Source organism: Bufo bufo, chromosome 1 (assembly GCF_905171765.1).
Source record: "Bufo bufo chromosome 1, aBufBuf1.1, whole genome shotgun sequence".
Lineage (NCBI taxonomy): Eukaryota > Metazoa > Chordata > Amphibia > Anura > Bufonidae > Bufo > Bufo bufo.
In genome coordinates, this window is record NC_053389.1 from 107,221,187 (window position 1) to 107,346,809 (window position 125,623).

At 45.1% G+C, this 125,623-nt stretch overlaps 1 protein-coding gene across 7 annotated transcripts; it reads left to right on the forward strand.

Moving 5' to 3' along the window:
• The first annotated feature begins 22,007 nt into the window (after positions 1-22,007).
• NADK (NAD kinase) lies at positions 22,008-112,778 on the forward strand. Of its 7 annotated transcripts, none has more exons than XM_040427633.1 (12): positions 22,008-22,196; positions 53,514-53,733; positions 72,934-73,017; positions 98,763-98,892; positions 99,735-99,840; positions 102,431-102,516; positions 105,373-105,475; positions 106,101-106,249; positions 106,685-106,784; positions 108,076-108,233; positions 109,367-109,449; positions 111,449-112,778. In XM_040427633.1, exons 2-12 carry the CDS (start codon positions 53,555-53,557, stop codon positions 111,597-111,599), a joined length of 1,329 nt encoding a protein of 442 aa, XP_040283567.1. In that variant the 5' UTR covers positions 22,008-22,196; positions 53,514-53,554; the 3' UTR covers positions 111,600-112,778. The 7 variants fall into 7 exon arrangements, with proteins under 7 accessions (XP_040283567.1, XP_040283530.1, XP_040283550.1 ...); XM_040427596.1 differs by having other exon boundaries at positions 22,009-22,196; positions 99,732-99,840; XM_040427616.1 differs by lacking the exon at positions 22,008-22,196 and adding an exon at positions 30,777-30,850 and having other exon boundaries at positions 99,732-99,840.
• Positions 112,779-125,623: the final 12,845 nt, after the last annotated feature.

Genomic DNA, 125,623 nt, shown 5'->3' on the forward strand with positions numbered 1-125,623 from the left:
CCAGACGTACAACAAGAGATAAGTGAAAATAAGAAGGCTTTATTGAAAATAAAGCTGTAAAGCAAAAGTCCAAGCGGATGGCGAAACCGAAGCAGAGTCTTTGCGAAGCCAGAGGTCAGGAACCAGAAGGGTAGTCAGACGAGGCCAGGATCAGGAACCAGCAGGGTAGTCAGACGAAGCCAGGATCAGGAACCAGCAGGGTAGTCGGACGAAACCAGGATCAGGAACCAGCAGGGTAGTCGGACGAAACCAGGATCAGGAACCAGAAGCAGCAGCAGTCTAGAAGCATGTGAACACAGGAGGACCAAGCAAGGAACTGAAGCCACAGACCTCCTAATATATGAGCTAGGCATCCAGCTCCTCCCAGTGGGAAGGAGAAGCCGCAGGGTGGGAGGCTACAAGAAACCCAGAAACCAAGATGGCCGCCAGCACATGTCAAACGAAGGAGAACAGCAAGAAGGTAAGACCATGACATAACCTTTGCTTTGTTAGCGGGAAAAAAATGATTAAAATGGAAAATCTGCCAAAAAAAGTGACATTCTGAAATTTCATCTCCATTTTCCATTAATTCTTGTAGAACACCTGAAGGGTTAATGTTTGTAAAATCAGTTTTAAATACCTTGAGGGGTGTAGTTTCTAAAATGGGGTCATTTTTTGGTGGTTTCTATTATGTAAGCCTCACAAAACGACTTCAGACCTGAACTGGTCCTTAAAAAGTGGGTTTTGGAAATTTTCTGAAAAATTTCAAGTTTTGCTTCTAAACTTCTAAGCCTTCTAACGTCCCCAAAAAATAAAATGGCATTCACAAAATGATCCAAACATGAAGAAGACATATGGGGAATGTAAAATAATAGCTATTTTAGGAGGTATAACTATATGTTTTAAAAGCAGAGAAATAGAAATTTGGAAAGTTGCGAATTTTTCAAAATTTTTGGTAAATTTGGTATTTTTTTATAAATAAAAATGAAATATTTTGATTCAAATTTACTACTCTAATGAAGTACAATATGTGACGAGAAAATCTCAGAATGGCTTGGATAAGTAAAAGCGTTTTAAAGTTATCACCACATAAAGTGACACATGTCAGATTTGCAAAAATGAGTCCGGTCCTTAAGGGGTCAAACACAGACAGCACGCAAAACAAAAATACAGTCCTGTGAATTAGGGTTGTCACTATACCAAAGTTTGGACTTCGATACCAAGTGCAGTATCTCGATTATCAACACCACAAAGATACTTTGCCAAGATATGAATGAGATATGTTCCTCAAGGCTTTCTAATGGATTGTACATCTCCGGCTGCTTGATTTTCCTGGAAAACTTCTATTTCACCCGTAAACCGGAAGCCCATTATAAAAGAACAGTTTAATTTTCCGTTCTTCTGATCCGTCACACGGGTGGAAAAAAATAACGGATCCTGAGCATCCGTTATACACATTTTGCATCCATTTTAGCCATTTCCATCTGAGATCCGATTTTTTAGATGGAAAAAAGTCCTGCATGCAAAATGTGCATAATGGACACCCAGGGTCCAAGGCCTGGCAGCCTCATTAGTATTCACATTAGTGCACTGAATACTAATGAAGCTACGTTGGATGTGATTTGGGGGAGGGGTCCTCTTTCATCACATAGACTTTTACTAAAGAAATGATAAAAAAAAAATTCTAAAGAAATTATTTAAGAGGTATTCTTCCGGATTAGAACACCAGACCTTCTGTAATGAAGAGTTACCATTACACTACAGACCTACCCTATAGAAAGGGCTGCACACTGTGCTTACAGAGAACCTGTCATGTGGATAGGTAATTATTATCTAACTAATTATATACAATCATTAACTACTAAAAAGTAGTTAAGATGTATTGACTTACTGGTTTGACAGATGGTTACTTCATAATATATATATACAAACTTGCCGTATGCTAATGATGAAACCGCCCTAAATTTGGGCATTTAAGATACACTCTGGTGTTCCTAATCAATGTACCCTCAGGGGGTTAATATCCACGCGTGGTTGAGAGACTGGACACTGACACAGAAGTTGGTCAAAGCAATCTCTAACTTTTATTACATGGGGTAAGCCGTATTATACATCTTCAGAAGAGGGCAGTCCTCTCTGAGGCTTAAACATTGTTTCATTGGTCAAAAAGGAAAAAGTGATAACAGAAACAGAGATAACACTTCAACATCTGCGCAGTGAGTACCACTTTGGAATGTGAACTAATGTAAACATCTAGGTGTTCGCCATTTTGTAATAGCGGACAATCTAACAATAATACTGCATACGTCATATGTGACACTTCAAAGAGGTGCTTCTCTATAGGCAGTGTATAATATATATATCATCAAGCCATATGATTGGCTTATGCATCTCCACCACACTCTATGGGACACCTGTATAAAGATGAGAAATCAGACACTGCCCACAGCACAGCACTTTGCCCCCCTCTCTCTCCTCTCCAGCCTTGAAACAAAGAGAGGGGTGGGGGGGAGGCACTTGGAGAAGAAAAAGTTAACTCATTACAGTCCTAGTTATACAAAAAATATTGAATAAAATTCACATCTTTAACACTAATGAGTTAATTGGAGTCCAGCGTGACGGCATTGAGTGCAGCGTTTATTTAATTCAGAGCTATAGACACTCCCCTGCCCACCTGCTGCTGATTCATATGGAAAATAACTGTCAATCAGCAGCAGGTAGGTGGGGAGAGTCAGGAGCTCATGAATATTCAGGACTCATCATTATCAGCTGGAGCTTTTCAATACAAGATGTCGGCAGATTGACTAGGTCAATTAAAGAAAGTGACCCAGCATTTTGCTAAGAGAATCAGTCACTTATTTATGTTGCCCTTAGTTAGGTGACAGGATCCCTTTAAGTTCACTATATTATACAGCTTATTATGAGTACAGGGATACCAAATACTGTTTTGTAATATTTCATACTAAGTACGTTACAAAAACTTCAATGGTTTTTGCTTTATTATTTTTTCAGTAACAATAACTTTACAAAAAATTTTAACTTTTACCATAGAAGAAAAAAGCTGGAAAAATTCTATTTTTCTGCCATGACTTTTACTGCAAAGATCATTTTACAGAAAGTTGAACCTTAGACCTTCTGTACAGAACTGTTATTTTTTTTAATTAAAGGGAGTCTGTCAGCACATTTACCCCTTTTTAACAGTTCCCATAGTGCCGTAGCCGCAACACAGATGATTAAAACAGTACCTTTATATGCTTTTGTGGACATGTAAAACTACTAAAAACAAACTTTGATCTATAGGTAAATGAGGGCTCGCAAGTGCCCAGGGGGCGACGTCCACCGCGTTGGTGCCCAGGCAGCTCTGCCTCTTCGGCTCTTATCCCCGCCCAGCCTCTTCAACTGCCCGCCCATCTGTTTTCTCTCCCCCTCAGCGAAATCCCGCACCTGCACGCTGACTTCCTTGGCCGGGGCATGCGCACTGCGATGCCCATTACTGGCATGGCATCGCAGTAGCTTATGCGCCGGCTAACGGATAAATTTACCTCTCTTGGCTCTCTGTGTCGGCAGTGACAGCTGCTCGCTTGGCTTTCCTCCTCTTCTCCTGCACTGATGGACCACCTCCTTTCTGCAGTTTTTGCGCCGTTAACCGGCGCATGCGCATAAGCTACTGTGATGCCGTGCCAGCAATGGGCATCGCAGTGCGCATGCCCCGGCCAAGGAAGTCAGCGCGCAGGCGTGGGATCTCGCTGAGGGGGGAGAGAAAACAGATGGGCGGGCAGAGGAAGAGGCTGGGCGGGGATAAGAGCCGAAGAGGCAGAGCTGCCTGGGCACCAACGCGGTGGACGTCGCCCCCAGGGCACTTGCGAGCCCTCATTACATATGCATCAAGTTTTACAAGTCCACAAAAGCATATAAAGGTACCATTTTAATCATCTGTGTTCAGGCTACAGCGCTATGGGAACTGTTAAAAAGGGGTAAATGTGCTGACAGACTCCCTTTAAATATCACAAAGCAGTATTGGTATCCCTGTAATCATAATAACTCATACAATATAGTGAACATATTATTCATGGTGACTGGTAAACAGTATGAATAAAAATGAGGGGGGGCACATGGTTTGCCTGTATGGAGCAATGAAATTCCTGATGGCAGCCCGGGATCCAAGCCTGCTTGAAGCCCCGATGGGAAAACCCTGCCTTAACACATCATTGCCGACATCACGTCTACAGGGCCGGGTCCAGGAGAATGAGAAGACCGCCGCCCTCAGAGGCAAGGTCCTTGATGTGCCTACAGGGCGAGCCTTACCACACCTCAGATGTGGACATGATGTCATTGGGATAGGGAAACAACACAGGTCAAAAATGTCACGTGACCAGGATGGAGTGCAGGAAAATGGGGCTTAAAGGGAACCTGTCATGTGGATATTGGATTATAATCTAACTAATTATATACAATCATTAACTACTAAAAAGTACCTCAGATGTATTCACTTACTGGTGTGACAGATGATTACCTCATAATATACACACAAAGATGCCACATGCTAATGAGCTGATTTGAGTCCAGCGTGATGTCAGTGAGTCCAGCGTTTTTTGAAATTCAGAGCTATAGCCACTCCCCTGCCCACCTGCTGCTGATTCATACGGAAAATAACTATCAATCAGCAGCAGGTAGGCGGGTAGAGTCAGGAGCTCATGAATATTCAGGACTCATCATTATCAGCTGGAGCTTTTCAATACAAGATGTTGGCAGATTGACTGGGTCAATTAAAGAAAGTGAACCAGCATTTTGCTAAGAGAATCAGTCACTTATTTATGTTGCCCTTAGGACACCATAAAACTGGTGACAGTTTCCCTTTAAGGCTAGGTCTACACGACGACATTTGTCGCGCAGCAATTTTTATAATGGTAGTCTATGGTGTCGCACTGCGACATGCTGCGAATGTGACACGACAGTAACAAAAAACCCATTCAAGATGGATTTTTCGGCGACTGTCGTGTCGCAGTGCGACACCATAGACTACCATTATAAAAAAATTCGCATGACACATGTTGCAGTGTAGTTGTGCCCTATGTGTCGCGCGACTTATTGTCACGCGATTCATGTAGACCTAGCCTTACAGCTAAACAATCACTATTAATAAGTGATAATGTGTGTCTTTCCTGCCAATTCATGCTGAAAACTGCAAAACCGAAATACTTCTTTAACAGTACAGCATTCGGCTATCTCCAACGCTCCCATAGAAATTAATGAAGTGGCAGCGTGCTTTTGCGAACAGCTGCTCCGTCCATTTCAGGAAGGGGGTTCCAGGGCCCCATTTCTCGTGATTGGTGGGGTTCTCAGCGGTAGGACCCCCACTGATCGGATAGTTATCTTGTCTTTGTCAGCAGGCAAAGCCTTGATGTGTGAACTTAGCCTTAAAGGGGTATTCCCATCTTGCTACTTCATCCTTACCTGCAGCAAGCTATGCTGTTCACTTCCTGGTTTCCTGCTTCTAAGGCTGGGGGGGTGTAGGCAGTTTGAGTGAAGGCCGGCCACGCCTCCTTATTACATCACACTGAGAACTCAGTCCTTGCGTGCTAGTTCATGTGAAGAGTATGAGTCATCAGTCTGGCAGCCCCTGCAGTGTCTGTGAGGCCCCTCCTCCTGCTGGGGAATCATCACTAAGAGCCATGGGAAGTGAGGGAAGACAGTAACATGTGGCTGTCCTGCATTCTAATACAGTTTTACACACAAAACCCATTCTGAGCAGCAAAACAATAATTCACTCCTATACATCAGCCCAAAAGCATGTTAGCTAGTAGCCAAATAATCTGTGCTTTTGCCTCCCCTAAAATATTACCATCCCCCACCGACCAGCACTGATGCAGATTTGTTTCCATTAGGCCTCTTTCACACGGGCGTCATGTTTTTGGCCCGGATAAGATGCGGGTGTGTCGCGGGAAAATGAGCGATTTTTCCGCGCAAGTGCAAAACATTGTAATGCGTTTTGCACGGGCGTGAGAAAAATCGGCATGTTTTGTACCCAAACCCGGGTTTGGGTTAGGTGTTGTGTAGATTGTATTATTTTCCCTTATAACATGGTTATAAGGGAAAATAATAGCATTCTTATTACAGAATGCATAGTACAATAGGGCTGGAGGGTTTAAAAAAATAAAAAATAATTTAATTCACCTTAATCCACTTGTTCGCGCAGCCCGGCTTCTCTTCTGTCTTCTTCTTTGAGGAATAGGCCCTTTGATGATGTCACTGCGTTCATACATGATCTTTTAACATGGTGATGGATCATGTGATGAGCGGAGTGACGTCACCACGCAGCCCCATTCACTTCTATGGGGCGTGCGTTGCGTGGAAAACGCACAAAGAGGAGCATGCTGCGATTTTCACGCAACGCACAAGTGATGCGTGAAAATCACCGCTCATGTGCACAGCCCCATAGAAATTAATAGGTCCGGATTCAGTGCGGGTGCAATGCGTTCACCTCACGCATCGGACCCGCGCGGAAATCTTGCCCGTCTGAAAGAGGCCTTACAGCTCTACTACAGTTGTGTATACACCTAAGGGTACTTTCACACTAGAGTTTTTCTTTTCCGGCATAGAGTTCCGTCATAGGGGCTCAATACCGGAAAAGAACTGATCAGTTTTATCCCAATGCATTCTGAATGGAGAGCAATCCTTTCAGGATGTCTTCAGTTCAGTCTTTTTTACTGATCAGGATGGAGATAATACCGCAGCATGCTGCAGTTTTATCTCCGGCCAAAAATCCAGAACACTTGCCTGAATGCTGGATCCGGCATTTTTCCCCATAGGAATGTATTAGGGCCGGATACGGCATTCAAAATACCAGAATGCCGGATCCGTCCTTCCGATCTGCACAAGCACAGACTGAAAAAAATAAATGCCAGATCCGTTTTGCCGAATGAAACCGGAAAGACGGATCCGGCATTTCAATGCATTTTTCTGACTGATCAGTCTTACAAATGCCGTCAGTTGGCATTCCTGCGACAGAACTGCTTGCCGGATCACTCTGCCGCAAGTGTGAAAGTAGCCTTAGACCATGTATCTGTATAGATGCATATACAGCTCAGCTGCATCTATTTTCACCATTACCCTCTAGCACTGTTGCAGAACAGCTTCAGATACAGCTCTGCTACATCTGTCTTCCCCTCCCCCACTAGCACTCTGGCAGAACAGCTTCAGATACAGCTCTGCTATATACACTGCTCAAAAAAATAAAGGGAACACTTAAACAACACAATGTAACTCCAAGTCAATCACACTTCTGTGAAATCAAACTGTCCACGTAGGAAGCAACACTGAGTGACAATCAATTTCACATGCTGTTGTGCAAATGGGATAGACAACAGGTGGAAATTATAGGCAATTAGCAAGACACCCCCAATAAAGGAGTGGTTCTGCAGGTGGTGATCACAGACCACTTCTGAGTTCCTATGCTTCCTGGCTGATGTTTTGGTCACTTTTGAATGCTGGCGGTGCTTTCACTCTAGTGGTAGCATGAGACGGAGTCTACAACCCACACAAGTGGCTCAGAGTAGTGCAGCTTATCCAGGATGGCACATCAATGCGAGCTGTGGCAAGAAGGTTTGCTGTGTCTGTCAGCGTAGTGTCTAGAGCATGGAGGCGCTACCAGGAGACAGGCCAGTACATCAGGAGACGTGGAGGAGGCCGTAGGAGGGCAACAACCCAGCAGCAGGACCGCTACCTCCGCCTTTGTGCAAGGAGGAACAGGAGGAGCACTGCCAGAGCCCTGCAAAATGACCTCCAGCAGGCCACAAATGTGCATGTGTCTGCTCAAACGGTCAGAAACAGACTCCATGAGGTTGATATGAGGGCCCGACGTCCACAGGTGGGGGTTGTGCTTACAGCCCAACACCGTGCAGGACGTTTGGCATTTGCCAGAGAACACCAAGATTGGCAAATTCGCCACTGGCTCCCTGTGCTCTTCACAGATGAAAGCAGGTTCACACTGAGCACATGTGACAGACGTGACAGAGTCTGGAGACGCCGTGGAGAACGTTCTGCTGCTTGCAACATCCTCCAGCATGACTGGTTTGGCATTGGGTCAGTAATGGTGTGGGGTGGCATTTCTTTGGAGGGCCGCACAGCCCTCCATGTGCTCGCCAGAGGTAGCCTGACTGCCATTAGGTACCGAGATGAGATCCTCAGACCCCTTGTGAGACCATATGCTGGTGCTGTTGGCCCTGGGTTCCTCCTAATGCAAGACAATGCTAGACCTCATGTGGCTGGAGTGTGTCAGCAGTTCCTGCAAGACGAAGGCACTGATGCTATGGACTGGCCCGCCCGTTCCCCAGACCTGAATCCAATTGAGCACATCTGGGACATCATGTCTCGCTCTATCCACCAACGTCACGTTGCACCACAGACTGTCCAGGAGTTGGCAGATGCTTTAGTCCAGGTCTGGGAGGAGATCCCTCAGGAGACTGTCCGCCACCTCATCAGGAGCATGCACAGGCGTTGTAGGGAGGTCATACAGGCACGTGGATGCCACACACACTACTGAGCCTCATTTTGACTTGTTTTAAGGACATTACATCAAAGTTGGATCAGCCTATAGTGTGTTTTTCCACTTTAATTTTGAGGGTGACTCCAAATCCAGACCTCCACGGGTTGAAAAATTTGATTTCCATTTTTTTATTTTTGTGTGATTTTGTTGTCAGCACATTCAACTATGTAAAGAACAAAGTATTTCAGAAGAATATTTAATTAATTCAGATCTAGGATGTGTTATTTTTGTGTTCCCTTTATTTTTTTGAGCAGTGTATATACTCACCTATTTCTCATTAATGCAATTATCTAGTCAACCAATCACATGGCATTTGCTTCAATGCATTTAGGGGGGTGGTCCTGGTCAAGACAATCTCCTGAACTCCAAACTGAATGTCAGAATGGGAAAGAAAGGTGATTTAAGCAATTTTGAGCGTGGCATGGTTGTTGGTGCCAGACGGGCCGGTCTGAGTATTTCACAATCTGCTCAGTTACTGGGATTTTCATGCACAACCATTTCTAGGGTTTACAAAGAATGGTGTGAAAAGGGAAAAACATCCAGTATGCGGCAGTCCTGTGGGTGAAAATGCCTTGTGGATGCTAGAAGTCAGAGGAGAATGGGACGACTGATTCAAGCTGATAGAAGAGCAACGTTGACTGAAATAACCACTCGTTACAACCGAGGTATGCAGCAAAGCATTTGTGAAGCCACAACATGCACAACCTCCACTACAAATAGGAAAAAGAGGCTACAATTTGCACAAGCTAACCAAAATTGGACTGTTTAAGACTGGAAAAATGTTGCCTGGTCTGATAAGTCTAGATTTCTGTTGGGACATTCAAATGGTAGAGTCCAAATTTGGCGTAAACAGAATGAGAACATGTATCCATCATGACTTTTTACCACTGTGCAGGCTGGTGGTGGTGGTGTAATGGTGTGGGGGATGTTTTCTGGGCACACTTTAGGCCCCTTAGTGCCAATTGGGCATCGTTTAAATGCCACGGGCTACCTGAGCATTGTTTCTGACCATGTCCATCCCTTCATGACCACCATGTACCCATCCTCTGATGGCTACTTCCAGCAGGATAATGCACCATGTCACAAAGCTCGAATCATTTCAAATTGGTTTCTTGAACATAAAAATGAGTTCACTGTACTAAAATGGCCCCACAGTCACCAGATCTCAACCCAATAGAGCATCTTTGGGATGTGGTGAAACGGGAGCTTTGTGCCCTGGATGTGCATCCCTCAAATCTCCATCAACTACAAGATGCTATCCTATCAATATGGGCCAACATTTCTAAAGAATGCTATCAGCACCTTGTGGAATCAATGCCACGTAGAATTAAGGCAGTTCTGAAGGCAAAAGGGGGTCCAACACCATATTAGTATGGTGTTCCTAATAATTCTTTAGGTGAGTGTATATACAGTTGCAAGAAAAAGTATGTGAACCCTTTGGAATTATATGGATTTCTGCACAAATTGGTCATAAAATGTGATCTGATCTTCATCTAAGTCACAACAATAGACAATCACAGTCTGCTTAAACTAATAACACACAAAGAATTAAATGTTACCATGTTTTTATTGAACACACCATGTAAACATTCACAGTGCAGGTGGAAAAAGTATGTGAACCCCTAGACTAATGACATCTCCAAGAGCTAATTGGAGTGAGGTGTCAGCCAACTGGAGTCCAATCAATTAGATGAGATTGGAGGTGTTGGTTACAGCTGCCCTGCCCTATAAAAGACACACACCAGTTCTGGGTTTGCTTTGCACAAGAAGCATTGCCTGATGTGAATGATGCCTCGCACAAAAGAGCTCTCAGAAGACCTACGATTAAGAATTGTTGACTTGCATAAAGCTGGAAAGGGTTATAAAAGTATCTCCAAAAGCCTTGCTGTTCATCAGTCCACGGTAAGACAAATTGTCTATAAATGGAGAAAGTTCAGCACTGCTGCTACTCTCCCTAGGAGTGGCCGTCCTGTAAAGATGACTGCAAGAGCACAGCGCAGACTGCTCAATGAGGTGAAGAAGAATCCTAGAGTGTCAGCTAAAGACTTACAAAAGTCTCTGGCATATGCTAACATCCCTGTTAGCGAATCTACGAAACGTAAAACACTAAACAAGAATGGATTTCATGGGAGGATACCACAGAGGAAGCCACTGCTGTCCAAAAAAACATTGCTGCACGTTTACAGTTTGCACAAGAGCACCTGGATGTTCCCCAGCAGTACTGGCAAAATATTCTGTGGACAGATGAAACCAAAGTTGAGTTGTTTGGAAGAAACACACAACACTATGTGTGGAGAAAAAGAGGCACAGCACACCAACATCAAAACCTCATCCCAACTGTGAAGTACGGTGGTGGGGGCATCATGGTTTGGGGCTGCTTTGCTGCGTCAGGGCCTGGACGGATTGCTATCATCGAAGGAAAAATGAATTCCCAAGTTTATCAAGACATTTTGCAGGAGAACTTAAGGCCATCTGTCCACCAGCTGAAGCTCAACAGAAGATGGGTGTTGCAACAGGACAACGACCCAAAAGCATAGAAGTAAATCAACAACAGAATGGCTTAAACAGAAGAAAATACGCCTTCTGGAGAGGCCCAGTCAGAGTCCTGACCTCAACTCGATTGAGATGCTGTGGCATGACCTCAAGAAAACGATTCACACCAGACATCCCAAGAATATTGCTGAATTGAAACAGTTCTGTAAAGAGGAATGGTCAAGAATTACTCCTGACCGTTGTGCACGTCTGATCTGCAACTACAGGAAACGTTTGGTTGAAGTTATTGCTGCCAAAGGAGGTTCAACCAGTTATTAAATCCAAGGGTTCACATACTTTTTCCACCTGCACTGTGAATGTTTACATGGTGTGTTCAATAAAAACATGGCAACATTTAATTCTTTGTGTTATTAGTTTAAGCAGACTGTGATTGTCTATTGTTGTGACTTAGATGAAGATCAGATCACATTTTATGACCAATTTGTGCAGAAATCCATATAATTCCAAAGGGTTCACATACTTTTTCTTGCAACTGTAGTTCCATATACGGGCAGAAAAAAAAAATATGTGAAACGGACAAAAAATACTTTCTTGTGCATGAGCCCTAAGGGTAGGTTCACACTGAGGTTTTTTGAAGCAGGTTTTGAGGCAGATTTCCCTTCAGATTTTTCAGTCAACGCCAGCAGTGAATTCAGAAGGAAGGCGAAGTTGAGTCCTTCTTTTACATTTCTGATTCCGTTCGAACCCACTTCTGGTTTTCAATGAAAAACCTGCAGAAAATTTGCCTCAAAACCTCCTCCAAAAATCTCTGTGTTAACCTACCCTTATTCATGTCCATTTACGCAAATAACTGAAAAATAACGGGGCATATCTGTCAATTTTCTGGAGAAAATACTGTATTTATGAAGCGCTGCTCTGTACCAGCACTAGTTTTATGAACCTGCATTCACACTGCAGTTAGTGGATGCAGTTGGCGTATGTAGCTATAGGCCTGTATTCACCTGATGGAGGCCAAAAAAGCTTCCTCTTGGCTCCTATGGCAATTTATTACCTCATAAAAGAGTGCGTCGGGCTGCCTATTTCTATACAGCAGGTCATAGCTTTTTTTTAGTATTATTTAGTAGCCATAGCTTTTTTATTTTTTAACCGATTGTAGGGGCTCATTTTTTGCGGGATGAGATGATGGTTTGATTGGTACTATTTTAGGAGGCATACGCCCTTTTGATCGATTGGTGTTGCACTTTTTGTCATAAGAGGTGACAAAAAATAGCTTTTTTTTTTTTTTTTTTACGGTGTTCATCTGAGGGGTTAGGTCATGTGACATTTCTATAGAGCCAGTCGTTACGGATGCGGCGATACCTAATATGTATACTTTTTCTAATTTATTTAAGTTTTACACAATAATAGCATTTTCGAAACAATAAAAATAATGTTTTAGTGTCTCCATAGTCTGAGAGCCATAGCTTTTTTATTTTTTGGCCGATTGTCTTAGGTAGGGACTCATATTTTGCAGGATGAGGTGACGGTTTAATTGGTACTATTTTAGGAGGCATACACCCTTTTGATCGCTTGGTGTTGCACTTTTTGTGATAGTAGGTGACCAAAAAATTTATTTTTTGGCACATTTATATATTTTTTTTTATGGTGTTCACCTGAGAGGTTAGGTCATGTAATATTTTTATAGAGCTGGTCGTTACGGACGTGGCGATTCCAAACATGTTTAGGGTATTTTATTTTCTTAATTTTTACTGAATTATAAAAGTGCGTATATGGGAAAATGTTAGATTTTTTTTTACACTTTTTTGACTCAGACCCACTTGGTTTTTGAAGATCCTTTGGGTCTGATGCCTCTATAATACACTGCAGTACCCTGTATAGTGTACTGCAGTGTATTTTCTATTACACTTAGCCTGGTCAGGCTTAGATATACCATGGCAAGCCGGATGCCTGTGAAGGCGTCCGGTTGCCATGGTAACCATCGGTGCTGACACAGCAGCGCAGTGCCTGATGGGGGAGGGAGCTCCCCCTTCCATACAGCGGTCCCTACGGACCACGGGATGGAAGGGGTTACCGGCCGACATCAGTGCAGGCATGGGGTTCCGCTCGGCCATCCTGAAAACAGTTATACACAGCAGTGCAGCCCCGATCTCCTCACCATTCACTGAGGAGATCCGGGCTGCGCTGCTGAACGCTGAAAGCCCGGACAGCTCCCCTCCTCCTCTGCTAATAGGACACAGTTCCCCCCCCCCTGCGGCCTTCTACGAACTGTTCGGGCAGCCGCGCATGCGCTGATCTATATTCTTTTGTGCTGCGTTTACTATGTGCGGCTCTATTTTAGACGCGACTCAAAGGAATATAGAATCTGCGCATGCCCGGCGACGTGCGCGTTCACATTTTCCATGAGAGGCCGGCCACTGGATTGCCAGAGCTCCTCTGCGCAAGCGCGTCCCATGGATGCGGCAGGCGAGAGGTGGCCGTATCTATGGGAAACGCGCATAAACAATGAAATAGGAAACATCAATTTTTAAGAAGAACGATAGGAATTTTTAAATAAAAACTATTGGGCAAAAAATTATTGAATAAAAGATGATCAATAAGATGGGAAAGCCCCATACAGACGAGCGTGTGTCACCTAGGTAAATTTCTGCACAGAAAAAAAAACACAAAGTGTACATGAGATTAGTGTAATCCCATACACTTTGCTGGTACTGTAATAAGCTGTGGTTTTTCCGCACGGTTCCGCAACGTGCAGGTGGTCGTATGGCAAGATGGCAATCCTAGCTGCCTGCTGTTATTTACATGTGAGCTCATTATCTTCATAGATATTCATCTCCTTACATAACAGGATGATCCTACTGAGTCTGACCCTACACAAGTGATTCGTCTGTGCAGGAACGTCATGGGTTACAACGCGGACATCAATGTGTGCACAGTGATTTTATTAAAGGTTTGATATAAACAGGTAAAATACTAAAACAGGCCAACAAAATGAACAGAAGATACAAAGGAAGTGCCGACTGGTGATCCCTCATCCGGAGGGGCAGATACAAACACCTAAATAACAAGTGTTACATCCTAGGACTGTTTTATTATTTAGGACAAAAGCAGGTTTTAAAAGGGTTGTCCAAAAGTTTTATGCCGATGGCCTATCCTCATCCTGATTGTGGGGGTTCGACTCTCGTGACCCCCTCAGATCAGTTGTTTGAAGAGGCTGCAACGCTCTGGTATCTTCCTAGGCCAGTGACATCACATACATCGGTCACATGGCCCAGCTCAGTCCCATTCATGTGAATGGGCCTAGGCTGCAATACCAAGCACAGCCACTATACAATGGGCGGCGCTGTGCTTGGTAAGCTGCGTGGAGATCGAGGCATTCGCCAAAGCGATGCAGCCTCTTTAAACAGCTGATCAGCGGAGATCCCAGGAGCCAGACACTGATGATCTAAAGTGGATTTCTGATAGGTCATCAGTATAGACCAATCAGAAAACCCCTTGAAATATCTATCCCCCGATATATATATATATATATATATATGCAATCCATTCAGAAAGTCTTCAGACCCTTTCACTTTTTATGTTGCAGCTATAATTTTTTTAAAAATCTAGTGTTCCTCCATCAATCTGACCTCAATGCCCCATAATGGTAACGTAAAAACAGAATTTTAGAAATTTAGCAAATTTATTAAAAAGGAAAAATCTAAAATTTGACCTAGACATAGTATTCAGACCCTTTCTTATAACACTTGACATATAGCTCTGGGCCTCCCATTTCTCTTGATCATCTCTGAGATGTTTTCTCCACCTTGACTGGAGTGTAGATGTGGGACCTGCACCTACCCGAGCAGTATACCATCAATGTCCCAGATGGGAATACCTCTACAGCAGGGGTCAGCAGCCTTCGGCTGTTGTGAAACTACACTTCCCAGCATGCTCCATTCATTTCTATGGGAGTTCCAAGACCGGAGCAAGTATGCTTGCTGGGAGTTGTAGTTTCCCAACAGCTGGAGGTCGCCTACCCCTGCTCTACAGGCTACCTACACACGGTGTGGATTACGGGTGGTTTTTCTGTGTGGATTCTCATGCGGAAAAAACAGTGTTGTACAGAACCAGCAAAGTGTATGAGATTAGACAAGTCTCGTGGACACTCGGCTTTTTCGTTCCGTGCAGAAACTATGAAATCGGCAGCATGTCAATTCTTTGTGCCGTTCTTTTGTGTGGATTTCACCCCTTACCATGGTGCGGAAACGTACACAGAAATCTGGATGGAACTTTGTGCAAAACAGCCCGCACCAGTGTGGAGGTAGCCTTACCTGAAATGGCTTATATACTTTTGTCATTTCATGTAATTGAAAATTTAGTATAACCACAGAGTAATTTAATAATATGTATCTTTATAGCGCCACCTGCTGTTTGTTCTTTTCCTTAATTTTTTTTGTCCTTCTCACTGAGCTAGTCGGTTTAAATCTTCAACTGCCACCAGAAGCTGTGACAGTTACAGGGAGAGAGCTGCAGCACAAAGGACACCCCCCCCCCTCCCAGTAAGGACACACCCCTGAGCTGCCAGGCTGAAGATAATCTAGAAGAGAAATTGGAGCAGTGAATGTGGAGATCTCTGGACCCATGTGAGGTACAGGGTCGGTTCTAGCTTTGTAAGGGTCCATTCACACGTCCGTAAGTGTTTTGCGGATCCGCAAAACACGGACACCTGCAATGTGCGATCTGCACAGACACTATAATAGAAAATGCCTTTTCTGGTCCGCAATTGCGGACAAGAATAGGACATGTTCTATTTTTTTTCAGGAACGGAATTGCGGATCCGAAAAAACGGATGCGGATTTGAAAGTGAATGGGTCCGAAAATTGCGGAACAAATGCGGACCCAAATTACAGACGTGAGAATAGACCCTTAGAAAGAGGTTGTCATGTACTATACGATGTATGGTTTTGACTTGTTACACAATCGTGGCCTAACACCTTTAGGCCTCCTGCACACAACTGTATGGCTTTTTCAGTGTTTTGCGGTCTGTTTTTCACGGATCCGTTGATCCGTTTTTTGTTTCCGTTTGGCATATACAGTAATTACATATATAAAATTGGGCTGGGCATAACATTTTCAATAGATGGTTTCGCAAAAAACGGAACGGAAAACATACGGATGCATTTCTGTATGTGTTCTGTCTTTTTGCGGACCCATTGACTTGAATGGAGCCACGGAACATGATTTGCGGGCAATAATAGGACATGTTCTATCTTTAAACGGAACGGAATGCATACGGAGTACATTCCGTTGTTTTTGCGGAACCATTGAAATGAATGGTTCCGTATACGGACCGCAAAAAACGGTTGTGTGCAGGAGGCCTTAAAGGGTTTCTGTCATGAGAAATAACGTTATGTAGTTGACTGACGTTAGCGATGTGTATTACTGTATGAGTGTTACTTTACTGAGAGAGTAGAGGATGCATGGAATAGCCTTCCTGCAGAAGTGGTAGCTACAAATACAGTGAAGGGGTTTAAGCATGCATGGGATAGGCATAAGGCCATCCTTCATATAAGATAGGGCCGGGGGCTATTCATAGTATTCAGTATATTGGGCAGACTGGATGGGCCAAATGGTTCTTATCTGCCGACACATGCTAGGTTTCTATGTGCTAATGTCAGCAGTACATAACAGTATGACTTATAACTCCCTGCCTGCTGCCGTTCTCTTAAAATAAAGACTTAAAATATGCAAATGAGCCTCTAGGTGCTATTAGGGCGTTGCTTTGGCACGCCCAGGTCCAGTTGATTGAGGAGAACTCGAAAGTCAATCAACTGGACATGGGCGTGCCAAAGGGTGAGTAGACGGAGCCTCTAGGTGCTGCAGCAACGCCCTCGTAGCCCCTAGAGGGTCATTGGCATATTATAAAAGTCTTTATTTTAAGAGAACGGCGGCAGGGAGTTATAAAACACAGTTATGTACTGCTGACATCAGCCCATCGCTAATGTCAGTCAGCTACATAACATTATTTCTCATGACAGAAACCCTTTAACCCCTTAATGCAAAACGCTGTCCATGTCCCCAGAATGCATTCCGCCGTACATGCACGGTGGGCTGATCGGGCGGGTGCAGGAGCTGCGCCCGCCCGATCATTGCATGGGTCCAGCAGTCCCTGGTAGCCGGGCCCTTGCTGCATCTGCCGACATCGCTGTTTACAGCGGCCGGCGGATTAACCCTTTCTATGCCGCGGTCAGCGACATAGAAGTGGTTTGTGGCGGGTGAAGTCTGACTTGTAGTGTGGGTCGGTGGGGACGGATCCGTTTGACGTTGACACAATATGGTGCGATTGCGGGCGGATCCGTCCCCTGTTGACTTTCAGTGTGGGGTCAGGACGGATCCGTCTGACTAATAATTGGACTTAGACTTTTTTACATAGAACGCGGACGGATCCGTTCTGAACGGATGCCATAGTTTGCATTTATAGGTGTGGATCCGTCTTTGCGGATGGCAGACGGATCCGCACCTAACGCAGGTGTGAAAGTGGCCTAAGATATGTTCATTATGTGTATGTATGCATCACCTGTGATGCTGGATCTCCTCCCCTGGACCGCTGAATGGTTCCCATTCCAGGCTCCAGGTGCGGACACTTTGCTGATTAGAGGGGGTTGGACATTGTGCTACATAAAAAGGAATGGTTTTAATATGTGTGTTATGTCTTGATGAAGGGCTGGATTCAGTACCCCGAAACATGTTACTGTACACCTTTTTCCTGTGATTTTGGTGGATTTTATACGATGAGCCAATAAAGAACTATTTTCTATTGGATTACAGTACAGATGTATTGTAATGCATTGCAGAGGGGATCAGACCCCCAAAAGTTGAAGTCCCAGAGTAGGACAGAAATAAAGTTTAAAAGAAAAAAGTAAAAAAAAGTGTTTTTCAATAAAAAAATTTAGTTTCAAGTTAAAAAAAGAAAACCCCCCTTTCCCCTGATTTTATAATAAAAAATAAATAAAAGAAAAACACACATGTTCGGTATCGCTGCGTCCGTAACAACCGGCTGTATAAATATATCACATGATCCACCCCGTCCGATAGACACCATAAATAATAAAAATAAAAACGGTGTAAAAAAACAAACATTTTTGTCACCTTACATCACTAAAAGTGCGACACCAAGCGATCAAAAAGGTGTATGCCCCAAAAATAGTACCAATCTAACAGTCACTTCATCCTGCAAAAAAATGAGCCCCTACATAGGACAATCGCCCCAAAAATAAAAAAAACTATGGCTCTCAATCTATGGAGACACTAAAACATGATTTTTTTTTTGTTTCAAAAATGCTTTCATTGTGTTAAATGTAAAAAAAACAAAAAGTATACATATTAGGGTACTTTCACACTAGCGTTCGGAGCGGATCCGTCTGATGTTTCATCAGACGGATCCGCTCCGATAATGCAGACGTTCGCATCCGTTCAGAACGGATGCGTCTGCATTAAAACTTAGAAAATTTTCTAAGTGTGAAAGTTGTCTGAGCGGATCCGTTCAGACTTTACATTGAAAGTCAATGGGGAATGGATCCGCTTGAAGATTGAGCCATATTGTGTCATCTTCAAGCGGATCCGTCCCCATTGACTTACATTGTAAGTCTGGACGGATCCGCTCGCCTCCGCACGGCCAGGCGGACACCCGAACGCTGCAAGCAGCGTTCAGGTGTCCGCTCACTGAGCGGAGCGGAGGCTGAGCGCTGCCAGGCGGATGCATTCTCAGTGGATCCGCCTCCACTGAGAATGCATTGGGGCCAGACGGATGCGTTCGGGGCCGCTCGTGAGCCCCTTCAAACGGTGCGCACGAGCGGACACCCGAACGCTAGTGTGAAAGTAGCCTTAGGTATTGCCATGTCCGTAACGACCTGCTCTATAAAAATATATCACATGACCTAACCCCTCAGATTAACAGCGTAAAAAAATAAAACGGTCTCAAAAATGCTTTATGTAAAACAGAAACAAAACACCAAAAGAAGTAGTCATATTTGGTATTGTTTCGTCCATAACAATCTGCTCTATAAAAATAGCTCATGATCTAACCTGTCAGATGAACTTTGTAAATAACAAAAAATAAAAACAGTGCCAAAACAGCTATTTCTTGTTACCTTGCCTCACAAAAAGTGTAATATAGAGCAAAAAAAAAAGATCACGTGCCCTAAAATAGTATCAACAAAAATGCCACCTTATCCCATAGTTTCCAAAATGGGGTCACTTTTTTTGAATTTCTACTCTAGGGGTGCATCAGGGGGTCTTCAAATGTGACATGTCAGTTCAAAATTATCCCAGTGAAATCTGCCTTCCAAAAACCATATGGCGTTCCTTTCCTTCTGCGCCCTGCCATGTGCCCGTAAAGCAGTTTACGACCACATATGGGGTGTTTCTGTAAACTACAGAATAAGGCCTCTTTCACACTGGCGTGTGCACAGTCTGTGCGGCCGTTCCGCAAAAAGATAGAACATGTTCTATCTTTTTGCGGAATGGAAGTACGGGACGAAACCCCACGGAAGCACTCCGTAGTACTTCCGTAGGGTTCCGTTCCGCATCTCCAGATTTGCGAACCCATTCAAGTGAATGGGTCCGCATCCGTGATGCGGAATGCCCACGGAACACCACTCGTGTATTGCGGATCCGCAAATGGGGTCCGCAATACGGCAACGGGGCGCACACGTCAGTGTGAAAGATGCCTCAGGGCAATAAATATTGAGTTTAAACGGAAAATGCAAATGTGATCGCACACTACATCCAGCACTCTGCCCTCCATGCTGGATGAGACATTGGTTTATATTTTGGCCAAAGCATAGTAAGCCACTCACCGCGTCAAGGTTGTCTCATGAGTGGTCCCTAACTCTTGTTCCTACCTGTTCATGGGCCATGACAGCCACATAAAATCCAGGGAATGCAGGTCAGCATGCAAGCCAAGTACACTTTGCTTGTAACCCCATCCGGTGCCATTACAGCTTTCATCGGATCCAGGGATGCAAGTACCAACATGCATGCTGAACCCACCATATACTTCTCCTGGAGCCAGATGGCTAATGGTAGGTTCTATACAAGCAGACTCAGTTTTATACCGACTTTAAAACCAGCCTCAAGGACAGATTAACTGGTCAGGTGTGCAATGACTCCAAGGAGATCGCCACGCCTCCAATATATACTACAAAGAAAAAAATATCCAAATATTGAGTTTAGTTTAGCTGTTAAAGGGGTTGTCCGGGTTCAGAGCTGAACCCGGACATCCCTCCATTTTCACCCAGGCAGCCCCCCTGACTTGAGCATCGGAGCAGTTCATGCTCCGATGCTCTCCTTTGCCCTGCACTAAATCGCGCAGGGCAAAGGCATTTTTTGGAGATCTGGTGACGTACCGGGGCTTTCCATGGGGCTGTCAGGAAGCCAGGTGACGTCACCAGCACTGATTGGCGGGATTTAGCGCTGCCCTAGCCAATAAAACGACTAGGGCATCGCTAAAGCCCGCCCATCAGAGCCAGTGACATCACCGAACACACTGCCGGGCGGAAGTTTCCGCCCGGCAGTGTGTTATTGAAAACAAAAGAGACCTCGCCCTGCGCGGTTTAGCACAGGGCAAGGGAGCGCATCGGAGCATGAGATGCCCTGATGCTAACATCAGGGGGGCTGCCTGGGTGAAAATAAGGGTATGTCCGGGTTCAGCTCTGAACCCGGACACCCCCTTTAATCCTGGCTTTGTTAGCGGGGAAAAAAAAAAAGATTAAAATGGAAAATCTGCCAAAAAAAAGTGAAATTCAGAAATTTCATATCCATTTTCAATTAATTCTTGTGAAACACCTAAAGGGTTAACAAAGTTTGTAAAATCAGTTTTGAATACCTTGAGGGGTGTAGTTTTTACTGCACGATCCCATGCCCTGCCTGCTGCCCCTTTGGCTTCAAGCTGACATGCAAATTAGTGCGGACGGAGGATAAAAGATCGTTTTCTGACCTTATGCAGCATCGGACTGCAGGATGAAAAGTATGATTAGTATCACAGTGTGGGCTACCCCGAGGTACTGCTGGCGGGTTTACATGCATTTAGGAGGTGACAGGTTCCCTTTAAAGGGGTTTTCCTGGACTTTTATATTGTTGGCCTATCCTTAGGATCAGATCAGTGGGGGTCTGACACCCAGCACCCTGCTGACCAGCTGTGCCCCAGTAGCTCCAGCTCCGTCCATCAGCTGTAGTGCCAGCACCTACCACAAGGGAAAAGCGGATCAGCTGGAGTCAGTTGTGTGACACACCTTACTGACAATCATGCACACTGGGGTCTTTTATTTTTTTACATAGTTTTTTTTTTTTTTTTTAAGTAAAATTTGTTTCCAAGTAAAAATCAGTGTCTGATATAAAAGATCAAAAACACCAAGGCTATCCGCTATCATCAAAACTAATAGTACAAGCATCAGTGCAGTGGGATAGTGAGCAGAACAACGCTACATATCATCCTCCCCAGCGCAGACCATCACTTCCCCATCATCCTCCCCAGGGCAGACCATCACTCCCCCATCATCCTCCCCAGCGCAGACCATCACTCCCCCATCATCCTCCCCAGCGCAGACCATCACTCCCCCATCATCCTCCCCAGCGCAGACCATCACTCCCCCATCATCCTCCCCAGTGCAGACCATCACTCTCCCATCATCCTCCCCAGTGCAGACCATCACTCCCCCATCATCCTCCCCAGTGCAGACCATCACTCCCCCATCATCCTCCCCAGTGCAGACCATCACTCTCCCATCATCCTCCCCAGTGCAGACCATCACTCCCCCATCATCCTCCCCAGTGCAGACCATCACCCTCCCCAGTGCAGACCATCACTCCCCATCATCCTCCCCAGTGCAGACTATCACCCCCCTCATACAGGGCACCAGCACACAGGTCTCTTCTCTTCCCGCCTCCTCTTCTCCTGGTTTTCCTCCCATTGAGGACCATTGACAATACGCCCCGCCCCTTCCTGTCAGATCACGTGCCCTCGTTTAACCCTCTCCTGACCTACGTTCACTCAAGGCCCATTCTGGAGAAGAGGGAGGGGGGTTCGGGCTCCAGGGAAGCCGCCATGGGAGCGACGTAGACCGCAGATCTGGGAGGACTGCATCCGAGGAACAGGAGGCCATGATGTAGAAGAGACGGCGCCCACCCGCCAGCTGGCACTGTAAGTCACATGTGCACACACGGCGGCTGCTGGCCGGCCCTGACTGCCCCTGGCACACTGGTAGCGGCCCGGGAGGCTCTTTGCCCAGGTGACAGCCTGTTACTCCCGTGGTCTGCATGTACCGGGCGACACATATGTGCCACAACAGGTGACGTCACCGGGCTGCACACAGGTCTCCGCCGGTAGTCACGTGACAGACGGGCACCTGTAGACATTGCGACCCCAGCCCTGCTCCACCACTGCCAGGAATGGAATGGTACCTCCAGGGGCCTGTGTGGCATTTCTGGGGCCCCAGTGGGACATGTGAGCTCCTCACCAGAGCACTGCAAAGCTCTGCCCTGTCACAGCGCCAATATGCTGACCCCTGATGTTCCCATCCATGATGGCATTGTATATGTAACCCCCAAACCCACATGGGAATATGTACTCGTGGTCAAGGCTTACGTGTGGCGAACGCATTGCACCCGCACTAAAGCCGGACCCATTCATTTCTATGGGGCTGTGCAGATGAGCGCTGATTTTCACGCATCACTTGTGCGTTGCGTGAAAATCGCAGCATGTTCTATATTCTGCGTTTTTCACGCAACGCAGGCCCCATAGAAATGAATGGGAATACATGAAAATCGCAAGCAAGTGCTAATGCAATGTGATTTCCACGGATGGTTGCTAAGGAGATGTTAGTAAATTGATAAAAGTCAATTTACTGTATATTTTCCCCTTATGGTTATAAAGGAAAATAATAGCCTTCTTAATACAGAATGCTTAGTAAAATGTGGCTTGAGGGGTTAAAAAAATAAATAAAATTAACTCTCCTCACCCGCTTGTTCGCGGAGCTGGGATCGTTTTCTTTCTTCTTCTTTTCAGGACCTGCAAAAGGACCTTTGATGACGTAATCCTTCTATCTTCATTCAGCAGGACCTGCGCTGACATCACTGCGCTCACCACGTGGTGAGAGCGATTACGTCACCAAAGGTCCTTTTGCAGGTTCTGAAAAGAAGAAAGAAAGAAGACGATGCCGGCTGCGCGAACAAGCGGATGAGGCGAGTTAATATATATTTTTTTTTAACCCCTCAAGCCACATTTTAGTAACCGTGTTATAAGGGAAAATAATAAAATGAATAGAACACCTAACCCAAACCCAAGTCCGGGTTCGGGTCTGGGTACCACATTCAGTTTTTTCTCACGCGCGTGCAAAATGCATTGCACTCGCGTGGAAAAAACGGAACATCGGAACGCAATCGCAGTCAAAACTGACTGCAATTGCATGCCTACTCGCACGGTTTTCTCGAAATTCACGCACGACTCATCCGGAGCAAATCTGGGATGCCCGCGTGAAAGAGGCCTTAACATTGCCAAGACGGATCCGTCTTGAACACCATTGAAAGTCAATGGGGGACGGATCTGTTTTCTATTGTGTCAGAGTTAAACGGATCCGTCCCCATTGACTTACATTGTACCGTATTTATCGGCGTATAACACGCACTGGCGTATAACACGCACCTTTCATTTTAAGGGAAATTTCAGGAAAAAAAATTAAATTTCAAATTGTACTGCTATGGGGTGGGGGATCTGTGGATGGAACTGTTATGGGGGGGATCTGTGGATGACACTGCTATATGTCATCCACAGATCCCCCTCATAACAGTGTCCCCCAATACACCGGGCCTCTGCTCACCGAAGTACCGTATTTATAAACGTGAATCCTTATCCTGTTATTAAGCTGCCCTCTCCCATGTTCCCATGTCCCCCCTGTATCCCCATAGCACTTACTTAAGCTTCAATAGCAGGCAGAGCGGACGGCACCAGTAACGTCACTCACTGACGTCGCGCGTCTGCTCCGCCTGCTTCATTCATAAAGGGGGCGGAGCAGGCGCTCTACGTCAGTGAGTGACGTTACTGCTGCAGTCCGCTCTGCCTGCTATTGAAGCTTAAGTAAGTGCTATGGGGATACAGGGGGGACATGGGAACATGGGAGAGGGCAGCTTAATAACAGGATAAGGATTCACGTTTATAAATACTTTGGTGAGCGGCGGGGCCCGGTGTAAGAGTACAGTGACTGCACCGGGCCCCGCCCCTAGTTACGGACTCCAGCCCCTCCTCTCTCCCGGCTCATACAGCGCAATGAATATCGGCGTATAACACGCATACATGATTTGCCCCCTATTTTCAGGGGGAAAAAGTGCGTGTTATACGCCGATAAATACGGTAAGTCAGGATGGAATTGTTTACCTCCGCTTCATTAGACGGACACCAAAGCGGTGCAGGCAGCGTTTTGGTGTCCTCCTCCAGAGCAGAATGGAGACAGAACGGAGGCGAACTGATGCATTCTGAGCGGATCCTTTTCCATTCAGAATGCATTGGGGCAAAACTGATCCGTTTTGCACCGCTTGTGAGAGCCCTGAACGGATCTCAGAAACGGAAAGCCAAAAACGCCAGTGAGAAAGTAGACCTAGCCCACATTCCGGTTAACTGTTACTCGATAAAAAATAAATGTACTGATATAGAACTGTGTTAACTGCCTGAAAGGTACGTAAAAAGCATCTTTATGGATTCAATTATAAAAAATCGGTTCTCCACCAATTCTGGTACTCAGGCTGGTGGTGTGAACAGGAGCGTAGGGTATATATATATAAATATATATATTACCTCCTGTATTCACACCACCAAAAATAGTGTTTCCCTATTAGATTGTGGGAGCTGTGGAGCCGATAGGATTAGTGAGGTAGCAAAGTCCTTGTTTTGAGTGGACCACCCCTCACATCATATGGCGGCTCTACATATATCATAAGTCATTTAACACTGAACATGTGCAGGTGCACTGTATTTGCTCGACGCGTTTCCCTGCCGATATCTGTCGGTGTTTCTTCAGGAGCAAAACCTACTGACGGTCTAGTTCAGATATTGCGCTACAACACTCTGGTGGTGAGTGTGTAGCAATAGCGCCAGCCTATCTATACTGTGCATAGAGCTGCCTAATATATATCGCTACTACCCCCTAACAATGAGTGTGCAGCCCATCTGTACAGTTTGTAAGAACGCTGACTCAGTTGTATCACGCTGCACGCCTCTGATGGCGCTATGAGGGCGTTTCACTGCTGCACACTCATTGTAGGGCCTCATGCACACAACCGCGGTGTGTTTTGCGGTCGTGTGCATGAGGCATAGAGTGAACATAGCCCACATTCCCACCACGAATGTTGCCAGCCTCGCCAGTGGCTCCCTGCTTCCCCACTGTAGTCGGCTGTATCTGTGCCACCGCCCAATGTTCCTGTCATTATGGGGATCCCAGAGGTCAGACTTGCCATTGGCACATTGGTGGCACATTCACTGGTTATATAGGACAGACCATCTATCAGTGCAGGATGGAAAGTTTTATGCCATTTACTAATATAATTCCTCATCTTCAAGATCTTTGCTTACTGTCATAGAATGGAAACATTAGTTGTGTACATCCAGCATTCTGAGCCTGTCCAGCATGGATGTTTATAAAGAATCTTTCCTTTCAATGACAGAAAGCAGAGGTCTTAATATTTTAGAAAGTTGCTGACATTTTCCGTTTCTTATGACTAATGTTTATCTGAATTTAAAAATAAATAAATAAATGGTTTGGGAAATTTTGTTGAAAATGTGAAAAAAATTGCTTGTAAAATTCTTCCAACTTCCTAAAAAAACAAATGACATTTGCAAATTGATGCAAACTAGACATCTGGTGAATGTCATCCATTATCCTCTAGAGCACAGGTTGTACTTGCCTTGCTCCCCGGCGTCACTCCTGATCCCGCACTATGTTATGTAAAGAACCCCCCTTGACTCGGGGTTACTACGAACATGAAGTACGACGTGTCACGAGAAAACAGTCTCAGAATTGGTCGGATACGTGAAAGCATTCCAAAGTTATTACCACATAAAGTGACGTGAAGATTTGCAAAAATTGGCTGCGTCTGGAAGGTGAAAAATGACAGGAAGGGGTTAATACTGGTCTGAACGTTATTATTTTCAGGGCCTTTTTCGGCAGTCCCTTTGTTCTCTTCACATGTTGGACATCAAACATTTCCATTTGTCGGTGCGCCCTGTGACAGCTGTCTTTGAATGAAATCAGAAGAATATGTTATCTGTCCGCTGCCTGCAATAACTCCATCTCCAACTCTTTACTGTACCTCTCATCTGAGAATCGGTGGTGGCCCCCATTCAGGGTTCTCTTCCATCATGTGCCTATTACCTTAAAGGGGTTTTCAGAAATTATTATTTTTTCTTACTGATGACCTGTCCTGAGGTTAGGTCATCAATATCTTATCCGTGGGGGTCCAACACCCGGGACCACCGCTGATCAGCTGTTTGAGAAGGCATCGGCGCTGCTGCCTTCTCTTTGCTCACCAAGAACAGCGCCGTACATTGTAAAGTATCGCAGCTCAGTCCCATTCACTGCGCTTAGGCCACATGACCGATGAACGTGACTTGGCCTAGGGAAAGCAGAGAGAAGGCCGTGGTCGTCTCAAACGGCTGATCGACGAAGTCCCAGGTGTCGGACCCCCACCGATCAGGTACCAGAGGATAGGTCATCAGTATCAAAATCTTGGAAAGCCCCTTTAAGTGCTCATACGTACAATCTTGGATGTTTTGCAGTCCGCAAAATTGCGGATCTGCAAAAAACGGATACCGACCGCGTGCATGCCACATTTTGCGGAACGGAATTGCCGGTTCCTAATAGAACAGTCCTATCCTTGTCCTTAATGCAGACAATAATAGGACATGTTTTATTTTTTTGTGGAATGGACATATGGATACGGAACGTACTTTGAGTCATTTCCAGTTTTTGTGGCCCCGTTGAAGTGAATGGTTCCACATATGGGCCACAAAAAATGGAACAGAAATCGAAAAAAAAATCAGTTTGTGTACATGAGCCCTACTTAAACCTGCACTTATATATTAGGGAGTTCTACAGCTGGACAGTCTGAGGGATCAGCCATTGTGCTGGTGTCCAACAGGCCTTCTTCTATAATGTATCTACCCCTGGGGAACAGTATCCAAGAGTAGATACTATGATAGACAACTAGGGGGCATGTCCGATACATCCCAGTTTGTTATAAGGAGTTATGCTGTCTGATAATGTTATAGCACATCTCTGGGATATTGAATATAATTCGGAGGTGTCCAACGTCAGGGCCCCACAGTGCTCTCCGCCACTTGCTCTACAGGGAATATCAGCACCGCGCCATTCACATGAATGGGATGGTTGCAGTCCCCTGTATATTGAGTGCCCCGGAGCATCACTGTGCAGGGAATCACTTTCCAATGTGTTTCTATGCTTAAATAGTGCTTTGACCCCTTCTAAAGATTGTGAGGGTCCTGGTGGCTAAACCCTCATCAATCATTAAGCGATGGCATATGGCAGGGAAACGGGGTCCGTGCTCCGCATTTGAATGTAGCAGCAGACACGTGTCCTCTGCTGCCTTCAGCTCTGGGGGGTGCAAGCACAGTGCTGTCTCCAGCAGCCCCATAGAGAGGCACTGCAACTCTAGGGTGAGCCGAGCCCCGATCTCCTTCCTGAACTGCATAGCGGTGCCCACTTCCAGCCCTGAGCCCAGAGCACTGATCCTGAGCCGCTGGAGTCTTCAGAGCTGTATTTACAGTAATTTTTTTTGTGTGTGTTGTGGTGGAGGGCGTGAATGTGGGATGGCGGGATCCAGGGGGCCCCAAGTAAATTCTTGCCCAGGGTCCAATCAATATTAAAGACAGCCTTGGCTCCTGGACATTCTGTGGTGCTAGTTGGTGCCATCGGAAGCACAGATTGAGAATGTCCCAGAGGCTCTCAAGTGGATTCAGGTCTGGGAATCATGAGGGTCAATCAATGGCATCAATGCCTTCCTCATCCAGGAACTGGGTATAGACTCTGGCCACTTGAGGTGGGCATTATCCTGCAGGAGGAATCCCGGGACTACTGCGACAGTGGCAAACAGCAGTCATGGTACCATTGACTATCATGTGAAGGTTTGTACGGCTGGCAAGGGATATACCACTCCAGACCATCACTGACCCACTGCAAACCTGCCAATTAGGGTTTTCTCTGGTGAATGCCAACCAAGCTGCACAGTGCTGAGCTTTGAGTACAGGTCACATCAGGCCCTCATGGAGTCATGCAGAGACATGCAGACCATACTGGAGAACTTTTTGTAAGGCTCTGGCAGTAGGGCTGCAGCTATTGATTATTTTAGTAATCAAGTATTCTATCGATTAATCCAATGATTAATCGAGTACTCTAATAAGAAAAAAAAAACGAATTAAAATAACATTTCCCATTTCCCTTTATAAAAACTCATCAGCAGCCCCCATGCCATCAGTCCTCAGCGCCATCAGCTCCCCTTCATGCCATCAGCTTCCCCCAGTGCCATCAGTCCTCTGTGCCATCAGCCCCTCCATGCCATCATGTCCCCCAGTGCCATCAGCCCCTCCATGCCATCATGTCCCCCAGTGCCATCATGTCCCCCAGTGCCATCATGTCCCCCAGTGCCATCATGTCCCCCAGTGCCATTACCCCCTCCATGCCATGTCCCCCAGTGCCATCAGCCACTGCATGTCATCATGGCCCCCACTCTTCTAGTGCCATCAGCCCCTCCACGCCTTAATGTCCCCCAGTGCCATCAGCCCCTCCACGCCTTAATGTCCCCCAGTGCCATCAGCCCCTCCACGCCTTAATGTCCCCCAGTGCCATCAGCCCTCCACGCCTTAATGTCCCCCAGTGCCATCAGCCCCTCCACGCCTTAATGTCCCCCAGTGCCATCAGCCCCTCTACGCCTTAATGTCCCCCAGTGCCATCAGCCCCTCCACGCCTTAATGTCCCCCAGTGCCATCAGCCCCTCCACGCCTTAATGTCCCCCAGTGCCATCAGCCCCTCCACGCCTTAATGTCCCCCAGTGCCATCAGCCCCTCCACGCCTTAATGTCCCCCAGTGCCATCAGCCCCTCCACGCCTTAATGTCCCCCAGTGCCATCAGCCCCTCCACGCCTTAATGTCCCCCAGTGCCATCAGCCCCACAACGCCTTAATGTCCCCCAGTGCCATCAGCCCCTCCACGCCTTAATGTCCCCCAGTGCCATCAGCCCCTCCACGCCTTAATGTCCCCCAGTGCCATCAGCCCCTCCACGCCTTAATGTCCCCCAGTGCCATCAGCCCCTCCACGCCTTAATGTCCCCCAGTGCCATCAGCCCCTCCACGCCTTAATGTCCCCCAGTGCCATCAGCCCCTCCACGCCTTAATGTCCCCCAGTGCCATCAGCCCCTCCACGCCTTAATGTCCCCCAGTGCCATTTTTTTTGTCAATTGCATCAAGTAATTGTTGCAACTCTATCTGGCAGATATCAGTCCTGGGTTGGTGCCCTTCTAAAGCCCTGTCCAGCTCTCTTCGTGTAGTATGGTCCCCATGCTCTTGAGACTCTGCTGGTGGACACAACAATAGATGTGTAGCCTGGAGGAGCAAGACGACCCATGGAACCTGACTGGGCTGCAAATCCCGTCTCGTGCTACCAGTAGCGATAAGGACACTAGCAAGTGGCAAAACTAGAGCTATTGTCTGCGGTCTTCACCTGTGAAGCCATTCCCTTTTGGGGGATTGTCTTGCTGTAGCCTCTCTATTGTACCTGTTGTCACTTTATTTGCACCAAAGCAGGTAACATTGAGTCCCAGTCACTTATAGGGAGTCTGTCATCAGCATTTCACATTTGTAACCCTTCCCATAGCTTTCAAGCATGTTAATAAAAACGTTACCTTTAGCATCAATCCTGGACTTATAAAACTGTCCAAAAACATCTTTGTAGCATATGCAAATGAGGGCTCGCATGTGCCCAGCGGTGGCGTTACGCTCGTAGGTGCCCTGCTAGCTCAGCCTTTTCTTTGCTTCCCCCCGCCCGCCCATCCTTTCCCTCTGACCGCCTATCTACTAACTTGTTGTTTCGCCGAGATCCCGCGACTGCGCAGTCAGTCTGTCGGCCGGCGCATGCGCACTGCGATGACCATTCTTTGTACGGCATCACAGTAACTATTGCGCATGCGCCGGCTAACGGCGCGAAGCCGGCGCATGCGCATTAATTACTGTGATGCCGTACAAGGAATGGTCATCGCAGTGCGCATGTGCCGGCTGACGGACTGACTGTGCAGGCGAAACAACAAGTTAGTAGATAGGCGGTCAGAGGGAAAGGATGGGCGGGCGGGGGGAAGCGAAGAAAAGGCTGAGTTAGCAGGGCACCTACGAGCGTAACGCCGCCCCTGGGCACATGCGAGCCCTCATTTGCATATGCTACAAAGATGTTTTTGGACGGTTTTTATAAGTCCAGGATTGATGCTAAAGGTAACGTTTTTTTTAACTGTAAGCATGCTTGAAAGCTATGGGAAGGGTTACAAATGTGAAATGCTGATGACAGACTCCCTTTAAGCTTCCTAGGGGTGCTGCCACAGGTTTAACAGTCAGCTGGGATCTGCAGCATGCAAATCCATCCCTGAGCAACCAATTTATTGGATGGTATTCCAAGCTGGGAGAACCGGCCGGTCGGCTCTCCCTGTAGCTGTGGAGCCTATGGCAGGGCGGAACAAGGAAGTGTCAGGCATCACAATAGACGGAGAGGACTGCTGGCAAGTGTTCGGGGATCCTGCTACTAGATGCACGGTGTGTTAATGACTTTTCTGTAGTGTTGAGCGAACTTGTGTTTTAAGTTCGGGTTATCGAAGAATTGCGTTATGGATTCTAAATTCCGTTATGGTCCGTGGTAGCGGAATCCATAACGCGATTCTTTGATAACCCGAACTTTAGACGCCGAACTTAATGGGAACCTGTCACCGGGATTTTATGTATAGAGCTGAGGACATGGGTTGCTAGATGGCCGCTAGCACATCTGCAATACCCAGTCCCCATAGCTCTGTGTGCTTTTATTGTGTCAAAAAAATGATTTGATACATATACAAATGAACCTGAGATGAGTCAGAGATTGACAATATGACTCTTCTGGTCACACAAGTAAGATATGACTCTTATGTTAATTTGTATATGTATCAAATCGTTTTAGTTTTTTTTTTACACAATAAAAGCACACAGAGCTATGGGGACTGGGCATTGCGGATGTGCAAGCGGCCATCTAGCAGCCCATGGGCCAGATTTATCATTCCTCTGACTGCTCACTCCACTTTAACATATGGCTAAAGTCAGTTTTAGCCAAGTCAGATTTATGATCGGCCCTTTAAGACTATAATAAATGTGGTTTGACGGTAGCAGTTTATCCGTCAGTAAGCAGCTTTACAAAAGTCGCACATCTTGATGGAAAAGTCGCACGTTTTTATGAAAAAGTCGCATGTTCTATTAAAACGTCTCATAAGATAAGCATGGTCCTCGCTGGAGTGAAATTGGGACTTTTTTTGCGACTTTTTTGCGACTTTTTTAAAAAGTCGCAATAGTAAATTTGTCTTGCCAATCATTTGCATAAGGCAAAACGCCCATTTTCACAAAACTGGAGTGCTTAGCGCTTGCCTTCAAAAAGTCGCAAAAAAGTCGCAAAATTGTGATTTGCGCATTTTTTTGCGACTTTTTGACTCCACAAAAGTGACTTAGCCTAATGATATATCTGGCCCCATGTCCTCAGCTCTATACACAAAATCCTGGTGACAGGTTCCCTTTAAAACACAAGTTTGCTCAACACTACTTTTCTGCTTTCCTTGTTCTTGTATGTGGTGCATTGTCTGTATGTTCCACAGATCCAGGTGTGAATATTACCTGTAGTATAAACCTCTGTAACTAGTGACCCTGGGGAGCAGTGCGGGAGATATGAGGGACACCCTGGAGAGCAGTATGTGGGGGGCATTGTGGAGAGCAATACTATTGGTTCCAGGAGAACCATTGTAAGTTGAGTAATTAATTCCAAAGCCCCAAAATGTCATCCAAGATAAGAGAAAATGAGGATTTAAGAAAAATAAGCAGATAACTAAGACAGATGACACCAGTCCTTACCTATACCAGTCAGGAACAGCTGATTACCAGCAACTAATCCAGCTGCTTTACCAGAGAAGTGGCCTTGATTGGTTGGATCCGAGTCTGAGACATTGTATGTGGAGTTTAGTTTCAACTTACGATGGGTCAGAAAAGACCATTTATATGTTGAAAATATTGTATCCTGAGGCCATTGTATCTTCAGGGGCCACTGTATAAGAAAGGGGGGGATCACCGGGGGGAGCAGTATGTGAGAAAGGGGGAGATACTGTGTACAGCAATATATATAACAAAATGGGGGGTCACCATGGAGAGCAGTGTGATCAGAACCTATAATCTTATTTCCCTATGACACCAGCAGTTTTATAAAGTGCGGTTACTTGTTAAAAGGGGTTATCTCAGGACAGACACCGATGCGGAAGCTGCCGGCAATGAGATGCTGGTGTTTTTGGCATGCGTCAGAAGGTGTGTGTCAGTGATTTCATGTATTTCACTTGTTTTGAAAAGCTTGGGGTCCTTTCACACCAGCGTTTTTCTTTTCCGGCATAGGCTACTTTCACACTTGCAGCAGAGTAATCCGGATCCGGCAAAACGTATGCAACTGATTGCATTTGAAGACTGATCAGGATCCTGATCCGTCTTACAAATGCATTGCAAGAACGGATCCGTCTGTCCGTTTGTCATACGGACAAACGGATCAGTTTTGATTTTTTTTTTTTTCACATTTTTACCGGTCTGCGCATGCCAGATCCGGCATTCAGGTAAGTCTTCCGTTTTTTTGGGGCCGAAGATAAAACCGTAGCATGCTGCGGTTTTATCTTGTGCCTGATCAGTCAAAAAGACTGAACTGAAGACATCCTGATGCATCCTGAACGGATTACTCTCCATTCAGAATGCATGGGGATAAAACGGATCAGTTCTTTTCCGGTATTGAGCCCCTAGGACAGAACTCTAGTGTGAAAGTGCCCAGGGGCTCTATACCGGAAAAGAACTGATCAGATTTACCCCCATGCATTCTGAATGTAGAGTAATCCGATCAGGATGTCTTCAGTTCAGTCTTTTTGACTGATCAGGATGGAGATAATACCGCAGCATGCTGCAGTTTTATCTCCGGCCCAAAAAACGGAACAGAAGGGGTCAGAAGTCTCAGGACACACTTTTATTTCAGAAACTAAAGTGAAAATGAAGTATCTGAATACCACAGCGAGTAATGGGTGAGAGGCCTATCTTTTAGGCTCTCTGGAACTTGGCCACCATCTTCAAAGCCGCCATATTGGATCCAGGACACATTTTACAATTGAGAAAAATATCAGAGACCAAAAATATCAATACCACAATTTTGTCAAAATTTGATTGCTGCACTCAAATTTGCAATATTTCTTGTGGTTCAAAAGTTATCACCACAGAAAGTTGCAACAACAGCCGGGAACGTTCCCTGTGATGCACAGCTCTTTAACGTGTTCAGTGTGTTGTCCCTGGTACTGAACACGGGACTTTCTATCTATGCCAAAAACACCAACAGTAACTGATTCAAAAAGCGGGATTGTCTCTTGTAGAATTAGAAATCGCAGAGAGAGGTTATTCCCATGTCCCATCACTAGGATGCCACCGCTTTAATCAGTCTGACCACTGGGACCCCCACTCATGCTGACCACTGGGACCCCCACTCATGCTGACCACTGGGACCCCCACTCATGCTGACCACTGGGACCCCCACTCATGCTGACCACTGGGACCCCCACTAGTGTAACATTACCTTCCTTTCTAACTTCCCCCTGCACAATGGCAGCTTGACATCCCCACTGATATGATACTTCATCAGTTTACGACCTGTGAATATCCCCTTTAAGTCCTATCAGGTCTGGTTAACCTTTAACAGCCTGCAGGACTGTGACCAGAGTGTCACCTCACACTGCGCCTGGAAAGTTCTGTTCCCTGGAGTGAGACCGACGTTACAGACTCATGGCATGGATTCCCTTAATATGGACTGCAAATCTTTCAAAGGGGAGGTAATAATATATAATATTGATGAAAATATTATGAATTGCTATCAATAATCTGCATGAAGAACAGGATCGCTCCAAGGGTCCGGTCAGAATTATTAGGGTAGGGCGGCTGATTGATTCTTGCCTGAACCCTGCTCTTTATCTAGAACCACAGGTTGCCAGCTGGCCATGTCAGCGCTGCTACAATGTGACCTTTCTCCCCCACATTTTGTTGCAGGGAAGTTGCAACAAAGTATATCTTGTGGTTGCATATGTTGAAGCAATTCAGTACTTCCCCCATCAAGGGCCTTGGTCTCCTCGACTGGCGTGTTTCTGCCACGATTGTTGCCCACCTTTGCCTTAATCTAAGGCTACTTTCACACTAGCGTTCAGAACGGATCCGTCTGCATTATAGCTTAGAAAAAAATTCTAAGTGTGAAAGTAGCTTCAGACGGATCCGTCCAGACTTTACATTGAAAGTCAATGGGGACGGATCCGTTTGAAAATTGAGCCATATTGTGTCATCTTCAAACGGATCCGTCCCCATTGACTTATATTGTAAGTCTGGACCGATCCGTTTGCCTCCGCACGGCCAGGCGGACACCCGAACGCTGCAAGCAGCGTTCGGGTGTCCGCTTGCTGAGCGGAGGCTGAACGCTGCCAGACTGATGCATTCTGAGCGGATCCGCGTCCACTCAGAATGCATTTGGGCAGTACGGATGCGTTCGGGGCAGCTTGTGAGACCCTTCAAACGGAACTCACAAGCGGAGCCCCGAACGCTAGTGTGAAAGTAGCCTAAGAAGTTTTATGGTTGTAGATCCTAAAGTGGGGGTTCACATTAAGGGTACATGCACAGGAGAATTTCCCGCTGCAATTTGGTTGCAGATTTTGCCATGGATTTCACCAATTGCGCAGTATAAATGGATATGCTGTGGATTTCAAATCTGCACTGCCGCTTAATTTACGCAAGCATGTGAAAAAAATGTATGGTAATGTAAAATGCTGCAGATTTGCCACGCGAAAATCTGCAGCATATCCTATTCCCATTTAAAGGGGTTGTCCAGCTTTAAATATCCCGAGGATAGGCCATGAATACCTGGTCAGCGGGGGTTTAACACCTCGTACCCTCGCTCAGGGGCGGACTGGCCATATATCCTACAGGGAAATTTCCCGGTGGGCCGATGTCCAGGGGGCCACCCAAGCCCTTCTCACGGCCGCTGGCCAGGTACATAATAATCTGACGCGCTCAGCATTAATTAATGCTAGGAGCATCAGATACTTGTGCACCTAACCAGCAGCCGCATCTGCCTTTCTGAATCCTATTGTATCTCCATCCTTTGTATGGTGATAGGGCAGTATTTTGTGCTGCACTGTGGTATTTGGTTTTGCCGGGGCGGTATTTTGTCCTGCTCTACGGTATTGCTGGCCCCGCTTACTTCTGTTGCATCGGTCTACTAGTGTAATTTGTCTTGGCCATGTGTAGTTTTGTTGCCCCACCTTCTGTCAATTTGGACTTGTCAAAAACTTGGGGCCACTTTTAGGTTCTTTTCCAGGGCCATTTAAAGTTCCCAATCCGCCCCTGGCCTCGCTGATCAGCCGTTCTGGTATCGCAGGAACAGAGTAGTGGACAGAGCTTCATCGCTGCAGCACTGTTCCAATTGACTTTGGCGGTAGCAGCGCTGTAGTGACCAGCTCGCTCCACTAGAAGGTTGATGGCGCTGTGTGGTTCCGTTGCCAACTTCCAACAATGGAGCTACCCCCGATCAGCTGATCAGCGGGACTTTGGTATGCTGGGCACCCATCCACCAGCAGGTGGTGGCATCATCTAATAAAAACTCGACAACTCCTTTAAAGGGATATTCCAATTTTCAGCATCAATTGTCAGGAAACAACACATGTTGTCAATTAATAATAGTGATTGTTTATCTGTAATACCCCGTTTTCCTGCACTCCTGTGGTCACATGACCTTTTCCCTATTTCAATGATATCACGTCTACTTCTGAGGTGTGGCAAGGCTCTGCCCTGTAGACACATCATCATCAGTGACCTTGCCTCCTACCTATTAATCTGGACCCTGCCCTGCAGACGTGATGCCATGTCTTAGGAACCATTCAAATCAATGGGGCCGCAAAAAAAACCCAGAAGTTAGGCCTCATGCACACGACCGTTGAGTTAATATAACTGCCTGTTCTTGTCCGCAAAACGGACAAGAATAGGACAGGTTATATATTTTTTTGCGGACCACTGAACGGAGCAACGGATGCGGACAGCACACGGAGTGCTGTCTGCATCTTTTGTGGCCCCATTGAAGTGAATGGGTCCGCATCCAAGCTGCAAAAACTGCGGTTCGGATGTGGACCAAAACAACGTTCGTGTGCATGAGGCCTTACTCCGCGTGTCCATTCCGCCCAAAAAAAAATAGAACATGTTCTATTATTGTCCGCATTACAGACAAGGATAGGACTGTTTTATTAGGGGCCAGCTGTCCCGTTCCGCAAAATACGGAATGCAGGCGGACGTCACGTGTATTTTTTGCGGATACATGTTTTGCGGACCACAAAATACTTACGGTCGTGTGCATGAGCCCTCAGGGTGGGGTTTTTCCATCAGGTCTTTAAGCAGGCATGGATCCAGTGCCCCCATGAATAATATGTTCACTATATTTAGGGATACCAATATTGTTTTGTGATATTCAATAAAAAAAAAACTGTAAAACTATGAGGCATAAAAAATCCCATCTTTACAGCTGAGTTTATCTATTGAGATATGGGTAAGGCAGCCATTCACTGTACAGATGGCCTGGGGTTCAACTCTCATTGAAACCTGTAAAATAAACTTTGTAGTAAAAGTTTTGACAGAAAAATATAATTTTTACTTTCCAGCTTTTTTGGTAAAAGTAAAATTTTTCTGCAACGTTATTGTTACAAAAAAAAAGAAAAAACAACAAACCAAAAAGCATTCAATTCAGCCCTTCCAAGGTCTGTAGTGTAATGGTAACTCTTCTGCCTGACATACAGAATGATGAAGACCTGTCAAATAATTTCTTAACTTAAATTCTATATACTGGAAATGGGTTCCACCCTTGACCCATATCAGACATGGCTTCGTTAGTATTCACTGCATTGAAGTGAATACTAATGAGGCCGCCAGGCCCTGCTTGGATCTGTGATGTTCCAGCTGGGAGGGGAAGGAGAGTGTGGTAATGTGTACGGTATAACCGGGGAGGGGGTGTATATCCCACCCAGATACCTCAGCTGGGTGAGGTAAATAAAGTCCAGAAATGGTGTTGCTTTAGCAAACATAGTTGTTGAATCTGTTTGGTTTAGGCTACTTTCACATTAGCGTATTTTGCGGATCCGCCATGGATCTGCAAAAACGCTTCCGTTACAATAATACAACCGCATGCATCCATCATGAACGGACCCGGATGTGTTTTGTCTTTTATAGCCATGACGGATCCGTCTTGGACACCATTGAAAGTCAATGGGGGACGGATTTGTTTTCTATTGTGCCAGATTGTGTCAGAGAAAACGGATCCATCCCCATTGACTTACATTGTGTGTCAGGACGGATCCGTTTGGCTCAGTGTAGTCAGACGGACACCAAAATGCTGCAAGCAGCGTTTTGGTGTCCGCCTCCAAAGCGGAATGGAGACAGAATGGAGGCAAACTGATGCATTCTGAGCGGATCCTTGTCCATTCAGAATGCATTAGGGCAAAATCCGTTTTGGACTGCTTGTGAGAGCCGTAAACGGATCTCTCAAACGGAAAGCCAAAACGCCAGTGTGAAAGTAGCCCTAGTTGTATGGACTGGATTTTATTTGGACTGAGAGGTTTGGCAGTGGGACCTTTCAGGCCACCCATCCTTCCACTGCACACATTCCCTTTAGGCTACATGCACACGACCGTATGTGTTTTGTGGTCCGCAAATTGCGGATCCGCAAAAAAAAACGGACGCCATCCGTATGCCGCCCAATATTTTTTTTTTTTTTTGCGGATCCATTGTAACTATGCCTAAAACGGACAAGAATAGGACATGTTCTAGTTTTTTTGCGGGGCTACGGAACGGACATACTGATGCGGACAGCACATTTTTTGCAGACCCATTGAAATTAATGGGTCCGCATCCTATCTGCAAAAAAACGGAACGGACTTGGAAACAAACAACGTTCGTGTGCATGTAGCCTTAACCTGAGTTGATCGCAGGTGAGGCGGTCGGTGACAATCATTGAGGGATAAAACAACCCTCTGTGTATGAGTCTGGGAGAGGAATTGAAAAGGAAGCCTGCAGAGGCTCCGTGTGGTCCCAGCCAGGAGGGTTGGGGGGGACACAAGCCTAGAGTTTTGGGAGCCCAGCAACGCCTGAAGAAAGAGGTGTTGCATGGTCAGTCAGGAGGACTCTTGGACCATATCTCCCCCCCCCCCCCCCCCAACATATTGGTGTGGTCACAGCCAGGAGGCTGCTGGACCGTATGGCTGGGTAAAGCCGGATCTCACCCCATGTGTGAACTGTGAGTTAAGGAGACCTATATATTAGGTAGAGCCTAGACGGGCAGATGTTTGTTTTGTGGTGCTGGAACCTCACATCACCCAGTAACGTTAACTTGGGTGATCATCTGTACTGCTGAAGAGACAAAATAAAGCACCCTGTGGACTTTGAGCCCCGCTGTCTGAGAGAAGTCTGTGAGGGAGCGATCCCTTACAAGAGGCAGAGATCTGATGCTACAGACACTCCTTGAGTCTTGCACAGGAATGTAAACTGAGGGTGGAGGTCACAGATTGCAAATTGCGCTCAGAACGTCATCTGACTTTTTTTTCTAAAACTGGAAACCCCTTTAACTTTTTATTACTTGTCAGAAGATATCATGAGAGGAGGTCCAGGAGGACCCAAACACATCTTCTGGTTATTGGCTGAGAAATCTTGGAATAAAGGGGCTCCGGGCACATTTCTCCAAACACTGGCAGACAGCTAGGGAAGATGGAGGAAGCCGCTGCCGGACATCTTGCTGCATTTCATCTCCCTGAGAACAGAAGGATTGAACATGTTGAAATCCAACATCCTAATCTTTAGCTCCCTCTACATTTGCTTTCAGGGGAGAGTTAGGATGGCCCCATATTCATTAAATGGCTAGTGGACTCAGACGATATGCATCTAATGTGTTTAGCCAGCTCAAAGATGGCGTTTCCAGCTAATGGACCACCAGCGGTGGCATCCTCTGACGTGTCATTAGATATCTAAAAGTGAACCATCACTTTATATGTTTGATCTGTGCAATTAGCCATATAAAAATTGATATATAGATGTAGCTGAGCTGAAGTTGTCATCTTTTGTCTCCATAATAACTGTCAGAGACAACCCCTTTCTATAAGCTGTAATAGGGCACATCAATCTCATAAGCAGGGGCTGGCGGGGAACTTATAGTGGCCTTGGAAAAAATACTAAAAGTGGTCCCATTTTGTAGTTCGGTCCAAATTGATGGAAGTCGGGGCCAGCAATTCCATATTGTGGCACATTATACCACCCCAACAGAGCCAAACGCCACAGTCCATCACAAAATACTGCCAGCAGCAAAAAATACTTCCCCAAAAACTTCCACTTGCTGGCCGTGAGGAGGGCTCAGGCAGCCCCCTGGGTATCGGCCCACCAGGAAATTTCCCTGTAAGGTCTATGGCCAATCCGCCCCTGCTCATAAGGCATGTCCCCTGCTTGGGAAGCCCTTTTATTAGCGTGAGTGGAGAATTGCTGCTGAGAACGGCCCCTGTGCTTGCCCTATCTGCTCAACCATGTGTGACATGTTTTTTAATATCCACAATAACCTCTTAATAAACCAAGAGGGTCTGCATTTAGGTCAAAATGGCGTTTGGTTTTACATTTGTCACCCAAATTTAAAAAAAATGTAAAAGAAATTTCTTCTGTAAAGAACAAATTATATCCTCACTCCACAAGAGTGTTATCTAGTCAAGGCCAGGTTACCAGATGTAAATGTATAGATAACTTTAGTGCTGGGGTTCATAGCTCGGTGGGGCATTGACCTGTCCCATGTAAACCATTGGCTGTTGCCTCATGATAATCCTTGTCAGAAGCGTGTGAACTGTGGCTATCCTACCATTAGATTATGTAAGGTGGGCCATATGAAGAAGATTCTGCAAACACTCTGGTTTCATACCCAATCGGATGTCTGTACAAACCGAGGGGGATCCAGCGTTATTCATAAAAACATAAGGGGTCATTTGTGATGAGAAGTATGCCACTTTTTGGCGTACTTTTGTTGCAGATTCGGTCGATTTGTGGCCGAATCTGTGACTTCACTTTTCCAAGGTGGCGGAAAAGAGGGCGTGGTGCGGCCAGGCTTTCTCGTCTAATTTATCATTTTCTATGCCTACAAAATGCAAAGAAAATCCCTGGAGAGTCACTGAGGAGAGCTTAGGCGGAGACAGAACATCTATCATAAGGGTGGTTGCACTTGGAGGCCACAGTGGAAATTGGAGACAGGTGCTTGTTTCTATACGAAAAACGATGCCTAGGCCAACCAGCAGATACACATGGACTGCCAGATGTTCTGTTCCGGAGTCGCCTAAGATAGCACCTCATAGGTTTTAAAATCAGAGTAAGATAACCACTCCCAGTTACAGAAGAGCAGCTCTGAAGCACAAACTTCAGCTGTAACAAGCAAAATACTGTACAGAAAGTTTTTTTTTTTTCGCGACCAAGATCTGCCTTCAAGGGGTGCTCCATGAAAAATATTCTACATTTTTCAAGCCAGCACCTGGCTCTGAATAGTTTTGTGATTGCATGTAATTAGAAATTTTGTATAGCCACTAAGCTATTCAATAACACGTACGGTATATGTGTAGTGCCACCTGTTGTTTGTTCTATTCATTATTTCTTGTCCCCCTCACTGAGGTGGTCGCACATGCTCAGTTTAAATTTTCAACTGTTATTGTATGTTAGACATTGTGGCGATTACAAGGAAAGGACTATAGCAGACAGGACATGCCCTCTGAGAAAGGACACCCTGCCTGAAATAGATCTAGAGCAATGAATGTGGAGATCTCTGGATCCATGTGAGGTACAGGGCTGGTTCTGGCTTTGTTAGAAAGAGATGGTCATGTCCTATATGATGTCTGATGATTTTTCATCAGTCATAGGATAACCCCTTTTAGGCTACTTTCACACTAGCGTTCGGAGCGGATCCGTCTGATGTTTCATCAGACGGATCCGCTCCGATAATGCAGACGTTTGCATCCGTTCAGAACGGATCTGTCTGCATTATTACTTAGAAAATTTTCTAAGTCTGAAAGTAGCCTGAGCGGATCCGTCCAGACTTTACATTGAAAGTCAATGGGGAACTGATCCGCTTGAAGATTGAGCCATATAGTGTCATCTTCAAGCGGATCCGTCCCCATTGACTTCCATTATAAGTCTGGACGGATCCGCTCGCCTCCGCACGGCCAGGCGGACACCCGAACGCTGCAAGCAGCGTTCAGGTGTCCGCTCACTGAGCGGAGCGGAGGCTGAGCGCTGGCAGGCGGATGCATTCTCAGTGGATCCGCCTCCACTGAGAATGCATTAGGGCCAGACGGATGCGTTCGGGGCCGCTCGTGAGCCCCTTCAAACGGAGCGCACGAGCGGACACCCGAACGCTAGTGTGAAAGTAGCCTAAGAGGGGAGTTGTGCCTACAAATGTCGTTGTATTGAGTACAGTAATGTTTTTAGAAGTGTCCTGTACTATTACAACCCCAACTTTCTAAACCCTTATTTACAACTTCAGAAGGGGGCAGAATCCTCTATTTGCAGCGTTTGGCCCTAAAACACACTTGCCTAAATTAAAGAAAAGAAACTCCCCAGGTCACCGTTCTAATATGAAGCAGTCAAATGAGCCGCTGTGTAAATCCATCACATGGATTTCTCTGGACGAGGAAGAAGTAGCTTGTGACCTACTCTGCTAGAGATGAACTAAAGCCCACCAGAAACACCGCAACTGTGATAAAAAACCGTTGTGGTTTCCCAATAACCAAGCGTCCTGCAAACAGAGTTTTTTGAGATGTTAAAATGGCTCACTAGGGCCACAAAATCCAAACTCTAATCCTTGCCTCTCAGATTCTCGCTCGGTCCTGCACCTCTGGTCCTCTGGGTCATCCAGATGTATTGTTCATAGTGGTGAGATATGTGATTGTTATATCACCTTGGCCAGGGGAATTGATAAGTAGTGAAGTGAGTAAAGGTGGCTTTAGACAGGTAGCTGAGCAGCAGAGTGGCCCGATTATCTGGGTGTTTAAATCCACCTTAACATTGATCATCTTGTGATAGTGGCATATATCAAAGGGGGGAGATATATGAGGCAGCAAGTGAACGGCCAGATCTCGAAGTTGTGTTGAATGCAGGAAAACTGGGCAAACTTCAAAAATCTTGAGGAGCATGATGACCTTCAAGGAGATCTCAAGTCAAGAGGATGAGAGACTGTGGCATGCGCTGGAAAAACAAGCCTAATCCACAGAGACCTTACTTCACAGGGCTTCAAAGGGTTTTCTAAGATTTTTATACTGATGACCTATCCTCTGGGACCCCCGCCGCTCAGCTGTTTAAGAAGCTATCCTGAGGGTCGCTCATCAGTATAATAAATTTGCGGAAAACCCCTCGGATCTGTCGTCTTAGTGCCACATACCACAGGACCCTTTCAGAGGTCTTGAAAAGTCCATGTCCCAAAGAATCAGAGCTTTTGTGGTGGCACAAGGGGGGTTTAAACAATATTGGGCAGGTGGTTTTAATTTTCAGTGATTTTTTTTTGTTTTGTTTTTGTTTTACAATTGGTGTCAAACAAATTTCCCTTGGCCAGAAGCAGCTTCTGATCAGTGTATGAGTATCGTTTGGGGACGTCTATAGTATTGTTTAAGGTTGTCGCAAAGTGGAGTTCTTCGGTATTAGTTCAGAGAAAAAAATAATAATAACTTACCTGCTACGGTATGTGTCATCATGGGGGTATTATTACATCTCATACCTGGGATTTTCTTTTTCACTTATGTGACAATTTATTTCCTGGTTTCTACAATATCAAAAATGATTCAGCCCTGCTTTTTCCTAATGCAAATGAATATTTCCTCCTAGGTGTATTCACACCAAACCCGCTGTGAGAAGTAGAGCGGTGTATGAATGGCATGAAAGTAACCTTACAGGTTATAGGTACTAGATTTCTGGTTTTGGTGATCCAGGAAGTTGCTAGGATTGCCCAACGTGGAGTCGGGAGGGAATTTTTGTTTCTTGCTAAGATTGGGAAAATTGGCTTCTAACTTAGGTTTTTGTCCTTCCTTATTTTTCAGCCTTACTAATTTAATGTATTACAATATTAATATTTTGTTATAGCCCAAATTAAGGCCTCATGCACATGACCGTTGTTTTGGTCCGCATCCGAGCCGCAGTTTTTGCGGCTTGGATGCAGACCCATTCACTTCAATGGAGCCTCAAAATATGCGGACAGCACTCCGTGTGCTGTCCATATCCGTTGCTCCGTTCTGTGGTCCGCAAATAAAATATAACCGGTCCTATTCTTGTCCGTTTTGCGGACAAGAATAGGCAGTTATATCAATAGCTGTCCGTGCCGTTCCGCAAATTGCCGAACGCACACGGATGCCATCTGTGTTTTGCGGACTGCAAAACACACAACAGTTGTGTGCATGAGGCCTAAATTGAATAAAACGTACTTAAAGAGGAACTAAACCTATGATTGAAATTTTAATAAGATGTCCCTAATGCCCTGATAAGTTTTTCTATTGTACTTTATTAATTAATTCCCTGTTTGCTTAAAGGGAACCTGTCACCTCCAAAAACCCTCCCAAGCCGCCAGCAGTACCTGACAGTAGCCAGCAGCGTGTTTCCGACGATAATTTTCTTCCTGAAGGCAGTCGCGGCAAAAGCTCAGAAAACGTTCCTTTATCCCCTGCCGGCGCGCTTCTCTAGTCATGCTTGAAGTCAAGAGGGCAGCGGCCTCCTTGCTTCAAGTCACGGTAACCGCGCCCCCTTCCCTGCCCCTTCGCTATGACTGACAGCGCTTATGCAGAGAGTTCGGCAAAGCCATCCAAACTGCCGGTTACCGTAACTTGAAGCAAGGAGGCCGCTGCCCTCTTGACTTCAAGCATGACTAGAGAAGCGCGCCGGCAGGGGATAAAGGAACGTTTTCTGAGCTTTAGCCGCGACTGCCTTCAGGAAGAAAATTATCGTCGGAAACACGCTGCTGGCTACACGCAGGTACTGCTGGCGGCTTGGGAGGGTTTTTGGAGGTGACAGGTTCCCTTTAAATTCAGTTCTCCCTACACCGCTGACAGCTCATCGGAGTATGGACTGTAGATTTTATGAATGAGAAAGTATTGGTGAGATTTGTCAGATCTCGTTTGCTTTGCTACGCTGCATGAAAATCTGCGTGGAAAAACCATGCCTAATGCGCAACGTGACAGGTGCCCTAACCTGCGCATATTGCTACTCCTGCCTGTGCCCCTCAGAGGTTTTCTAACTCCTGGCATAGGACATGGGTACCCTGTACTATGCCAAGATTGGCTGAGCGAAGCTAAGAGAACTGCATGTCAGCTCTTAGCTTATTGGAGCAGGCAGAAGCAGGAGCACGCTCCGCTCAGCTAAACCTGGCATAGCACATGGGTACAGAGTACCCCAGGAATTAGTGAACCTCCGGGGCCCCATTCATAAACTTCACAGTGCGTACTCCGTACACCGCTGAACTGTCAGCGGTGTACGGAGAACTGAGTTTTAAGGTTTTTATTAGGGACATCTTATTAAAATTTTACAGGAATATAAGGTACAATTTCTGTTCAAATATTTGACTCTCTAGCGCTGCAAAATCCTGGACACAAGTGAGCAAAAAGTCTGCGCAATAAAATAGAAGAAATGGATTGCGCTGCAGGAGAGTATACTAAAATAATAATAAAGTCCAAAAATATATATATATATATATATATATATATATATATATATATATATATATATTTTTTTTTTTTTTTTTCTTTCTTATGTAGATCTTCGGTCAAATGGGTTCATCCATATACATCAAACATAACTGCGGTGTAGAAATCTGGAAAAATAGAAACCGCACAATGGTGTAGTACTTCTAGAAAGGAGTATCACCTGGCCGCAGGTTGTACTTACAAAACTCAGATGGTAATAAGCGTAGAAAACCGGCTCAGCACTTTCATCCACCCAGGAGCTGCCGTTCAATAAGCCGCACAAACGAACAAGATCTTAGCCGCTTGTACAGGTTAGATCTCAAATTGGTAGGATGTCACCACCTTTGCACTCTTCAGGGTCTCGGAGGAAGGATATCAACCAATGGTGAAGTAAATACAGCAATGTTGGATAAAAAGGATTTATTATACTCACAAAAACAGCAAGTTTAGGAGCAATTTAAAACAAGTACAAAGTGCCCAAATTTTGATTAAAATTTTAGTTAAAGGTTTAGTTACTCTTTAACATACTCGCCCATGACTCCATCTTGCGGTTCCCTACAACTCCAGTTTGGGTTCATTCTGATGTAGCAGAGAGCTTTCTCCCCTTTACCTGTGTATGAAGGGTGGGCTGGCTGACTGGCTCATTTCAATAGCTAAACCAGCCTTTTGTGTCCATCTTTTCACCAACCATTGCAATGAGCCAGTCGGCCATCCCCCTTTCGTACAAGTCACTGGCACAGAGAGGGGAATGTGGGCTCCCTGCTTTGTCGGGACAGATCCGGAAGTGACATGGAGCCTGGAATCGGAACATCGAGGGAATACCGTATTTAGAATTTAGAAAGTGTGTTAGGAAGTTTTGCCAATTTTCATCAACAGCCATGTAACTTTTTATTTCCCTGGACAACCCCTTTAAGGCCTCTTTCACACGGGTGAGTTTTCCGCGCGGATGCAATGCGTGAGGTGAACGCATTGCACCCGCACTGAATCCGGACCCATTCATTTCTATGGGGCTGTGCACATGAGCGGTGATTTTCACGCTTCCCTTGTGCGCTGTGTGAAAATCTGATGCTCTATATTGTGCGTTTTTCACACAACGCAGGCCCCATAGAAGTGAATGGGGCTGCGTGAAAATCGCAAGCATCCGCAAGCAAGTGCGGATGCGGTGCGATTTTCACGCATGGTTGCTAGGAGATGATCGGGATGGAGACCCGATCTTTATTATTTTCCCTTATTACATGGTTATAAGGGAAAATAATAGCATTCTTAATACAGAATGCAAAGTACAATAGGGATGGAGGGGTTAAAAAAGAATTAAATAAAATTTAACTCCCCCCATCCACTTGTTCGCGCAACCCGGCTTCTCTTCTTTTTTCAGGACCTGGGTAAAGGACCTTTTGATGACATCACTGCACTCATCACATGATTTATACTCGCGGGGAAAAATCACGCATTTTCCCGCATGTCACCCGCAACGCCCGTGTGAACCCAGCCTTAAAGCTTTGAGCCAAGTAGCGGTGACATGGCTTGACCAAAGTCCAACGCAGAGCTGTATTGTCTGATATCATGGCTGCACTGTCCCTTGAACTCATTATTCGCCTGTTCTACGTATTGTCAGACCATCTAGTCAAATATTTAACTATCCTATGGCCGGGGACAAAGATTTTTCACTTAGAAAATTCTCTATAATTATTAACTTTTTGGCTTAGTCCGCACAAGATAGAATTTTTTTTTTTCCCCTTCATATTTTAATGCTAATCGGAGGTTATTCACCAGCAAAATCTGCATACGTTGAAGGGGTGAAGTCTGTGGGGCACATTCACACCTGTCTTTGTTTCCCCTTACGCTTCCAGAGGATTAGCCTAATTTATGACAAGTTATGCGCCTCGTCATAAATTTGGCTAATCCTCCGGTAGCCGTGCCCCCGGTAGGCGTAGTTCTTAGCCAACATGTACACGTTAGTAAATTTGCCCGCCCCTGACCTTTCCCCCGATCCTGCCCAACTGTCGAAAAAATTCAACACCGGTCGCGCTACTTAATATTGTCACGCGGCCGGTGAAAAAGGTAACTATTTTTTATATCTAAAATAGTCGCGAGCCCCTTGATTATTAACCCCCTGTGCGTATTGTACTGGAATTTGCTATGGAAATGCGGTGCAAATCTGCAGCGTCTGAACTTGTCCAGGTGCGGGTTGACAAACGGAAGATTCGCAGGTCCTTTCATGTGGATTTCTGTGGATTTTCGCAACATTTCTGCTCCATAATCCGCACGAGTGTTTTTTTTTTTTGTCTTGGGTTTTCCATAGATCTCCGCCTTGCTTTGCAAAGGGTGAAATGTGCACACAAACAAATGACATTCTGCGGATTCCAAAATCCTCACAGCAGGTACATTTCTGCACAGAAAAAAAAAGGCAAAGTGTGGGTGAGATTTGTCGGATCTCGTTTGCTTTGCTACGCTGCATGAAAATCTGCGTGGAAAAACCATGCATAATCCGCAACGTGACAGGTGCCCTAACCTTTGGGGTACTTTTTCTAGAGCCTGAAAACCCCTTTTATATAAAAGTGGTAATATTTCAGGCCTTTTATTATGTGAATACGCAGTTCCCTTTCTCTAATGGTCCTTTGTGTGTACAGGTCGCAAACCACCAGTTTTGTGTATCTTTTACAGACGAGATGTTGCTACACTTCCTATCATTTGGTGTGAAAAGTACCAAGTATTGTGGAAGTGGGGGCTGCAGGGATTGTGTATGAAGGTTTTGTAAGACGATTTAGCAGAAGTGGCTGTAATTTCTTCTTTGTATAAAAAGTGAGGAAATCCTAGAAATGTAGCCGAGCCTTTGTGCCGTGATGCATGGCATCTCCCTTTCACCCAGGCTGTTTTTCCTTTTGATCTACATGGTTATCACGCTGTGTGATTATTGGCATTTAAGCAGTGTTCTACACCTGCAGGTCCTTTAGGGTGTGTTCAGACATTGCGGGGTGAGCCCGCCAAGCCTAGAACAGCATGTAGTTGTAGATAAGTAGGTGCATCGTGACCAGCCCCTGAATGGGAGGCATTCATGGTACAGGTTGGGTGAATTAATGCTCCATTAAAGGGGTTGTGTCACTTCGGCAAGTGGCATTTATTATGTAGAGAAAGTTAATACAAGGCACTTACTAATGTACTGTGATTGTCCATATTGCTTCCTTTGCTGGCTTGATTCATTTTTCCATCACATTATACACTGCTCGTTTCCATGGTTACAGACCACCCTGTAATACAGCAGTGGCGGCCGTGCTTGCACACTATAGGAAAAAGCGCCCACCTCTCTGGTGGCCAAGATCGTGTGGGCGCACATAGGCTGGTGCTTTTTCTTATAGTGACAAAGAAGGGCCCCCGCTGCTGGATTACAGGGTGGTCGTAACCATGGAAACAAGCAGTGTATAATGTGATGGAAAAATGAATCCAGCCAGCAAAGGAAGCAATTTGGACAATCCATTAGTAAGTGCCTTGTATTAACTTTCTCTACATGATAAATGCTATTTGCTGAAGTGAGACAACCCCTTTACGGATCCATTCACACGTCCGCAACTGTTTTGCGGTCCGCAAAAGACAGACATCGGCCATGTGCGTTCCACGTTTTGCCGTCCGCACATGGCCGACACTATAATAGAAATGCCTTTTCTTGTCCGTGGCTGCAGACAAGAATAGGACATGTTAGTTTATTTTTTTGCAGGGCCGCAGAACTCTGAAGACCGTTTTATCCCAGATTTCAGAGAGAGTGTTCGTTTTAGGAAAGAAAGGGGGGGGGGGGGTTAAAAGAGCTGAACTGGAGAGTAAGGCATTTTTTTTAGTAATAAGATATATTGCAGATTTTCTTATATTCCCCATGACTATTGATTTATGCAAATTTTGGGTGAAACGGCATTGATCGTTTGAAGGTTATCTGTCTCATGACAAATACCCTTAAAGCTTCAATCAATGTGGAGACTTATTATTCAATTCCTTCACTGTAGGCCAATTTCACACGGAGACTCCTTTTTGGGCCCACATTACCCCAAACCGTGAGACGTTCTAAGGATATGAACTTGTTGAACTACCCAATTATATGGTGATCTAAATTGAACCCTATGAGGTCAGGACTTTATAGCCACATTTTGTCCCTAAAATGCAACCTTATTACACCTATCTGTACTAAACCTTCAGCAGGGTCTACTGCTAGTGCCCTAACCATCAGCTTGGACTGTGCAGTCCTAGATCTAGAAAGCTAGCGGGAGTTGGTCATCTTGAGGGGTGGGAGGGGGGGGGGGGGGGAATTCGTCGAGTAATTTCTTGGATAACAAATGGCTTATTGTAATACTGGCCATAAAATAATAATTCCTTTCATTGTGGAACAGCGTGAACATGGATGTACTGAGGAATGTGCATACATTTTGCTGGTCTTGGCTCTTTTGCTTTCCAGCACATTTGGATGTTTCTGTAAAACAAAATGCAGCCTGTTGTCCTACAGTAATTCGAACCCCAGCCTGACTGCCCTCTGTACCAGGGGACTTCAGTGTTTGCATCTGATGTCACATCTTACTTAAAGGGGTTGAAGACTTTGGGCAGTCCCTTTTTTTTGTTAGAAGGGTTCCTCGTCAATAAGCAGATCACAGGTCATCCTTGTGTTTGGACCACCAGCGATCAGCCGTAAATTGTGCCACCAGCAAGTGTGTCATTTTCCTGCAGTGCCACCACAGGGCAAATGGAGCATTACGCAAGTGTGCATAGAGGCAGAGCTTGTTAGGAGCTCATTTGCATCTCTTTTTTTTTTTTTTTCCCCGAATTCCGGAGGAGCATGTATGGCCTAGAAGTCTCCTCACGCTGATTAAGGCACTCTCTCCCCAAGACGAGATAATACCCCCAAAACAAGTGCCATCCATTTACTGAATAGAGGAGTCTGTCCTCCAAAGAGAGATGCTGTACTCTCCTCTGACTGACCTCTAAGGCTAGTTTCACACTAGTGGCAGGTGAGTCCGGCAGGCTGTTCCGACGGGTGAACAGCCTGTCAGATCCGTCCTGCCGCTAGTTCACGTGTGCCCCCGGACTGCCTCTCCGTCCCCATTGACTATAATGGGGCGGAGCTCCAGCGGCAGCGCACAGCGAGAGGCAACCTAGCCTCTAGCCGTGCGCTGCCGCCGGAACTCCGCCCCCGCCCCCCTTATAGTCAATGGGGATGGAGCGGCAGGACGAATCAGACAGGCTGTTCACCTGGCGGAACAGCCTGCCGCTAGTGTAAAAGTACCCTAACACCTACATATTATTACCCTCATTGGTCATTTTATTACTGGTCAGCTACACAATTGATGAAGTTACTTTGTATTATTTAACCCCTGTTAATGCCTTTTTTTAGATCCAGTTTTTAGATGGGTTGGGTTTAATGAAGTGCACTGCTTTGGATATTCAGTTGTCCGCATCGCACACCTCACATACGGGAAGAGACTGTAAAAAGAGAGAAACTAAAGACTCTGGGACTAGGCAACCGGTTACTAAATATGACAATTCAAGTTGGGGTTTATGCACACGAACATATATATTTTTTCCGTTCAGTTTTTGACAGGTCCGTATGGGAAACCATTCACTTCAATGGGGCTTGAAAAAATATATGGAAATGACTCTGTGAGCATTCTGTGTCCGCATGTCCGTTCCACAAAATAATAGAACATGTCCTGTTCTTATTCACTTTGCAGACGAGGACAGGCATTGTTACAAGGCATCCACATTAAAAAAAAGGACGTCACACGGATGTTTTTGTTTTGCTGACTGCAAAATACATACGGTCGTGTGCACGAGCCGTTAGAACCTCTGTGATTTGACTGGAGACATCTAGGTGTTTGACGCTAATGGAAACTGTCAGAACCGTCACACAAGTTTCAATTACGGACATTATTGTCACACTGTCCCCAATGGGACTCACAATCTAACGTCTCTATCAGTATGTCTTTGGAGTGTGGGAGAAAACCAGAGAACCCCGAGGAAATACATGCAAACACGGGGAGAACCTACACACTCCATGCAGATGTTGTCCTTGGTCAGATTCCAACCTAGGACCCCATTGCTGCAAGGCACCAGTGCGAACCACCGAGCCACCGTGCTGCCCATACTGCCATACACCTTAGATGTATGTTGGCCAAACCCACCAGTTTTGGTTGGACTGGCCAACCATCTAGTGCAGGGATCAGCAACCTCCGGCACTCCAGGTGTTCTGAAACTACAACTCCCAGAGTGTTCCATTCTCTTCTATGGGAGATAGAAGAACAGCTGAGCATGTTTGCATGCTGGGAGATGTAGTTTCACAGCACCTGGAGTGCCGAGGGTTGCTGATCCCTGATCTAGTGTGTGACTTTTTGCTGCCAGGAGACGTGCAATGTCACATCTCATTGTATGACTCAAGTGGCTACCCGACACCTCTGATTTAGTCACTACTTGCATTCCCCATGTAATAACTTCTGGAGCATCTATTCTTCTCTTATAACTTATTCTGTGCCATTCCTTTATTATTTCTGCTAGAAGTAATCATTAAAGGGGTTATCCAAGACCTAACACCAGGTTTAGTTTGCCTCTGCATACTCCCCAGTACAAATTTGTAATTCACTTGCCTTTCAAAATCTGCAGCGTTCGCCCGCTCTGATGCGTGGTCAGATGACATGTTTGCTGGCGTCACTTGAAAACATCCACTCCAGTTAGTCGTCGGGTCCCATAATCTCCAGTGCTGATGTCGATGGAACGTCATCAGCGCTGCTACAACGCCCTCCACGCGGCTCCTCCCCGCCAACCACCCCAGTTTCAGCCTACTGTTCCCTGACGCTCCCCGTTGACGTGTTTGGCTTGAAACGCATGAGAGAACCGTGCTCATCAGTTGTTCTACTAAGGCACCAATCCGCTGCCTGCATCTGATCAATCCCATCCATAAATCCCCTCCTATTCTACAATGTACGGCCATATTACAAAAATCCCACTATTGTGGAACAGGGGAGGAGAGTATGACGAGATTTATCAGATGTAGGCACGAACTGGGGTGGTTGACGTGGAGGAGCGCTGGTGACGTTCCATCGACATCAGCGCTGGGGATTATGGGACCCGACGACTAAATTGAGCGACTATTTTCAAGTGAAGGCGGCAGATGTCATGTGACAGCACATCAGAGCGGGCGAACGCTACAGATTGTTAAAGGCAATTGAATTAGAAAGTTGTACAGGGGACTACACTGAGGCAAGCGAAACCAGGTTTTAGGTCTTGGATAATCCCTTTAATTGGTAGCATGCGCAATGAAGGTCCAGGTGGGTGTGACATTGGCAGCACTGATTGGATAGTGTCAGACTATGCAGGGACAAACCCCTAACTGGTGACACCCATCTGGAACTGCTGGTAACTCATCTATAACTTCTTGCAGGAATAATAAAGAAACGGTACAACAGTCAAAAGAATAAACTCTCCAGAATTGTTTTTGCATGGGGGATGCCAATAAATACTAAAACAGACATTTTAGGAGAGGTTCTCTTTAAAAGTGTTTTCCAGGGCTAGCCAATTGATGGCCTCTCTTCAGGGTTCGTCTTTAGTGTTAGTTTGGTGGGGGGTTGTTTTTGGCCCCCTTGCGGCGCTCTCTCTTCATTGTTCATATTGCTCGGTACACATGCAGGCCGTTTTGTAGCAGAGTTGTCCCATTCATGTAGTATTAACTTGTCCACTTGGGGGCGCATTCCCATCATGTGTCTTTACAGGTTTGCCGGGAGAACAAAGCACAGTATAATGCCTCATGCACATGACCGTATCCATTTTGAGGTCCGCAAATCGCTAATCCACAAAATACAGATGCGGTCCGTGAGTCGTCTGCATTTTAATTGCAGACCCATTGTTTTTAATCTTTTTGCAAGATGTACATACGGATGTGGAATGCACACGGATGATCTGTGTGCTTTCCACATCGATATGTCTGTTCCGTGAGACAATAGAACATATCCTATACTTGTACGCAAAGTACGGACCGCATGCGTAATTTGAGGACTGCAGAACCGATACGGTAGTCTGTAAACTCAGTGTTTGCTTCTGTAAATCCAGGTACCTTCTGCAAGATAATTTACCACAATGTAGCAACCTGCATTTTCTTCCTCCTTCGGCAACGCTTTATCCTGTTTGTGTAATCCACAGACTTTTCTCGTTCCTGGTATTAACCTATGCTGGTAGACAGGAAGCCGGGTGGAGTTTCCTCCAACCTTCAGTGTAATGTTGAATGGATTCATAGGCTGTCAGCTCAGGCAGGTAGTCTTTCGGGTTCTCTCTTCCCTCCTCGGTGAGTCTCGCTGTCAGCTAGGTGGGGATGTGTCTAGTGATTTTATGTCTCTGAGATATATATATATATATATATATATATCTATATCCTGAAATATTTCTTCCTCTTATAGGTATTCTCATTCTTTGTGAGTGACTCATTCCCAACTGCACCATGGAGCGATCTCAGAACACGGCGTGCGACAAAGACAAGAGTGTGAACGCAGAAGAAGCACTTTTTTTTCAAGCCTGTGACTTCGAGGAGGATATCAATCGTGGGAAACCCATTCGAGGAAGGGCAAAATCACGCAGTCTGTCTGCATCTCCAGGACCTGGAAGCACCAAGGAATTCAGGTATGTGGGGGGAAAAATTTAGTGGCTAGCTTGAAATTTTTTTATTTTTTTACTGCATATATTTATTGGTATAAATGTTTCATCTCTTGTGAACTGGGGTCTTGCTTTTGGTTGGTCAGTGGGCTGCTGTCCATCCCCTGTAGGATACCATCCATCCCCTGGTGGCTGCTGGTCGCCCGTGGGCTGCCGTCCAACCCCTGGTGGCTGCTGCCCGTCCCCTGGTCGCCTGTGGGCTGACGTCCAACCCATGGTGGCTGCTGTCCATCCCCTGGTCGCCTGTGGGCTGCTGTCTGACCCCTGGTGGCTGCTGCCCGTCCCCTGGTCGCCTGTGGGCTGACGTCCAACCCATGGTGGCTGCTGTCCATCCCCTGGTCGCCTGTGGGCTGCCGTCCGACCCCTGGTGGCTGCTGCCCGTCCCCTGGTCGCCTGTGGGCTGACGTCCAACCCATGGTGGCTGCTGTCCATCCCCTGGTCGCCCGTGGGCTGCCGTCCAACCCCTGGTGGCTGCTGCCCGTCCCCTGGTCGCCTGTGGGCTGACGTCCAACCCATGGTGGCTGCTGTCCATCCCCTGGTCGCCTGTGGGCTGCTGTCTGACCCCTGGTGGCTGCTCTCCATCCCCTGGTCGCCCGTGGGCTGCCGTCCGACCCCTGGTGGCTGCTCTCCATCCCCTGGTCGCCCGTGGGCTGCCGTCCGACCCCTGGTGGCTGCTCTCCATCCCCTGGTCGCCCGTGGGCTGCCGTCCGACCCCTGGTGGCTGCTGCCGATCCCTTGGTCGCCCATGGGCTGCCCTCCGACCCCTGGTGGCTGCTGTCCAGTCCCTAAGAAATAAAATAGTTTGTGATACAATGAGGGAACTCAAGCCAACAATATCTGGAAACCCTGGCTCCACAAATAAGCACCTTGTAGATTAAAATCAAAGTTTTCTCACTTCAAATCTTGTATTTCAGAGACTAGTGCACGATGTTAGGGTTCCAAGCATGGTTCTCTTGTTTTGGTAGCTAAGGGGTAAATCTTGAATGAAAAATATCTATACAGGGGTATTCCCCATGTTGTAATCTTATGGCTTATTGCTATGATATGTAACACATTATGATTCATGAGGGTCTGAGAACAAAGGAACAAGGGTCCTTTTGCTATTTGTCTGCATTTTAGGGAAGCAGTGTTTGCAGGGTCAGAAGAGGGTCCCTGAGAAGTCGCTCCATCTCTTAACTCGTGCTGTGGTTCAGTCATTCTGAGGATCAGTGCAGGTCCCTTTTAAGATCGTCGATCAACCACATAATAGATTGCATGCTTCCTACTGAAAACAAACCTCCTTGGCACAGAAGACACATTCTGATCGGTGATATTATTTCATTGTTTAATTTCCAAAAACAAATTGTTGTAACCCCTGCTGCCAAATGTTAGTAATTTCATAGATCAGTTTCCGGGAAGGAAGTTTTATCTGTGTGGATATACGACATATAATAAACATTCAGGCTAAGACCAAGCCTAAAAGGAATGGAAAGTAAATTTTTGCGTAGCTAAGAGCATTAACGGGAACCTGTCGCCTCCATTTTGTCACCTGAGCTGTGCTATCTGCTTTGTCAAGTAAAAGGATATCATTCTTCCGCATTTACAGCATGCTCCATACTTTTGCTACTCAAGAAAACGTGCCATGTTGTCGGGGGGTAATAATTCAATTAAGAATTTCACCCACACTATCAAATTAGTCTTAATAAAATGAAATATCATTTTCTGTGTCTCTTACCAAGTCCTAGTAGGAATCTCACTTTTGCTCCTAGGAAAGCTGGGTGGTCCATCATAGCGCATCTCATTATGGCTTTCATCTTGATAGACCCCTCTAGAGAGCTCAACTTCTCTCTTTTTCTCCCTCCTCTTTCTCCGTACACGAGTAATTATTCCCCCCCTTATCGAAGAATCATCCCCTTTAAATTAACCACCTGAGCTCCCCTAGCTTAAAGGGCTTCTGTCACCCCACTAAAGTGATTTTTTTTTTTGGGGCTAGTTAAATTAGTTATATAGCGATATATGAAAATATAATTGTGTTACTTACATTGATGCAGCAGTTTATTCAAAAAACAAAGTTTTATCATATGCAAATTCGGTCTCTACCAGCAAGTAGGGCGGCTACTTGCTGGTAGCTGCTGCAGAAAACCGCCCCCTCCTCTTGTTGATTGACAGGGCCAGCCGGGATCTCCTCCTCCGGCCAGCCCTGTCGGCATAATCAAAAATCGTGCGCCTGTGTTGATTCGGCGCAGGCGCTCTGAGATGAGGAGGCTCGCCTCCTCAGAACTCCCTCAGTGCGCCTGCGCCGATGACATCACCGAAATAGAAGACGTCATCGGCGCAGGCGCACTGAGGGAGTTCTGAGGAGACGAGCCTCCTCATCTCAGAGCGCCTGCGCCGAATCAACACAGGCGCGCGATTTTTGAAATGCCGACAGGGCTGGCCGGAGGAGGAGATCCCGGCTGGCCCTGTCAATCAACAAGAGGAGGGGGCGGTTTTCTGCAGCAGCTACCAGCAAGTAGACGCCCTACTTGCTTGTAGAGACCGAATTTGCATATGATAAAACTTCGTTTTTTGAATAAACTGCTGGATCAATGTAAGTAACACAATTATATTTTCATATATCGCTATATAACTAATTTAACTAGCCCCAAAAAAAAAAATCACTTTAGTGGGGTGACAGAAGCCCTTTAAACGCCCTTAATGACCAGGCCACTTTTTACACTTCTGCACTACACTACTTTCACCATTTATTGCTCGGTCATGCATCTTACCACCCAAATTAATTTTACCTCCTTTTCTTCTCACTAATAGAGCTTTCATTTGGTGGTATTTCATTGCTGCTGCCATTTTTACTTTTTTTTTTTATTAATCGAAATTTAACGATTTTTTTGCAAAAAAATGACATTTTTCACTTTCAGTTGTAAAATTTAGCAAAAAAACCGACCTCCATATATAATTTTTACTCTAAATTTATTGTTCTACATGTCTTTGATAAAAAAAAAATGTTTGGGTAAAAAAAAAATGGTTTGGGTAAAAGTTATAGCGTTTACAAACTATGGTACAAAAATGTGAATTTCCTCTTTTTGAAGCAGCTCTGACTTTCTGAGCACCTGTCATGTTTCCTGAGGTTCTACAATAGCCAGACAGTACAAACACCCCACAAATGACCCCATTTCGGAAAGTAGACACCCTAAGGTATTCGCTGATGGGCATAGTGAGTTCATAGAAGTTTTTATTTTTTGTCACAAGTTAGCGGAAAATTATGATTTTTTTTTTTTTTTTTTTTTCTTACAAAGTCTCATATTCCACTAACTTGTGACAAAAAATAAAAACTTCCATGAACTCACTATGCCCATCACGAAATACCTTGGGGTGTCTTCTTTCCAAAATGGGGTCACTTGTGGGGTAGTTATACTGCCCTGGCATTTTAGGGGCCCAAATGTGTGCGAAGTAGTTTGAAATCAAAATCTGTAAAATATGGCCGGTGAAATCCGAAAGGTGCTCTTTGGAATGTGAGCCCCTTTGCCCACCTAGGCTGCAAAAAAGTGTCACACATGTGGTATTGCCGTACTCAGGAGAAGTTGGGCAATGTGTTTTGGGGTGTCATTTTACATATACCCATGCTGGGTGAGATAAATATCTCGGTCAAATGCCAACTTTGTATAAAACAATGGGAAAAGTTGTCTTTTGCCAAGATATTTCTCTCACCCAGCATGGGTATATGTAAAAAGACACCCCAAAACACATTCCCCACCTTCTCCTGAGTACGGAGATACCACATGTGTGACACTTTTATGCAGCCTAGGTGGGCAAAGGGGCCCACATTCCAAAGAGCAACTTTTGGATTTCACCGGCCATTTTTTACAGATTTTGATTTCAAACCACTTCTCACGCATTCGGGCCCCTAAAATGCCAGGGCAGTATAACTACCCCACAATTGACCCCATTTTGGAAAGAAGACACCCCAAGGTATTTCGTGATGGGCATAGTGAGTTCATGGAAGTTTTTATTTTTTGTCACAAGTTAGTGGAATATGAGACTTTGTAAGAAAAAAAAATCATCATTTTCCACTAACTTGTGACAAAAAATAAAAAATTCGAGGAACTCGCCATGCCCCTCACGGAATACCTTGGGGTGTCTTCTTTCCAAAATGGGGTCACTTGTGGGGTAGTTATACTGCCCTGGCATTCTAGGGGCCCTAATGTGTGGTAAGTAGTTTGAAATAAAAATGTGTAAAAAATGACCTGTGAAATCCTAAAGGTGCTCTTTGGAATGTGGGCCCCTTTGCCCACCTAGGCTGCAAAAAAGTGTCACACATGTGGTATTGCCGTACTCAGGAGAAGTTGGGCAATGTGTTTTGGGGTGTCTTTTTACATATACTCATGCTGGGTGAGAGAAATATCTCGGCAAAAGACAACTTTTCCCATTTTTTTATACAAAGTTGGCATTTGACCAAGATATTTATCTCACCCAGCATGGTTATATGTAAAATGACACCTCAAAACACATTGCCCAACTTCTCCTGAGTACGGCGATACCAGATGTGTGACACTTTTTTGCAGCCTAGATGCGCAAAGGGGCCCACATTCCTTTTATGAGGGCATTTTTAGACATTTGGATCCCTGATTTCTTCTCACGCTTTAGGGCCCCTAAAATGCCAGGGCAGTATAAATACCCCACATGTGACCCCATTTTGGAAAGAAGACACCCCAAGGTATTTAATGAGGGGCATGGCGAATTCATAGAATTTTTTTTTTTTTTTTTGGCACAAGTTAGCGGAAATTTTTATTTTTTTTGTTTTTTCTCACAAAGTCTCCCTTTCCGCTAACTTGGGACAAAAATTTCAATCTTTCATGGACTCAATATGCCCCTCACGGAATACCTTGGGGTGTCTTCTTTCCGAAATGGGGTCACATGTGGGGTATTTATACTGCCCTGGCATTTTAGGGGCCCTAAAGCGTGAGAAGAAGTCTGGAATATAAATGTCTAAAAATTTTTACGCATTTGGATTCCGTGAGGGGTATGGTGAGTTCATGTGAGATTTAATTTTTTGACACAAGTTAGTGGAATATGAGACTTTGTAAGAAAAAAAAAAAATTTCTGCTAACTTGGGCCAAATAAATGTCTGAATGGAGCCTTACAGGGGGGTGATCAATGACAGGGGAGTCTATATGGGGTGATCACCCCCCTGTCATTGATCACCCCCCTATAAGGCTCCATTCAGATGTCCGTATGTGTTTTGCGGACCCGATCCATGTATCCGTGGATCCGTAAAAAACATACGGACGTTTGAATGGAGCCTTACAGGGGGGTGATCAATGACAGAGGGGTGATCAGGGAGTCTATATGGGGTGATCACCCCCCTGTAAGGCTCCATTTAGACGTCCGTATGTGTTTTGCGGATCCGATCCATGTATCAGTGGATCCGTAAAAATCATACGGACGTCTGAATGGAGCCTTACAAGGGGGTGATCAATGACAGGGGGGTGATCAGGGAGTCTATATGGGGTGATCAGGGGTTAATAAGTGACGGGGGGGGGGGGGGGGGGTGTAGTGTAATGGTGGTCGATCCAAGCAAAAGGGATCACCAGAGGACCAGGTAGCAGGTATATTAGACGCTGTTATCAAAACAGCGTCTAATATACCTGTTAGGGGTTAAAAAAAATCGCATCTCCAGTCTGCCAGCGAACGATCGCTGCTGGCAGGCTGGAGATCCACTCGCTTACCTTCCAATCCTATGAACGCGCGCGCCTGTGTGCGCGCGTTCACAGGAAATCTCGCGAGATGACGCACGGATGCCTCCAGGAGGAATGAATCGACCGCCTCCAGGACGCATCCGTGCGTTAGGCGGTCGGGAGGTGGTTAAGGATTCCCAATCAGGTAAGGTGGGTGTATTCGCATGCTAATAACACCATGATGTCATATTAACTCCTAATATGGTATAGAACAAATAATGAAATAATATAATATTGTCCATCTGCCTCCAGATGGCACTGCGGTACTGTAGATGAACATCACAACTTTTAAGCATTAAAATTAAATATCTAATAATACGTTCACATGACCTCGTTGACCTTTTTATATAAATCATTGAGGAAGGTCTTTTCCTGACACTTTTAATTACCTATATCCTGGACTTGTTGGAGTTGACTGTCTTCTCCTATCTTTTTGAAATATAGGTTGACTTGATGAAAATTTTATATAGCGGCTTTGATGCTTCGCATGGGAACTTGTACATTTCACTTATCTACATCCATAAATAACTATTGTTTTGAAATCCAATTAACATAAACTTACTTGTTTCTGTACCTTCTACAATACCTTCTAAGTGGTAAATACATGGTATAACATATATATAAAAATCGATACATTGTTACACATAGATAACACATTATATGAATTATTGATTAACATATGTTGTAAACTAAATATACCATACAGCGATATATATATATATATAATATAACAGGGCTCCAGACAAAAAAAAATCTCAAGGAGCCATTGGCTCCTAATCTGAAAAATTTAGGAGCCAAATGAATTTTTTAGTCGCCAAATGTAAAATACATATAATTATAATAAAAAATAAAAGACTTGTCTGGCTACAGTGCGGGGAAAGCGGACTGGGGTGACGTTACGCAGTCCGGCATGCTGCCCAGGTGTGGCATGGCACAGTAGGGCCCATCCCTTGCGGCTCTTCAGCGTACGGGGCCCCAGTGAACACTGAACAGACGCGTCCACTCTGGGGTTCACCTGAACCCCTACTACTTTGGTGTAAGAGCGGCTCAGCCCCAGCTGGCTGAGCAAGGCCTACAGCTGAGCCCATATCCGGTAGTTATTTAGGCAGTTAAAGAGAAGGGCAGACTTCATGGGCCCCCTTGTAGGGAGGCTTCCAGTAGGGCCCCTTGGGTTTGTAGTAGGGGGGCTGTAGCCGGTAAGTGGGCCCATAGTTTGGGAAGGGCGGATAGGGAGGGTGCATGATCAGAGTCCTGCAAGGAGCAGGTGGGCTGCGCGGCTGCCCCTTATATCAGCCTAACGTTACTTTAACGACCAGCAGCCTTAACACCTTCACTGCCAGCCACACCTGAGCCTCCCCAGCGTGGTGGCATCTCCGCATCGTAGGCTGTACAAATGGCAGAGTGCTCCCTCATACCGCTGCACGTGTGCCAACTGATGGAACTGGTCACAATCACACTTATCAGGCTCACACCAGAAAAGGTTCCCCCCCACTTTAGCATAAAATAGGGGATGTGCAGAGAAAGTTAGGTAGGTAGGTAGGCAGGGGGAATACTGGGCAGCAGCAGCCATTAGCAAGTGGTGAGGTGATCATCAGTCATCTCACCACTTGCTAATGTTAAGTATGTAAAGGGTTAATAGGAGCCCCGCGCTGGTCAAGACACTAAAAAGTCTTAGGAGGAGGAGATAACCTCTCCTCCTACTAAGCACGGACTATTGAAAGAGATATGGTTCACTGGCTTTTTAGTGTCTTGACCAGCGGCTCCTATTAACCCTTTTATTCCCTTATTAAGAATGTTTGTGAGCCCAGGCAGGGAGCTCACACGGAGCACCAGCAGCGGCCCCCTGAGTGTTATCAGGGTTGTAAAGACGATAAGGATTAGCCTTTATCAGCGGCAGCGCAGGGGTGACTGTGACAGTCTGTGGCTTCTCAAGCTAACCTCTGTTCTATGGAGCGGCTCCCTGTCTTCATGACTCTGAAGCTGCTGCTGTGTTCAGCGCGGGACAATGGGGGTGTGAGAGGAGCATCCAATGGTACAGCAGCACACTGATACTGACCAATCAGCAGCCTCCTCTCTAATAACAGAGCTCTATACTGTGCGGAGCTCTGTTATTGGATTGCCGCCTGCCTGCTGGATGAAATGCTGTTCTTCTTAAAGCGGCAGAGCAGCGGAGGCTCTAGGCGCAAATGGCGACAAGACTACAAAGTCTTGTCGCCATTTTGCAATTCTAAGTCGCATTGGCGACCATTTTGGTCGCCACCTGGAGCCCTGTATAATTATGAATATATAAATTGAACCTCTTACAGCAGGTGTGCCTCAAGGATATGAGTCTTTATCAAGTAACCTTGTTCCCTCCAGACAGACATGTCTTAGGAAGTACGTTTACTCCTCTAGATAGTCCCATATCTTTAGTAATAACTTTTAAATACAATGTCCGTTTATGTTCACAATTATTTTTATATAAACTGAACTTGCCATGAACTCATCTTGGCTTCCTCAGCCACATATTAGAACTTTGGTTCAGGCTGATTTTATTCTTAATGGCAATGAGATGAGCATATATTTTGATTATAATGTCATTAGATAATATTTTATACGTATGAAAATGCACAACAATGTGCAGATTGACACTTGGGAGTCCCCTGGGCGTTCCAAGCTTGGGAGGAGTCTGATATATTCATAAGTTTAGAGGCAACCCTGTCTGTCGTGATTGACACTGCAGCCTAGATATGCTCCATGAAATCCCATATACCATGATCTAATGTTCACCAGCGTGATCAAGCAGACTCTACTCTACTGCGCAGGCGTGTCACTACGCATGTCAGGAAGGAGAGAAAGACTCTGATGACATTGGGGTGGGCACAGGTGCTCTGTGAAGCTAAGATACTGGAGATATAGAGGATTTGAAAGTTTTGTGGAGGAACTGGGGAAGAGACCAGGCTGTCAATCAGCAAGAGAGAGATGGACTGGAGGCAGAATAAATAACTGATGACGCAACGATGGCTCATGGACATGTGCCATATGTGCTATATCAAAAGGGATTACACATATGTGGGCAACATTTTTAAAAGCGAACGATTGTGATGATTTTAGGCTAGATATCTGTTATAGTGGGTTTGATGATGAAAATGATTGGACAAGTTCCATTATGGTCTCTTTCACACGAGCGAGTTTTCACCACGGGTGCAATACGTGAATTGAACGCATAAAACCTGCACTGAATCTTGGGTCTTTGCACATGAGCGTTGTTTTTCATGCATCAGTTCTGCCTTGCGTGAGAATCGCAGCATGTTCTGTATTCTGGGGTTTTCACGCAGCCCTGGCCCCATACAAGCAAATGAGGCTTCAGTGAAAAACGCATTGCATTCGGATGCAGTCCAGATGCAATCCGTTTTTCACTGATGGTTGCTAGGAGATATTTATAAATCTTCAATTTTTTTTTCCCACGCGCGAGAAAAACGCATCAAAACTGATTTCACCCACGCGGAAAAAACCGAAAACACTGAACACAATCACAGACCAAGTTGACTGAACTTCCGTGCAAAACCAGCAGTTTCTTCCTGAACAGACCCTGAGAGAATCCGTAATGCTCTCGTTTGAGAGGGGCCTAAAAGTTACAAAATTCTCTTCCATAGGTCTCTTAGCTGTGTCTGGTTCTGGAAAGCTGTGGAATGGCTAATACAGGGGCATCCCAATAAATTAGAATATCATCAAAGAGTGAAACTCGTATATTCTATAGATTCATTACAAACAGAGTGATCTAGTTTCAAGTGTTTATTTCTTTTAATGTTGATGATTATGGCTTAGAGCTAAAGAAAACTCAAAAGTCTGAATATTGTGAAAAAGTTCAATATTGTAGACTTATGATGTCACACCATCAACACAAAACATCTGCAAAGGTTTCCTAAGCCTTTAAATGGTCCCTCCGTCTGGTTCAGTAAGCTACACAATCATGGGGAAGACTGCTGACTTGACAGTTGTCCAGAAGACAGTCAGTGACACCCTCCACAAGGAGGGTAAGACACAAAATGTCATTGCTAAAGAAGCTGGCTGTATCTAAACATTAATAGAAAGTTGAGTGAAAGGAAAAAGTGTGCTAGAAAAGCTGCACAAACAGGGATAACTGCAGCCTTGAAAGAATTGTCAAGAAAAGGCCATTCGAGAATTTGGGGGAGATTCACAAGGAGTGGACTGCGGCTGGAGTCGGTGCTTCAAGAGCCACCACACACAGAGGTATCCAGGACATGGCCTACAACTGTCACATTCCTTGTCTCTGGGTCATGAGTGGCTTGGCACGTCAGAAGCATCTTACCTGGGCTAATGAGAAATAGGACTGGACTTTTGCTCAGTGGTCCAAAGTCCTGTTTTCAGAAGAAATTATAATTTGCATTTCATTTGGAAATTTAAGGCCCCAGAGTGGAGAGGAAAAAGAGTGGAGAGGCACAAAATGCAAGTTGCTTGAGGTCCATTGTAAAGTTTTTCAGTCAGTGATGGTTTGGGGAGCCATGATATCTGCTAGTGTTGGTCCACTGTGTTATATCAAGTCCAAAGTCAGCGCAGCCGTCAACCAGGAAATTTTGGAGCACTTTATGCTTCCCTCTGCAGACAAGCTTTATGGAGATGCTGATTTCATTTTCCAGTAGGATCTGGCACCTGCCCACACTGCCAAAAGTACCAGTACCTGGTTTAATAATACTGTATCATTGTGCTTGATTGGCCAGCAAACTCGCCTGACCTAAACCTAGAGAATCTTAGGTATTGTCAAGAGGAAGAGGAGACATCAGACCCAACAATGCAGACGAGAAGATCGCTATCAAAGCAACCTGGGCCTCCATAACACCTCAGCAGTGCCGCAGGCTGATCCTCCATTCCACACGGCATTGATGCAGTAATTCATGTAAATGGAGCACACAGCAAGTACTGAGTCCATATACTGTACATACTTTTCAGTAGGCCAACATTTCTGTATTAATCATTTTTAATTGGTCTTATATAATATTCTAATTTTCTGAACATTTAAAATTGATCTCTCTGTGTGTAATGAATCTATAGAATAGGAGTTTGAACTTTTGAATTTTTAATCACTGAAATGACCTTTCGATCACATTCTAATTTATTTAGCTGCACCTGTATAAATGCAGTTAGCATTATCATAGAAGTGTAACCCTTTCCCAGACCCCTGAATGACAGCATGGCCATATTTGTCAGCAATCTGGGCACAAGGATGAATGACTGCAGTTACTATGTGAGAATCTGGGAAAGTTACATAGTTAATACGGATGAGAAAAGACATCCGGTAAGTCCAAGTCCAACCAAGAAGTTGGGCCCAGTGCAAAGATGTAATGTCAGCCATCTTTGTGGTCACCCAGCTTTCCAGTTTGATTGACTGAAAACCTGACTTGGAAAACTGTTGTATTCTTCTCAGTCTTTTATCTGTGTATCTTCTTTCCTGGGGCGTTTCTTGTCTGACCACCATCACACTCACTAATAATGAATGGGCAGTAACCCAATAGATCGAGAACGGCTCAGGCACATGAATAATGGATGGAGCAGTGTGACATACGCCATACAATAGGTTTATCCACTGGCTGACACATGAGGAAAGAAGCGGCCAGCACAGGGCAGAGACGCCGGGAAGAGGGTTATTTTATTATGTGGGTCATACTTTTCAATTTAATTTTTTTATATATATATTTTGTCAATACAAAAATCAGCACAGTATGCAAAAATGAGATAATAAAACGTCCACTCACTGGGTCTGCTGGTAAAAATGCGAGAAGGGTTAAATGTAGTGTAGAAAAGGTAGATGCACATGGCAGCGAGATGTGACCACAGTCCAAGGATTTGTCTGACAGCATATCCTTCAAGGCAAGGCAGAACTGAACTGCCAACACAGAGGCTTGGCGGGACTGTCCTTATGTCTCATGCTGTCATGGCCGTCTCAGTCTCTTCTCGGGAAATACAGGCGTTGCACTGGTGGATTGTTCCTGCTGCCGCCAGCCACAGATGTCAAGTCTAACATGACCGCTAAGCAGAGAGAATAGGGTGCACGGCAGCTTTTGTTACCCATTTGTGTATTTATTACTCACTTATATAGCGCTAACCTATTCCGCAGCGCTTTACAGACGTCATCAAGCTGTCCCCAATGGGGCTCACAATCTAAGGTCCCTATCACGGTGTCTTTGGCATGTAGGAGGAAACCCACGCAAACATGGGGAGAACATACAAACTCCATGCAGATGTTGTCCTTGGTCGGATTTGAACCTAGGACCCCAGCGCTGCAAGACACCAGTGCTAACCACTGAGCCACCATGCTGCCCATGTTCACTATCCATTGTCCAAATTATTATTATTTTTTTTCCAAAGATCTCTTTATTGAAGTGAGAAATCACTTGCACAGCAATAAACACATGAACAGTACATCGTACAAGAATTGCATCAAAGCATACTGTACATGCAGTTGTAAAGGCTTGATTTCTCAAATCACTATTTTACAATTTTATGCCCCAAATCCCCCCCCCCCCTTTCCCCCCGCCCATGAACACCAATCTAAGACCCTGGAACTTGAAGTGGTTTTGGCACAAAGCATCGCCCCCCACCTCCGGTGATTTGCTCACCCAAGTGCCAAATTACAATCCCAGTTTCCCTAACCTATTTGCAAGCTGAGCCTTCAAATACCAGCCAGTCAGTTTAAATGGGGCTATAAGTTCCTGGATTTCAATATCGGACAGTCGTTTCTCTATGAACCTCCTCCATTTTTTTAATGAACCTCTCAATCAAACGTTCCTTATCCTGTTCTACTTCCAGTCTTTCCAGGTAGAGAACATTTTTCATCGTCCCAATTACCTCCTCCCACACTGGTACTTCCCCTCCTAACCAGTGTCGTAAGAGAGACTTCTTTACCGACATCAGTAGAAGGTGTATACCTGGCTTAGCAACCACCGCCCCTATTTCCTCCTCCTGATTTTTAGGTATATAGTGAAATATACACTGCTGGGGTGTGGGACCCACCGTTTCTCCCCAAATGTCTCCTATTGATTCTATGGCCTGCTTCCATAACGGTTGCACCTTCGGGCATTCCCATATGGCATGCAGTAATCCTGCTTTCGGGAGGCTACACTTAGGACATTCACGCAGATAATGGGCAGGGGCGTCTTGATAGGATAAATTAAAGGCGTACGTCGCTCTATGCATGAGTCTTAATTGTGTCTCTCTCCACTGTTCATTGTATGTCGCCCGCCTAACCAATTCCATGCCCGCCCTCATCTTCTTTGCTATATTTAGATCAGATAATTCTCTTTCCCAGGGTTTGTAAGCCCCTTTCACCAAGCCTATTGTCTGAATGCTATAGAGTCTCCGGTGTAACTCAGAGAGGGGCATGTGGGAGCCATCCCTGCCCAGCAAAGCCGCAAACCATGCTAGCCTCTCGGGATCACCAACAGAATTCGCCTGGGCCTTACAATAACTTCTAATTTGTTGATAGGGGAGATAGTGGGCATCATGTAAGTCAAACTGTGTTTTTACTTGGTCCCAAGATAGCCAGTGGAGACCAGAAGTGTGTAGTAGATCCTTAAGTCTCATTATATTTGATTCCCTCCATGTCTGGAACATAATATTCTCTCTGCCCTGGGGGAACGCCGGCAGTGACCATAATGGCAATCTGGGTGACAAATAGTAGGGAAGTCCATAAATCTTCCTAATCGCCTTCCACGCCATTATGGTGTCCTTTAGTAGAATAGACTGTCTTATTGACACCGGAATGTCTTTCAGCCTAGAGTGTAGTAGAGCCTCTAGATTTTCCCCACCAGCCAGTTCACTTTCGATAATAATCGCCGAATAGTGTCCCGTGCCCCACACCCAATCACGCACATGTCTGAATAGCGACGCCAAGTTGTACTGGCGAATATTCGGTAATTGTAGCCCCCGTTCATCCTTCATCATCGTTAATTTGGCATAGGCAATGCGTGGCCTCTTAGTTTTCCAGAGGAAGCGATTGAACGCTCTCTGCATCCTAACTACATCTGTGTGTTTTAGCAGCAATGGAATTGTCTGGAGCGGATAAAGTAGTTTTGGGAAGCTTACCATTTTAATTAAATGCGCCCTCCCACACACCGACAAGGGTAGATCCTGCCATTTCTCTAGTTCACTTTCTATTTTGAGGAAGAGAGGGGGATAATTCAAAGTGTATATTGACGCTGGGGTGCGTCCTATCTTAATGCCCAAGTAGGTCAGATAGTCCTTCTGAACTTCCACCCTATTTTGTAAATGTCTCGCTGCGGGGGACCGGTGGTCTAAGAACAGTAGCTGACTTTTTTCCACGTTGACCCTATAACCCGTGGCCCTGCCATAGAGGTTCAAAGCCTCTAGAATCCTATCTAACTGGAGCTCTGGAGATCCAAGATATAACAAGATATCATCGGCCCCTATCTTGATGCCCTCAAAGATGTCCGATTTAATCAACCATCTCGCCAAGGGCTCCATTGCCAAATTAAAGAGTATCGGGGACAAGGGGCAACCCTGCCGCGTACCCTTTTCCAGCGTAATTGGTTTGGATAAAAAGCCCTGTACATTCACTCGTGCCTGGGGGTTTTCATAGAGCGCCTTCAGGAAACTTCTGAAGCGTCCTGTGATATTAACCCTGTCCAGCACCCAAATTTTTTGTATCGATTTTCCTATCCTCAGGATAGACCATCATTATCTGATTGGCATGGGTCACCCTGCCCCCCAACGACCAGTTGTTCCCAAGTAGCTTTGCGTCGGAAGTGCACAGTTCGGTCCACTGTGTAGTGCATAGAGCTTGGTTACTGCAGCATTCACATCAATGGGAGCGGAGCTGCAGTTACCAGCCTCGTCCACTAGACTGGAAATCTGCACTAAAAGCAGGTAAAGGGGTCTTCATTAGCAGGCATTACTTCTTGGTCATGCTGGTGAATGCAGTGTGTGCCTCATCCGTTGCAGATTGCTGGATATAGATTTCACCTATTGTATTTTAAAGAGTGAAATCCCTTTCAAATGCCACATGTTACATATATCGGGGCACATTTATCTAAAACGCCGGTCTTAATAAAGGCCGTGTGCTGGCGGTGGACCCGCCGAAATAATGAAGAGGCGCCGGCCTCTTTATAGCTGCAGCGGATCCTCCACCTCTTCGAAATGTAAGACAACTTCCTAGCTTTCTTACATTTAGACCTTTTTTTATGCCTGAAACAGTAAGGACTCATGCACACAACCATTGAATGTCTTGCGGTCTGCAAATTGATGATCTGCAAAACAGATACCGGCCATTTTGTGGAATGGAACGTCTGGCCCCTAATAGAACAGTCCTATCCTTGTCCATAATGCGGTGTTTCATGCTTTCCCATCCTTTGCACATATATTTGCTTAATGCTCGGGGTCTGATGTTCCTCCTTTGCTGGTTGATGTAATCTAATGCTCTGTTCACATCCAGCTCTGAGTGGTTAATGGGGTGGTGGATTTGACTAAGCATGACTTTGCAGTCCTGGCGTCACTCCTACCCCAGCACCCTCCTCTACTGTACTGCTTGCCAGCCCGTAGCCTATGACTGCAGTGTCATCATGACCGTGGTGGAGAGGACGTCATCTGCCCCCCTCTCCACCACAGTGAATGTTTGTATGCTTTGTTTTATTTAACAGGCATGTCCAACTCCTCCAGCATTGTATAGGACATTCTAGAAAGAATCCTTGGTTAGTGATGAACACGTTCTAGAAAAAATATACATCTTAAAGAGTAACTTAACTTTCAATTAAAGTTTTTTGTAAAATGTCCTAAATGCCTTAATAATACTTTTTGTAATAAACTTTTATTAATGGATTTTTAATAGTCTTTTCCCTCCCTAAGGGCTCATTCAGACGGCCGTATGCTGTCCGCAAAAATACTGAATGCTATCCGTTTTTTTGCGGATCCGCAAAAAAACGGATCTGCAAAAAAACGGATAGCATTCAGTATTTTTGCGGACCCATAGACTTCAATGGGGCCATGTCCTGATTTTCACGGACAAGTATAGGACATGTTTCATTTTTTTTGTTGATCCGCAAAAAAATGGATAGCATTAGGTATTTTTGCGGACAGCATACGGCCGTCTGAATGAGCCCTTAAGCGCACTTTTCTGTACTCCGCTGACTTCTCAGCCGAGTACGGAGACTACTGTTTGTGAATGGGGCTGCAGTGCATGGAGTACATTGTGCCCGTGCTCCCCGAGGTTGGCTAAATGCTGGCATAGCGCATGGGTACCCCGTAACCATGCGCTATGCCAGGTTTAGGCGGGGCGGCTCCTGCATGTCTGCTATGCCAGCATTTAGCCAACCTCGGGGGGGGCACGGGCAGGAACAGCAATGTGTGCTTCTGCCCGTACTCCATGCGCTGCAGCCCCATTCATAAACTGTAGACTACAGAAAACTCTATTAAAAATCTATTAATAAAGTATATTACAAAAAAGTATTATTATGGCATTTAGGACATTTTACAAAAAACTTAGAGGTTGCCCAAGTTATATTTATCGATAACCTAACCTCAGGTCATCAATATCAGATCAGCGGGGGGTCCGACAGCCGGCACCCCCGCCAATCAGCTGTTTGAAGAGAAGGCGCGCGCCGTGCCAGCGCTGCCTCCTCTTCATTGTTTACCTGCTTGCCGTCGCATCTGCAGCGGTGAGCAGGTATATTTACACCCAAGCTGTCCCATTCATTTCAATGGGATGGATCGTTCGTATACACTTCTATAGTAGCGATCCTTACCATTGAAATGAATGGGGACGGCTTGGGTGTAATTACACCTGCTCACCGCTGCAGATGCGACGGCGAGGAGGCAGCGCTGGCAAGGTGCTCGCCTTCTCTTCAAACAGCTGATTGGTGGGGGTGCCAGTCCAATCCATCAATAAATATAACTTTGACAACCCCTTTAATTAAAACTTTAGTTACTTTTAAGACCTCATGCACATGACTGTGTTTTTGGTCCGTGTCTGATCCGCATTTTGTTGTGAATCGCACACGGACCCATTCATTTCTATGGGTCTACAAAATGGAACCGGACGGAACACGGATGTGCGGGCTGCGTTTACATGCAACCATCATCTCCTCTGTACGGTGACTAGTGATCACTCCTGCGACCGCTCGCCCCCATTGTTTCTGAGCAGCAGATCCCCGTTTACACAGGACGGTCTGCTGCCTAGTAATGATACATTTTTGATACCGGACAAAAGATCTGGTCGACCGACTAATGAATGTTTGCTCGTTCATTAGATGATTCCTTGCCCCGTGTGCTGGCCATGCCCATATTGCAGCCCACAAACATTCACTTGAATGAGTTGGCAATCCGGAATATACGGAGCGGAAGGCAACGGAAGCACTATTGGGGGGGGGGCAGCGGTGAATGGCATTATCCTAAGCTAGGCCAGATCTGGCTAGTGTGAACCCTACCCTTACAAAGGACAATTATTGAGAATAAGCATTTTTACCAACGATCACCGAAAATTGGAGCAATGATCAGTCCTTGGGACTAGAGGTGAGCGAATTTCATGTTATGAAATTCGTTCACACTTCGTTTGGTGGTAAAAGCAGAATTGCGTTATGGATTTCCGTTACCATGGACCATAACGCAATTCTATGACGGAATGCATAACGGAAGGCCTTTGGAGGTTTTCTGTCATAATAGAAGTCTATGGCCTGCTTAACGGATCCGTCCCGTTTCCGTTATGCAGCAGAGGACTCCCCTGCATAACGGAAACGGGATGGATCCGTTTTGCAGCCGATGGGCTTTTATTATGACGGAATGAATAACGAAATGCCTCTACCATGACGGACCATAACGCAATTCTGCTTTTACCACCAAACGAAGTGTGAACGAATTTCAAAATATGAAATTCGCCCATCTCTACTTAGGACCATTAGTTTCTGTGGTGTTTTTACAGTGTACCGGTGTATACTCTTATGAGGGCCAAGTGGCATCCTCACCTTTCCTGAGCCTGTTGGTTCTCTGTAAATGAGAAAGCTGTGCAGTCCCCAACACCATCTAATGTAAATGTTAAATAGGAGGAGGGGAGGAGGGGGATGCAGCTTCTGGCTTGGTGTTTCTGTGACATGATGCGGGGAGAAGGAGGCAGGTCTAGGTTTTTGTAACCAGTAGAATTTCAACCTTTTACTGAATAGTTTTATTCTAAATCTTTACTTGCATTTTTTGCTGTGTTTAAGACTTTTTTTTTTTTCTAGATTTTAGATTTCATAATGCAGCTTTTGTCATATATGCTGTATGAAAGTGCATCACAAAAATGTCCGTCTTTTTTCAATTTAAAATGATTGACAGAGGTGACCTCCAATACTTAGATACACAGTCAGGGGGTTTAACCACTATCCCCGAACAACCAGCCTAAAATATCACCTTCACTTCTCCAAACACAGACACAAGCAGGGAGATAGAGAGGAAGAGATACTCTCCCTGTATAGTCCCTAGGTTAACCCTGCCAATGATGAGAGCCATCCCGTGCCTGATTGGCTCTGTATGGTCCCCGACAAAGAAGTCACCCCCACACCAGAAGCCAATAAAGATGGGAGGAGTATATTTTGGACCTTATTCAGCCAAGGTGTATGGCTGAAATAGGACTTAAATGGGTTGTGTCACTTCAGCAAATAGCATTTACGGTATTATGTAGTGAAAGTTGATACAAGGCACTTACTAATGTATTCCATGGTTACGACCACCTTGCAATCCAACAGCAATGGTCGTGCTTGCACATTATAGGAAAAAATGCCAGCTGAGACCACAGGAGCGCACATAGGCTGCTGCTTTTTCCTATAGTGTGCAAGTACGGCCACTGCTGTTGGATTGCTGGGTGGTCGTAACCCCTGGATATGAGCAGTGTATATTGTGATGAAAAAATTAATCCAGCCAGCAAAGGAAGTAATATGGACAATCACAATACATTAGTAAGTGCCTTGTATTAACTTTCTCTACATAATGAATGCCATTTGCTGAAGTGAGACAGCCACTCAGCAGGAATCCAGGCCGGTATCTCACGGTCCATGTTCCACGGACGTGTGCATGAGGCTTTATCCGGAGATTAGACCATCGCTATAAAAACTATGGTCAATCCCTTTAATATAGACCAAAAAAGGGCCCAATGTGTTTTGCTACAGTAGCCAGCAAACGTCATCAGATGTCACCCAAATAAACGTGATATAGTGAGCGATCTGAAATGGCCAGAGCCACGGCCACTCCTGCAAGTATAGCATGTATAGTACACAAATGACACAGCAGGATTGCTTACAGTATACGAACATGCCCGGGAGTGTAAGGATGGAGCCGTATCTACTGGGCATAAAAATTCATGCGTATACTGTACAACCGGCAGAAATATCAGAAGTGGGATGTTTTACATGTAGAAAGGAGGTTCATCTGTGATAATGATTTGCTTCTCTAACTTTCTATGCTTTTTTATTTGCAGGAGAACGAGATCCATGCATGGACCATGCCCAGTAACTACGTTCGGACCAAAGGCCTGTATGCTGCAGAATCCGAAAGCGATCATGTAAGTCGTAGTCCACGGGAACAGTCATTTTTAATGTATTTTTGGTTTACTTGTGTTCCTAGTCCTGTGTTTTAGTATGACTAGAATGTGTTATAGGGCACAAATACAGTGGGTCTGTCAGCTGAATTTGCCGCCTTGGGTTAGGGCAGTGTATTTTAGCTACGGTCCATACTTTAGTAGGCAAACACCACAAAACATGTTGTGCCACTTGGCTACCTGTAGCACTTAAAGGGGTTGTCCCGTGTCCTATATTGATGACCTATCCTCAAAGGGGCAAACCCCTCCCTTTGGCCAGACCTGCGAAGGTAAGCATACTTGCCTCCTTCTCCGCTCCTAGGATGTAAACTTATGTTTTGATGCTGCAAAACGGATCCGTTCCATTTCTGTTATGCAAGAGAGGACTACAGCATAACGGAAACTGAACGGATCCCTTTTGCAGCCCATATAGACTTCTATTATGACGGAATGAATAACGGAATGCCTCTAAAGGCATTCCGTTATGCTTTCCGTCATAGCGTTATGGTCCGTGGTAACGGAATCCATAACGCAATTCACCTTTTACCACCAAACTGAGTGTGAACGAATTTCATAAGCGGAAATTCGCTTATCTCTAATCACCACCCTCCACATATATACACTGCGTGCAGAATTATTAGGCAAATGAGTATTTTGACCACATCTTCCTCTTTATGCATGTTGTCTTACACCAAGCTGTATAGGCTCGAAAGCCTACTACCAATTAAGCATATTAGGTGATGTGCATCTCTGTAATGAGAAGGGGTGTGGTCTAATGACATCAACACCCTATATTAGGTGTGCATAATTATTAGGCAACTTCCTTTCCTTTGGCAAAATGGGTCAAAAGAAGGACTTGACAGGCTCAGAAAAGTCAAAAATAGTGAGATATCTTGCAGAGGGATGCAGCACTCTTAAAATTGCAAAGCTTCTGAAGCGTGATCATCGAACAATCAAGCGTTTCATTCAAAATAGTCAACAGGGTCGCAAGAAGCGTGTGGAAAAACCAAGGCGCAAAATAACTGCCCATGAACTGAGAAAAGTCAAGCGTGCAGCTGCCAAGATGCCACTTGCCACCAGTTTGGCCATATTTCAGAGCTGCAACATCACTGGAGTGCCCAAAAGCACAAGGTGTGCAATACTCAGAGACATGGCCAAGGTAAGAAAGGCTGAAAGACGACCACCACTGAACAAGACACACAAGCTGAAACGTCAAGACTGGGCCAAGAAATATCTCAAGACTGATTTTTCTAAGGTTTTATGGACTGATGAAATGAGAGTGAGTCTTGATGGGCCAGATGGATGGGCCCGTGGCTGGATTGGTAAAGGGCAGAGAGCTCCAGTCCGACTCAGACGCCAGCAAGGTGGAGGTGGAGTACTGGTTTGGGCTGGTATCATCAAAGATGAGCTTGTGGGGCCTTTTCGGGTTGAGGATGGAGTCAAGCTCAACTCCCAGTCCTACTGCCAGTTTCTGGAAGACACCTTCTTCAAGCAGTGGTACAGGAAGAAGTCTGCATCCTTCAAGAAAAACATGATTTTCATGCAGGACAATGCTCCATCACACGCGTCCAAGTACTCCACAGCGTGGCTGGCAAGAAAGGGTATAAAAGAAGAAAATCTAATGACATGGCCTCCTTGTTCACCTGATCTGAACCCCATTGAGAACCTGTGGTCCATCATCAAATGTGAGATTTACAAGGAGGGAAAACAGTACACCTCTCTGAACAGTGTCTGGGAGGCTGTGGTTGCTGCTGCACGCAATGTTGATGGTGAACAGATCAAAACACTGACAGAATCCATGGATGGCAGGCTTTTGAGTGTCCTTGCAAAGAAAGGTGGCTATATTGGTCACTGATTTGTTTTTGTTTTGTTTTTGAATGTCAGAAATGTATATTTGTGAATGTTGAGATGTTATATTGGTTTCACTGGTAAAAATAAATAATTGAAATGGGTATATATTTGTTTTTTGTTAAGTTGCCTAATAATTATGCACAGTAATAGTCACCTGCACACACAGATATCCCCCTAAAATAGCTAAAACTAAAAACAAACTAAAAACTACTTCCAAAAATATTCAGCTTTGATATTAATGAGTTTTTTGGGTTCATTGAGAACATGGTTGTTGTTCAATAATAAAATTAATCCTCAAAAATACAACTTGCCTAATAATTCTGCACTCCCTGTACTCAGGGAGGTGTGTTTTTTTTTTTTGTTCAGCACTCGTAGTAACCTTGGCTACGAGGCGTTCAGACCTGTCGCTGCAGTATAAGATCTGCAGTAATACCGGTAGTTTTGCCATGGGGCGCTGTATTAGCAGCATTAACCCTGATTGTCTTGGTTGTCAGTGTTTATTTCCGTAATGAGTAGGTTTGGTGTTGGAGCAGGACACGCAGGGTGGAGTCACTTTAATTGTCCCACTCCAGTAAATACTGGGAGCAGTAGGAGCAGGGCGCTGCGCTGTGTACAGGTCCTGTGATTCACACTTGACTTGAACGCCAGATCAATATTGACTCTGCAGTTTTTGTTCTGAGTAAACGGGGAGTGAAATGACATTTGATCTTATGATATTTAGCAAATAATAGAAATAAGTTCTCGTTATTTGGGAAGAGCAGTTGCAGAGGCGGACAGAGTAGTCTACACCACCTCAACTCATGCAGATGTTGCGCAGTGCTGCGAGGCACCAGTGCCTGATTGGGAGGCCTCTGACCGCTGGGCTGTGCGCTCCCATTTAAATGGAGTAGCAGACACAACAGCATGCTCACTGCTCCATCGAACTGAGTAGTTGTAATTGTAATGGGACAACCCCTTTAAATTCACTGTGTTCTTTGCCCCTGAGTTTTTCAGCCTTGTCACTTGAAGTCCTAGCTAGCGCCCCTGGATTGGTAATGTAATGCAATGTGGAAACTGGGTCTTAAAATAAAAACCAACTTATAATGAACCAGATCCACAACTGCATATGGTTTCCCAATAATATTGCTGTATAGTTCTAGAATGCTGCAGGGCTCCAGACTAAAAAAAATATCAAGGAGCCATTGGCTCCTAACCTGAAAAATTTAGGAGCCAAATTAAATTTTTAGTCGCCAAACTTAAAATACGTATAATATAGCTGGGATGCTTAGGAGCATGGGGTTTTCTAAGCTACAGCCCACGCAGCTAAAGGGGTTGTGCACTCATTTCCATGACCTGTCGGACTAGCCGCTTTGGTAATCCCTAGGTGCTGGGTCCTGGCTCATTCGCTTCCCGACCTCCGCTGCTTGTCTTGGGTTTCTCCATGAAAACGTTTGGCTGCAGTGGCATCAAGACAATCGCTGGCCACAGTGTGAGGGGCGGATCTTCACCCAGCAGACGTCTGCAGCGTGTGTCTGCTGGAAGAAAGCCAGGGCAGAGCAGAGGGTCCAGGCGCAAATGGCGACAAGACAACAAAGTCTTGTTGCCATTCTGCAATTCTATTCAATTGCATTTTGGTCGCCATCTGCAGCACTGGCGTCCGCAAAATCCTATTTTTTGCGGATCTATTGCAACAATGTCTATCCTTGTCCGCAAAACGGACAATTTCTATCTTTTTTGCAGGGCTACGTAACGGACATACGGACACAAAAACAAAATACGTTCGTCTGAATGTTGCCTAAAGGTGTATTCACACGCAGCAGATTTGTTCTAGAAATTTCTGTGACCGAAACGCACTTCCAATCATCTGAATGGGGTTGTTCCTGCAGCAGGTGCATAGTTTACTGCCTTCAGTTGAATGGGACAGTCACAGAAATGTCTCCAATAAATCCGCCACGTGTGAACACACCCTGACACCAGAATTACTGTAAAGGATTTACTAAGAGCTAAGGGGGTTCATCAAACTGGTGTAAAGTAGAACTGGCTGAGTTGCCCATAGCAACCAATCAGATTCCTCCTCTCATTTTCCAAAGGAGCTGTCAAAAATGAAAGGTGGAATCTGATTGGTTGCTATGGGCAACTCAGCCAGTTCTACTTTATACCAGTTTGATAAATGAAAAAAAAAAATAAAACCTTCATAAGGCTGTATCCTTGCTGAGGGGCACCAAAAACTGCAGGTGTCCAGCCTAAACAGTCCCCCCCCCAATTATTCTACCAGACAAGAACATTTTGGGGCGTCATATCCTCTGTGTAGCAGTTGCCCATAGCAAGTAGTCAGCCTGCAGCTCAGAGAACATGAACGGGTCCGATTGGTTGCCAAGGGCAACTGCTAACCGTCCTCTCCTACCTGCCGCAGTGAGCGCCTCACACGCCGCCACCTGGAGCTGTCGCTCTCCTCCTGTCCCGATGTGAGCGCGGCAGCCCGGACTTCAGCGGTCACCAGGAAGACGGCGCTGAGGAGGGAGAGAAGAGCGGACACCGCAGACCTGGCACACACCGGGGCCATCCTCCGTTATCACCTCCTGGCCATTCACTTTACTGGCAGCAGCATAACCATCCCGACCACAGCGCCCCCTGCAGGCAGGAGCTTACAGGTATCCCTCAGTATTTCCCGCCGCTGGCGCTGTGATGCCGGGAGTACCAGCGATTACGGGCGGCACAGGAAGAATATCAGTCCGAAGCGAATAGTCTGGTTGAGGGGAGGCCGCGGCTGGTCTGGGCCCGGTTTCTCCCGCTTGCACTGGTTTTCATGTTTCGGGGTTCCATGCTGTGAGGCCCCCTGTTCAAAGAGGCAGAGCAGTGGAGGGTCTAGGCGCAAATGGCGACAAGACAACAAAGTCTTGTCGCCATTTTGCAATTATAAGTCGCATTGGCGACCATTTTGGTCGCCACCTGGAGCCCTGTGCTGCCAGTCTGCATCCAAATAATGCCATCCTATACCACCCCAATAATATTACATATTCATTTTATTATTTTATTTTATACTCCCCATACAAAAATACTGCCACACCACCAAAATGTGGCAACATGGCGCTCAAATTTATTCTGACCTACTGTGCCCAGATATCGAGATACCATTTCAAAAAATGCCATACCATACCAAAATCGCACCATACACAAGTCACTGGCACCCCTCATAGCAGCCGGCTGGCCTATGGTACCCCCCACAGCCACATGCCAGCCACTGGCAGCCCCCCATAGAAACGTGGCACATATAGTCCCCCTGCAGATTCCAGAGATTACCAGGCAGCACTGGTTCTTACTGATCACCTATGTTCTGTATTTCAAGGGTCAGGTCACGCCCCTTGTTAGAAACCAGTTTCGGATATGGCAGAAATCACTGCGTTATCAAACGACCTTTGATTTGGAGACAATTAGCCGTGGATAAACAATACCAGCCTGGTTCAGCCAGTAATCCCCTCCTTTTGTGTTAACCCCTTCCTCCTGAGAATCCGGAGCGCCTACTTCCTCCACAGTCTCTTACCGTAGTAAGTAATCCCGGTGCACGGGAACGTGTTCAGCACCAGATGCGGCACGTGTGATATTTCCAGATAATAAGGCCTGGAAGCATCTGCTGCTGCCACGTGTAAATTCCGGGGTACAGACTGGTGCGTCCAGGTGACTGACCCCTTGCAGTAGTTATGTCAGGTGCTGCTCTTTTGCTGTACTCTTCAGAAGATCTTACAGGGTATTGGTTGTCTGGGTCAAATGTCGGTAAAAGATATTAAAGAGGTTGTCCAGACGCCTAAATTTCTTTTTTTAAAGGTCTCATAATGGCGCAAAATAAAAATAGTAGTCATGTAAGGCCTCGTTCGATCAGGCTACCAGAGCTCATCCTATACGACCGTGTACCGCCAGATCTTCATTGACTATAATAGGATCGAATGGAGATCTAGCAGCTCCCCGGCAAATATGCCAGGATTCTGCCAGACAAAACCGCTGCACGCAGCAGGATCACACTACTAGATTCCAAACATGGGTTGTGTCCTCCCCCCCGCAATGAATGGAGTGCAGGTTAAGCATGTGTACTGCCATTTATCTCTATCAGACTGACAGAACTAGGTCAGTGCCATACTCTATAACTAACAGCTCAATAGGGAATAAATGGAGAGGCATTGTACATGCTTGATTTGCCATTCCATTGATTTTAGGGGGCCACGGTGTACAGGGTTCCCATTCCCCCTAACCCGCACCTGTGTAATAGTTACACCCTATACTGTGGATGGGGAATAACCTCATATAACTGGAATACCATTTTCATTTTAACTACATAACGACCAAGTGCCGTACACGTACACCACAGGATTAATGTTCCTTCTCATGAAGTCTTGAAAGAGCAGGCCGGATCCCTGGATGTCAGACAGTTTAGGACCCCGAGGAGAAGACCGCAGCGGTTTATTACCACTTCTGTCTTCTCCTTTCTTTGGTGCATAGCACTCGATGAGCAGTACGCAGTGAATAGGACCATCGGACCCGGTGATCATTGGGTGTCTCAGGAAGAGCTACCGGGTCTTAGCAGACTCTGATCAGCTCTATTTAATGCCCCACAGGGGGCTGTTTTCCCCTATAACTGGGTCTCTATTTGGGGGGGGGGGGGGGGGGGGGGTTGGGGGATTTTTTGCTAAAGAAAGGGGAGCCAGGAGGCCATAACAACCAGGTTGGACGGTCTTCACTCTTTAGTGCCCATACGCATTGCCTGGCAGTCAGCCGGACACTTGGGCTCCTTTTATTCTGATGATTTGTATTATGGGAAGTCATCGTTACATTGTACAATCTGATGTTAGGAAAGCAAACTGTCCCCTTCATTGTATCCGCTCCAACAAGCTCCCCGGGAGGTAAATTTATAGAAAGACCTCATTAAATCTAATAGATATGGAGGCTGATGACGCGGCTATGTTAGGTGTGTGTTTATTTATCATCTGCCCTCTGCTGGACGCCCGGGGTCCTACTGGAATAATGGGTGACTTCTAGATAGGTTCTCATCTACTTTACAAGGCAAATAAAATATGTATGTTGTCAGTTCACACTAAGGCTCACTTATGTAAAAATATAATATATATATATAAAAAAAAAAAATATTACATACGTGTGTGTATGTATAATATATATATATTAGTTCTACTCACGAATGGGGTTTGCAGAAATCCACCTGCTTGCCACAAGACAACCCAATGCAGATGAGTGGGAAATGTGAATGTTTTTCTTTCTTTTTTTTCATTTTTTCCCCATTTCGCTCGCTCCTAATACATCACAGTAACCCATGCTAACCCACTCACCACCCTGAGCATTAGAAAGAAGGAGAAATATTATTTAACTTAAAAAATAAATAAATAACTAATTACATTTGCTCTTATCTTTAGGGTCGAGGCTACTAATCCAAGGTTTCCACATTTATATACCTAGCACAGAGCGCAGCACAGAACTTTTCCTGCTCTGAGTAATTGGGCCGTTTGTGCCTCAAACAGTAGCTGAAAAGGCACAAAATCTAGGAAGTATTCATAGAGATGCTACATATCCCCTAAAACTTCTAAAATATTAAAAACATTGGGTCAAGAGGAACTGTGACCCAACAGATAGGAAATATGCTTTCCACTACTTTGTGCCACATCAGATGAATCCAGTCCGCCTCTGTGCCCCAACACATCGGACACTGAGGAGATTCGCTACCTGCAATCCTATAAATAAATAAATTTGGATGAATAGTAAAATCTGTGGGAATTATCCTATGCTGATTTTTTTTTTTTGGGCATAGATCCCCCCTGCCGATCACGAGAACGGAGGCCGTTCTCCCATATTTGAATGGAGCTGCGGTCGGTGTGTGTGCTGCCGCCCTGCTCAATTCTAGGGGGCTCCTGAAACCCTTCTACTTGACCCTCTCCATCAGTCCCATAGAGTTGAATGGAGTGGCGGACATGCATGCGTGACTGCCGCTACGTTCAAATAGTGGAGCACAGGCCCCTGTTTTCCTAATTGGTGGGGACCCCATTAACAGTTCGATGGGGGTTGACAACTGATCTGCGGGGGTGCTGGCGTTGGACCTCCACCAATCTGATATTGATGAACTCTCATGAGGATGTCATCAATGTTGTACTCCTGAAAAACCCCTTTAAATAAGTGTCTAACTATAGTCAGCCCCCTTCTTTTCCAGAAAGATGCACTCTTCCTTCCCATAGCTTTCATACAATCTGTATTTTTTTTAAAGATATAGTGAAAAGTACAATTTAATTTTGGGAGGAAATGATCTTCATTTCTTCTGTCATGATGCAGAATGGAGGACAGACTTCATTTTGTCTATTTCCTGTAAGATACGTCTTCAGCAGTGAACGACCTGGGGAAGAAATGAATTCACGTTGTGGGGCGTGAAACGCGTTTTATCCTCTGTCACATGTCTGTCTGCACTATTGTGCAAATATTTTTATAGGTTTTACATCCTGTATTTCGCCAGGTTGCGCAGAGGACATGGCGGCAGTACAATGGTGTGGATTTTCCCTGGCTGCTCGGAATGACGCACGGTTTCTATAAATGAGAGATGATGTGTCAATAGGCATCGTGTCATCTTATAAAGTCCCTGTGATCTGGATAATGGTGTCAAACTAGGCCTTAATATTTCATGGGAGATTATCAAAACCTTCCAGCAATTACCAGATGCCAAACACATTGCTCCATGGATATTCCTCTTTTAGTAATTTTTTAAGCATTTTTTTTTAAAGGTGTAGTTCACTTCTGAAAGTATCCAGAATTGACTCATACATTGAGCTCTGTAAAATATACAGTTCTCATTCCATACATTCCAGAAATTCCCATGGGAAAACCCATAATTATACCAGTTTGAGAAACAAATGACTTTTGTGGCTGGAATTTAAAGCATCACAAAATGGCTATTTTCTGACCCCTCCTCTTTTATTTCAGAATTATTGTGTTTATCTGCCCACAGTACCCCATACACTGCATATTTTGCCACATATACCGGTTTTGCATATCTGCACTTTCCTTCCCCTGTTCTTGGCATCATGACATCTTGGCAGGATGCTTACATACAGAACTGTGATCAGTTTCCTGCTGGGTTTTCTAACAAAACCTAGCATGCTTTGCGCCACCTAACTAACATGGAGAGGGAAGGTGTAGGGGGAAACGGCTACTGCACAGGGAACATACCTTTTAAGGGATTGTCTAGGAGTTTGATATTGATGTCCTGTCCTCACTATAAGCCACCAAGGTCAGATCAGTGAAGGTCTGACACCAATCATTTCTGCCGATCAGCGATTTCCTTGTAGCTCCGGCACCAGAATTACACAGCTCTGTCCATTGTGTAGTAGACACAGCTGGTAACTGCAGCGCTGCTTCCATTCAAGTGAGTTGGAGCAGATCTTCAATTACCAGTGCACTAAACAATGGACAGCTGTGTAGTTCTGGTGCCGGAGCCACAGAGAAACAGCTGATTGGCGTGAATGAGGGGTGTCAGACCTCTAATGATCTGATATTGATGGCCTCTCCTGCAGATTAGTTATCAATATCAGAAACCGGACACCTTTTTTAACTGTGTGAGTTAGTTTAGAAAGGAGGAGAAAGAAGCCTTTTTCTCTGATAAGATATATTACAAAGTTTCTTATATTACCTGTACTATTTATTTATGCAAAGTACCGTGACCATTTAATGGTGGCATATTCTTTAGGAATTGGTTATCATTACCTGTTGGATCAGGGCTGACTGTAGAGACCACTACAATCCCTGGTGGGCCTGAAGTGCTAGTTAAAGTGCAGACCCCCATCAGTATCAAAATCCTTGACAACGCCTTTAGGCTACATGCACACGAACGTTGTTTGTTTCTTTGTCCTTTCCGTTTGTTTTTCATTTTTTTGCGCATAGGATAGGACGCACCATGTGCTATCCGCATCAGTATGTCCGTTCCGTTGTCCCGCTAACAAAATAGTGCATGTCCTATTTTTTTCTAGTTTGCGGACAAGGATAGGCATTATTATAATGGAGCCGCAAAAAATAATAATGGATGCCATACGGAACGTCATCAGTTTTTTTTGCGGATCCGCAATTTGAGGACCGCAAAACACATACGGTCGTGTGCATGTAGCCTTTAGGGTGCATTCGCACGACCGTAAGGTGTTTTGCGGTCCGCAAATTGTGGATCCGCAAAACACTGATACCTGCCGTGCGGACCGCACATGGTCAGCGCTATATAGAGAATGCCTAAGCTTGTCCGCGGTTGCGGACAAGAATAGGACATGTTCTATCTTTTTTGCGGCTCCACGGAACGGAAAAACGGATGCGGACAGCACACGGTGTGCTGTCCGCATCTTTTGTGGCCCCATTAAAATGAATGGGTCCGCACCCTTTCCGCAAATTTGCGGAACGGATCCATTTATACGGTCGTGTGAATGCACCCGAAGTGTAAAAAAACTGTCATGTGGTGAGGATTTCAGCTCCTCGGCATGTCAATTTAGAGTGTGGGTTTCATCTTTTGCAAAGCATATGGTTAAATCCGCAGCAAAATTCACATGGAGCGCCACTGAAAATGACGTCCTGGGTGGAGGTCCCCTAATGGTATGTTTACGCATTGCAAAAAATCGACCGTGTATTTGCCCCGGAATCCGCTGCAGAAATCCGAGGCCGATCCATGGCTTTCTGACGCAGATTACATGCTGCAGATCCACCCATGGATTTAGCCTCATTCATGAGGCTAATCCACAAGTGGCCGCCAGCGGTAGGGCATGCTGAGAGTTATACACATGAACTGGGGGGAAGCCGCAGGTCTTTTGACTCATGACACACATTACAATTCAGAGGCACCATTACAGGTAAGGTGACGAGATGTCGGCTGCTCTTCCTGATCTGTCAGGCCTGGTAATATGAGGATGTGTCTGTAGAGTCAGTGCATCATTTACTTCCTCCTCCACCTGACAGAAGGAGCCGCACTCCTCCTCCTACTGGGCAGGATCAGCATTACATAATACAATCAGCACGTCTTAAGAGGCTGTGCCGTGGCTGCCTGCCAATCTGAGCCTGAATACCTGGACAAGCCCTCATTAAATCTTCACTCCCCCATCGTCTGACCACCACCTTCTCAAATAAGACTTGTCCAAGCTCCCAGGAGAAGCGACGTTCCTCTGCGTTGAGTGGGGTCACTGCTCCAGCTGCTCCTCAACTTTCCTAAGGAAGTTTCTCTGTCTTCAGGTTTGCAGAGGACGCAGCCTATCCCCCTGATTGTGAGTGTAATGGCAGATAACTGTACGAAGACCCAGCAAACGTTCCTCGCGCTGCCACCATTTAGCAACACGTGCAGCTGTTTTCACTTATGTCCCGGGGATAGAAGACTGCAAGAAGTTCGGTTTTAGAAATGACTTGATGTGTATTTTTCAAGGTCTCTTCCTGCCCTTCGGACACAGGCAAGACATCTTCCTCCTTTTTTTTTTTTTTTTCCTGGATTCTTTTTTTCTTCTCCATCTTTTTGGGATTTTCCTCCGTTACAATGCCGTCCTGCCAATAGCATTGTCCCGGGGAGCACCACATTTTTCACTGTTCTTTGGCATCGGTGAGATTTATGCAAGACACCATGAAGATATTGGAGAAAGTGAAGCGGAGAAACTTTCCAGGGAATACCTGGCAATGGTCAGTATCTCGTCCCCGGGTGGAGGGGGAAGGGTCGCTGTGCTTAATCAGCACGAATAAGTACATAATGAAACGGGGAATACACAGATCCCAGGGCAGCTTTCCAAGCATGTGTCCCCGCTGGCCGGGCTCTGCTTATTCTGCAGTTGTCGGATACCGTCTGATTTCACCAGAATTTGATCTACTGAAAGGGATGGGCAGCAATGTTTGTATACTTTTGCGTGTCTGTGTTATATATATTTTTTACACTGTGCTTATCATAGATGTGTCGTGAGAGTGTAAGCTTTCCGCTTTGCTGTGAATTATGTGCGTTTCTGCTTCTTGTGGATTTTGCGTGTTACCCAAACCAACACATCTGTGTGAATATGTGCACAGAAGAGTCCGCTCTGAGCATGTAGCAGAGCTGAGCGTGTTATTTAGGGGTTTGTTGTTGTGCTTTCTGATAAGTTACTCAGATCTCTCCAAGCACAAGCTTGGATCAAAAATATAGATTTTGTTTATTAATGCCGTTTTTGAGTATGACACTTTATTTCAATTTATGGGGGAGGGAGTTGTTACATGGTAGCTGATGTCTCCCATCTAATTGGAATTGGTCAGCAAGGGAATTATTCTGGGATGTCTAGTATTTTCTTAACTTGAAATCCGTACAACCTTTTGTAATACTTAGGCTACGTGCACACGACCGTATGTGTTTTGCAGTCCGCAAATTGCGTATGCCATTGTTTTTTTTGTTTTTTTTTTCCGATCCATTGTAACAATGCCTAAAAGGGCAAAAGTTGTTTTTTTTTTTTTTTGCAAAACTACGGAACAGACATACGGATGCGGATAGCACACGGTGTGTTGTCCGCATTTTTTGTGGACCCATTGAAATGAATGGGTCTGCATCCTATCCGCAAGAAAAACGGAACGGACACGGAAACCAACAACTGTCATCATGAAAATGATATCCAGTCTACCTGCAGTGTAGAGCAGATCGATATACAGTGGTCCCTCAAGTTACAATATTAATTGGTTCCAGGACGACCATTGTAAGTTGAGTAGTTGGTTCCAAAGCCCCAAGATGAGAGAAAATGAGGATTTAAGAAAAATAAGCAGATAACTAAGACAGATGACACCAGTCCTTACCTATACCAGTCAGGAACAGCTGATTACCAGCAACTAATCCAGCTGCTTTACCAGAGAAGTGGCCTTGATTGGTTGGATCCGAGTCTGAGACATTGTATGTGGAGTTCAGTTTCAACGTACGATGGGTCAGAAAATAAGGAATCCGCTCAGAATGCATCAGTTTTCCTCATTTCAGTCTCCATTCCGCTTTGGAGACGAACACCAAAACGCTGCTTGCAGCTGTCCGCCTGACGAAACTGAGCCAAACGGATCCGTCCTGACACACAATGTAAGTCAATGGGGACGAATCCGTTTTCACTGACACAATCCGTCACAATAGAAAACGGACCCGTCCTCCATTGACTTTCAATGGTGTTCAAGACGGGCCCGTCTTCGCTATGTTAAAGATAATACAAACGGATCCGTTCTGAACGGATGCAGACGGCTGTATTATCTGAACGGATCCGTCCATGACTGATCCGCACAAAACGCGAGTGTGAAAGTAGCCTAAGCTCGGTGGGCTGCTGTTAATATGGGGATACAGGTGTTGGCGCAGGAAACATTATAGGAAAAAGTGCCCAGACCACATAGGCCAGTGCTTTTTCCTCGAGTGTGTAAGCACTGCCACCGCTGATGAATTGCATGGTGGTCGTAACCATGGAAACTAGCAGTGTATAATGTCATGCAAAATGAATCCAGCCAGCAAAGGAAGCAATATGGACAATCACTATACATTAGTAAGTGGCTTGTATTAACTTTCTCTACATAATAAATGCCATTTGCTGAAGTGACACAGCTCCTTTAAGTCGCTCACCATGTACCTTTTCAAGGTTGAGTTTTGCTGATAACCACTCACATCCCAGACTACTAGGCTACAGATGTTCTAGGCTGCTAGCCAAATATGATTAAGACTATAAGGTAATTTTTCAAGATGAACCTCTATACTGCGCCCGTGCCCCCGTGTGTGTGGTTTGTTGATTCTCCATAGGTTAAGGGTTAATTTCCCATCCTCTTCGCTTTCTTCCTCTTAATTCCCTTCATCCTCTTCACCGTCATCATCATTAGGGCTCATCCAGACAACCATATATGTTTTGTCCTGGCTGTGTGCATGCTGCCATTTTCTTTTTTTAATTCAATAGAAATGTCCCTATCCTTTTCGCAAAACCGGACAGGAATAGGACATGTTCTATCTTTTTTGCGGGCCCGCAGAACGGTGTGCTGTCCACATCTTTTGTGGCCCCATTGAAATTAATGGGTTTGCATCCGATCCGCAAAAAATGAGGTTTGAATGAGGACCAAACATACGGTCGTGTGCATGAGACCTTATTTATCATCTGCGATAGCGGTAGCTCAGGTCACATAACTTTTCTGCTCCTCCATTGCAGATTCCTTCATATTTGATGGGAAAAAAATAGAGCTCACAATGGGCAGAACCTGAAAGAACAGATTGTAAAGGTCCTTTTACATGGACCAATGTTTTAGGCAGGTATCGGGAACGAACCAAACGTTCCTGATAATTGCCTGATTGTCAGCGGAGCTGGAGGCCACATTTAGGCTACTTTCACACCTGCGTTTAGGTCGGATCCGTCTGGTATGTGCCCAGACGGATCCGCACCTATAATGCAAACGTTTAGATCCGTTCAGAACGGATCCGTTTGCATTACCATGAACAAAAAAAAATAAAAATTTTTTTTTACATTGAAAGTCAATGGGAGACGGATCCGTTTGAAAATTGAGCCATACTGTGTCAACTTCAAACGGATCCGTCCCCATTGACTTACATTGTAAGTCTGGACGGATCCGTTTGCCTCCTCACGGCCAGGCGGACACCTGATTGCTGCAAGCTGCGTTCAGGTGTCCGCCTGCTGAGCGGAGCGGAGGACAAACGGAGCCAGACTGATGCATTCTGAGCGGATCCGCATCCATTCAGAATGCATTAGGGCTGGACGGATCCGTTCGGGGCCGCTTGTGAGCCCCTTCAAACGGAACTCACAAGCGGAGCCCCGAACGCTAGTGTGAAAGTAGCCTTACATACAGCAATCGCCTCTGCTGTATGGGGACAAGCGATCACTACAGAGAAAATCATAGTGGGCAGCAGATCCCTGTGTACAGGAACAGTGATATTTGGTGCCAGCAAAATGACACAATCACCCAATGAACTAGCGCTTGATCGCCACCACCTTTTAGAGTACATTCAACCATTAAAAAAAAAAAATCCCTAAAATAAAGTGGCCTAAATGGGAGCAAATGCTCAAAAACCCCAAACATTGTAGCCTGTTTATAACCGGGGGAGCAATTCCTCCGCATGTGATCCGTTGCTAGCGGCAATCCCCAGCAAAAAATGCATACAATGGAGGATGTCTGCAGCGGACCACAAGCACCACAAAGACATACTACACAAGATGGAGCAGTGTGTGGATGAAAATATACAAATACATAAATCACTTCAAAAGGTGCAGCACAATGATAGGCAACTGACAACACTGGCTAATCACTCAGGCTGATGTTAAAAACTGAGACTTTAGCCAATGTATTCCTGTCAGGAACACATCGGAGCCCTTTTGCACCACCGTCAAGGTATCTCAGTGTGGCACGGGTCCTACCACTAGACTACCTACGGTGTGTGAACACGGTCTGAGAGGTGCTAAGATACAACTCACAGCCAAGCTCCCACTTACCTCCATAGTGAGATCACTTATGCAGTGGGAGAAAAAATAGGGCTGTAGATCAGACCGTGTTCACACACCGTAGGTAGTCTAGTGGTAGGACCCATGCCACACTGAGATACCTTGACGGTGGTGCAAAAGGGCTCCGATGTGTTCCTGACAGGAATACATTGGTTAAGGTCTCAGTTTTTATCATCAGCCTGAGGGGTTAGCCAGTGTTGTCAGTTGCATATCATTGTGGTGCACCTTTTGCAGTGATTTATACATTCAACCATTACACAAGCATTTCTACAAACTCTCATCCCTGATAACTGGCCATATCAATCCGTTTAAAAGGACCCGAACGGTATTATCCCATGGTTAATGTAAAAAAATGAGAATCCGATAACATACAATACATGACAATCTCTTTCTAACAAAGCCAGAACCAGCCCTGTACCTCAAATGGATCCAGAGATCTCCCCATTCATTGCTCTCCTAGATTTATATGAAGCTGGCAGCTCAAGGGGAGTGTCTCTTCTGCTACAGCTCAGGGGGCGTGTCCATGTTCTCCCTATCACAGCTCAGGAGGCGTGTCCATGCTCTCCCTATCACAGCTCAGGAGGCAGCTGAAGGATGAAACTGAGCATGTGCGGCCATCTCAGTGAGCCGGACAAAGAAATAAGAAAAAAAACAACCAGCAGGTGGCGCTGTACAGATAGATTTTATTGAATAACTCAGTGGCTATGCTAAATTTTTAATTACATGCAGTTACAAAAGTATTCAGATGCTGGTTTGAAAAATTTTCGTGGGTCAACCCCTTTAAGTCAATGGAACCCCCCCCCCCACTCCTGGCACAGATGGTAGATATTTTGCGACCGATATGGCTGGTGGTTTTCATTATGAATGGCAAAACGTAACAGTACTTGTGGATGGCTTTTTTTAGTAACCTTTTTGTAGCGCCATTATGTTTCAAATATTAATTTTTTTGTTATTGTATAGGTTTATATTATACATAAAATATCTCTGCTTGCACATATTGGTTTATTACCGTCAGTCAGGCTAAGACAAGACCATGTCTAGATCTTCAGAGCTTTATCTTCAAGGCTCTTCAGACAGGCGTTCATACGAAGGAGTAGATTATTATATTGGTGCCAGTGCATGTAGATTTAGGAGTGTTGTCCAACCAGTGGGTCTCCCTCTATTCAGGGCAGCTCTCACAGCAGCACACCATTGTTGTCAAGAGGTTGTATAGGAAATCTGTGCGTCAGCTGTTTCTGTTGTCACCTCAATAATGCCGCACGTCCCCTCCGTCTGTTCCTGTCACTGACATGAAGTGCAAGGTCCAGCAGCTGATTACTCCTTTATACAAGTAACCTTCTTCGTACTTCTCATATTGGACTCCTCTGCCAGAAAGTCAGATCTGTTTAGTATGACTCCCTGTGGACTGTCGCCCAGCTTTTCCAAAGCCTTGAATGGCAGAGCTAATTGTAGTAAGACTTCTCGTACCTGTATGGTGGACACCCCTTGTGGATCTGTAAGGGTGCCCATGTGGCACTCAGAACATTTGAGTAAAGGTGGCCATACACATTAGTCTAAAGTTGATCAAAATGGACGATTTCAGCCAAAACGAATGTTCTCCGGACGAAATTTTAAAATGAAGGATCGATCTGGCAAACAGATGAAGGACCATCATCCTCTGAAGAGAAGTCAGCCATGTTTAATATTTTGTCTGATAGTCGAAGGAAAGACCTTTCGTTCAGAGAAAGATCGTTCATTATGGTGCATTCACACAAACGTAAGCAGTCTTTGCCCGTGCTGCGGACTGCAAATTATACGGGCATCAGGTGGTTGAATCCCGTATTGCGGTGTGGACCCATTTACTTGAATGGGTCCGCAATATACAGCAAAAGATAGGACTTCCTTGGACTTCCAATCCGTGCCTCCACTCCACACTGCGCCATATCTTGAGGATCGTAGACCCATTCAAGTCAATGGGTCCACATCCGTGATACGAGATTCACATGCGCTGTGCCCATATATATTGCGGAACCACTGTTTGGACTGCGCAATAAGGGCATGTATGCCTACAGACATGCAAATGAACCGTTTTAACATTAGGTAGGCCAGGTAATGCAATAAAATGCACTACTTTACTAAAACGGTCAACTACCACCAGAATAACTGTCTTTCCTAACGAATTAGGCAGATCCATGATAAAATCCATAGATAAGATGGGTAACAGAAATAAAGATCCGGAAGGCCGAGTATGTGTCACCTTAGTGCGTGCACAGGTACCACAGGCCGACACATAGTCATCAACACACTTACGCAGCCCCGGCCATCAGAATCTACGAGAGATGAGGCCGGCAGTGGATCTGCTCTCAGGGTGGTCCCGTAAGAACCGTACAGTGATGTGGCACACGCAATTTCCCAGAGGGGCAAGAATACGGTGCGTCTCCCTGAGACTCTATGGCCCCTTTCACACGAGGCGAGTATTCCGCGCGGATGCGATGCGTGAGGTGAACGCATTGCACCCGCACTGAATACCGACCCAGTCATGTCTATGGGGCTGTTCACATGAGCGGTGATTTTCACGCATCACTTGTGCGTTGCGTGAAAATCGCAGCATGCTCTATATTCTGCGGTTTTCACGCAATGCAGGCCCCATAGAAGCGAATGGGGTTGCGTGAAAATAGCAAGCATCCGCAAGCAAGTGCGGATGCGGTGCGATTTTCACGCATGGTTGCTAGGTGACAGTCTATTCACTGTATTATTTTTCCCTTATAACATGGTTATAAGGGAAAATAATAGCATTCTGAATACAGAATGCTTAGTAGGCGATCAATTGAGGGTTAAAAAAAAAATTAACTCACCTTCTCCTCTTGTTCGCGTAGTTCCCGGTCTCTTCTTTACTTCTTAAAAGATGAACTACCGGCTAGGACCTGTGGTGACGTCAGATCATATGCTCCAATCACATGGTCCATCACCACGGTGATGGACCATGTGATTGGAGTATGTGATCTGACGTCACCAAAGGTCCTTTAGCCCACAGCTCATCATTAAAGAAGTAAAGAAGAAATCGGGAACTACGCGAACAAGAGGAGAAGGTGAGTTAATTTTATTTATTTTTTTTAACCCTCAATTGATCACCTACTAAGCATTCTGTATTCAGAATGCTATTATTTTCCCTTATAACCATGTTATAAGGGAAAAATAATAACATCTACACAACACCTAACCCAAGCCCGAACTTCTGTGAAGAAGTTCGGGTTTGGGTACCAAACATGCGTGATTTTTCTCACGCGATTGCAAAACGCATTACAATGTTTTGCACTCGCGTGGAAAAATCGCGGGTGTTCCCGTAACGCACCCGCACATTTTCCCGCAACGCCCGTGTGAAAGAGGCCTAATACCTTCGGCTCTAGGTCAGGGTATAGAGAGGATATCACCACCCCTTCCGCTAGTATAGGTCTCTGATTTTCAAAATCACCACCTCCCAGGAAAACTACGTGACAAGGCATCCGCCTTGACGTTCTTAAGCCTAGGACGATAGGTGACAGTGAAATTGAATCTGGTGAAAAACAAAGACCATCTGGCCAGTCGTTTAGCTGACTCCAGGTAGGCCAGATCTTTGTGATCTATGAACAGTGATCGGATGAATCGCCCCTTCCAACCAATGACGCCATTCCTCACAAGCCAACTTAATGGCCAGCAACTCTCTGTTACCCACATCCTAATTTCTCTCTGCGGAAGAGAGTTTTTTTGTTTAGTTTTTTTTAGAGAAAAAGGCACATGGGCGCCATTTACCAGGTGACGGGCCCTGCGATAAAACTGCTTCTACCACCACCTCGGACGCGTCCATTTCCACAGTGAAAGGTTGTGACACATCCGGCTGCACCAATATAGGGGTGGAAGAGAAGTACTCAATCGCAGAAAAGGCTCGCAACACCGAATCAGACCACACTGAAACATGTCAGATCTCTCCTGCTACCTGTCGCGGGAATGTCCGTGACACGCAAGCCTTATGATTAATGTATGGACTAACTATTATTGCAGCGACTGGATCACGAATGTCGTCACACTGAGTTAGACCAGTGTTTTGTAACCTGTGACTCCAGTTGTTGTAAAGCTCCAACTCCCAGAAAGCCTATGTCTGTCAGTGCCTGCTGTGAGTGGTAGTTGTACCCCCTTAGTGTCTGACCTGTGTACGTCATAAATCTAAAGCAGATTCATATTGGGGACAAATGGATATTGGGAAAAACATTGATCACATAGGATCTTTTGAAATCATGCTCCAAACGTTCCTGTGTTTATATCGACTGCCGCGACCAGCTTCCTGAAAATGAGCTCTTCATAAGGAGCAATTTGTGGTCCTCAATGCACGGGCACCATCCGTACAGCTGCCGCGACGGATCCAGACCCATTCAACTTGAATGTGTCCGTGATCTGTCCGCACCACCAAAAAATAGAGCATGTTCAATTTTTTTTTGCTGTACAGAGGCACAGAGCGAAACCCCACGACAGCTCTTCATCAGAGGTCGCGCTACATTTTTTTCTGGAAGAGTAAAAATACTCCTCTTGCCATTTTTGAGGAGTATTTTTAGCCGATGAGTACGAAAGTTACAGTAATTCAAATAGTTAATACGAAGGCCTACATAACATTAAGGGGTTGCTATTTATGCAGTGAAACCATTACTAGTATCCAGAACTGTCTTCCATGCATAAATAGCAAATTTAGACAATTTTAAATTTGGCTGAGGTCACTTGCTCTGAGGGGGTCGGCACCACTGAGGTCACTGTTGCATTGAGGGGTCGGCACCACTGAGGTCACTGTTGCATTGAGGGGTCGGCACCACTGAGGCCACTGTTGCTCTGAGGGGGTCGGCACCACTGAGGCCACTGTTGCTCTGAGGGGGTCGGCACCACTGAGGCCACTGTTGCTCTGAGGGGGTCGGCACCACTGAGGTCACTGTTGCATTGAGGGGTTGGCACCACTGAGGTCACTGTTGCATTGAGGGGTTGGCACCACTGAGGTCACTGTTGCATTGAGGGGTTGGCACCACTGAGGTCACTGTGGCTCTGAGGGGGTCGGCACCACTGAGGTCACTGTGGCTCTGAGGGGGTCGGCACCACTGAGGTCACTGTGGCTCTGAGGGGGTCGGCACCACTGAGGCCACTGTTGCTCTGAGGGGGTCGGCACCACTGAGGTCACTGTTGCATTGAGAGGTTGGCACCACTGAGGTCACTGTTGCATTGAGGGGTTGGCACCACTGAGGTCACTGTGGCTCTGAGGGGGTCGGTACCACTGAGGTCACTGTGGCTCTGAGGGGGTCGGCACCACTGAGGTCACTGTTGCACTGAGGGGGTCGGTACCACTGAGGCCACTGTTGCAGTGATTTTATGAGGTCTAAAGGGAACCTGTCACCGGGATTTTGTGTATAGAGCTGAGGACATGGGTTGCTAGATGGCCGCTAGCACATCCCCAATATCCAGTCCCCATAGCTCTGTGTGCTTTTATTGTGTAAAAAAAACTATTTGATACACGTGCAAATTAACCAGAGATGAGTCCTGTATGTGAGATGAGTCAGGGACAGGACTCATCTCAGGGTAATTTGCATATGTATCAAATCTACCAGAGCTGTGGGGACTGGGTATTGCGGATGTGCTAGCGGCCATCTAGCAGCCCATGTCCCCAGCTCTATACACAAAATCCAGGTTCCCTTTAAAGGGTTTGTCCTAAGATCGATATTTATCACCTGTCGCTAAAGAGGACCCCTCACCTCTCCTGATTTCTCTGTTTTGGTAACTACTTGCACCCGCCATGTAATAACAATCCTGGAGCATCTATTCTTATGACCTTATGTTGCACCATTCCTCTGTTATTCCTGCTATTAGTTATGAATGACTTGCTAGCAGTTTGCAGTGAAGGTCCAGATGGGGGTGTACAGCCTGATGTTATTGAATCAGTGCTGTCAACTGGTAACACCCAGCTGGACCTTTATTGCAGACTACTAGCAATTCGTTCATAAGATCTAGTAGGAATAATAGAGGAATGGTACAATATAGAGTCCCAAAAATTGATTCCCCAGAATTGTTATTGCATGGGAAATGCAAGTCGTTACTAAAACAGACATGTCCCCTTCAAGTACATGATCACTGGGGGTCCCACCTTGGTTACCATGTTCTAGTGTTCTGTGGGTCAAGTATGGATAGGTAAATAGTGTTGATCTTGGGACAATCCCTTTAATTTTTGCTGCTGTTTCTGTGCCGCTGGTCACTGGGGTTTGCCATCCATGACGTGGCCATTGCTGCCCACCAAAGTTACGTTCTTGTAGATGAGCTCTCAGGTGGGTATGTCGTGCCACCGGGGCTGTTGGTAGACTCTGAAGAGACCTGAGGCACTGGCGGAGCAGGACACGGGCACAATGGATGGTGGTGCATGCTGGTGCCAAGGGCACAAGCGAAAGACCCGGGCACATACCTCTGGTGCCAGGTGCTCGCACCGCCACAGTCACATGTTGTGGATCTGGATGATGACATCACGCAGTGATAACCACCAGGCTCGCCTGTAGATCTAGGGAGCAGCAACCTTCGGCACTCCAGCTGCTGTGAAATTACAACACCCAGCATGCACACTTGCTCTGCTGTTCTTGTAACTCCCAAAGAAGTGAAAGGAGGATACTGGGAGTTGTAGTTTCAGCACAGCTGGAGTGCCGGAGGTTGCTGATCCCTGATCTAGAGGCTGTCATTTTGTGTTATGCTTGATCTTGTTTTAAAGGGGAGTTTGTCTTCCATGACCCCATTGCCCTATCTCATGCCACCAGATAATGCCACAAAATTGCCACCACCGCTGTGGTTATTGGATTATACAGAGGGACTGTATGTCCTGGAGACTGTAAATGGCCACATGCAGTCCTTGTAGCACCATGTACCGCCATGCGGCGCCGCTTTACAGAAGAAATCCTTATAGTACACAATATCCCTAGTTCAGCGTCTGATGGAACATGCTGCAATGAATTATCCTTGATGGATTCATAGGAAAGCTGATGGTTGACAGAGGTCTACGGGTGACAGGTCTGTCCGTTATGGAGGTCTCCTGTTGGCGCGTCAGCGCTGAGACCCTCGCTGACGTCTATAAGCAGGAGTCTGAAGCGCTCAGCCACTTTTCCTCACTGCTGAGTGCGGTAGTGAAGACGGTCCCCTAGACCTTCTATTGAGGCCGTCTTCAGTACCGCACTCAGCAGGGAGGAGAGACGGCGCTTGGGTGAGCGCTTCAGACTCATCATTATAGAGGAAAATAAGGTGCTGAGATACGGGACCCCCACTATATTTCACAGCAAGGCCACTTACCCCGCCAGTGAGGATCGTGCGCCTTCTTCCTCACTTCAGAGCGGTGTGCCATAAGCTCCGGCAGCCCGCTCAAACTGACCAATAACAAAGCTCCTCACTGTAAAGAGCTTTGTTATTGGTTGTTTGAGGCAACAGAAGCATCGCTGCGCTGCCTGTGCCGTTCACAGCGCTCACTGCGCTGATGAATGCAGGGAAAAGTCCTAGGTGTATTGGTACGCCTTAGACCTTTTCCAGGGAGTAAAATGGCCTGAACAGGCGTCTGACGCTTGTACAGGCGTTATTGTAACCTATGCGCTTCATAGTGCTTTGGTGGGGTTCTGTGCCTCCGTTCCACACTGACCCTCCAGATTTCGGACCCAATGATCCACATCCGTGATGCAGTGAGCACACAGCCGGTGCACGCATACTGTGGACCTACTGTTTGCGGGCTGCAATATGGGCACGGCCTAACAACTGCCGTGTGAGGCCTAAGTCAGTAGGATTGAGGCCAAAATCGTGTAAATTAAGCTATACTTTCCCATATGTAATCGGTCACCTGGTTTGGGACCAATAAACCACTGGCATGTCTGTTTTGATGCCAATAATCAAACAAAATGCTGGTGTTTTGGTGGCCCCAGACAAAGAGAGAGGTTCCCTTTAAATGATGGCATATGGCTGGGATATGCCTTCATCTGGTCATTGGGAATCGGCAACCTATGTCCTTCACTTTCTCTAGAGCAAAGGAGCTGCAGTTTACTTAGCAGTCAGCCTACATCCAACAGATAATGATGACCAATCCTAATCATATGCCACCACTAAATGTCCCTGTATTTTCACCCAACTCTGCATAAGTTAATAGTACAGGTAAGTATAAGAAATTGTGTAATATATCTGATCAAAGAAAAAGGCTTCTTTCTCCCCCCTCCAAAACTATCATTCTCTGTTAAAGGGGTTGTCCAGTTTCCCATATGGAAGACCTATCCTCAAGGTAGGTAACCGGTATCAGATCGGTGGGGGTCCGGCTCCATACAACCCCTCTGATCAGCTGTTTGAAGAGACTGTTAATTGATGTCAATGGCGAGCAGGTGTAATTATAGCTCCTCCGGAGAATTTGTAGTTGCACTCCAACTTCAAGTGAATGGGACGGAAGAGCTGTCGTTAAAGCTGCTCGCTGCTGCAATGTCGGTGGAGAGCACATAAACAGTGAAGAGAACGCAGCGCCCCCACTCGTGCTGTCTCTTCAAACAACTGTCTTGAGCATAGCTCATTAATCTTGGAAACTGGACAACCCCATTATGTCCGCCTTGAGAGACAAGATGGCTGACAGCTCACTGAAGGATCAGATTACATACTGAGTTTGCTTACCTATGTGGGTGGCACATGCTGGGACACTGCCACTACTACCAGCCATTGCAGTGCTCCTCGGCGTTGTCTCCCATCTTTCCAGCGTTCTGCATTGTTATATTGATACATTCCATATAGGGCTGCAGTAAACAGTTATTTTAGAAATAGAGTATTCTATCGATTTATTTTTCACAATTAATCAAGTAATCTAATAATGAATTTATAGACTGTTTTCCTTTATAAAAACTCATCAAACCCCCTACCATCAGTCCCCAACACCCTTCGTTCCCCCCTGTGCTATCAGCCCAAGTGCATCAGTAACCCCCCCAGCCCCCCCCTTCCCCCCGTGCCATCAGCTCCGTTCCCCCGGTGCCATCAGCTCTCCCCCACCCCGGTGCCATCAGCTCTCCCCCACCCCGGTGCCATCAGCTCTCCCCCACCCCGGTGCCATCAGCTCTCCCCCACCCCGGTGCCATCAGCTCTCCCCCACCCCGGTGCCATCAGCTCTCCCCCACCCCGGTGCCATCAGCTCTCCCCCACCCCAGTGCCATCAGCTCTCCCCACCCCAGTGCCATCAGCTCCACTCCCCCACCCCAGTGCCAGCAGCCCCCTGCTCCTCCTAACACCCGGAGTGTACAGCGTCATTGGTTGCTATGACTCTGTGCGCCCGGCCTTGGTCGCACCAACTTAACTTTCCAGCAGGGGCGCCATCGACACTCCATCGTTCCACGCTGCTCTGCTCCTGATGTCACACAGCGCGTCAGGTCACGGCGTGCGTATGTCAGGAGGTCAGTGCAGCGTGGGACCATGCACGTGCTGTGGAGTGTCCGGAGGCCCCCTGCTGAAAAGGGGAGTATTCCGAGCGCAGCGGGAGACCATGGAGCGGTAGTAAAAGCAAGCGCTTCACTCCCGCTCCGTGGTCACGTGACACAAACGAATCTCATAGAGGATTTTTTTTTTTTTTTGTCGAATTACTCGATTTAGTCGAGTACTCGTTGCAGCCTTAGTTCCATTGCAGTACTGGTTTGTATGGTATTTAGACTAGTGGAGAGGCAGCTTCTATAAGTCCCCATTAGTGGTAATCTCCCAGCGCATCTTGCGTGTTTAATAGAGCAAGCGCAGAACATAGATGACTACTCTTTTCCAGGTCATTTAGGGTAAGGGCTATTTAAGAAGGCAATCTGATTCCATATTCTGGTCAGTATTATGATTGTGGCATGTGCCTTGTCTCATCTTTACATTCACCACAACATTTCAATGTTAATTATGTTCCTGATTGGTTCCTGGAGTCTAGCGAACAGCCCACTTTATGGATCCAGTATGAGCCCCAAGACACAAATCACTTTGCCGGTTGCATCAGCGGCTGCAATTTCTCTTCTAATATCCTCTGACTGCCTGGGGGAAAAACTAATTTTCTGCTATCAGCCAGTCTGAGCGCAACCACTTTCCCTACAATACGGGAAGCCACCTATTGTGTCAAGACTCAAGACTTCTTTGTACATGTTCGCCATCTATCCTTCTACAAAATGCTCCGACATCTTTCTAAGACTTGTGTCAACGCTGTGTGGTCACGACTCAAGGTTCTTTGAAAACGCTGCCTTTTAGAGTGGAATTCTCTATCTCTATATGTATCGACTGTGCCCCACAACGCCTGCCGGTTCCTTTGAGTGTCGGTAGACGTGTTGTAGTCTTACCAGGCAGATTCTCGAAAAGCTGAACATTTTGCATTGAGAGAAATTGCACAGTTTCTAATAGTACTTTCTTTTTCTTTTCTTTTTTTATTCTGATTACTTTTAGGCATATCCAGGACCCTGCAAGCCAGCTTCTAACGTGGAACAAGCCACCCAAAAGTGTGCTGGTGATCAAGAAGGTCAGAGACGCCAGTCTACTGCAGCCCTTTAAGGAACTCTGCGTGTTCCTCACAGAGGTAAGAATATCTGAGGCTGAATATCCTATGTATTAAGGTTGATTTTGTGTATCACCTACATTTTACAATCTCTCCCTATAATTTTTTAACCATCTCCACCCTGCTGTTCACCTATAGTCTTCACATAGACGTGGTGCCCAAGAGTCTGTGTAATCCCTCATAGTTTCCTGTAATCTCCTTTTAGTCTCAGGATGGTTCCTTGCTTTATAAGCCAGAGCCGCTGCACCAATATCAGGCAGCTCTTGTTCTTAAAGACTTTGTGCGAATATATATATATAGTTGGTTGTCCGTTTTTTGTTCGCCCTTGACTCAGTATTTGTGAGGTTACAGGAGCTGTGAGGTCTAAGCATTTGCTCTGCCTTCTGTATTGTTTTAATATGGTCACAGTTTTGGCTAGATCCCAATGGAGTTAGACAGACTTCAACCACACGGATCTAAGACAAAAATTTGATGACATCCATGCATGTGAAGAAAAAATGATTGGCCATAGCGATGACATCACTGGTGACCACTACAGCTGCCGGTGTCACGTTGGGATGTCATTGCTGGAGGCCAAGATATAGAGACACTTGGATGACAGGAGATTGTTAAGGTGTGTCTTATTTCTAAGTAGGACAACCTCTTTAATTATGGTTTGAAGCCAAGCAAGGGAATGATATTTGCAACTTTTTGGTTGCTTTTTTTTCTGGAGAAAATTGCTTGCATGGTTTTATCTGAGCAGGAGTCTGCCCCAAGTAACACCAAGCAAGCGCCGGTTTCTGAGGATCTCTAGCCAGTCTGCATGCAATGGATGCTGCTTACCACTGCTGCTCAGATTTAACTCTTGCTTCCGTGTTTTGCAGAAGAACATGATTGTTTATGTGGAGAAGAAGGTCCTGGAGGACCCGGCCATCGTGAACGACGAGAATTTTGGACCAGTCAAGAAGAAGTTTTGCACTTTTAGAGAAGGTATCCGCCCGCAGATCTGTTTACTTGTATCTGGCTTTAAAGTTGACTAAATTCTGCCAAATCCTCCTGATCTGCTCGAAAGCCGATTATGTAATAATGTAGCTGCTGTCTGTGGACTCGCACCACCACTTGTGTTCCTTGTTACAACACTGAATCACATTTTGGGTCTGTAATGGTGAACTTTCTGCCTCACTTTACAGCAGGTTCTTCAGAGTTTTAATGTATTAAAATGAACGGTAAGCCCACGAAAGTGATAACGGTGAACTGCAGATAAACGTGTCCCCCACTGTTTGTCAGACTGCAGACCTTTCTACCTGCAAGTAAACAGTCTTGTAGAAATCCTGCTGAGAACAAAGGTTGATCTGCTTCAGATATCTTGCGTTTTTGTCTAGCAGTTGGTTGAAGGTATGAGGCTTGTCCGAGTGGGTGAGGGTTAACATTCTTTGTCTCCTATTGCAGATGGGGCAGCGGAGGAGTGCACCTTCTGCAGCCAGTTGTCTTATTGCCAGACACAAGATTGTGAGAAGAGTACTAGGCTGATCTCTTGGACACATATAGATTATTTTTTTTTAAATATATTATTTAAAGTAGAAGATGGAGATTAGTAAGAGAGGGATTGTTGGGATAATGTTTTATAACATCTATGTTCAGTGTTCCTGATAATTTTATGATGACCTCCTAAAAGTGAGCATTAGCACCATACACTATAATAAATGAGGGAACATATTGAGTGGATTATAAATTCAGCATAATTAATGCATATAATGCACTTAAAGGGAACCTGTCAGCAGGATTTTGGGTATAGAGCTGAGGACATGGGTTGCTAGATGGCCGCTAGCACATCCGCAATACCCAGTCCCCATAGCTGTGTGTGCTTTTATTGTGTATAAAAAACGATTTGACCCCCACTGTGCCCCCCATAAGCAGGATTACACCCCATTATGCCCCATTCCCCTTTTATTTTCCCTCCCTGTGCCCCCATCGGAAGGATTTTGCCCCACTGTGCCACCTTCCCCTTGTATAGGCCCTCACTGTGCCCCCCTTAAGCAGGATTTTGCCCCATTGTGCAAATGTTTTAGTAATCCGGTAGCTTGATCAGACAATATCCCGTAGCAAGCTAACGTATTTGTTCCGGACAAAAACCGGATTAGCGGCGGAACCTTAGTGACCACACACATTTTTTTAAAATCGCATTCCAAGAGCTCTAACTTTTTTGTTTTTTATCAATGTACTTGTATGAGGTCTTATTTTTTGCAGGACAAGTTCTAGTTTTAATGCATCATTTTGGGTACATGTAATGATTGATTAAAGCCAGCTGTTCAGCTAAACAGCCCCCTTTGTTTACGTCAGTAAAAAGGCGTATTAGTGGTCACTAAGGGGTTAATTTAGTTGGCAAGGATTTTAAAAGTAATATAAGAGTAGTTGTCTTGTTGAACAGGTTCTTCTTTCTTCTCCTCTGGTTTGGATTGTTTGACCCGCCCTTGTCCTCAGGAGCCTCCACTGTACAGTGCCGGGTTCAGAGCAATTCTACCTTTACATTGTGTATAGTTTCCTCCACAACTACATAAACCTGCTGATTGACTGCCATACATAGTAAAGAATTGGGGTATAGGTAGCCATATGTCAGCGAACAGTCAACCAACCATCTAATCTGTGGGGTTGTGTCGCAACTCTCCCTCAGTGGCAGTGTTGGGGGAAGGGGGCATGTTGATATTGATATACTTTTGTTCTCAAGGATAAGCCACCACCCGTCTGGCCAGTCAGCAATTTATTCTTATCGCCTTAGTGTGCACAGAGGTACCTATCAAGGAAAGAGAACCATCTCGCTAGCGCCGCCTTGTGGAAATGGCTCCCTATGAGTCAAAAGTCGCCTTTTTAATAAGCCTTGGAATATGCCAAGCCAGATATCCATCCGTAGAGAGCTGTGAAAGGGGGCACTAGCAAGATGGTTCCCTGACGTTGAGGTACCTCTATGCGTATTATTTTCCCATGGAGCCTTGCCAATAAAGGTGCATTTAGACGGGGACCATGAGAAGCCTACTGTTGGGAAGGATACATTCCTTCCTGACAGTCGGCTGCTCATTCAATGGAGGTGACGGTTGCATTTATATACAGCGATCTCCTCCAAAGCATGAAAACGAGGGATTACTATTGGGATCCTCAAAGAACTGCATTGTTTCAGGGCAGCAGACCGCTGTTTAGACAGCACTATCTGCTGCCAAAAATTGATAAATTAGGTGCCTGCACGAACGACAGGATCACCTGATGGACGAGCGCTTTGCTCGTTCATCGGATGATCAGCTGCACCTTTATATGTCGGGTATGAGCGTTTCCTAGGAACGTTCGTTCCCGATAATCTGCATGTGTAAATCCACCTTTAGTCTCCGTACCATGGAACACTTCCAGTAAGTCTCTTCAAGGGCAGCCAGTACCCTGCTTAAGATATCTCCTTAGTGAAAACACATGCATGCTCAGACAAGCATGCACAAGTGCATATGTATGGGGGAGGGGGGAAGGCGGTTAGCTATCTAAGGTGCATCTCCACCTTTACTTCCCTCAATACTAATCTGAATGTCAAATCATTTACCAGATTTTGATGACATCTCCAACCGGATTGACTTCATTATTTGCCTCGGAGGAGACGGCACCTTGTTGTATGCATCGTCACTTTTCCAGGTCAGTTCTGGTCACCTGGTCAACATTTTGTACCAAGCATAAAGTGCCAGGAACATGATTGATAGTGTTGAGCAAACTTGTGGTTTCAAGTTCGGCGTACAAGGTTCGGGTTATCTAAGAATCCCATTATAGAATCCATAACGGAATTCTTAAACAACCCGAACCTTGTACGCCGAACTTGAAACCACAAGTTTGCTCAACACTAGTGATTGACTGTTGTGGTTCTTGTAATGAGAAGGGATGCAATTAAGAGCTTATTCACACATCGATATTAAAAAATCATCCATGTTGTGGCCACACACAGATGATTAGTAATACAGAAGTAGGGCTGGACCTGGCGACCACTGGGGACAGTTGTCTCAAATTCTCTCCTGGTCCGTGTTCTATGAGACACAGTCCAAGATAGGACATGCTCTGAGTTCTTGGCATGGACCCTCAATCTGTACCGATAAACGGTGGTGTGAAAAGCACCACTTACTTCTATGGGTCCACGTGCAGTCCATTGGACACTTGGACAAAATATATGGTTGTGTGAATAGGCCCTAACATACCCCTGTATAGAAAGTATCCCAAAATGCTAGAGTGAAACTTCTCAAAAAGTCCATCTCTTTGAGAAGACCCAAATTCCTTATATTCTATGTATATATGCCTTGTTCTTTGAGAGGAACACCCTTCGAAAAGACTGTTTTCAAGGCAGTTTCTGCTGTTCATCTCAGAGGTGTCACCATATTCATGGTCCATGACCCTCCAAAGAAATCTTCCCCATTTATGCCTATGAAGGGAAAAGACAATCAAAAAAGGAAATATGTAACAGTTAGAGACTCTTGATGCATTTAGTTTCACTCATTGTATATCTGGAGTTTCAAAAGAAACCCTTTCTTTGGCAGAACCCATCACGTCGATGCATGTTATAGAACAGGAGGAGCTAAGCAGATTGATGTATAGTTTTTAGGTATATGTTGCATTTCATTCATTTAAATCCCTGCTCATTCTGGGCTCTGAAGTCCAGGAGGCGGTCCTATCAGTGATTGACAGTTATCTCTATATACACAGTCATAGAGGGAAGGCTGTCAGTCACTGATAGGACCTCCCAGAATGAGCAGGGATTTACATGAATGAAATACAAGTTATACTGAATCTTTTCCCAAAAAACTGTGAGGCACATTTATTAAGACTGGCGTTTTAGACGCCGGGGTTAATAGAGCCCTGCACTGGCGGTGGATCGATGGAGTTATGTTAGAGGCGCCTCTTCATAACTTCGGCAGATCCTCCGCTAGTTCTAAATGTAAGATAGCTTCCTTGGTGTCTTACATTTAGACCTTTTTCTACGCCTGAAACAGGAGTAGAAAATGGAAAATGAGACGCACCTACCGGCCCGTCCCCTTCCCCGCCCATGCCGCAGCCACATTTTTAGACCTGGTTTGAGCAGGGAGAAGTCGCAGATTGAGGCGCAACTAGCGGTCACACCACAATCTACGCCTGAAATATGCCTAAATGACCCTCTATATATCAATCTGCTCAGATTTCTCTAGTCTGTACCATGATTCTGGAAGATTACACTGCATTTACTTGGTGACCAGTTTCCCTTAAATTCCTGCTCACTCTGGGCTTAGGAGTCCAGTGGGCGGTCCTACTCAAGGATTTGCATGTATGACCAGAATGAGCAGGAATTTGAATAAATGAATAAATTACAAGTTTTACTGAATCTTTTCGAACAACTATCAATCTGCTCAGCTCCTCTTGTTCTATAACATGCTGCCTGAAGATTGCATGGATTTTCCAGAGGATAACAATTTTTACACACAAGCAACAATTTTTCGCCATCCACAAGATAAGGGACAAGTGGCTGATCGGTGGGGCCTGACCACTGGGGCTCCCTATGTGTCTTCCTCCTCATTTAGGCTACTTTTACACTCGCGTTTTGGGCGGATCCGTCATGTATCTGCAAAAACGGATCTATTACAATAATACAACCGCATGCATCCGTCATGGATCCGTTTGTATTATCTGTAACATAGCCGAGACAGATCCGTCACGAACTCCATTGAAAGTCAATGGAGGACGGATCTGTTTTCTATTGTGCAAGATTGTGTCGGTGAAAACGGATCTGTCCCTATTGACTTACATTATGTGTCAGGACGGATCCGTTTTGGCTCAGTTTCATCAGACTGACACCAAAATGGAATGGAGATGGAAAGGAGGCAAAATGATGCATTCTGAGCGGATCCTTTTCCATTCAGAATGCATTAGGGCAAAAACAGATCCGTTTTGGACCGCTTGTGAGAACCCTGAACGGATCTCACAAACAGAAAGAATGTGAAAGTAGACATAGCTGTCAGAATATGCAGGTGCTGAAACTCCTAAGATGAAATGATATAAAAAGGTCCATTTAGTTTCCAGAAACACTGCCGCTTGTGCCTTCAGTCTGTGTCTGGTACTACAGCATTCACTTGACAGAGGCTGTGCTGCAGTACCAGACATGGGCCAATACAAGAGGGGCACTGTTGTCTGGAAACAAAGCCCCGTTTTCTAACCTTATACAAAGTCTTTCATTTTCTCAGTGGATGAATAGGGGAGGGAAATGGACATTGATGTTTAAAGGGTCTTTTCTTGTCCGATCCCTTCCTCTCCTCTTTGCTTCCTTTGTTTTGTCCTGGGATAAGGTCTCCAAGTAGGTGCTCAGTTGTGTGGGTTTTGCGATGGTGAAGTTTGATCATGACGTCGGTGACCTCTCGGCGTTCCTCGCGTGGGAAGAGTAATTGTTTAGGCAAATCCTTATTCGTCTCCTTCATACTTTGCATGTAATGTACTTGTACAAGCTTCTAAAGTTGTAACCTGTTTTTGCCTCCCTTGTAGGACAGTGTCCCTCCTGTCATGGCTTTTCACTTGGGATCACTAGGGTTTCTCACCCCCTTTAGCTTTGACAACTTCCAGAATCAAGTCACTCAGGTTATAGAAGGTAAGAACATCGTCCGAGGTCACACCATGGGCAGCCAAGCTCCTCACAGGGAGGGACGCTCTTGTGTCACCCTTTTGTCTGTGAATTGTGCGCTTACAGGTTGCTTTGTCTTAGCACAAGAAGATAAAAAGAAACCTTCGTAACCTGTGCTGATCTCTGACCACCTACTCCTTTTTTAAAGAGTGTAAATTAGATGTACCGTATGCCATGAGGTTTCATATGTCCTACAGACAAACGTTATCAGTGCAGTGCGTGAATGCTGTTAGGGGACACCTGTCAATGGGTGCTTCAATAAATGTATGAGATCCAATTTAGGTCCCATTTGGCTGGCAGAGGGGCTTTTCCGGGTTTGGATGCCCCTTTTAGTAGCTAAAGCTGAGCACAACATCCACAACAAGTCTCCTCTGGATTCCCTGCTGCAAACAACATTGGTTCTCCCAGCAGAGAGACTCTACTACTACTACTACTACTACTCGGCTTGTGTTGGGGGAACCACTGTAGATGTAGTTGTCCAAACCCCTTCAGGATTTATGTAGCAGACACATATTTACCAATGAAAATATAAAACTGGTTTTTGTATCACTATGTGTAAATCTAATCTACTTATTAACCTGTTCTTGGCCAGGCAATGCAGCACTTGTCCTCCGCAGCAGGCTAAAGGTGAAGGTGCATAAAGAGTACAAAGAGAAGACCATTGTACAGAATGGCATAGAAGAGAACGGGCTCATTGTGAACCAGCAGGAGAAGGAACATGTCAAACAAACCAAGTACCAGGTGGGGATTTAGACAGTTAAGACTGTCCTGTTACTGTGATTTTAAGCTAAAACCTACCAATTTGGTGCAGCGGTGTATGCAGCTAATGTGGTGACTCTAGATGAAACGTTTTGTTGAAAGAAGTCTCACATAATCTCAATTTTGACAGTTTCATTCATTATACATTGCTACTAAAGAATCGCTGTGTTCAGCCATAAGAGACACTAGCACACAAAGTGCAAATTTACTGATCCAAATCTTTGGCACATGGGGCATTTCTTGCAGCTTATTGCTAATGAAGTCATGTCCAGTCGCAATAATGTCACACAATGTGCTTCCCTGCAGACCATTAACAGTAAATGATGGCTAGAGATGGTGGCATGTCCTCCCACTTTGATTTTCACTTTTGTTGTTACAGTAGAAGTTGTTAAACTTGTCTTCGTCTATGAATCATAGGTGTTGAATGAAGTGGTGGTGGACAGAGGCCCTTCTTCTTATCTATCCAATGTAGACGTCTTCCTTGATGGACATCTCATCACTACGGTTCAAGGAGATGGTAATATTAAATGAATGTCCACTTCTAATGAACATTAACTACTCTTACTGACCATATAACCTATTTTTTACTCCATAAGACACACCTAGGATTTAGAGCAGGAAAATGTGGGTCTTATCTGAGGTCTGATAACAATCTTCATCAAACCTGAGATAAGTCTCCCATTCCTCATCAGACCTCCCATTCCTCATCAGACCTCCCATTCCTCATCAGACCTCCCATTCCTCATCAGACCTCCCATTCCTCATCAGACCTCCCATTCCTCATCAGACCTCCCATTCCTCATCAGACCTCCCATTCCTCATCAGACCTCCCATTCCTCATCAGACCTCCATTCTTCATCAGACCTCGGATCAGACCTCCATTCTTCATCAGACCTCGGATCAGACCTCCATTCTTCATCAGACCTCGGATCAGACCTCCATTCTTCATCAGACCTCGGATCAGACCTCCATTCTTCATCAGACCTCGGATCAGACCTCCATTCTTCATCAGACCTCGGATCAGACCCCCATTCGTTATTAGACCTCGGATCAGACCCCCATTCGTTATTAGACCTCGGATCAGGCTGCAATTCATTATTAGACCTCGGATCAGGCTGCAATTCATTATTAGACCCCAGATTGGAACCCCATCTGACATTAAATAAGTAAATGTACTTACCTTCCACGTTCCTCGTTGCGCTGTGACCTGACCTTGCACTGTGTCAGGTCATAGTGCACTACATCCTGACGCTGTATGCAGTCAGGACACAGTGCAGCGAGGTGAGTACATCCAGCACCTGCTTTATTCATCACTCCGTAACCCTACTGCGTACTAGTGAGCACTTCCATAATTGAAGCACTCACTATGATTCGCTCTTTTTGACGCACTGTCACTTTTCTACCACTTTTGGTGGGGGTAAACTGCGTATTATGGAACGAAAAATATGGTTCATAAGATAGCGCTCTCCAGTAAAATGCATCTTTGGCTTGGGTGAGCATACAAGGAGACAAGCTACTACCAGACTCCTCTAATTCTTCCATTCCCTATAATGACCTGGCCGTACCTGCATAGGATGTATACACCGGAGGTCAGAGGCCTTGAGAAAGGAAGATCAGGTAGTGAACAGTCTGTCGGTCCCTATTACTTCACCTTTGGCTTCATGTGTGGCTACTTAGCTGTGAATCAGTATTATATATTGTGATCTAATATTATAATTTAATGGCTGCAGTTTATTAGTGATTTATTTTTATTTTTTTAGGTTTGCAATTTTTTGTTAATTTCTAGTCTTTAATTTCTCTATCCTCAGGAGTTATTGTGTCCACCCCTACTGGCAGTACCGCCTATGCAGCTGCAGCCGGAGCCTCCATGATTCATCCAAACGTACCAGCCATCATGATCACCCCTATCTGTCCCCACTCTCTATCCTTCCGACCAATAGTGGTACCTGCCGGGGTGGAGTTAAAGGTAGGTTCCTGCGCTACACACCTAATAATACCGCTTTCCATAACGTGTGAAGAATATCTTCGGGCAAGTTCCTATTTGCTGTTGATTTCGATACAGATTTGTTCTTAATCCTCGCAAACGGAATGCCACACCGAGTATTGGCAGTACTTTGAAATCAAATAATGCCTAGACTGGTTCTAGCTGAAAGACTCCAGTTTGGGGTGGAGGTTTAATCCTGTAAGAATTTTTCTTGGAGAATTGCCATTGGCGGCAGTGACTTGCTTGTCATCACTGTGGTGGTTGTTATATTATTTATTTTCTGTTTTATATTCTGTCTATTTCCTCTATTTCATTTATGTGAAATAAAATGATGATTGTGCTATTATAGCTACTAAATATTTTTTTTAAATTGCAGACTTTTAAAAACATTTTTTAACATTCAGTTCAAACAAACCCACTAAATGGTGATGCCCTAACTTTAAAATTAAAAGGGTTATCTAAGAGTAAGACAGACCTCGCAGAGTGGCCGACCCGTGGGGGTGATCACACTTACCTGGTCCCTCTCACCCCTTGTCCAGCACTACTTCTTCCGGCCGTGCTGAAATCAACATCCGTTGACTGACACATGACTGCTGCAGCCATCACATGATGCATGTTGATTTCAGCACAGCGGGGAGAGGAAGAGACCAAACCTAGCGGCGTGGACCAGGTTATGGTATGATCACCAGCGCACGTCCGCCACTCTGGGCGGTCTGTCTTATTCTTGAATAACCCCTTTTATAGCATATGCTGGAAAGGCTTTCGCTTTAAGAAATATAGACTTGAAATGTAGTGTATGGAATCTGCACTGAAGTTTTTTATTTGGTGCACATAAACAAATATATCAGAAAGCTGCTAATGCCCACATGTAGGCTTGTTAGAGGAATAGCTCCCTCTAGAGGTGAAAATATTACAATAATAAATGCAGGTTATTTTGTAGTTCACTGCAGTTTGTGACTAGGACAGCTGTTGCTAAAGGGAAGTGATTCAACATGTTGTTATATATGTGATTTCCCTGAGCACAGAGGTCTGCCCCCCTACAAGCACATCCCGGTTGAGATTCTGAGGTCTTTATATGTGTAACCACTTTATAAAGAGATTACGCCTCTTTTCAGATAATGCTTTCACCTGATGCACGGAACACAGCGTGGGTCTCATTTGATGGAAGGAAGAGGCAAGAGGTCTGCCATGGAGACAGGTGAGTGAGGGTTGTACAGATGAAGCAGTGGATGGTAAAGATCTTTACATACATAAGACCTGTGCACTGGACATCATGGAGCTCGTTTACTCTCTGAAAATCTAGTGACAGGTCCACTTTTAAAGACTATCTGTTGGGCCCCTTTCACACGAGCGAGTTTTCTGTGCGGGTGCGATGCGTGAGTTGAACGCATTGCACCCGCACTGAATCCGGACCCATTCATTTCTATGGGGCTGTGCACATGAGCGGTGATTTTCACACATTACTTGTGCGTTGTGTGAAAATCGCAGCATGCTCCTCTTTGTGCGTTTTCCACGCAACGCAGGCCCCATAGAAGTGAATGGGGCTGCGTGAAAATCGCAAGCATCCGCAAGCAACTGCGGATGCGGTGCGATTTTCACGCACGGTTGCTAGAAGACTATCGGGATGGAGACCCGATCATTATTAATTTCCCTTATAACATGGTTATAAGGGAAAATAATAGCATTCTTAATACAGAATGCTTAGTACAATAGGGCTGCAGGGGTTAAAAATAATAATAATTTAACTCACCTTAATCCACTTGTTCGCGCAGCCCGGCTTCTCTTATGTCTTCTTTGCTGTGCAGAGGAAAAGGACCTGTGGTGACGTCACTACGCTCATCACATGGTCCATCACATGATCCATCACCATGGTAAAAGATCTGGGTGCTGGACGGGTGTAGATCGGAACATCACCCGGACTGAAAACTGACACGTTAAAATAAATGGGTCATTTCACATGAGCCCCATACCAAGTAAATTGCAGAATGTACCATTTAGCCCAGATTTTCCCAAGTGAAGGTTCCACAGACAAAAAAGGCTGCACACAAATGGCAGTCATCAAGTTTCCTGTCATTCGTCCGAATAAGCCCTTAAAGGTTTTTTTTTTTTATGATTCAGTATTATTCACCGGAGCTGCTCCTCACTTCTCCTTTCTGGCAAAGGTGAGGGTCACGTGAGCTACTGCAACCAATGACTGCAGTGACATGTCCCTAAGTGATAGATGACCCATCAGTGACATGCTGATTGGGCTCACGTCACCGCTGGAGGCCAATCTTTGAGCGTAAGTTCACAGACCGGAAGTCCATTGATGGAAGCCCAGATACCACCGGGTGGGGAATTAAATAAATAAATAATCCTTGACCACTTCTCTAGAGCTCAGCACCATTGAAGTGAAATGGAGCTGAGCTGTAATACCACACACAACCTGTGGACAGGTTTGGTGCTATTTTGAAAGAAAGCGGCCATCTTTTGCTAGTCCTGGAAACCACTTTAAGAATTACAAGTTTATTTATATTTGTAAGCTGCCCCTACCAGTATGTCTTTGGGGTGTACCCATGCAAACACGGGGATAACCTACAAACTCCATGCAGATGTTGTCCTTGGTCAGATTCGAGCCTGGGCCCCCAGTGCTGCAAGGCATTGAGCCACCGTGCTGCCCAGTGATCTAAGATTACCTCTCTCTACCATCTTCATCACTTTTTCTCGAGCTGCACCTACTCTCTGGAATGCTCTGCCCCGGAATATCAGGTCAGTTCCCAACTTCCCTACCTTCAGACATGCCTTAAAGACACATCTTTTCAGGCAGGTTTATCGTGCTTTCTGAACCGAGTCTTCCCCTTCTCACCCTCCAACTCTTATTCTTCAGACCTGAACTCGATCTTCCGACGGTAATCCCTACACCACTCCTTTTAGTACAAAGATGGCTGGACCACTTTATATAACAGTCAACCACCTTTTTTGCCGCCCCCCCCCCCACTTCCTCATAGAGCGTAAGCTCTTGCGAGCAGGGCCCTCACTCCTAGCATTTCAGTTGTATATTAGCCAGTTACGTTGTGATGTCTTTTGTTTTGTACATGAACCCTCTGAATCGTAAAGCGCTGCGGAATATGGTGGTGCTATATAAACAAATATTATTATTATTATTATTATAATATATAGGATCTTGCTATTAATCATCCTGTCTCATGTCGTTCCAGTATTAGCATCACTACCTCTTGTTATCCCGTCCCTTCCATCTGTTTCCGAGACCCGGTGAATGACTGGTTCGACAGCCTGGCCGAGTGTTTACATTGGAACGTCCGCAAGAAACAAAACCATTTCACAGGTGACGAGGAAGAGGAGTACTAGCAACGGCCGGATTTCGGAGACTCTTTCCAATTAAAGTGATCTATTTTCTTCGAATACGTGCCCCGGTTATGGACTACAATAGACCAAATCATACAAAAGTGCTTTTCTTCAGGCTACCAGCTGCAAAGTACTGGTCAAATCCAACAACCAGCTTCCTTTATTTATCTAAACTCGCCGTTTAAGACAGAAGTTTATATTTGTGTTTCTTAATAATGAAACTTAAACCAATAAATGAAATGACCCCTTTTCTGCCAGCACGGCCTGCACTGTATTGTCCTTTATCACAATACAACGGAGGCCGCTCCTGGTGACCATGTGGTTATGTAGAGCTGTTTACATTTTATAATTAACTGTCCCATACCAGAAAAAAAATATTGTAAAATATATTTGTTCTTATATTTTCAGAGCCTATTTTGTGGAATCTGTGATTTACACATTGTACATATATTAAAATATATATGCTCCATTCTTGACCCCATGTACAAACCGCAGCACCTTACTGTGTTCTTCGTGACTGAGCAAGAAAACACGGTTTGTTTCAATAACCTGTAAGATTCTGCTTCTGGCACTGATGGTACCGGTATGAACTGCTAATACTGCCATGAGCTTTCCTTTAGCCCACATGGGGCAGACTGAAGATTTGCTGGCCGAGTCTCCCACCAGAAGTTTAAAGGGGATCCCCATCTCAATGTTTGCGCCATATCATTAGGACATACCACAAATGTCAGATAGGTGCGGCCCCCACTTCTGGGACCTGCTCTTTTCTCCAGAACATGGCCCCTGAAGTGAAGGGAGAGATTGTGCGGCTTTCTCTCCAATTCACTGTTATGGGACTTCCGAAAAGCTTGGCTATTTTTGGAAACCCCATAGCAGTGAATGGAGAGCCACACAAGTGCGGCCACTTCTCCATTCACCATTATAGGACTGTTGGAAATGGCCATAGCGGTGAACTGAGGGCGGCCGAACATGTATGACTGCTCACCCTTTGCTTCTGAGGTTCCAGTTCTGGAGAGCGGTGTGGGTTCTACCTCTGGGATACGTTCCTCTCTGACATTTTTGCCATATCCTAGCAATATGCCACAAATCTTGAGTTGGGAAAACCCTTTTAATGGGGTTCTCTGGGAATTAAGAAAATGAAAATACTTAAATATTACTTTATTATAAATATATTCTCAAATACCTTTCATTATTTATAATGGCTCGTTTTGTCTAGGGTACAATGAATAGGAGAAACAAAATGGCCGCTGTCCTATTAGTACGCACAAAACCTGTCCTTATCACACAGCAGGACAAGTTACTTCACAACACTGAGCTAAAGAGCTACCTAACTTCTCCTCTCTGCTCTTCTCATCAGCGATTATGATCCTGAACACAGATTATAAGATCTTCAGCTGAATCTCTGTGGGAATGGAGTTTGAGGATACATGAAGTACAGAGAGGACAGACTGTGGTAATGGAGACTGCATACACGAGCTGCTGCTCATTAGCCACACCTCACCTCCTCTCTTGTACTTCATGTCTCCTCATGAACTCCATTCCTACAGAGATTCAGCTGAAGATCTTATCGGCTGTATTCAGGCTCATAATCCCTGGCAAATAGGAGAGGAGGATGAGGCAGCTCTATAGCGCAGTGCTGTGAAGTAACTTGTCCTCCTGTGTGATTAGGACAAGTTTTCTCTGTTCTAATAGGACAGCGACCATTTTATTTCTCCTAATGATTGCTCCCTAGACAAAACGAGTCACTATAGCTAATGAAAGGTATTTGGGAATATATTTATTAATAATGTAATATTTAAGTATTTTCAGTAATTTAATTCCTGGAGAATGCCTTTACGGTATGGCCACACGTGATGGATTTTCCACAGTAGAACTGCATATGCAAAATCCGCAGTGTATAAAATATAACGGTAGCAACAAAGTTGAGATTTAAAAAAAATCCCATGCACACACTGCAGAACATTTCCGCAATTAATCCACACCTAATTTAATCTGTGGTATGGATTTTATAATAGCAGCATGTAAATTTATGCTGCAGATTTAACCCTTTCCTATGCAGATCTGCGCAAAACCATAGTATTTGCTACAAGTTCCGCATGAAATACCGCACTTTTTGGAGTACATTTTACTGCTGTGACATTTCAGTAGATAACGCTGTGGAACATTTGCAGAGGACGAATCATGTGTGGACATATCCTAAAGTGACCGCAGGAGAGCGGGCGTTCCAGTTGCCTAGGCGGATGTATGTCTCTGGAAGCCTCTCTTGCAAATCTCCTTTGGAGGAGAGGTTTCCAGCGCCAGTCATCACCAGACCGGCATCATCATTGGAGATGTTAATGGGGTTTTTATACTGTCCATAAAAAGGATCTATAAGTGGAGTTACCTGTAGTTAATACATTGTAAGCACTTTTCTTACTATTAGTTTACATCTATGATTGTACATATAAATGATCAGATAGGCTGTCTCACCAGCCACTATTGCATAAGATACTTTGACAAATCTGCCTGGTTGCTTAGCTTTATTTTTTGTATAGTCTACTGGTTTTATCTATCTTTTTGAAATGAAGCCCCTGCATCACTAACAGAAGGGGGCAGTGACTCCATTAGCACTGTGCTCACTCAGGAAAGCAAAATAGCTTGGGCAGGCAGAGTTCACTTACTGTATGCAGATTACATACGGATCATCGCCTACATATTCCATACATTACATGATGAGAAATGCCGGCGTTCTAAAGCTCTACATTAGTGCATCCCTGAACTTCACCAAATCACTGCGATGAAACTGGTGAAAACGGTGTCAAAATTTACATACTCATCTTCCATATTTTATTCATGGCAAATATACCACATGTGAACATAGACAAGACCTGCTCATCTACATGCTTTATGTGTATAAGGGCCTTCCAACTCTCCCATGTGCCAAAGGGTTTTTCCAGGGGATTTTTTTTTAAGGGCCACAATCGCTACTCATCTTACCACATTGCTGCAGTCCCCACCGCTCTCCACTTCCTGGTCCCAGGCTCATCAGACATGAAATGTCTTGGATTACCTGTCATTCAATCACTGACTGAGCGATCAGTCCAATTCCTTTCCTGTGTGTCAAGTCTGCAACCAAGAAGTGGAGGACAGCCTTGCAAAGGCAGTGGCAGGGTGGTTGGTGAGGTGAGAAATATTTGGTATTTTTTAACCCAATCCACCTTTTTTTTTTTGCAGGAAAAAAAATCCTCTGGAAAAATCCCTTCAAGGTGTGGGCGTGGTGTAGGCTCCCATTTCACAGACCACCACTCATGCAGGCTTTTCAAGTCTCTGACATTTCAAAAGATAGATAAAACCAGAGGTTTACGTTAATAGAAATCTGTAAAGCCGGCCATAGTCGTGAGCTAACTGTCGGCTGACTGCTATCTTACCAGAGTACAACTGCTGAATTGATATGTCATATATATTAAAAGCAATTAAAGAAACAGACTGAACCCATTCAGGAATACGAGAGGGTCAGGCCACCACATTAAAGGGGTTATCCCATGACTAATGTAAAAAATGGAAACCAGACATTGTATAGTACATAATAATCTCTTTCTAACAAAGCTAGAACCAGCCCTGTACCTCACATGGATCCAGAGATCTCCACATTCATGGCTCAGCTAGATTTATATCAAGCTGCTGCCGCTCAGGGGCGTGTCCATGCTCTCCCTATCACAGCTCAGGAGGTGTGTCCATGCTCTCCCTATCACAGCTCAGGAGGCAGTTGAAGAATGAAACTGAGCATGTGCGGCCTTGTCAGTGAGCAGGACAAAGGACAAAGAAATAAGAAACAGAACAAAGAGCAGGTGGTGATTTTATTCAATAACTCAGTGGCTATACAAAATTTTTAATTACATGTAATTACAAAAGTATTCAGATCCAGGTGCTGGTTTGAAAACTGTAGACTATTTTTCATGGGACAACCCCTTTACGATATACAGCACCTTTATTCTGGCATTAGGAGAGCTTAGCGGGTGAAATTACACCCACAACTTGAGCATGATCTTTTTGATTTCCACTTCTGATCTGGAGATGCAAAACATTGTACAATTTTTTTTTTCTTCTGACCTGTATTTAAAGACTACAATATGTTGCTATACAGATGGAAGTGGGCAATAGGAAGTTCTACTTGCTGTACAAGACACTTCCTCCCCAGGCTATAGCAGCTTGTTTAGGTCCTTCCCACTGTGAAGGGATGAAGAACAGTACAAGATGTCTTAATTTTACAATAAGAAAGTGCAAGTTATGTGCCATCTGTGTACTGAGGAGAGACATTGCAGCAAGCAGAAGGGAGAACTGGCTTATACTGTAAATCAGCTGCTTCTCACAATGAAGTCTTATATGTTATATAGGAAATGCTGCTCCAGTGTCCAGGTTTCCTGAAGTATGCCATATACATTGTCATCCAGCAGTTTTACATATATTTTGTAGCATATGACATATATTACAGTTTTACTTGTTTCATTGTTAGTTTTGTTTGTTCTGAACAATCAAGCAACCGATTCTGTCAGCAAAAAAAACTATTGTATCATTTCCTATTTGCATAAAATGTGGACTTTTTGTTACAATTTCTATTGTAAATTCTATTTTGACCTAATGAATCCATTGTTCAACTGCAGTGTCCAAAAATTTAATTGTCAGAACAGCTTCAGGGAGTCACATGAGAATGGCGATATTAGCAAAAGACATAAAAAAAAAAGGCTCTCATGGGGTGAAAAGTGTTGGTTGAATCGAGTCCCGACAAGCGAAGATGTTGTTCTGGACACGAGTGCGGTCTAGCGCTGTCACTCTAAAGGCAGGGGGCGTCGCTGGAGCGGTGCTCAAATAGTTAATTTGCATAATTTGAAAGGGCTTCTGTCACCCCACTAAAGTCTTTTTTTTAATTTTTTTTTTGGGCTAGCTAAATTACTTATCCTGCGATATATGAAAATATAATGGTGTTACTTACTTTGATTCAGCAGTTTCTTCTAAAAACGAACTTTTATAATATGTAAATTAGGCCTCTACCAGCAAGAAGGGCGGCTACTTGCTGGTAGCAGCTGCAGAAAACTGCCCCCTCGTCGTGTTGATTGACAGGGCCAGCCGGGATCTCCTCCTACGGCCAGCCCTGTCGGCATTTTAAAAATCGCGCGCCTGTGTTCATTCGGCGCAGGCGCTCTGAGATGAGGAGGCTCGCCTCCTCAGAACTCCCTCAGTGCGCCTGCGCCGATGACGTCTTCTATTTCGGTGATGTCATCGGCGCAGGCGCACTGAGGGAGTTCTGAGGAGGCTCGCCTCCTCATCTCAGAGCGCCTGCGCAGAATGAACACAGGCGCGCGATTTTTAAAATGCCGACTTTAGTGGGGTGACAGAAGCCCTTTAAAAGGTCATTTTTCTCTGCAACGATACCACGAACAGACATAAGACAGGTATCATTTTAATTACGGTAGGTACCTGAAACCGAACCTGCTCTGTACAGTACTAGAACAAAGTTTTATGCGAATCGACTTCGGATGTTTCATCCGAAGTCGATTCGCTCATCCCTAATGGTGGTCTTGTTGGAAGGTGGACCTATGGCCCAGAGCACTCTGGATCAGGTTTTCATTTAGGATATCTCTGTACTTTGCATTCAGCTTTCCCTTAAAGGGAACCTGTCACCGGGTTTTTGTGTATAGAGCACATCCGCAATATCCAGTCCAAATAGCTCTGTGTGCTACATATGCAAATTAACATAAAAGAGTCATATCTTACTTGTGTGACCAGAGAAGAGTCATATTTTCAAGCTCTGACTCAGCTCAGGTTAATTTGCATATGTATCAAATCGGGGTTTTTTACACAATAAAAGCACACAGAGCTATGGGGACTGGGTATTGCGGATGTGCAAAAATTGCCCCAGAGAGGGGTGTCATTATATTAAAACATAACTTTTAATGTTATCTTACAAATAAAAAATTATGTGACCCACTGTGATACACAAACAAACATATAGTAGAGGACCTAGAATGGTAGCCTAAATGCTGGTAGAATAAACAAACCTGCTCCACCTAGTGAAAGATGTGAGCAGATTTTGTTGTTGTTTCCCCCAATCATAGGGGATCTACTACACATAGGATTACTATATCCTCCTGACCGTATAGTATAGGACTACCCCTCCTTTGCAATATCGCACCCCATCATCTAGGGGCAGCAGATGCAAGCTTAAGTGCTTGATCCAGTGTTTTAGCCGCAGGCTACACACCTGCGGTTTGTCTCAGTCTTTTTCCACTTTTGTACCTACTCCCCTGAAAAGTCGACACGGACAGAAACGTGCCACGTCGGGAGGTCATCGGAATTGCTTTCACTGGCTATTTTATGAGACTTAGGGATCAGGTCCAAGGTAGGGACAGGTATCCGGACGGGGTCGCCCCTTTCGCGGCTGGTGCTCTGTATAGATAGGCAGAAGAAAAATAGCCCCCTCCCCAATTGGTAGGGTTTCTACTATACAGATTCCAAGTAAGATTGCGACTTCCCATGCGGTTTACATTCAATGTTTCCTGGCTGATCCCAGTGTCTACAAGGGTCTGGTAAGACTGCTCACATCTTTCACTAGGTGGAGCAGGTTTGTTTATTCTACCAGCATTTAGGGTACCATTCTAGGTCCTCTACTATGTTTGTGTATCACAGTGGGTCACATAATTTTTTATTTGTAAGATAACATTAAAAGTTATGTTTTAATATAATTACACTCCCCCCTCTGGGGCCATTTTTGCCTAATTTATATTGGAGTGCTTTTAAAACCTAAACAGATTTAGAGCTTTTGTTCATCTTCTGTATTGTGGATGTGCTAGCGGCCATCTAGCAACCCATGTCCTCAGCTCTATACCCAAAATCCCGGTGACGGGTTCCCTTTAACCACTTGCCGCAACTGTAACGCCGAAAGGCGTCATCGCGGCGGCTCCCCCAGGCTACGCTAACGCTGATTGGCGTCATCTCGCGTGAGCCGAGATTTCCTGTGAACGCGCGCACACAGGAACGGAAGGTAAGAGAGTGGATCTCCAGCCTGCCAGCGGCGATCGTTCGCTGGCAGGCTGGAGATGTGTTTTTTTTAATCCCTGAAAGGTATATCAGACGCTGTTTTGATAACAGCGTCTAATATACCTGCTACCTGGTCCTCTGGTGGTCCCCTTTGTTTGGATCGACCACCAGAGGACACAGGTAGCTGCTCAGTAATATGTTGCACCACTACACTACACCCCCCCCCTGTCACTTATTAACCCCTTATTCACCCTTGATCACCCCATATAGACTCCCTGATCACCCCCCTGTCATTGATTACCCCCCTGTAAAGCTCTATTCAGACGTCCGCATGATTTTTACGGATCCACTGATAGATGGATCGGATCCGCAAAATGCATACGGACGTCTGAATGGAGCCTTACAGGGGCGTGATCAATGACTGTGGTGATCACCCCATATAGACTCCCTGATCACCCCCCTGTCATTGATTACCCCCCTGTCATTGATCACCCCCCTGTAAAGCTCCATTCAGACGTCGGCATGATTTTTACGGATCCACTGATAGATGGATCGGATCCGCAAAACGCATATGGACGTCTGAATGGAGCCTTACAGGGGCGTGATCAATGACTGTGGTGATCACCCCATATAGACTCCCTGATCACCCCCCTGTCATTGATTACCCCCCTGTCATTGATCACCCCCCTGTAAAGCTCCATTCAGACGTCCGCATGATTTTTACGGATCCACTGATAGATGGATCGGATCCGCAAAACACATACAGGCGTCTCCCTGGAGCCTTCCAGGGGGGGGTGATCACCCCATATAGACTCCCTGATCACCCCCCCTGTCATTGATCACCCCCCCTGTCATTGATCACCCCCCCTGTCAGGCTGCATTCAGATGTCCGTATGATTTTTACGGATACATGGATCGGATCCGCAAAACACATACGGACATCTGAATGGAGCCTTATAGGGGGGTGATCAATGACAGGGGGGTGATCACCCTATATAGACTCCCTGATCACCCCCCTGTAAGGCTCCATTCAGACATTTTTTTGGCCCAAGTTAGCGGAATTATATATTTTTTTTCTTACAAAGTCTCATATTCCACTAACTTGTGTCAAAAAATAAAATCTCACATGAACTCACCATACCCCTCACGGAATCCAAATGCGTAAAATTTTTTAGAGATTTATATTCCAGACTTCTTCTCACGCTTTAGGGCCCCTAGAATGCCAGGGCAGTATAAATACCCCACATGTGACCCCATTTCGGAAAGAAGACACCCCAAGGTATTCCGTGAGGGGCATATTGAGTCCATGAACGATTGAAATTTTTGTCCCAAGTTAGCGGAAAGGGAGACTTTGTGAGAAAAAAATAAATAAAATCAATTTCCGCTAACTTGTGCCAAAAAGAAAAAATTTCTATTAACTCGCCATGCCCCTCATTGAATACCTTGGGGTGTCTTCTTTCCAAAATGGGGTCACATGTGGGGTATTTCTACTGCCCTGGCATTCTAGGGGCCCTAAAGCGTGAAAAGAAGTCTGGGATCCAAATGTCTAAAAATGCCCTCATAAAAGGAATGTGGGCCCCTTTGCGCATCTAGGCTGCAAAAAAGTGTCACACCTCTGGTATCGCCGTACTCAGGAGAAGTTGGGCAATGTGTTTTGGGGTGTCATTTTACATATACCCATGCTGGGTGAGATAAATATCTTGGTCAAATGCCAACTTTGTATAAAAAAAAATGGGAAAAGTTGTCTTTTGCTGAGATATTTCTCTCACCCAGCATGAGTATATGTAAAAAGACACCCCAAAACACATTGCCCAACTTCTCCTGAATACGGCGATACCACATGTGTGACACTTTTTTGCAGCCTAGGTGGGAAAAGGGGCCCACATTCCAAAGAGCACCTTTAGGATTTCACAGGTCATTTACCTACTTACCACACATTAGGGCCCCTGGAAAATGCCAGGGCAGTATAACTACCCCACAAGTGACCCCATTTTGGAAAGAAGACACCCCAAGGTATTCCGTGAGGGGCATGGCGAGTTCCTAGAATTTTTATATTTTTTGTCACAAGTTAGCGGAAAATGATGACTTTTTATTTTTATTTTTTTCCTTACAAAGTCTCATTCCACTAACTTGTGACAAAAAATAAAAACTTCCATGAACTCACTATGCCCATCACGAAATACCTGGGGGTGTCTTCTTTCCAAAATGGGGTCACTTGTGGGGTAGTTATAGTGCCCTGGCATTCTAGGGGCCCAAATGTGTGGTAAGAAGTTTGAAATCAAAATGTGTAAAAAATGACCAGTGAAATCCGAAAGGTGCTCTTTGGAATATGGGCCCCTTTGCCCACCTAGGCTGCAAAAAAGTGTCACACATCTGGTATCTCCGTACTCAGGAGAAGTTGGGGGAATGTGTTTTGGGGTGTCATTTTACATATACCCATGCTGGGTGAGAGAAATATCTTTGCAAAAGACAACTTTTCCCATTTTTTTTATACAAAGTTGGCATTTGACCAAGATATTTATCTCACCCAGCATGGGTATATGTAAAATGACACCCCAAAACACATTCCCCAACTTCTCCTGAGTACGGCGATACCACATGTGTGGCACTTTTTTGCAGCCTAGGTGGGCAAAGGGGCCCATATTCCAAAGAGCACCTTTCGGATTCCACTGGTCATTTTTTACAGAATTTGATTTCAAACTCCTTACCACACATTAGGGCCCCTAGAATGCCAGGGCAGTATAACTACCCCACAAGTGACCCCATTTTGGAAAGAAGACACCCCAAGGTATTCGCTGATGGGCATAGTGAGTTCATGGAAGTTTTTATTTTTTGTCACAAGTTAGTGGAATATGAGACTGTAAGAAAAAAAAAATCAAAAAAAAAATCATCATTTTCCGCTAACTTGTGACAAAAAATAAAAAGTTCTATGAACTCACTATGCCCATCAGCGAATACCTTAGGGTGTCTACTTTCCGAAATGGGGTCATTTGTGGGGTGTTTGTACTGTCTGGGCATTGTAGAACCTCAGGAAACATGACAGGTGCTCAGAAAGTCAGAGCTGCTTCAAAAAGCGGAAATTCACATTTTTGTACCATAGTTTGTAAATGCTATAACTTTTACCCAAACTTTTTTTTTTTATCAAAGACATGTAGAACAATAAATTTAGAGAAAAATTTATATAAGGATGTCGGTTTTTTTTGCAAAATTTTGCAACTGAAAGTGAAAAATGTCATTTTTTTGCAAAAAAAAATCGTTAAATTTCGATTAATAACAAAAATAGTAAAAATGGCAGCAGCAATGAAATACCACCAAATGAAAGCTCTATTAGTGAGACGAAAAGGAGGTAAAATTCATTTGGGTGGTAAGTTGCATGACCAAGCAATAAACCGCTAAAGTTGTGGAGTGCCAATTTGTAAAAAAGGGCCTGGTCTTTAGGGGGGTATAAACCTGTGGTCCTTAAGTGGTTAACTCTAACTAGTTTCATTGAAAAAACACCCCCACAGCATGATGCTGCCACCACCATGCTTCACTGTAGGGATGCTAATGGGCAGGTGATGAGCAATGTCCAAAGAAGTCTAAAAAGCTTGATCTTTGTTTCATTGGACCACAGAATTATGTTTCTCAGTCTGAGAGTCATTTATGTGCTCTTTTGCAAACTCCAGGAAGGCTTTTGTGTGTCTTTTACGGAGGAGAGGCTTCTTTCTGGTCACTCTGCCATAAAGCCTATATTGGCAGAATGCTGCAGTGATGGTTGACCTTCTATAGGTTTCTCCTATCTGCACACAGGATCTTTGGAGCTCAGCCAGAGTGACCATTGGGTTCTTGGTAACCCCTCCTCCCCCATTACTTTAGTTTGTTGGGGCAGCTAGCTCTAGGAAGAGTTCTGGTTGTTCCAAACTTCTTTCATTTATGAATTATGGAGGCCCCTGTGCTCTTGGGAACTTTCAGTGCAGCTGAACATTTATTTGTATCCTTCTCAAGATCTGTGCCTCCAGACAATCCAGTCTCTGAGCTCTACATGCAGTTCTCATCCTCCCCATGGCTCTGTTTTTGCTCTGATATATATTGTCAGCTGTAAAACCTTATATAGACAGGGGTGTATCTTTCCAAATCATATCCTATCAACTGAATTTCCCGTAGGTGGACTCCAATCAAGGTGTGGAAACTTCTCAAAGATGATTAAGAGAAATGGGAGGCCCCCAGAGCTAAATGTGAAGGATCATGAAGAGTCCATGTGAAATTTTTGTTTTTCTTTTTTGAAAAATCTCTGAAATTATGTTTTCACTTTCTTATTATGTGGTATTGAGACCAGACTAATGGAGGAAAACTTGATTTTTTATTTTTATTTTACCTCAAGGTCGCAACATAAAATGTGAAAAAGGTTGAAGACTTTCCAAACGCACGATATGTATAGAGCTCCTATGCAGGCTTGTATATCTTCATGATTACAGGCTACTAACAAACCATGTGTAATTTGGTCTGTAACTAGGGATGAGCGAACTTCATGTTTTAAAGTTCCGGTTTGGGTCTAGCCTGAATTCAGTTATGGATTACGTTACCACGGAACATAACTGAATTCTGACGGAATGCACCACGGAAGCCTTTAAGAGGCATTCCGACATAATAGAAGTCTACGGGCAGCATAACGGATCCGTCTGGTTTCCGTTATACATGTCCGTCCATGCCCAACAACTGATCAACAAGGATTCCCAAAAATGTATCAATTAGATACTGATGATAAGTTAGCAATATTCAAAGACTTACGGTACTTTCACACAATTTAATAGAGAATGGTGTAATTAGCTAATTTCTAAATCACTTCATTAAAAAAAAAATCTGCCTGCATCCACCCTACCTGCTGTGGAGTTAGGCCACTAGTCATCTCACCTCCATCTAATTTGCAATCCACTGCTTGTTAGGTTAGATCAGTGATGGCTAAACTCCGGCACACCAGCTGTGGTGAAACTACGACTCCCAGCATGCTCCATTCATTTGTATGGAGTTCTGAGAACAGCCAAGCAAGGGGGCATCTTGGGAGTTGTAGTTTTACCACAGCTGGAGTGTCGTAGGTTAGTCATCACAGGGCTAGGTCAATCTCAAGACAGTTTGCAGGAATTGGGGGGTGGCCAGAGATAACAGAGCTCCTGATAACGGGGGACATTACAGAGATGTACTGACCGGTAAGGAAGTGAATAAAGTACTTGGGCTTACATATAAACTATCTGTTTAGGTGGTGCAGTCTCTCTGGCCCTTCTGTCTAACTCTTACCCTTCCCCCCTCCATAGATTTTTAAATGACCTGTGTAAGGCTAGAATCACATATATGGTAAGAGGTCCAGCAGGCTGTTTCGGCAAAGAATAGCCTGCCGGAGCTCTCTGAATCCAGCATTGCTGAACGGTACCGCAATGCCCACTGGCCCTTATTAATTCTAATAGGGTCCGGCGGAGATCCGGCAAATATGCAGTAATATATCTCTTAGGCCTCTTGCACACAAACGTATTTTCTTTCCGTGTCCGTTCAGTTTTTTTTGCGGATCGTTTTAATGAGTCCACAAAAAAAAACGGAAGTTACATCCATTCCGTTTCCGTATGTCCATTCCGCTAAAATATAGAACATGTCCTATTCTTGTGCGCATTACGGACAAGAATAGTACTGTTCTATTAGGGGCCAGCTGTTCCGTTCCGCAGAATGCACACGGATGTCATCCGTATTTTTTGCGGACCGCAAAATACACAGTCATGTGGAAGAGGCCTTACTGCTCATGTGAAACTAGCCTAATCTAAAACGTATGTGAGCTGTTCCATCTTGAGATGAATTCAGGAGAAACTTCAGAGAGAAATGTGTTAAGCAAGTGGGGTGGGGGGCAGCTGATATAAGTGAAAAATATCTAGTTCTCCTGTTAAGATATATTAGAGTATGAAAAATTTGTGACCATTTAAATCTTGGAAAAACAAACAAAACATTTTTTTTTTTTTTAAATAACTGGGATGGATACAGACAGACAATGTAACTCCTGCAATACACCAGAAATTTTATTAGAAACATACAGATTGTATAAAAATGTCTGCATATATATCCCAATACATCATACATCCATTGACCACAGTTCAGGCGTTACATTTCTGTTAAAGCTTTGGCAAGTAACAAAGTCTGTGTAAGGACAATAGTAAACGTAAAGCACAAAGATTACTAATACAAACGAGTGCAAATAAGAAAAATGGAGAAGCCAGGGCAGCCAATCAGATTCAAACTACTTTAAAGTGACAGATTTATAATTAATCTGATTGGTTGCCAACAGTAACTGTATAAGGCCCTACGAAGCAACACTGTTGTGGATAAAAAGCACCTCGACTGGCATGTGGGCACGGTTTGCAAACTGATTGTTAATGGTTGTGCGGTTCATGTGCCTGTTCTATAGGACATAGAATTACACATAATTTAAAAAGATATGGACATCTTTTGGAGCAATTTTTTATTACTGCATTCCACTTATTTTGGGCTACAAATCATTTTTTCAATTGGTCTTTATTAAAAATTTCCAACAGTTTTTCTTTTAAAGCTTTCCATTTCAGAGCTTTTGGAGGCTAGCAGGCTGCTCCAGAATGAATCCGTCAAGGAGCTGCTCTGATGGCTGGGTCTGTAACCCTTATCTGTAATTTCCTAAGATCACAAACACACAATATAGCCAACATCAGTCTGATAATAATGTAGCTTAAATTAGTGTTTATGAGCTGTCAGGAGTTCAGAGAGATGACTGCAGATCCAACCAGCAGAGTAGTTCTCTGACCGATTCAGTGTGAAGCAGATAGCCTGAAACTGAAAGCTGTACATTTGTACAAGACAAACTGTTGAACATTTTTAATGAAGAGGTATTAAAAAAAGGTGATTTTTAGCCCAAAATGAGTAGAATGCAGAAATAATAAATGCCTCCAAATGTGTTCATAGCCTTTAAAGTGTGTGTACACAAAATAAGGTCCTGGAGGAGTAGAGGTGTACTTTAGGGGCTGTCG

Bases quoted from the DNA above. Each gene is read 5' to 3' on its own strand.
- NADK (XM_040427596.1), top strand. From the start codon at position 53,555: ATGGAGCGATCTCAGAACACGGCGTGCGACAAAGACAAGAGTGTGAAC. The intron at 73,018-98,762 runs GTAAGTCGTAGT...GATTACTTTTAG, and splicing joins CAGAATCCGAAAGCGATCAT to GCATATCCAGGACCCTGCAA. The intron at 106,785-108,075 runs GTAATATTAAAT...CTCTATCCTCAG, and splicing joins CACTACGGTTCAAGGAGATG to GAGTTATTGTGTCCACCCCT.